At 36.8% G+C, this 109742-nt stretch overlaps 1 protein-coding gene across 3 annotated transcripts; it reads right to left on the bottom strand.

Annotated features, from left to right (window-relative positions):
- Window positions 1-28319: 28319 nt before the first annotated feature.
- GKAP1 (G kinase anchoring protein 1) lies at window positions 28320-109211 on the bottom strand. 3 transcript variants are annotated; one of them, XM_079927644.1, is made up of 13 exons: window positions 108862-109211; window positions 108281-108414; window positions 100012-100264; window positions 97303-97446; window positions 88273-88350; window positions 85421-85544; window positions 82999-83021; window positions 49241-49397; window positions 41084-41181; window positions 37413-37476; window positions 34056-34126; window positions 33469-33546; window positions 28320-30741 (listed from the first exon to the last, which is right to left on the bottom strand). In XM_079927644.1, exons 3-13 carry the CDS (start codon window positions 100219-100221, stop codon window positions 30694-30696), a joined length of 1095 nt encoding a protein of 364 aa, XP_079783770.1. In that variant the 5' UTR covers window positions 100222-100264; window positions 108281-108414; window positions 108862-109211; the 3' UTR covers window positions 28320-30693. The 3 variants fall into 3 exon arrangements, with proteins under 3 accessions (XP_079783770.1, XP_079783771.1, XP_079783772.1); XM_079927645.1 differs by lacking the exon at window positions 108862-109211 and adding an exon at window positions 108521-108657; XM_079927646.1 differs by lacking the exon at window positions 108281-108414.
- Between the last annotated feature and the right edge of the window lie 531 nt (window positions 109212-109742).

Raw genomic sequence — 109742 nt, 5'->3', positions numbered from 1 at the left:
TCGACCATGTATTAATATGACTAGCTTAGTTAATACATAAGGCCTTCCTAATATTCTTCAACTAAGTTTAAGGGGAAATGCTTAGTTGTTTACAAGATAAAGTTTTTGCTTTCTTGGAAGATTAAACACTCAGTTTCAATTGTGGATAACCAAGGTGTAATCCCTAAAGAGTATGACTGTATTAATATACATGTCAGCAGATGGTATCATAGCCTGAGTTGGGTAGGGAGGGAGTAGTGTGGAATTGGTAATCTAAATGTGAAAAGCAAAACTTAATAGCTTTTAGCAGCTAGAAAAGGATTTCTTAAATAAAACACAAAAAGCACAAATCATAAAGAAAACACTGACGTAGTTAATTACATTAAAATGAAAAATTTCTGTGCATCAAGAACTTCCAAACAAAATGAAAAGACAAGCTATATGCTGAAAAATAAATGTGGGAAACTTATAACCAACAAAGAATTAGTATCCAGAATGTATAAAGTATCAATTGAGTAAAATCTCAAAAACATTGAGCAAAAGCTGCAAGTTGCATATCATGATCTATAGTTTATCATTTATATCAAGTTTTAAAACATGCAAAACAATGTTACATTAAAGTGTAAAAACGTGCCTAGGCACGACAACAAAAACATCAGGATAGTAATTACCTCTGGGATGGAGGGAAAGGAATGATAATTGGGGAAGGATATGTGTGTGGGGGGAGGTGCTCTGTTTTATCTCTATTGTTTTATTCTTTAAGCACATCGATACACAAATGTTTGTTGCATCTTTATCTAATCTTTTGTACCTCTGACATTTCTCATTAATTTGGAGAGATTCTTTTCAAACCCTTCAAAACGAAGTAGTCTCCATCCTCTTTCTCTTCCTGAAAGAGTCCTAAAATCATTAGGTGAGTGCGAGAATAGGGGAGAAGATGCTAGGTGGTAGGTAGGCATTATAGCCTGAGCAAGATGACAAGGGCATTCCCACATGGAGGGGATGGCAGCATCCATGGGAGATTGGTTATAAACAGGGAAATGATACAAGCAGCTCATGCAGTTCAACATCAAAAAAACAAACAACCCAATCCAAAAATGGGTGGAAGACCTAAATAGACATTTCTCCAAAGAAGATATACAGATTTCCAACAAACACACAAAAGGATGCTCAACGTCACTAATCATTAGAGAGATGCAAATCAAAACTACTATGTGGTATCACCTCACACCACTCAGAATGGCCATCATCAAAAAATCTACAAACAATAAATGCTGGAGAGGGTGTGGAGAAAATGGAACCCTCTTGCACTGTTGGTGGGAATGTAAACTGATATAGCCACTATGGAGAACAGTATGGAGGTTCCTTTAAAAACTAAAAATAGAACTACCATATGACCCAGCAATCCCACTACTGGGCATACACCCTGAGAAAACCATAATTCAAAAAGAATCATGTACCACAATATTCACTGCAGCACTATTTACAATAGCCAGGATATGGAAGCAACCTAAGTGTCCATCGACAGATGAATGGATAAAGAAGATGTGGCATATATATACAGTGGAATATTAGCCATAAAAAGAAACGAAATTGAGTTATTTGCAGTGAGGTGGATGGACCTAGAATCTGTCAAACAGAGTGCAGTAAGTTGGAAAGAGAATAATAAGTACTGTATGCTAACGCATGTATATGGAATCTAAAAAAAATGGTTCTGGTGAACCTAGGGGTGGGGAAGGAATAAAGACGCAGACATAAAGAATGGGCTTGAGGACACGGGGAGGGAGAAGGGTCAGATGGGACAAAGTGAGAGAGTAGCATTGACATATATACACTACCAAATGTAAAATAGATAGCTAGTGGGCAGCAGCTGAATAGCACAGGGAGATCAGCTCGGTGCTTTGTGACCACCTAGAGGGGTGGGATAGGGAGGGTGGGAAGGAGGGAGATGCAAGAGGGAGGAGATATGGGGATATATGTATACATATAGCTGATTCACTTTGTTATACAGCAGAAACTAACACAACATTGTAAAGCAGTTATACTCCAATGAAGATGTTAAAAAAATCAAAATGTGAAAGAATGAAAAAATAAAGTAAAATCACCTAAACAAGCAAGTACAAGGAAGGAGGAAGGATTACAGAGACCGAGAGGAAGAGGAAGAAGGAGAGGTAAAGGGAGAGGAAGAGATGGAGATGGAAGGAGAAAGAGAGATGGGGGAGGAGGAGGGGAATCATGCTTTGTAGGCTGCTGGTCACTTGGGGAAAAACCAAGTATTTCAAAAGGAGTAACTTCTCTCCAAGGTAGTAACTGAATCTATTGGATTTAGTGTACTAACCACACATAAGAAACGGGTCACATTGCAGTAAATGGGAAGAGAATATAGGCTTCACTGGAATACAAAAGGTATTTTTTTTGTTTACAGTTGGAGGATTAAATCTATTGTACCACTTTATTCTTCAACATTGCCTTTATTCCAAAATGCTCTAAAGGATAAATGCAAACCCTTACGAATTATATGATCAGTATTTAAAACCTAAGACTTAGAAAGGAGAGACTGAGGCAATGAACATCTAAGTAATTATTATCAGGTAAATGGTCAACACATGAAATGCAGTTTGGGTTTTGAGTTCTCAAGTGTGCCTTGCTCACTAAAGGGTACTGCCTTTCACCAGTATCTACATCTCACCTCAGAAAAGTTACTATGTTTCCCATCTAGTGGAAAGACTGAATAATTGATACTTCTCAATCTCTGATTAATACAAGAGCAATAAACTGTAGGGGGCTTTATTAAACAGCTCGAGGGAACCAGGACAAAGAGAAATGATTTACATTAAATACTGAAGACATTAGCCCCAAATATAATGATATACCAAACAGGAAAATTGCATCCATGTTTTCCAAGAAACAGAACAGTTTTATTCTCTCCTGAATGGAGCAGTTGGAAGTAGACATCAACTGTTGAGCAAAGTACCTAAACAGCAGGGGACTGTGTCAATGATTTTTCTTTTTCCTGTTAACAGCACTATTAGAAAATGTCAAGTTCTCGGTCTAATGCATGCCAAGTTTTGTCTATTCTTCCATTTTTTTCTACTCTTCAATTTTTTATTTTCTAAGTTTTACGTCAGTTAAGTTCTCTTGTTTGCGCAGCTTTCTTATTTAAGGCTTAGGAAGTACCTCACTGTCTTGATAGAGTTGTTTGTTAAACATGTTAAGCCTCTCTAAAGATAAGAAAGCTAATGAAGAAAAGTTTAAATTTATATTCAGAACTCTTAGTCTTTAAGCAGTAGTGTGCTGATAAACCGGTTGGGGTGAAGGTAGGGGTGCTGATTTGTAGCATTTATCCATTGCCAGTTTCCAAGGTGTAAATATTCCCACTAATATAACCAATTTTAGGCTATCAATGTGAAGTGACATTAATTGCAGAGTTGGAAGAGATGCACACAGTCAACTCTCAGGAGCCAGTAAAAGTCATGACCAACACATCACTGAGATCTTAAGTCATAGATTACTACCCAACATATAGTATTCTTGTTTTTGGTATCTATATTTTTTAAAGTGCACCTTTAAAACTTACATGGTGTTAAAAAATTCCCTGATAATATTTTTTAAATCACAAAAATGCAAAATAGACATTTAGAATCTTCTAGAATCCTTGACATATACATAAGTCATTAAGAGGAAAGTGCCTAGTTTCTTCCTAGAAGAATTAATTTGTTTATTTTTGAAATATTTATTTATATATTTATTTGGCTGTGCCGGGTCTTAGTTGCAGCACGCAGGATCTTCGTTGCTGTGTGCAGGATTTTTTTTTTTTTATTGCGGCACGTGGGATCTTTTAATTGCAGCCCACAGGATCTTCGTTGCCACATGCAGGATCTTTAGTTGTGGCATGGGGGATCTATTTCACTGACCAGGGATGGAACCCGGGCCCCCTGCATTGGGAGCGCAGAGTCTTAACCACTGGAGCACCAGGGAAGTCCCCCTAGAAGAATTTAAATAATTACTTTTATTTAAGTGGCTGGTATCCTAGGATCCTTTTCATTTTCTAACGTAGCATGGAATTGCCCTGTGGGAAATATTAAAACAAGAGATACTTGCAAACAGTTCCCCTTTTATACTAGTTAATTTTGTGATATGTAATACACAGTTACATATAGAAGGTGCATTATATATACATTTTAAGAAACATTTTTATATATAGATATAACTATATCCAGGGTCAAGAAATAGAACATTCCCAGCATCCCAGTAGACCCCCTAACTGTGTCTCTTCCTATCATAATCCTCTATGATCTGCTAGAGATAAACAATAAAATGACTTCCAGGATAATCAATGCAATTAAGTTAATTTTGTCTGTCTTCAAATTTCATATGTATAAAATCACACTATTTGTATCGTTTTCTGTCTTCCTTCTTTCACTTAGGATTACATTTGGGATATCCATCCATCATGGTGTTTTGTATGAGTGGGGCTTAATCCATTTCAGATGGATTTTTTCCCCCAGTTTTTCCCTTTTACAAACAACGCTTTTATGAATATTCTTATACACATAAAGCATAAGAGTATATATACTTATGAGTGGAATTGCTGGGCTATGGGGTCTGTGGGTCTTCAGCTTTTCAAGATAATGCCAAAATATTTTCCAAAACAGTTGTAACAATTTACCCCCCATCAGCTCTGTATGAGAATTTTGATTAACCCCAAATTTTACAAACTTTTGGTATTATCAGACCTTTAAAATTTTGTCATTTTGGTTAGAGGTATAAATAGTTTCTCACTGTGGTTTGAATTTAAATGAAGCTGAACACATTTTCCTATTTTTATTGGCCATTTGGATTTCTCTTTATGTAAAGAGCCTGATACAGGGGGCATATTTTTTTCTGTTTGGTTTTAACAGTCTGCTGGGTATGTAATGGTATTTCACTTTGGTTTTAATTTTTATTTCCTTTATTAATAAAGCTGATCACCTTTTTATATGTTTACTAGCCATTTGGATTTCCTCTTTTGCGAATTATCTGTTCAAGGTTTTTGCCCATTTTGCGACTCTGTTACTTTGCCAGTTATATATATTGCAAGTAGCTTTCCCCACTCTGTTGATAGCCTTTTTATTCTTTCATCGTATCTGTTCATGAAAAGAGGTTTTTTAGTTTTAATTTAAGATAGTTAATCTTTTCCTTCATAGTTAGCGCTTTTTTTGTACTTTCGATACCCTGAGGTCATGAAGATATTCGCCTATGTTATTTTATTAGTTCCTAGAGCTGCCATAACAAATTACCACAAACCTGGTGGCTTAAAACAACAAGTTTATTCTGGTACAGTTCTGGAGGCCAGAAGTCTGAAATAGAGGTATCAGTAGTGTTGGTTCCTTCTGGAGGCTCTGAAGAGAGAACCTGTTCTATGCCTCTCTCCTGGTGAGAGTTCTGCTGGCTGCCAGCAACTCCTCACCTTCTTTGCCTTGTAGCTGCATAATTCCAGTCTCTGCCTCTATTCACTTGGCCTTTTCCCTTGTGTTTCTCCTGTGTGTCTTATTTTCTTTCTGTTATAAAGACACTCATTATTGGATTTAGGGCCCACCCTAATCCAAGATAATCTCGTCTTGAGATCCTTATTTTAAAAGCATCTGCAAAGACTCTTTTTCAAAATAAGTTTACATTGTGGGGTTCCAGATGAACATATCTTTTAAGGAGGGGCCACTATGCAACCCATGACAGTTATCTCCTAAAAGCTTTAGGGTTTTGCCATTCACAAATAGCTCTTCAGTCTATCCATAATTAATTTTTTGGTATGGTATGAGGTAAACATTTTTTGTCCAGTTGTACCAGTACAACATATTGAAAAGACAGTCCTTTCCCAACTGGTCTGCAGTGACACTCTTCTCCTCAACCAAGTATTGATACAAATGTCCTCTAAATAAGCTCTCTATTCCACCAGTTTATTTTTCTACTTCTGAGGCAATGTCATAGGCATAGTTAATGTAATATCGTAAGAATTCTTGGTAGCTGGTAGGTCAAATCCTCCAAAATGATTTTTCATATTCAAGAGTGTCTTTGCTTTTCTTGGCCCTTTCCTTCGGCTAGTCAAGTACCACAAAACAAAGCAAATATTCTGTTGAGAATGATTGAGGTTGCTTTAAATCTATAAATCCATTTGGAGAGAATTAAAATCTTTAAAACATTAGACCTTCTAATCCAGGAACATTGTATATCTATTTATTTAGATTGTTATTATCTTTCAATAAACTTTTATACTTTTCTGTTAACAGTATTGCACACCTGTTTTGGGACTAGTGGTATACATTTTTATGTTGTCTTAAATGATATCTTTAAAATTTTTAATTATTTAATGGGATATATAGAAATAATATACAAATTGTTTTGTGTGTTTGACTAAAGATGACTTTTTGTTGTTTTCTTTGCTTGTCTCGATCTTTTTTTAACATGGAACATGTATGGCAAGAATTTTTAAAATCTACTTTTTGGAGCTATAATTTACACACTATAAAGCACACTTAATTTTAAGTGCATGGTTCCATGAACCTTAATAAAGTATTCATCTATGTAACCACTACCACAATCAAGATATAAAACATTTCTATCAGTCTGAAAAATTCTTTTTTTTTAACGTTTTTATTGGAGTATAATTGCTTTACAGTGGTGTGTTAGTTTCTGCTTTATAACGAAGTGAATCAGTTATACATATACATATATCCCCATATCTCTTCCCTCTTCCGTCTCCCTCCCTCCCACCCTCCCTATCCCACCCTTCTAGCTGGTCACAAAGCACTGAGCTGATCTCCCTGTGCTATGCGACTGCTTTCTACTAGCTATCTATTTTACATTTGGTAGTGTATATATGTCCATATATACACTACACTCTCTCACTTTGTCCCAGCTTACCCTTCCCCCTCCCCGTGTCCTCAAGTCCATTTTCTAGTAGGTCTGCGTCTTTATTCCCGTCTTGCCCCTAGGTTCTTCATGACCTTTTTTTTTTTTGGAAGAATTCCCTTTTGTCCTTTCCCAGTCAATCCTTACCCTCAACCATGGCTCCAGGAAAATACTGAAATCTTGACTGTCATTATAAGATTAGTCTTCTCTAGAGTTTCATATAAATTGAATCAGTATGTAATCTTTTGTGTCTGGTTTGTTTTATTCAGGAAAATTATTTTATGAGTCATCCATATGGTGTAAATCAGTGGTTCTTTTAGTATTCCATTGTATGGATATACCTCAGTTAGTGTTTCCATTCACATCTTGATGGACATTTATGTAGTTTCCAGTTTGGGGCTATTCTGAATAAAGCTGCTATGAACTCGTGTACACATCCTTGTGTGGGCATGTGTTTTTCTACCTAGGAGTAGATGGAATGAATGGATGTGACTGGATCATATAGTAAGTATATTTTGCTATTAGGTGATGAAGCTTTATTATGATGAGTGTTTTTAACATAGTATATCTTACTCTATCCTTTTAATTTATATGTGAAATTTCTTGTAGCTAGCATGTCATTCATTGGCTATTACTTTTATAAAATCTAGTCTGACAGTCTCTGCCTGTCAGTTGGAGTGTTTGTTTAATCACTTGCATTTAATGCACTTGTCAATATAGTTAGGTTTTAAATCTGACATCTTATTATTGTTTTCTGTTTGTTTCATCTGTTCTTTGTTGCTTTTATCCTCTCTTCCTGCCCTCTTTTAGAGAATTTTTGAGTATCTATTTGATCTCCACCACTAGTTTCATATGTGTATAATTTTCCCCCCTTTTTGTGATTGCTCTAAGGCATTGTTTCTCAACCAGGGGTGATTTTGCCCCTCAGGGGACATTTGGGCAATGTCCAAAGATATTTTTGGTTGTTACAACTGGGGTGGGGGTAGGGCTGCTGTTAGCATCTAATAGGTAGAAACCAGGGATGCTGCTAAACCACCTATCATGCACAGGATAGCGCCCCCTTCCCCAACAACAAAGAATTATCCGGCCCCAAAAGTCAGTAGTGCTGAGATTAAGAAACCCTGAATTTGAATTCGTCGCAGTTTAACTTCAAATAATAATATGCCACTTCACATATAACGTAGGAATCTTGGGAGTGTATACTTCATTCCCCTCTCCTGTCCTTTGTGCAAGATAATGTTGTTCTATATTATATATGTAAGAAGCCCTACAATGCTTTCTTAGATTTATACTTAGTTATCTTTTTAAGAAATCAGAACATGAGGAAAAATATTTTTTATATTTACCCAACATTTCCATTTTGCTGCTGCTCTTCATTCCTTTGTGGAGCTCTAGGTTTCTATCTGGTAGTATTATCTTTCTGCAGAGAGGATTTATTTCACATTTCTTTGTAGTGCACACCTGCTGGCAATGAATTACCTGAGCTTTTGTTCATGTGTTTCACCTATTTTTGTTTTTTGCTTTTTGGGGTTTTTTTTTGCGGTACGCAGGCCTTTCACTGTTGTGGACTCTACCGTTGCGGAGCGCAGGCTCCGGACGCGCAGGCTCAGCGGCCATGGCTCACGGGCCCAGCCGCTCCAAGGCATGCGGGATTTTCCCGGACCAGGGCACGAACCCGTGTTCCCTGCATCGGCAGGCGGACTCTCAACCACTGCGCCACCCGGGAAGCCCCACCTATTTTTGAATAATATTTTCACTGGTTATAGAATTCTGGATTGACAGTTACCTTTTTCCTTTCACATTTCAAAGATGTCATTCTGTTGTCTTTTGGCCTGTATGTTTCTGACGAGAAGTCTGTATAAATTCTTTTTTTTATTTTATAGATTTATTTATTTTTATTTTTTATAAATTTATTTTATTCATTTATTTTTGGCTGCATTGGGTCTTCATTGCTGCATGCGGGCTTTCTCTAGTTGCGGCGAGCTGGGGCAACTCTTCGTTGCAGTGCACGTGCTTCTCATTGCAGTGGCTTCTCTTGTTGCAAAGCACAGGCCCTAGAGCACGTGAGCTTCAGTGGTTGTTGCACGTGGGCTCAGTAGTTGTGGCTCATGGGCTCTAGAGTGCAGGCTCAGTAGTTGTGGTGCACAGGCTTAGTTGCTCCGCGACATGTGGGATCTTCCAGACCAGGGCTTAAACCCGTGTCCCCTGAATTAACAGGCAGATTCTTAATCATTGTGCCACCAGGGAAGTCCCTGTTTATTTATTTATTTATGGCTGCTTTGGGTTTTCGTTGCTGCACGCGGGCTTTCTCTAGTTGTGGTGAGTGGGAGCTACTCGTCGTCGCATTGCACAGGCTTCTCATTGTGGTGGCTTCTCTTGTTGCGGAGCACGGGCTCTAGGCATGTGGGCTTCAGTAGTTGTGGCACGAGGGCTCAGTAGTTGTGGCTCAGGGGTTCTAGAGTGCAGGCTCAGAAATTGTGGTACACGGGCTTATTTACTCCTCAGCATGTGGGATCTTCCCGGACTAGGGACCGAACCTGTGTCCCCTGCATTGGCAGGTGGATACTTAACCACTGCGCCATCAGGGAAGTTCGAATACTTTCTTTAGCAGTGTTTAATCTGCATTAATCCCATACAGTCAATTAAAATTTTTTTTCAGATATTATACTTTTCATCTCTAGAAATTCTATTTGGTTCTTTTTTTAATGTTTTCAATTTCTCTCCTTATGTTCATGTTTTTCTTTGAATAAACATATGTATCATAGCTGTTTTAACATCCTTGTTGCCAGTTCCATTATCTCTGCCATTCTGAATCTGTTTCTATTGACTGATTTTCCTTTTAATTATGTGTAACACTTTGCTGCTTCCTAAACATGACTAATGATTTTTTATTGGATGTTGGATATTGATATTGTTAATGCTGATTAGTTCAGATAAGTTTTGAATTCCAACTATTACTTAGATGTGAGAAGAAAAAATTTTCCTAGTCTATAAACTGACAGATTTGTAGGACATTTAGAAGAACTGACAGGTTATATCCAGCCTTGTTCTCCTTGCTGTAGGAGGTTAAAATTGCTTGAAAATTAGTACGATTACTCCTGCACTTGGATTTCATTTTGCTCTTTTGATCTGGATCAACCACACTTTTCTGTTTTGAGTTGCCTTGACTGCTGCAAATTTGGTACCTGATGTTCTCTCAGATAAATCTTGGTGACATTAGTAAAGTGCTTCATTTTTAGGTGATAAATATCACATTTAAAAAGTCAGACTAGGGACTTCCCTGGTGGCGCAGTAGTTAAGACTCTGTGCTCCCAATGCAGGGGGCCTGGGTTCGATTCCTGATCAGGGAACTAGATCCCACATGCATGCCACAACTAAGAGTTCACATGCCACAACTAAGGAGCCCATGTGCAGCAACTAAGACCCAGCGCAACCAAAAAAAAAATTCAGACTAGGGACTACCCTGGTGGTCCAATGGTTAAGACTACAGGCTTCCATGGTAGGGGTGTGGGTTCGATCCCTGGTTGGGGTACTAAGATCCTGCATGCAGCACAGTGTGGCCAAAAAGAAAAATAAATGAATAAAATTTAAAATTTTTTTAAAAAGTCACACTAGAGATACTTGACATTTTCTACACAAGGTACAATAGGTCAGTTGCTGAAAGCAAAAAAAAAGTCAGTTTTTACAAGAAAGTATCTGTGGTAACTTATTTTTTAAATATTTTCTTTCTATAGTTTTAAATCTTTCTTCCCCTTTGTATATCAGGAATGTGGTTCTTCAGTTGGAGTTCACCTTATTCACAATGCCCCACTGAAAGCAATTCTAGCTCAAATGAGACTCCTTTAAAATAGGCTTCTATTGTACATAAAGTTCATTACTTAAGAGATGTTATAACAAACAATACTATTTGCTTCATCCAAGAGTGTTATACATCTGATATATCTGTAGACAGCTGGTAACTTTTGTAAATAACTTATTCTTTAAACTTTGAAGTGCTTTTCCATCACTTGATAATGGTAATTTTCAGTCATTTGGTATCAGTATATCTTGATAGTCACTGTTTAAATACTAAATGTGCATTCTGTAGTTTCAAGAGTTCTGTGAAGAACATTTACTTTTATACCTTAAAAGGATTTTAGAGATTATCTAATAGAACTTTTAATTTACAGATAAAGAAATCAAGATGAATTTTATAGGTGAAATTGAAGTTTTGTGAACTTAATGATACTTAAGAAGTACTTTGAAAGCTCAAATGGAAATGACTACTTTAATATACATATCAGAAAAAGCAGTGGTAGTATAGTGATTATCAGATTTTTAACATGCATAAGCATTTCTTGGGAAGTTCATTAAAACTTTAGATACCCAGACCCACCTCCAAAATTACATGTTTTTTAACAAGCGCCACCAGTTAAATCTAATGCATTTGATCTGCAAACCAGTTTGAGAAACAGATATAGTAGAATGGAACTGCATTCAGAATTCTAGTACCTGGCTCCATTATTTAGTCACTGAGAGATCTTATGTAAGTCACTGTTTATTCTAATTAAAAACTAGTAATATCCTGGTTCCACAGGTGAGAGCAGATCCTTTTCATTCTTCTAGTGAGCCATTTCATATAGAATATAAACTTATCCATAATCTTGTCTTCTGTCTTCTCAGTGGGGAGTCAAGATGAAGATCTCTAGCTCAGGGTAAAGGGAAGGAAAGCTCTCACCACTCCAGGCAGATATGGTATACTTGGATGGTGGGAAGAGCTGGAGGAAAGGTATCATACCATCAACCTAGAGGTAAGGGAGGAGCATCTAAGGAAGTCAGGGAGGGACATTTATTCACTGAGTTAGAGCATGTTTAATACATACCAAGGTATGTGGCTTTGTTCATTCAAACTGCCCAGAAGAGGGCCATAGAACCCTCTATTTCAGGCTAACTGGATGCACTAGCAGCTCATAGTGAGAGCCACTATATTTATGGGCTTGACTCTCCCTGTGCAGTAAAGCCCCTCAAACTTTTGAGTATCTAATAGCATGTTTTTCTGAATTCAAACCACTGTGATGTAAGCAATTTGTATCATCTTGCTTATTAAATTACTAAAGCTTATAGCCTTTTATGGGCTAACATAGTGAGCAAAGGGAGAGATAGTCTTTGTTAAAAGTGGCATTTGTTTGTGCAGAAAGAGGTTCTCCAAAGGGGGAATATTCTGTATATTTCTACCAATACACATGCTGTAACTCTGGGTCTCAGTTTCCTCATCTGTAAATTGAGTAGGTTGCATATATTCTTAAGATTTATTCAGCCTTTTAGTAGTCTCTGGTTCTAGTGGTTGCTAGATTATGAAGACTTGGTTATGGTGGTTTCTTTTTTATATGACAGAGATTTTAAATTAGCCTCAAATAATTACTCATATCTCATTGTAAATAAATATCTAGAATGTTTCATGACCTGAAGACTTGCTGGATTCATTCATCATTCATTAAGATATTTGTATTAAGAATCCATGACACACCACGCACAAAGTACTGTGGATACAGTATTACCAAAAGACATGACCCTAGCTCTCATAGAACTTACATTATAGTAAAAACAAACAAGAAAAACAAAACTATAAAAATAAGATAATTTTGGATATTAAGTGCCAGAATTTTTTTAGTGTTAAGATGTAATAGGGAGTAACTAGTACGAGTTACTTCAAACATAATAGTCAGGAAAGGCCTCTCTGAGATGACATTTGAACTGAAACCTAAAGTATGAGAAGGAGCTAGATATTGAGAATTGAGAAAAGAGCACCATAAGGAGAGAGAGCATCAAGTGTGTCTTAGTCCGTTCTGGCTGCTATAAGAAAAACACCATAGCCTGCATGGCTTAAACAACAGAAATTTATTTCTTATAGTACTGGAGACTAAGAAGTCCAAGATTAAGGTGCTGGTAGGTTCAGCGTCTGGTGAAGACCCACTTTCTGGTTCATAGATGGCTTTCACGCTCTGTCCTACACAGCAGCACAGAGGGGAAGCAAACTCTCTTGTGACTCTTATAAGGGCACTAATTCTATTCATGAGGGCTCCAACCTCATGACCTAATCACTGTCCAAAAGTCCCACCTCCAAATACCATCACATTGGGGATTAGGTTTCAGTATATGAATTTAGGGAGTGGGGGACACAAATATTCAGTCCCTGGTAAAGTGCAAAGGCCTGCCTGAAGTGAGGAAGAACTTAGTGTGTTCAGGGATCAAAAAGGAGTCCAGTGTGTCTGGAGCATTATAGTCCAAGAAGATGGGAGAAGTAGAGGGCAGCCCATGCTTACAGGGTCTTGTATGCCACAGAGGTAGGTTTGAATTTTATTTTCCATGCAATGCAAAGCCAGTTAGTGACTTTCTGCAAAGAGTGGCATGGCCTGATTTACATCTTTTTTAAAATTGATGTGGTTATATGTGAATGGTGTGGGTGCATGAGCAAAGGCAGGAAGACCAATTAGAAGGCTAGCACTAGTCCAACGTAGAGATAACGATGACTTGGAATAGGGTGTTGGCAATGGAGCTGGAGAGATATGGGCAAATTTGAGATATGTATGGAGGAAAACTTGAGAGGACTTGCTAAGATATGGGATGATGAAGAGGGAGAGATCAATGATGATAGATTTTTGACTTAAGTATCTGCATGGATATTAGTATCATTTATTGAGAGAGGAAGAGTTGGGAGGAGAGGGAATAAAATAAATTTGATATGTCTCTTAAATATGCAAGTGAGGATAAAGTAGTTGGATATGTTATCTATTTACATCCAGCCTGTCTTTAAGGGGGAAATCAGGTATGGAAATATAAATTTGAGAGATATCAACATATTGCTAGTATTTAAAGCATGGTAATGGATGAACTCACCTAGGGTGATAGAGTAGAGTGAGAAAAGCAGACATCCCAGAACTAAGTCATGGAGCACCACAATATTTAGAGGTCAGAAATGCTGTCATAACAAATCGGTATAAATTGGTGGCTTAAAAGAACATAAATATATTCTCTCACAGTTCTGGAGGCTAGAAGTCTGAAATCAAAGTGTTGGCAGAGTCATGCTTCCACTGAAGGCTCTTGGGAAGAATCCTTTGCCTCTCTCAGCTTCTGGTTTGCTCCTGGCAATCCTTAGTGTTCCTTGGCTTATATACCTGCCATCGTTCCAATCTCTGCCTCTATTGCCACGTGGCTTTCTTCCCTATGTTTATATGTACAAGTTTTCCTCTCTTTTCTCTCATAAAAGTATCAGTCATTGGATTAAGGGCCCGCTCTAATCCAGTATGACTCATCTTTTGGATTCCACATATAAGTGAAATTATACAATATTTGTCTTTGTTTGACTTATTTCACTTATCATAATACCCTCTAGGTCCATCCATGTTGTCCAAATGGCAAGATTTCATTCTTTATGGCTAATTTTCCATTTTATATACATAAAATATATATACACACACACACACACATTTTTAAAAAGTAGACAAATCCACAATCACTGTCAGATTTGAACATCTCTCTCTCTCTCTCTCTCTCTCTCTCTCAGTAACTGATAGAAAAGAGGACAAAGAATAATTAAGGATATATTAGATTTGAAGAAACTCAATCTAATCAGACATGTATAGAATACTAAATACTGCATCCAACAACTGCAAGAGACATATTCTTTTTAAGCCCACACATAACATATACTAGTTAGATCACATATTGGTGCATGAAGCAAATCTTAACAAATTTCAAAGTACTGAAATCACAGAATGTTTACTTATCCCATATAACTATGTGCAGCTCTATGCCAATTATATCTCAATAAAGTTGTGTTACAAAAAATTAATTTTAGGGGCTTCCCTGGTGGCACAGTGGTTGGGAGTCCGCCTGCCGATGCAGGGGACGCGGGTTCGTGCCCCGGTCCGGGAGGATCCCACGTGCCGTGGAGAGGCTGAGCCCGTGAGCCATGGCCGCTGGGCCTGCGCATCCGGAGCCTGTGCCCCACGGCGGGAGAGGCCACGGCAGTGAGAGGCCCGCGTACCGAAAAAAATAATAATAATAATTAATTTTATATAAAATGGTACAGTTAGTACCCATTATGTATATTGAGGTATCAAGAAGAAAATTCTCTCTTCCTTAACAAATTCAGAATGGGGAGCATATTATATAAGTTATACAATAAAATAATTCACATTTTAGTTTGTAATATGAATATCAAAAAACTAATTTTTGAATAGATGTCACCAGAACAGTACAATATGATTAATGATAGTAAAACTTCTAAAATTCTGAAATATTTTTGAATGAGAAATAAAACAAGGGAAACATCAAGCTGGTTGACTACAATTTTACAAGTTTTCTTGCAGCCACACAGTCATTTTGATTCACAAAGCTACCTTCCCTGGTTCAGTTCTATTATAGTGAAGGGTTCTGGATTAAAAAGCAAAACTTCCATGTCCAGGAGATGTTCTGTATTAATTAACACAATTCAGTTGAACGTGTCAATAAATAAGTTACTACAACCTTCTTCCATAACAGGAAATAACACAAATCCAAGCAGTAATACTTTTTCTTTTTTTTTTCAATTACAAAAAAATGGTGTATTAGATAAAAATTGAGGGGAAAAACAACCCATAATTCTCCATTATCCCCCATCCCCACACAAGCAGTGTTATTTTGGAATTACTACTTTCCAGTTTGTCCATATGCATATCGATTTTCACTTTACCCGTAATGAGTGTACAAGTTTTTATATTTAAACTTTGTTCAATATATTCCAAGTTTTTACAGAGTTGTTCTAATTATACTTTTCTTAAAGGCTGCATAAATACTAATTCCCACTGATGTGTTAATTAGTCATTCGAGTTGGGTATTTGGGTTCGACACTAAAGCTAAATGTTTGGGTTACTCCATGGTTCCCTGTTACACTTACTGTTATACCTGTATAGATCTTTTAAAGTTTATTCTTCTCTCAAGCTGTTTCCTTAGGATAAATTATCCAATATTGGGAATAAGTGGGTATAAACATTTTTCGGGCTCCTGAAATATATTACGATAGTACTTTTCTAAAAGGAAGAAATCAAAGTGCAAGATTGCTAATAGTACATATGGGTGTCCACTTCAAAACAACCATACTAGCAGTGGGTGTTAACTTTAAGTAAATAACATTTTAAATTCAATTTAAAATTTACCCCAGGACAAATTCATCAATGATTTACATACTTTGGAGGATCTTTCACTTACCATCTTGTCTGTTGCTTCAGGAATTATTCTTTCATGGAAGTTTACTAATGTCTGATCATGAAATCATTTTATATTTCTTTTTTAAGTCCTTAAGTTCTGTTTAAACATTCTTAAACCATTATAAGGAAAGTACATCATTCCATTATCAGAGAGCAGCTTAACTTAGAATTGAACGATGAATCAGAGAGGGTTGACATGGAAACCAAATTACATAATGGCAAGTAAATACCTAATTGGTGGGCTCTGAAGTCAATTCCTCACCGCATTCCCCCAATCTCATTGTTTTTTCTTTAATTGGGGTATAATTGCTTTACAATGTTGTGTTAGTTTCTGCTGTACAATGAAGAAAATCAGATAATATGGGTACATACACCCCCTCCCTCTTGGACCTCTCATGCCCCGGCATCCCACCCTTCTACGTCATCACAGAGCACTGAGCTGAGCTGAGCTTCCTGTGCTTTATGGCAGGTTCCCATTAGCTATCTGTTTTACACATGGTAGTATATATATGTCAATCCTAATCTCCCAATTCGTCCCACCCTGCCCTTCCCCTCCATATCCACATTTCCATTCTCTACATCTGTGTCTCTATTTCTGCCCTGCAAACCACTTCATCAGTACCATTTTTCTAGGTTCCACATATACACGTTAATATATGATATTTGTTCTTCTCCTTCTTAGTTTACTGTGTAGGACAGTCTCTAGATCCATCCACGTCTCTACAAATGACCCAATTTCGTTCCTTTTTATGGCTGAGTAATATTTCATTGTATATATGTACCACATCTTCTTGATCCATTTGTCTGTCGACAGGCATTTAGGTTGCTTTCATGACCTGGCTATTGTAAATAGTGCTGCAGTGAACATTGGGGTGCATGTGTCTTTTTGAATTACAGTTTTCTCTGGGTATATGCCCAGTTGTGGGATTGCTGGGTCATATGGTAGTTCTATTTTTAGTTTTTAAGGAACCTCCATACTGTTCTCCATAGTGGCTGTATCAATTTACACTACTGCCAACAGTACAAAAGGGTTTCCTTTTCTGCACACCCTCTCCAGCATTTGTTTTTTAGATTTTCTGATGATGCCCATTCTAACTAGTGTGAGGTGATACCTCACTGTAGTTTTGATTTGCATTTCTCTAATAATTAGTGATGTTGAGCGGCTTTTCATGTGCTTCTTGGACATCTGTATGTCTTCTTTGGAGAAATGTCTATTTAGGTCTTCTGCCCATTTTTGGATTGGGTTGTTTGTTTTTTTAATATTGAGCTGCATGAGCTGTTTATATATTTTGGAGATTAATCCTTTGTCCGTTGATTCGTTTGCAAATATTTTCTCCAATTCTGACGATTGTCTTTTTCTCTGGTTTGTTGTTTCCTTTGCTTTGCTAAAGCTTTTAAATTTCATTAGGTCCCATTTATTTTTGTTTTTATTTCCATTACTCTAGGAGGCGGATCAAAATATATCTTGCTGTGATTTATGTCAAACAGTGTTCTTCCTATGTTTTCCTCTAAGAGTTTTATAGTGTCCAGTCTTACATTTAGGTCTCTAATCCATTTTGAGTTTATTTTTGTGTATGGTGTTAGGGAGTGTTCTAATTTCATTCTTTTACATGTAGCTATCCAGTTTTCCCAGCACCACTTATTGAAGAGACTGTCTTTTCTCCATTGTATATCCTTACCTCCTTTGTCAGAGATTAGTTGACCACAGGTGCGTGGGTTTATCTCTGGGCTTTCATCCTGTTCCATTGATACATATTTCTGTTTTTGTGCCAGTACCATACTGTCTTGATTACTGTAGCTGGGTAGTATAGTTTGAAGTCAGGGAGTCTGATTCTTCCAGCTCCGTTTTTTCCCCTAAAGACTGCTTTGGCTCTTTGGGGTCTTTTGTGTCTCCATACAAATTTTAAGATTTTTTGTTCTAGTTCTGTAAAAAAATGCCATTGGTAATTTGATAGGGATTGTATTGAATTTGTAGATTGTTTTGTGCAGTATAGTCATTTTCACAATATTGATTCTTCTAATCCAAGAACATGGTATATCTCTCCATCTGTTGGTATCATCTTTAATTTCTGTCATCAGTGTCTTATAGTTTTCTGCATACAGGTCTTTTGTCTCCCTAGGTAGGTTTATTCCTAGGTATTTTATTCGTTTTGTTGCAATGGTAAATGGGAGTGTTTCCTTAATTTCTCTTTCAGGTTTTTCATCATTAGTGTATAGGAATGCAAGAGATTTCTGTGCATTAATTTTGTGTCCTGCAACTTTACAAAATTCATTGATTAGCTCATTAGTGATTTTCTGGTGGCATCTTTAGGATTCTCTTACAGTATCATGTCATCTGCAAACAGTGACAGTTTTACTTCTTTTCCAATTTGTATTCCTTTTATTTCTTTTCCTTCTCTGATTGCTGTGGCTAGGACTTCCAAAACTATGTTGAATAACAGTGGAGAGAGTGGACATCCTTGTCTTGTTCCTGATCTTAGAGGGAATGCTTTCAGTTTTTCACCATTGAGAATGATGTTTGCTGTGGGTTTGTCGTGTATGGCCTTTATTTTGTTGAGGTAGTTTCCCTCTATGCCCACTTTCTGGAGAGTTTTTTTATCATAAACTGGTGTTGAATTTTGTCAAAAGCTTTTTCTGCATCTACTGAGATGATCATATGGTTTTTATTCTTCAATTTGTTAATATGGTGTATCACATTGATTGATTTGCGTATATTGAAGAATCCTTGCATCCCTGGGATAAATCCCACTTGATCATGGTTTATGATCCTTATAATGTGTTGTTGGATTCTGTTTCCTAGTATTTTGTTGAGGATTTTTGCATCTATATTCATCAGTGATATTGGTTTGTAATTTTCTTTTTTTGTAGTATCTTTGTCTGGTTTTGGTATCAGGGTGATGGTGGCCTCATAGAATGAGTTTGGGAGTGCTCCTTCCTCTGCAATTTTTTGGAAGTTTGAGAAGGACGGGTGTTAGCTCTTCTCTAAATGTTTGACACAATTCACCTGTGAAGCCATCTGGTCCTGGACTTTCGTTTGTTGGAAGATTTTTAATCACGGTTTCAATTTAAGTGCTTGTGATTGGTCCGTTCATATTTTCTATTTCTTCCTGATTCAGTCTCGGAAGGTTATACCTTTCTAAGAGTTTGTCAATTTCTTCCAGATTGTCCATTTTATTGGAATAGAGTTGCTTGTAGTAGTTTCTTATGATGCTTTGTGTTTTGTGTGTCTGTTGGAACTTCTGCTTTTCCAATTCTAACTTTATTGATTTGAGTCCTCTCACTCTTTTTTCTTGGTGAGAGTGGCTGAAGGTTTATCAATTTTGTTTATCTTCTCAAAGAACCAGCTTTTAGTTTTATTGATCTTTGCTATTGTTTTGTTTCTATTTCATTTATTTCTGCTCTGATATTTATGATTTCTTTCCTTCTACTAACTTTGGGTTTGGTTTTTTCTTCTTGCTCTATTTCCTTTAGGGGTGAAGTTACATTTTTTATTTGAGATTTTTCTTGTTTCTTGAGGTAGGCTTGTATTGCTATAAATCCCTCTTAGAACTGCTTTTGCTGCATCACATAGGTTTTGGATTGTCGTGTTTTCATTCTCATTTATCTCTAGGTATTTTTTATTTCCTATTTGATTCCTTCAGTGATCTCTCGGTTATTTAGTAGTGTATTGTTTAGCCTCCATGTGTTTGTGTTTTTTACCTTTTTTTCCCTGTAATTGATTTCTAATCTCATAGCGTTGTGGTCAGAAAAGATCCTTGATACGATTTCAATTTTCTTAAATTTACTGAGGCTTGATTTGTGACCCAAGATGTGATCTATCCTGGAAAATGTTCTGTGCGCACTTGAGAAGAAAGTGTAATCTGCTGTTTTTGGATGGAATGTCCTATAAATATCAATTAAATCTATCTGGTCTATTGTGTCATTTAAAGCTTGTGTTTCCTTAGTAATTTTCTGTTTGGATGATCTGTCCATTGATGTAAGTGAGGAGTTAAAGTCCCCCACTATTTTTGTGTTACTGTCAATTTCCTCTTTTATAGCTGTTCACAGTCACCTTATGTATTGAGGTGCTCCTATGTTGGGTGCATATATAGTTATAACTGTTATATCTTCTTCTTGGATTGATCCCTTGATCATTATGTAGCGTCCTTCCTTGTCTCTTGTAACATTCTTTATTTTAAAGCCTATTTTATCTGATATGAGTATTGCTACTCCAGCTTTCTTTTGATTTCCATTTGCATAGAATATCTTTTTCCATCCCCTTACTTTCAGTCTGTATGTGTCCCTAGGTCTAAATTGGGTCTCTTATAGACAGCATATATATGGGTCTTGTTTTTGTATCTATTCAGCGAGCCTGTGTCTTTTGGTTGGAGCATTTAATCCATTCATGTTTAAGGTAATTATCGATATGTATGTTCCTATGACCATTGTCTTAATTGTTACGGGCTGGTTTTTGTAGGTCCTTTTCTTCTCTTGTGTTTCCCACTTAGAGAAGTTCCTTTAGCATTTGTTTTAAAGCTGGTTTGGTGGTGCTGAATTCTCTTAGCTTTTGCTTGTCTGTACAGCTTTTGATTTCTCTGTCAAATCTGAATGAGATCCTTGCTGGGTACAGTAATCTTGGTTGTAGGTTCTTCCCTTTCATCACTTTAAATATATCATGCCACTCCCTTCTGGCTTGTAGAGTTTCTGCTGAGAAATCAGCTGTTAACTTCATGGGAGTTCCTTTGTATGTTATTTGTCATTTTTCCCTTGTTGCTTTCAGTAAATTTTTTTGTCTTTAAGTTTTGTCAATTTGATTACTATGTGTCTCGGCATGTTTCTCCTTGGGTTTATCCTGTATGGGACTCACTGCGCTTCCTAGACTTGGGTAGCTATTTCCTTTCCCATATTAGGGAAGTTTTTGACTATAATCTCTTCAAATATTTTCTTGGGTCCTTTCTCTCTCTCTTCTCCTTCTGGGACCCCTATAATGCAAATGTTGGTGTGTTTAATGTTGTCCCAGAGTTCTCTTAGGTTGTCTTCATTTCTTTCCATTCTTTTTTCTTTATTCTGTTCCGCAGCAGTGAATACCACCATTCTGTCTTCCAGGTGACTTATCCATTCTTCTGTCTCAGTTATTCTGCTATTGATTCCTTCTAGTATATTTTTCATTTCAGTTATTTTCCATCTCTGTTTGTTCTTTAATTCTTCTGTGTCTTTGTTAAACATTTCTTGAATCTTCTAGATCTTTGCCTCCAGTCTTTCCCGAGGTCCTGGATCATCTTCACTATCATTATTCTGAATTCTTTTTCTGGAAGGTTGCCTATCTCGACCTCATTTAGTTGTTTTTCTGGGGTTTTATCTTGTTTGTTCATCTGGTACATAGCCCTCTGCCTTTTCATCTCGTCTTTCTGTGAATGTGGTTTTTGTTCCACAGGCTGCAGGATTGTAGTTCTTCTTGCTTCTGCTGTCTGCCCTGTGGTGGATGAGGCTATCTAAGAGGCTTGTGCAAGTTTCTTGATGGGAGGGACTGGTGGTGGGTAGAGCTGGGTGTTTCTCTGGTGGGCAGAGCTCAGTAAAACTTTAATCTGCTTGTCTGCTGATGGGTTGGGCTGGGTTCCCTCCCTGTTGGTTGTTTGGCCTGAGGTGACCCAACATTGGAGCCTACCCAGCTGTTTCATGGGGCTAATGGAGGACTCTGGGAGGGCTCACACCAACGAGTACTTCCCAGAACTTCTGCTGCCAGTGTCCTTATCCTCACGGTGAGGCACAGCCATCCCCCACCTCTGCAGGAGACCCTCCAACACTAGCAGGTAAGTCTGGTTCAGTCTTCTATGGGGTCACTGCTCATTCCCCTGGGTCCCGATGTGCACGCTACTCTGTGTGTGCCCTCCAAGAGTGGAGTCTCTGTTTCCCCCAGTCCTGTCAAAGTCTTGCAATCAAATCCTGCTAGCTTTCAAAGTCTGATTCTCTAGGAATTCCTCCTCCCGCTTCCAGACCCCCAGGTTGGGAAGCCTGACATGGGGCTCAGAACCTTCACTCCAGTGGGTGGACTTCTGTGGTATGAGCGTTCTCCAGTTTGTGAGTCACCCACCCAGCAGTTATAGGATTTGATTTTATTCTGATTGCACCCCTCCTACCATCTCATTGTGGCTTCTCCTTTGTCTTTGGATGTGGGGTATCTTTTTTGGTGAGTTCCAGTGTCTTCCTGCTGATGATTGTTCAGCAGTTTAGTTGTGATTCCGGTGCTGTCACAAGAGGGAGTGAGAGCACATCCTTCTGCTCTGCCATCTTGAACCAATCTTTCAAAATCAGTTTTCTTTTTTGTGGTATCTTTGTCTGGTTTTGGTATCAGGGTGATGGTGGCCTTGTAGAACAAATTTGGGAGTGTTCCCCCCTCTGCAATTTTTTGAAAGAGTTGAGAAGGATAGGTGTTAGCTCTTCTGTATATGTTTGATAGAATTCACCTGTGAAACCATCTGGTCCTGGACTTTTGTTTGTTGGAAGATTTTTAATTACAGTTTCAATTTCATTACTTGTGATAGGTCTGTTTATATTTTCTAATTCTTCCTGGTTCAGTCTTGGAAAACTGTACCTTTGCCAGAATTTGTCCATTTCTTCTAGGTTGTCCATTTTATTGGCATATAGTTGTCATAGTCTCTTATAATCCTTTGTATTTGTGCAGTGTCAGTTGTGATTTCTCCTTTTTCATTTCTAATTTTATTGATTTGCATCCTCTTTCTTTTTTTCTTGATGAACCTGGCTAAAGGTTTATCAATTTTGTTTATCTTTTCAAAGAACCAACTTTTAGTTTTATTGATTTTTGCTATTGTTTCCTTCATTTCTATTTTATTTATTTCTGCTCTGATCTTTATGATTTCTCTCCTTCTACTGCCTGGGATTTCTTTGTTCTTCTTTCTCTAGTTGCTTTAGGTGTAATGTTAGATTGTTTGAGATTCTTCTTGTTTCTTGAGGTAAGACTGAATTGCTATAAACTTCCCCTTTAGAACTGTTTTTGCTGTGTCCCATAGGTTTTGGGTCGTCGTGTTTTTATTGTCATTTGTTTCTATGTAATTTTTAATTTCCTCTTTGATTTCTTCAGTGATCTCTTGGTTACTTAGTAATACACTGTTTGGCCTCCATGCATTTGTGTTTTTTACAGTTTTTTTTTCCTGTAATTGATTTCCAATCTCGTAGCATTGTGGTCAGTAAAGATGCTTGATATGATTTCAATGTCCTGAAATTTTCCAAGGCTTGATTTGTCACTCAAGATGTGATCTATCCTGGAGAATGTTCCATGTGCACTTGAGAAGAAAGTATATTCTGCCACTTCTGGGTCGAATGTCCTCTAAATATCAATTAAATCTACCTGGTCTATTGTGTCATTTAAAGATTGTGTTTCCTTATTTATTTTCTGTTTGGATCATCTGTCCATTGGTGTAAGTGGGGTGTTAAAGTCCCCCACTATTATTGTGTTACTGTCAGTTTCCCCTTTTATGGCTATTAGCATTTTCCCTATGTATTGAGGTGCTCTTATGTTGGGTGCATAAATATTTATAATTGTTATGTCTTCTTCTTGGATTGATCCCTTTGATCATTATGTAGTGTCCCTCCTTATCTCTTGTAACAGTCTTTATTTTAAAGTCTATTTTATCTGATATGAGTATTGCTACTCCAGCTTTCTTTTGGTTTCTATTTGCATAGAATATCTTTTTCCATCCCCTCACTTTCTGTCTGTATGTATCCCTAAGTCTGAAGTGGGTCTCTTGTAGACAGCATATATATGGGTCTTGTTTTTGTATCCATTCAGCCAGTCTGTGTCTTTTGGTTGGAGCATTTAATCCATTTACATTTAAGGTAATTATTGATATGTATTTTCTTAATTGTTTTGGGTTTGTTTTTGTGGGTCTTTTTCTTCTGTTACATTTCCCGCCTAGAGATGTTCTTTTAGCATTTGTTGTAAAGCTGGTGTGGTGGTGCTGAATTCTCGTAGCTTTTGTTTGTCTGTAAAGCTTTCAATTGCTCCATCAAACCTGAATGAGATCCTTGCTGAGTAATCTTGGTTGTAGGTTTTTCCCTTTCATCACTTTAAATATATCCTGCCACTCCCTTCTGTCCTGCAGATTTTCTGCTGAAAAATCAGCTGATAACCTTATGGGGATTCCCTTGTATGTTATTTTTTTGGTTTTCCCTTGCTTTTAGTATTTTTTTCTTTGAATTTAATTTTTGTTAGTTTGATTAATATGTGTCTTGGTGTGTTTCTCCTAGCGATTATCCTGTATGGGACTCTCTGTGCTTCCTGGACTTGGGTGGCTATTTCCTTTTCCATGTTAGGGAAGCTTTCGACTATAATCTGTTTGAATATTTCCTCAGAACGTTTCTTTTTCTCTTCTTCTTCTGGGACCCCTATAATTCGAATGTTGGTGCACTTAGTGTTGTCCCAGAAGTCTCTGTGACTGTCCTCAATTCTTTTCATTCTCTTTTCTTCATTCTGCTCCTCAGCAGTTATTTCCACCATTCTAAGTTCCATCTCACTTATTCGTTCTTCTGCCTCAGTTATTCTGCTACTGATTCCTTCTGGTGTATTTTTCATTTCAGTTATTGTGTTGTTCATCTCTTTGTTCTTTAGTTCTTCTAGGACTTTGTTAAACATTTCTTGTATTTTCTTGATCCGCGCCTCTATTCTATTTCCAAGATTTTGGATCATCTTTACTATCATTACTCTGAATTCTTTTTCTGGTAGGTTGCCTATTTCCTTTTCATGTATTTGGTCTTGTAGGTTTTTACCTTGCTTCTTCATGTTTAACATGTTTTTTCATCATCTCACTTTTTTTGATGGGTGGGACTGTTTCCTGTCTTACTGGTTGTTTGGCCTGAAGCTTCCAGCACTGGAGTTTGCAGGCAGTTGGGTAGATCCAGATCTTGGTACCTAGATGAGGACCTGTAGGAGACCTTACTCTGATTAATATTCCCTGGGGTCTGAGGTTCTCTGTTAGTCCAGTGGTTCAGATGCAGTGCTCCCATCGCAGGAGTTCAGGCCAGCCCCCGACCCATGAACCAAGATCCCGCAAGCCGCACAGTGTGGCAAAAAGGAAAAAAAAAAAGCAGAACAATAACAAAAAATTAGAAAACAGATACATTAGAAAAAATAAAAATATCGATGAAACAATCAGAAAGTAAAACAGAATCACAATAGCCCCCCCACAAAAAAATAAAGGGCCAGAAAAGGCCTTGGTTGTGGGGGTGAGGAGCTTAGATGGGGGTGGGGCTTAGGGGGCCAGGGTTTAGGTGGGGAGCAGGGTCTAGGCTCCAGAATCACATGGCCAGTAAAGGCCCTGGGGGGGATGGGAGCAGGGCTAGGCTCAGCGTGGTGGGATGGGTCCCTGGAGTGCCTTTGGCCTCGGAGTGTGGTGGATGAGGCCTGAGACCTCAGCAGGCTTGCCAGGGACCGAATGGGCAGGGGAAACACTAGCCTCGTTCCCCCACTCTGATCCTCTGATTCCCAAGGGTCCCTCCCTGTTGGCCTCTGCTCTTCCTTTACCCTCCCTCCTATGTCCCCAGGACCCACGTGGCCAGAGGGGGCCTCAGAGGGCAGAGGACCAGGCCTGGGGACCACAGCAGGCTCCCTGGGGCCCAACTGGGCAGGGGAAATGCCAGCCACATTCCCTTCCAATCCCCCCAAGGGTCTCTCCCCATCCCTGTTGATCCCCTTGCAGTGAGTGGGCCTCTCCAGGCGTCAGCACCTCTCCCCTGCCCCAGCCGCCCTCAGGGGCACTGCTCCCATCCCACCTCCACTTATCCTACCCCCTTGCTCTCCCCCGTGTCCTACCCAGTCACTCAGGGGTTCCTCCTGTCCCCCTTGGGTGTCAACGTCCCCCACCAGTGTCTGGTAGGTGCCCTAGTTGTGAGGAGACACGGACTCTGCATCCTCTTACTCCGCCATCTTGCCTCCGTCCCCTCTGCTAAAAATGTCTCATTGTTTTCTTAAATGGCTCCTTTTTGTTCATGAACATAGTAAAGGTCTACTGAGTCCTAAATTTAAACAAACCAACGCTCACTCAACCATGTAGTCCCTTCAAAGCACCTTGGGGGCCCTTTTTTATAACTGCCAAAAGTGTTACAGAGTTTAACTTTTTCCTCAGTGCCTTGCTCTGTGCCACTGAAAAAGCTATTTTGAAAGTCATCAATGTGTTCTTTCTCTGTTAAAACCAGTAGTTTTTCCTCAGGCTCATAACTTGAGACCTCTATGCAACATTCATAACCATGCCTCCCACCTTTCTCACCAATCTCTCTTGTTTCCTACCATTTCCAAAGTCTGTCCTCAGCAGTATTTCTCTTCAAAAACTTTTTCCTTTGGGCATGTCAACTATTTATACAACTTAACTGTAGATGGATCCCAGATCCCAAATCCATCCTTCCCTCAAAGGACCAGATCTATATTTCCAAATTCTTGGACTATTTTCAGATGTTCTGTAGGCAAATCCAGTTTAAAAAGTCAGAAGTTAATTCTGTCCATCTCCCCCACATAAATTCCTCCATCATTGTACCTTACTAATGGCACTATCATCCTCACCCTCATTTAGGCTAGAGATCTTGCTTTTCATGTCTAATGCCCTTGTTCTTTTCCTCACTCTACAAAAGTTTGTTAAATTCCACCCTGGGAATTTTTTTATTCTGTATTCTGAATCCCACTGCCACCTCCCTAGTTCAGATCCTTTTTATGTCCTGTTTCTACTATTATAAAAGCTTCCTTGATATTTCCAAATTAATTCTTCTATAATTTTCTATTACATCATTACCATTTCAATCTTCTTAAAGGACAACTTTGACTGCATCACTTCTTTGTTCATAAACTTTTGTTTTCAAAAACTCAAAAATTAAGTATTATTATATTAGCTTGATATGCTCCTCAACACATGCCTTGTTATCTTTCTATTCCCTGAACATGTAAACGTTGCTTTTCCTTCACCCCTCTTTTTAAATTTTCCTTTCTTGTCAAACAACCTCTGCCCTTTAAAACTTTCGGGAAAAGCTACTTATCAATTAAAACATTAGCTTTTTAATAAGTAACACTGGACTTCCCTAACAAATACACTCTCTTCCTTCCACAAAATTGTTACGGAATCCACTGTATTCTATCTTGAATTTCATTTACTTATGTGCTATGCTTGTTTATTCATATTAGACTGAAAATAATTTGCAGGTAAAAATGGCATCTTACGGAATTTTTACCCAGTACTTCCACTGACTATTCTCATTAGATACCAAATTTCATGCTGTTCAATCATTTATTGAATATTTATTATGAGCCAAGGCCATACAACTAATAAGTAATAGAACTTGAACAAAGCTCTAGTTCAAGAGTGTTGGCTTTACTAACACACTATAGAAAATGTCAAAAATCCCAAAGAAGATGTCTAAAATGTTTAAAAGAGTAAGATGTATTTTCTTCTGTACACCAACAGCAATTTGAATACATCAGTATTATTTATTAGAATATTTTATGAATATTTCTTTACATTTCTATGTTCTTCCAATTGATTGTGGATATTTGCATCTCTAGTACTTAGCACAATGCCTAACACATAGTAAGCTATCAATAATTTCATTGCATATTCAGGAAGCAGAAAAGAATCTGAGTAAAGATATTTATTAAAAGGGGATGCCTGAGAAATCAATCTAACAGAAGAAATCAACTGATTGTCTTTTCTGTCTCTTACTAGATAAAGCTTTCTCTGTTGAAATTGAGACATTGGCCTAGAAGTGACAGATTAAGCCCACAGAACTGGATACATCAATCAATGAAAAAAAATCAGCAGGAAAAACAAAGTCATGAGTGCAGTACTCCAGAGAATACCCAACACAAAACAGGATAATCTATGTGCTCAGGTGATTTTAAACCATATATACACTAGTAGAAAATGGCATATCTGTTGAGTGTCTACCATGTGACAGGCACTGTGTTAGATGTTAGATAATGTACCAAATGGATAGTGTATAGGTAAATAATCAAAAGCAGATGATAATGTGATAGGCGTTGGTAATTCAGTTCATTAACTACCTGGGTAATTCAATTATAATTGAAACTATTCAAGTTCTGTCTGGCTTGTTCCTATAAAACAACATTAGAAATTTGATTTTGTTCATCACTGGATTGAAAAATATGGTACCATGGATTACCAAATATATTTAAGTAATTAAGTAGGTTTTGATGGTACCTATTCTTAATCAAAGGTAAAATTAGGGGAAAACTATCTTTAAAAGCTTTACCACTTTATCAATTAATTAAACAAATAATTATTTAACATCTACTCTGTGATACATAGAGAACTAAGTGTTGAGAATAATAATAAGCCACAATTCTTTGCAAGGTTCATGTAACCGCATGGAAGAAGCCAGACATATAAACAATGATGACATTAAGTATTTTTTCTTATTAAAGACTGTCATGAAGTGGAGTCTTTCATATAATGCTGGTTTTGGAGGCCAATACCAGTATTTATGTGTTTGCCTTTGTTATAAAGCAAAAAACTCTGTATTTTAATGAATCATATTTGTATTTCACTGACTACACTAAAAAAAAAAAATCAATCCCATAAACTGATTATATGAATAAAAAAAAATCTATCTTCATTCCTCCCCCACATCAACACTCTTCCTATTCTCAGTGTGTCACACTTCTGTCCTCAAGCCAGACTGTCCTTTAAATAAATATTTCAGCCCAGAGTTTGCTCCTTCTGCCTAGGATGCTTCTCAAAAAATTTACAGAAAAGGTATCCACCTTCCAAAAAACTACTGGGTTGGCCAAAAGGTTTGTTCGGTTTTTTCCGTAAGATGGCTCTAGTAGCACTTAGTTGTCTTTAACTTCATTCGAAACAATTTTGTTAGATTGTATGTGACAGCTGTCATATCAGTGTGCATTTTAAAAAAGACATCAAAATTGGTGAATTTTTGTGTAGCCATTTTAAAATTGAAGACGGAAGAAAAAAGCAACTTTTTCAGCATATTATGCTGTATTATTTCAAGAAAGGTAAAAACGCAACCGAAATGCAAAAAAAGATTTGTGTAGTGTATGGAGAAGGTGTTGTGACTCACTGAACATGTCAAAAGTGGTTTGCAAAGTTTCGTGCCTGAGATTTCTTGCTCGACAATGCTCCATGGTTGGGTAGACCAGTTGAAGTTGATAGTGCTCAAATCGAGACATTAACTGAGAACAAGCAACTTTATGCCACGCAGGAGATAGCCGACATACTCAAAAATATCCAAATCAAGCACTGAAAATCATTTGCACCAGCTTGGTTATGTTAATCACTTAGATGTTTGGGTTCTACCTAAGTTTAGCGAAAAAAACCTCCCTGACCTTATTTCCGCATGCGATTCTCTACTTAAACGTAATGAAAACGTTCTGTTTTTAAAACAAATTGTGATGAGTGATGAAAAGTGGATACTGTACGATAATGTGGCATAGAAGACATCATGGGGCAAGTGAAATGAACCACTACCAACCACACCAAAGGCCTGTCTTCAATCCAAAGAAGGTGATGTGTATACGGTGGGATTGGAAGGGAGTACTCTATTATAAGCTCCTTCCAGAAAACCCAACGATTAATTCCAACAAGTACTGCTCCCAATTAGACCAACTGAAAGCAGCACTCGACAAAAAGCATCCAGAATTAGTCAACAGAAAATGCATAATCTTCCATTAGGATAACGCAAGACTGCATGTTTCTTTGATGACCAGGCAAAAACTGTTACAGCTCAGCTGGGAAGTTCTGATTCATCCGCTGTATTCACCAGACATTGCACCTTTGGATTTCCATTTATTTAGGTCTTTACAAAATTCTTAATGGAAAAAATTTCAATTCCCTGGAAGACTGTAAAAGGCACCTGGAACAGTTCTTTGCTCAAAAAGATAAAAAGCTTTGGGAAGATGGAATTATGAAGTTGCCTGAAAAATGGCAGAAGGTAGTGGAACAAAAGGGTGAATACGTTGTTCAATAAAGTTCTTGGTGAAAATGAAAAATATGTCTTTTATTTTTACTTAAAAACCGAAGGCACTTTTTGGCCAACCCAATATCTCATGCAAGTTTTCTCAATTTCCAAACAATGTGATATCACACTCTAATATGTATGGTAATTTTTTGTTGCTGCTGCCATTACCCACCCCCACCTTCTATTTCCTCTGAGCATAAGCCATTTGAGGATATCTTGTATGTTCTGTAGGGTTTAGCATGCACAAAGTGCTGCGTAAATATTCACTGAGCTTAAATCCAATTAAATTGATTGTGCTATAAGCAAAAACAATACTTTCACGCTGTTTCTGAAATTTTAAAAAAATCAAACATTAATGGAAGAGTAAATTAATTTTATTGACTGATGAAAAACTAAAGTGATAAGAAGTACGAATAGTAAACAATAATCATTGAGTTGTGCTGGAATTCTATTTTTCTTCTTTTCACTTTAAGCCAAAAGGACATAAAATTATAAACCATTAGTGAGCTAATCATTTTAAGTTTCTTCAACAAAAACTGCATAGTTCAGCAGTTGCACAGCATTAAATATATACATTTTTGCAAAACCCTGAAAGTTTTAATTTTTGTGTTGACCTCAAAGGCTAATGGAATCACCTACACTGGTCGGATTCAGAGTTTCTTTTCCCTTTTCTGCCACCCTGTAAAGAAAAATAGCGTAAATTATTGAGGAAATAACATTTTGGGGGCATTTTCTTTTCAAGAATAAATGAGATCAAAGGCATATTTGACTATGAAAAGGAAGGAACTTCTTTTCTGAGTTTGTTGCAAATTTGAATGAACATACCACTAAATTATTTTTACGTATTTTAAATAGCAATAACCTTTGTTATTTTTACAAACGGTTAAAGTAGGTTGTAGAAAACAGTTATCTATTTGAACTGGTCCGGACTTAGTCTGATCACCAGTATCTTATTTTTCAGAGCTCATTTGCACTGTCCCAGATTTTTTTTTTAAATAAAAATTTTGGTCAGGACTTCCCTGGTGGCACAGTGGTTAAGAATCTGCCTGCCAATGCAGGGTTCGATACCTGGTCTGGGAAGATCCCACGTGCCGCAGAGCAACTAAGCCCGTGAGCCACAACTTCTGAGCCCATGCTCTAGAGCCTGCGAGCCACACCACTGAGCCCACACGCCACAACTACTGAAGCCTACGTGCCCTAGAGCCTGCGCGCCGCAACTACTGAGCTCACACACCGCAACTACTGAGCCCACACGCCACAACTACTGAAGTCCACGTGCTCAAGGGCCTGTATGCCACAACTACTGAGCCTTCGTGCTGCAACTACTGAAGCCTGCACGACTAGAACCCATGCTGCACAACAAGAGAAGCCACTGCAATGAGAAGTCTGTGCACCACAACAAAGAGTAGCCCCTGCTCGCTGCAACTAGAGAAAGCCCGTGCGCAGCAACGAAGACCCAATGCAGCCAAAAAAAATTGATCAAAATAGGCAATTTGCTCCATATGATCAGCAAATTTGGTGATTCACTTCATTACCCTTTTGGGTAATTCAATTTCTAATTCAAGTTCTGTATAGTTTTGTTCATATAAGACAGCATTAGAAATCTGATTTTGTTCATCAGTGGGTTTATTTGCTCAGTGACATATATAAATCTGTATTTAATTTCCTCCAAATGAAATGCCATCAGCGGTATTTGACTTGAGCCAAAGAAAGAGAAAGGTGGCTTAAAAGACAGGAAGTATTTTTCATTAATTACTTTTAACAACATTTTCTGCCTTACTCTGATTCAAAAAGCAAATAATCATTTTAAAAATATGGAAAGCACAAAGGTACAAAAAAATTTAATCATCCATAACTATTCTACCCTCCATTTTAACCATAAATAATGGTTTGATGCATTTATAATAATTTTATAATTTTTCTACATTTTTGTAAACTATGGCAATGATACTCAAACTTGGTTAATTACTAGAATCACCTAAGTAGTAATATTTTAAAAATTCTGATCTCTAGACTTTGTCCCAGCCTATTTACTTATGATAATTAGTAGTGGGCTGAACAATCAAAAAGTTCCCAAGAAATTCTGATGATCAGCCAAGTGTGGGAACTACTTGTCTGTGAAAGCACATTTTTTAGAGTGGTGGTTATATCAAGGGCACATGGAACCCAGACCCATTTAATAATGTTGGCAGCTTCTCTTTGTTTCACCCTTTTTCTGCCCATAACCTCCCTCCTGGTGTTCAAAAACATGTCTACAACAAACCTTCTTTAAAAAAAAAAAAAAATCAAGTATAAGAATGCTGTTATTCAGTCCTGACCAAATAAAAGTTTTGCAAAGATTCATTCAGAGAAAAAAAAGTACGAAGAGGTTATATGAAACTTGAGATGTATAATGACAGGTGTTAAAAATAAGATTTCCTGATAGCAGGGAAATAAAAAATAAATTTACTAAAAAACTTTCTACAAGGTAGATACCCACTATACAGAGGTACCAATGTTATATAGCTTAAAACTCTTACCTTTCTTCTAAACAAGAGTTTTTTAAAAATAATAATAATTCAAAGATCCTTTTCAAAGCTTCCCAGGCAAAGGGAATCTTCCTTCCTGGATTGATGACATGTCAAAGCTGGAGCTAAACAACTTTTATGTTCTCTAGGCCACCAGTGGTGGCTTTCGAAGTTTTTTGACTATGACCCCCACATCAATTAACTCATTTTATATCATGACATAGACACACATACATATGTATATACAAATATATGTGTTTGTGTGTATTCACAAATATACATATACACATATATTGAAACAAAGCCCTGATATTGTTTACTGCTTCACCCTGAAAAAAATGCTGAATGCCATCTTGTAAATGCAGACGAAATGACAGAATTAGAAAAATCACTATTTTGCAACTACCAAAATAATAACTGATAAAAATATCATTAATCTGGATGCTAAAATCATTGGGTAAAAAGAAAAGGATATTCATACAATCTCAAACTATAACTTCACATATTATTTATTAATTACAAAGGGGAAAAGATATCTTTACAATGACGATATCTAGGAGAGATTGCTGTACCCAAGTGATAAAACTTATTATATAACGGGATAAATGTCATTATGTACCTTCCCTCGATAAGGTTCACTGGCACATATCTCACATCATCTATGTAGTACCAAAGGTCTTTTTGAGTTACTTTAGTTATTGCTGTATATACTAATGTCTAGAATAAACTTAACATTTTCTATGATGTAAATTATATAACCAATAATAACAAAATCATCAATATGTTTGGTGAATAAATTTTGGCCTAAGAATAAAATAGTACCTTTATTCTCACATGTATATACCTATTCCAAATGTATTATCTGTGATGAAAACACTTTCATAATTATAAAAGCATACCTGATATTTGGCTAATTCTGCTTGTAATACTTTCACTTTAGATCTTTCTTGTTCTAACGCAGCATGAAGTGAAGTTACCTATAACCAAATATTCAATAAAAGAAGACTTTTTTGGGTCTTTTTTGGTAAATACTCTTAATTGTTATTCACAATGATGATTTTTGACTATGAGATTAATGAGCATTAGAAGAGAACCTCTCTCCTCACAAACAATTTCAATTAGGCATTTTATTCAGCTGTATACTAAAGATACATAGGGCAAGCTCACTGTTCTATAAGACAAGACCAAAGAATAAGGATGGGAAGGGGAGAAAATCAAGTCCATGAACAGGATAAGTTCTGTCTGTCCTTTCTATCTCTATATTCAGCCCACATCAACTAAAATACAACCTTATCTTCCCCTATTCTTTAGGACATACATACCTCCCTCAGTTCAGTAAACAGAATTTTCAATCATTTGCTATTACATAATAATAATGAAGTATGGTTTGCAGTATTGATGGGCTGTGTTTTTGTTTAGTCAAGTTTCATAATTCAGGACTAAAGAACAGCTTACTATAACCAGTCCTATATATAGTTTTTCTTACCTGTATCGTTAGCTCATTCTTGATACTTTGTGATTCATCAACTTGCAGAAGTATTTCTGCTTTATCTTTCACTGACAAAAAAGGAAAAACAGCAGTATAATCTTTTCAATCACTCAGATACTTTAACAATACTTTTACTGAACCAAGACAGCAATACAGTCAGGCAAAGATTAATTGTCCTCATACTTAATGTATTCCTTGACCCTATATATACCTCTTAATTTTCACTGGTAAATTCTGATCATTATTATCACCACAGCAGCTTTTATTGGAAATTCTACATTTCTGTGGTGTTAAAATATTAATTGTACAGACATGACAAAAGATTTTTTTCCATTTATACTGAAAAGGACAAGGACAGAGAAAATAAAATATTTCACATAGGGAAAAAAACTTTAAAATGCCTCAACTAATCTTAAAGCAAGATTTTAAAAACAATGTAGAGTGTTTTTGTTTGTTTTGTTTTGTTAAATTGTCAAGGTGTGCACATCATAAGGTCCACAAGAATTATTTTTATATGACTTTTCATACCATTAAAGCACTATCAAATAAGTGTTAGCTCATATGAGCACAGTTAATCATATAACATCTGTGGTTTCAGAACTGTTCATTCATCTAGAGGTTTTTCCCTCTTTGGGGAAGCAAGAGATCTATTCTTTGGCCTCTCTGTTCCCTAAGCTTTAAAAATTTCCACATGGCTGACAATTTACTTAACCTATGGTAAAGGATAATACATGAAAAACTAATTCTTCAACTTTGAAAAGCTAGGAGAGACTGAAGAGGTAAAACTAATAAAATGAGTAAAGGAGGAAATGTCCAAATATATAAGAGTACTGATATCACCAGAGCTCCACCAATATAACTCTGTCATTCAAACTTATTTTTCACAGTTTAATATGATATGCACTAAGGTGAGATGCTGTGTCAAGAAACAAATCACAGTCCCTTAAGAATCAACTTGGGAACTTTTACAAATTATACTTTCTACTCCTCCATCCTCAGAATTAAACACACTCACTGAGAAGTAGTGATTTTTAACAATTATGTAATATTTTAACTACAGTCAATTTTCCTATAATGCTGTTTTGTGTTTCAAAGAGATTGATACATCAGGGAACAACATGAACATAACATGAATTGTGTACTTAATGCTTAAGCACAATTTCATGAACAAAGAAAACTGCACCCACTCACACACCTCAAATATCTACCAGCTATTTCAGCGCACTGTGTCAAGAACCACACCAAGTTTCCATCCTTCCATCACTTAACAGTTAACACACACAAGCTGCAACCCTTCTGAAACCTACTTCTACAGCAAACTTTAGGTTGTCTTCAAAGTGAAGTGCCATATTTATTATAGTATTTATGTATTCAACCATTTTAACATGTATAAAACTGTTACTGTTATAGGTTCCCTTTTTTTTTTAAATGTGTCACTGATGAAATTTTTGAGTATTGTATGCTCCTAACTCCATTTTCCCCATAAACTTTGTGGTTTTAACTGTATGATTTTATAGAGATTAGTGATTTTTAGGAACACATGTTGTACTGTAACATAACTGACTGCATTTATATTATAAATGCTAGAGTTTGTAAACTCTAACGTACTGTATTTTTCATGTCATGGTCCTGTATAAAATTGTTCTACTTGGACTACTTATAGCACTGAGTATGGACACTGATATTATTTACTGGTAGCCATTTTTAATCTATTTTTAAAACTTTATTTATTTTATTTATTTTTGGCTGTGTTGGGTCTTTGTTGCTGTGCGCAGGCTTTCTCTAGTTGCTGCAAGCGGGGCCTACTCTTCGTTGCCATGCGCAGGCTTCTCACTGCAGTGGCTTCTCCACTGCAGAGCATGGGCTCTAGGCACACAGGCTTCGGTAGTTGTGGCACCCGGGCTCAGCAGTTGTGGCTCGTGGGCTCTAGACCACAGGCTCAGTAATTGTGGCGCATGGGCTTGGTTGCTCTGCGGCATGTGGGATTTTCCTGGACCAGGGATCGAAACTGTGTCCCCTGCATTGGCAGGAGGATTCTTATCCACTGTGCCACCAGGTAAGCCCCTTTAATCTATTTTTGAGAGTAAGTTTTTATCAGTTAATTTTCTCATTTTTCACAAATGTTTCCTTAAGGAATATTACTTTATTTTTAGGTATTTAAAAATCATACATCCAATGTTCAATGATACCCTTACTTTCTTCAATTAGAAATACATCTTGTAAACAATTATTTTCATAATTTTATTCATTAAATGATCCACATGGAGCTCAGTGACAAGCATATCTAAATTAATCTCAGGACACTGATATCTAATTGTTCAAATAATGCCTTTTCCCATTATTATTTAACTTCTATTTTATCATAGTTAAGCTTGTAACAGTTAAGTTATATTATAAAAGTCATAAAGTTATAAAAAGTATTTGACTCTACTTCAACACTATATATTCTGTTCAGCTGGACATGATTTCTGGTTTTTGATAACTGTTATTTAATAGTCTAAATATTTGGTTGGACAATTCCACTCCCAGTATCTTCATATTTGAAACAATTTAGGGTATCCTGTTTACTTATCCTTTAAGGTGAGCTTCATAATTTCTCAAGTGCTATACAGTACTCACAGGAGCTATATGTGGGATTTCATTAACATTTGTTAACAAGGGAAATTGTTTATTACACTTAATTTTGTCTATTCAGAAGACTTTCTCATTTATTCATGTCTTTCTTTATGTCTCTTTTATGGTTCATTTTCTTTTGCAAATTTAATACACGCTTCCCTTTCTGTTATTAATGGAAAATTTTCAGAGAGCTTTCAAGGTTAGCATCACTAGGTATTCATATTCAGGAATGCAATTGATTTGGGGGGTTTCATATAACATCAACTTTACTAATGTTATTATCTCTAATCTTTTTTGATTGATTTCCTTGGCTTCCTGCTGGTAATCTACTGCCAAAAGTTTAGAGTGGCAGCAAAAGTATGAAGAGTCGGGGCTGGTGGCGGGGGGGGGGTGGGGGGGGGGGGTACAAGGAAAACCTAAAATCATGACAGGCCTTCTCCTCTAATAATTAATAAACAGAATCTTAAGCAAATGTTTTCTTGTTTTGCCTCTAAATGTACTCCAATAATTCATAAGAATTGAAATTTCAAGAGTTTCTTAGCTGAATAGTTGTAAACTTGTGTAATACTAAGGTGCTGCAAAGGAGACTTGTAATAATAAAATTATCAACAATATCCAGTTTGTATCCTTTGGGAAACCTTTTTATTTTGTTGAATTAATAAATCATATATCTTGAAAAGTTATCTTCAAATATTTTTAAGATTAACTTTTAATTCTAAAAACACAGAAATCACTTACTTTCACCTTCCTGAAGCATTTTCAATAACTGTGCATTTCTTGCCTTTACTTCTTTATACTTTGCCTAATAATCAAGGAAAAAAGATTTAATTTTTAAAAAGTAAATGATATAATTAACGATTTACTACCAATTTATGGAGCTATGAATCTAGGCTTGCTCAAAGACATAAATTACTTCTGAAAGAAAAAAGATGGAGGAAAATGTATTCACAACTATCTACTACTTAATTAAATCCCTCGTATAATAATACAAATCAATATTATAGGTGACTGTATTTAAAAAGAGTAGAGTAAAAGTGGAGAAAACTCAGAATAAAACTAAATTTTCCTGAAGAGTCTTTCTCTTTTCTTCCTCAAATAAAATCCTTATACAATTCAAAATAATTATATGAAAACAAAAAGAAAAATGATTCATAGTTCTATACCAGTACTATACTAGAACTCTCTGTATCTGTTCTTTATCGGCCACTGTCCAATATGTGGCTGCTAACTACTGGAAACGTGGCCACTGTTACTGAGAAAATGACTTTCAACTGTATTTAGTTTTATTTAATTACAATTTTTATTTTATTTAATTTTTATATATAAAAATTTTAAATTTTACTTTTATGTATTTAAAACCCATGTAGTGTATTAATTTTACACCACGTGTAGTAGTTACTGTACAGCACAGTTTTATATTTGCTCAGTTAAGGCTTTACTAATCTTTTGTTATTTCATTAAATATTTTTAAAGTAATTTTTGAATTACTTACATTTTGGCTGAAATGAATTAGTAATTTACTGACATATCTTTCAATTATTTTTCAACTTAAAAAAAATGGCTTAGCTTCTTTTCAAACTACATGAATGACACAATTATACATTATAAACAATTTTGGAATTGTGTTCCCACATTAACATCCATATTCCAGGGAACTTTTCCCCTACACTACTCTTATTCAACGTGTCTTATAGCACACACTGAAGTATTTATAAATATTTAATACATTCGAGAAAACAATATATTTAGTAACTATAGAAATACAAGAGGTCAGGGAAAGAAAACAGATCAATATAAGAAATTTGTCATTTCTTCTCTCAACATGTACACAGATATGTACAGAAGTTACCAGATTCAAAAATCTTTCTTGTAAAACAAAGTTGATGTATTTTAAATTAAGTCCAGTAGATGACTTTTACTAAATACTCTGTCCAGTAAATTGCTGAGGATAAATCAATAATGTTACTGAGTAATACTGCAGACAATACATTGAATGGAAGAAGTAAACATAAAAGGGAGTAGGACTTTTGAGAAGCTAAGTAATGAAAGAGGGAGATAAGTCAGATGGAAACATAAAAATATGAAGGGGAAAAACAAATACAGTCAACTACAACTATACTCACTATGAATATAGAAATATATCTACTGGGAATATAAAACTGTATCCACTATGAAATTCTCACTCTCAGGGTTTCAATCAATGTTAATATCTCATCAAACTCTAGCTCAAGCCTTTTCTCCAAGGTTCAGATCAGTGTATATGGAAGTGTATATGGAAGCATGTCTTTAGTTAGTCTTCAAGACCTCTAGCTCAAGCCTTTTCTCCAAGGTTCAGATCAGTGTATATGGAAGCATGTCTTTAGTTAGTCTTCAAGACCTAAAGCCAGCTCATAAAGCAAAAATTGCAAATGAACAAAATTACCCCTGAATATTCTTTATACTGCGATAAAAATAACATATATAGTTTTGCATTTACAATCCTGACGAGTAAATGTATCTATGAAAACATAAGAGTATAAAATCCTAGTACTGTGCAATTTATAATAAAGAACATATGAAATATACAGTGCCCTCATTAGTATTTTTAACTTCATGAAAAAGAGAACACAAAGTTAAACGCACGTATGGTGTGACTCCAATGTGTCCAACACAGATGTTCAACATCCTGAACATCTATGCCTGCATCCACAGCCATTTCAAACTCAACATGTCCAAAACGAGATCTATTAGTTCCGTTTCCCCAAACCAGTTCAAAATGTGTTCTTCCTCTTACACTCAGTACCTGTTAATTTTGTTACCAGACAGTCTTCACTCCAGGCCTCAGCTATATGCATTATCTTCCACAAAAAAATTCTCATGTCACTTCCCTTCTAAAGCCTTCACTGCCCTCTCCGTGTCTAAAATGCAAATGCCTTCAAATACTGACCTCAACTAACACCCCCAATCTCACCTTCTACAACTTCGCATTTCTCTAAACATCAGTAACAATGCATTTCCTACCATTCTCATGCCTTGTATGCACTGTTCTATCTGGAAAAACTATCTTTTTTTTGGTGAAACCTTTACCAAGTTTCAATAGCAGCAACGGATTTATTCCTGTTTCTGGGCTTCTGGAGCACTCTGTCAGATCTCAATCACAAATTCTACATTGTACTGCAATTATTTACATGATTACCTTCTCCATTAGACTATGAGCTTCTTACTAACTCATCTTTGTATTCACTGTGCCTAACACATGGTAAATGCTCAAAAAAAGCAAAAGAAAATATAAATGACAAAGAAAAAACTAAGGCAGAAGTGGGTGCAGTTCAAAAAGCTTTTAACAGGGATAATTCTTAAAGGCATGAGTAGACGAGGAAGGGAAATATAAGAACCAGCAGGGCTGGAACTTGACTCTTTTTCACTATTACATACACAGGGTCTAGAAAAGCACCTGGCCTATTACAGGCATTCAACAAATAATTGTTGAGTGAATAAATATTAGTTCAAAAAGAGAATGATACTTGAGATGAATAAGAGATTTTTTTAAAAGCCTAAGAAAAGAGGAGAGTAATAGGTTTGTGTTTAAAAAAAAATTGTATAAATGACAAGTGTTGGCAAGGATGTGAAGAAATTGGTACCCTTGTTCATTGCTGGTGGAAATGTAACATGGTACAGCTGCTATGGAAAACAGTTTGATGGTTCCTTAAAAAGTTAAACACAGAATTACCATATGATCCAGAAATTCCACTCTTAGGTATATACGAACAGAATTGAAAGCAGGGACTCAGATACTTGTACATCAATGTTCATAGCTGTATTATTCACAATAGCCAAAAGGTGGAAACAGTGCAAGTGTCCATCAACAGAGTAATAAACAAAAAATATGGTATATACATACAGTGGAGTATTATTCAGCCATAAAAAGGAATTAAGTTCTGATACGTGCTACAACATGGATATGCATGCTGAAAACATGCCAAGTGAAATAAGGTAGACACAAAAGGACAAATATCATGATTCCACTTATAGGAAGTACCTAGAATAGGCAAATTTACAGAGATTAGAGGTTATCAAGGATTGCAGTAGAAGGGGAAATAGGGAGTTTAATGGGTACAGAGTTTCTGTTTGGGATGATGAAAAAGTTCTGGAAATAGTGGTGATGGTTACACAACACTGAGAAAGTACTTAATGCCACTGAATTGTACACTTAAAAACGGTTAAAATGGCAAATTTAATGTTATATGTATTTTACTATGATAAAAATATACTATCATTCAGATTATATATAATTAATGCATTAAAAAAACCTAAATAGCAGAAATATTATTTCTATCAATCAAATATTAAACATATTTCAATATAATAAAAACAGAAAATGTACAAATTTATAGAATTAGTTTACTTTACAACAGTAAATATATACAAACCTCCCACTGAGTGATCACATTTTTCAGCTTCTGGATTTCAGCATCTTTTCTTTCAAGTTCCAACTTTAGTCTTTCAATTCTTCCATCTTTTAGAACTACTTCCTAAAGGGGGAAAACATTTTAGAACAAAGACAGTTCTGCCAATTCTGATTTACAATATCCTTTTTGAAAGGTTTAAGAGGAAAAAAAGTCCCAATTTTAATTCATTTTCTAAAGCAACCTAAACTGTTGAATACATTTCCACTTGTACTCAATTTTATAAATGTAATTATGTACTGTACAAGCAAATAAGATATTTATGCCTAATCTCAAACTACAAACGTAACCTAAAACAATATCAGGAATTTGAAATGATATTTCCATCCTGGAATAAACATACTAAAGTGGTCTCTGACAAGTTGTTATTAGTCTATCTTAACAACCTAAAAGAATTGAAAACTTATGAGAAAAATACAAAATAAATAATATAAAAAACCAAAAATAGGGCTTCCCTGGTGGCACAGTGGTTGAGAGTCCACCTGCTGATGCAGGGGACACGGGTTCGTGCCTGGGTCCAGGAGGATCCCACATGCCGCGGAGCGGCTGGGCCTGTGAGCCATGGCCGCTGAGCCTGTGCGTCCGGAGCCTGTGCTCCGCAACGGGAGAGGCCAAAACAGTGAGAGGCCCGCGTACTGCAAAAAAAAAATAAAATAAAAAAATAAAAATAAAACAAAAATAGTTTTTCTCTATATTAGCAATTAACACACAGAAGATATAACTAGAAAAAACATTTTCTCCAGACAGCAATAAAAAATATCCCCAAGAATAAAATTCAGTAATTTTCAGGATCAATAAATGATAAAATATTGAAAAGGACAGAACAAAGCATGTTTTTAGATAGGAAAACTAAGTATTACTAAATATTAATTTGTACATTCAACAGAAATTTCAATAGAGTTTTGTTCTTTGGAACTTAGCGAGATAGTCAAAACTTCACCTGGGAGAATACAGGATAGAAACAAAAAGTTAATGCAGTAGAATTTGCCTACCAGATAATTATATATTATACAGCAAAAATAATTAAAACAGCATGTCATGGCACCTATGTTGACACAGCAATGTAACAGAAAAGAAAGTCCAGAAAGAGATTTAAGACACAAGAATTTATTATAATATAACTAACTATGGTATTTTAAAGAAGTGAGAAAAGGCTGAATTACAGAATAATGGTAGTATATGGGACAAATGGCTAATTGGAAAAATCAAGTTAAATGCCTGCCATCTTGTAACATACACCAAAATAAATAAATTTAAATGCAAAAAAATCAACCCAAAGTCATACTTTTCATAAGGATATATATACTGGTTCTCTATATCTAATGAGTAATGTGGTGACAATTTTATTCCAAAAATACTCACTGAGCACCTATGCTGGGTGCTGGGTGTACAATGGTGAACAGAACTGAAAAGATTCTTGCCCTCATGGGATTTGTCTGGTGGAGGAGGCAGATATTACATAAAGAAATGCTGCAATTAGAAACCAAGGTTTAAGCAATGACGAAAAGAAACACAGTGCTATAAAGGGAATAATGTGGATTATTCCCTGGTGGATCAGGGAAGCTCTGAGGCCATGACCCTTAAGATGAACCTTGAGTGACTGGGTAGGAATTGGCTAAGTAAAAAGTGGAGGGAGATAAGAGCTTTCCAGGTAGAAAGAACAGTAGGTATAAAGGCCCTGAGGCAGGAAAGAGCCTACAGAATTTGAAGGATATTAAAGAGGCAAGCCCGGTTGGAGATTAGTGAAGAAGATGATAGTATAAGATGATTATGGAAGAAAAAATTTGGATCAAAATTAGAAATATACATACTATTTTAATGGCCCAAAAATCTCATTTCCGGGAATTTATCTTAAATAGATACGCGAGGGGGGAGTATCTATGAAAGTGTTCACTGCTGTTACAACAAAAAATTGGACATCAATTTAAATGCCCAACAATAAGGATATAGGCTAAATATATGACAAATTTACAAACTGAAAACTCTGAAATCACTAAAAATGATGATACAGAACCATAAAACACATCTGTATGATCTCAAAATTGTAATACTATATACAAAGAAAAAATCCTGGAAGGACATACATCAACATTTTAATAACTCTCTTAGAATTATTATGGAAGATTTCACTTTATTGTTTAAAAATTTCCTTTCATCAAAATTGTTTTATACTGAGTATATAATCATTGAATAATATAAAATAGTATTTTAACTAAAAAAAAAACCACTTAAGTATTAAAATAAACGCTTTATAATATTACTAGCTAACATCTTTGAATAGGAAAGCTCTTCTGAACATAGTATGAAAGGGAGAAAACAAAAAGGAAAAGACTGATAGATTTAACTTGATGAAAAATCTCCAGAAACACTGAAACAAAATCAAAAGGTAAATGAAAAAAACTAGAAAAAACAGTTGCACCTATATGCAGGCATATGACCAATAAAAACTCAGTAAGTGTGCAACCTCAGTAGTAAGCAATGTTATATCAAACTGGTATATTTAAATTTTTTCCTCATGGGCTGCCCTGGTGGCGCAGTGGTTGAGAGTCCACCTGCCAATGCAGGGGACACGGATTCGTGCCCCGGTCTGGGAAGATCCCACATGCCGCGGAGCGGCTGGGCCCGTGAGCCATGGCCGCTGAGCCTGCGCGTCCAGAGCCTATGCTCCGCAACGGGAGAGGCCACAACAGTGAGAGGCCCACGTACCGCAAAAAAAAAAAATTTTCCTCAGTGTGGGTAACTGAAATCAATTTAGCTATAAACATTATTATTTAATGTAAAAACATTACAGTTGACCCCTGGACAATGTTGGGGTTAGGGACGCCAACCCTCTGAGAAATCAAAAATACACATAGTCAGGGACTTCCCTGGCGGTCCAGTGGTTAAGAGTCCGCCTTCCAATGCAGGGGACGCGGGTTTGATCCCTGGTTGGGGAACTAAGATCCCACATGCTGTGGGGCAAGAGCCCGCATGCCGCAGCTAAGATGTGATGCAGCCAAAAAAAAAAAAAAAAAAAATACACATAGTCGTATATAGTCAGCCTTCTGTATATGCGGCTTCTCTGCATCCGCAGATTCAACCAACCTCGACTGAAAAAAATCCATGTATAAGTAAACCCAAGCAGTTCAAACCTGTGTTGTTCAAGAGTCAATGTATTACTTAATGATCTGAATTGCTCACCATCTCTGTATTTAACTGAAAAGTGGTCCATGTAAGTTTCTACATTATTGGGGAAAAAGTGTAAATCCACAGAAAAGTAGGACCACAACGAAGTATCAATGGTAGTTTTCTCCAAGTGAATGAGATTAGGGTCAATTTTTTTCCACTGCATCTGCAAATTGGGGATCATAAAGGTGCCTATCAACTTCACAGTTAACTGTGAGAACTGAATGAAATAATCATTTTAAGTACTTAATAGAATATCTGGTAAATATATACTAAGCCCTCAAGTATTTTTGCCACTATTAAAATTTCTTCACTTATCAGTTATTTCCAGAATTTCTACAACAAACATCACTTTTTAAAACAGAAAACCATATTGTTTTAATGTATACTCATTTTTATGAAGTCCTATATTTCATTAAATAAATTTTAAACTTATCTTCTAAGTAGAAGACATTATACTAAAATGAAGATAAAAGGGTCTATAAGTCTATGTCCACAAGGGATTTGTAATCTATTAAAAATAATAACAAATAAAAATGTGCTGTGTGAAATGTGCCATAAGAAAAACAAAATGCTATGAGGTATAGAAAAAGAAGGAAAGATCATATCCAGATTTTCTGTGTTTGGGATTGGGATAGGGCAATGAGAGAGCTTCAGGGAGGAGACGGCATGTGAAATGAACCTTGAGCAAAGCTGGGAAGGATCCAGCGCTGTGATAGGAGTGCTCTGCTCTAGCTAGAAGAAAAAACTGGAAAGAGTACAGCTGAAGTTACTTAGGCCGAAGCTACACTGTAGAACAATGCTTTCAAACTTACTGGACAGCGACCCATGTTAAGGAATGTTTTATATTGTGACCCAGAATGCACATACATGTCAGTGTATGTATGTATTTGTATGTTATATATATATATACACAGAAACAAATTTCATAAAATACGAACAGATGTCATATATGCTGACAACTTTTTTTTTTGGTTAGTGCTGGTAGCAATCTACTAAATTGATTTCAGGACTGGTTAAGTGGGTTGGGACTCTCAGTTTGAAAAGCTTGAGGGCTTTAAATGTCAGGTCGAGGACATCTGCACTTGATTCAACAGACACTGAAGCTTAGGGACATGGTGTGGCAGGATGGAAGTCTTGCTTTTCAAAAAGTCATCTGTTCAGACTTCCCTGGCGGTCCAGTGGTTAAGACTCCACGCTTCCAGTGCAAGGGGCACGGGTTTGATCCCTGGTCAGGGAACTAAGATCCCACATGCCGTGTGGTGCGGCCAAAAAATTTTTTTAAAAAGTCATCTGTTAGGGGGAAGGGTGAGCTATGACAGGGCGAGAGAGAGTCATGGGCATATACACACTAACAAATGTAGTAAGGTGGATGGCTGGTGGGAAGCAGCCGCATGGCACAGGGATATTGGCTCGGTGCTTTGTGACAGCCTGGAGGGGTGGGATGGGGAGGGTGGGAGGGAGGGAGACGCAAGAGGGAAGACATATGGGAACATATGTTTATGTATGACTGATTCACTTTGTTATGAAGCAGAAACTAACACACCATTGTAAAGCAATTATACCCCAATAAAGATGTTAAAAAAAAAAGTCATCTGTTAGCAATGTATAAGATAAATTACCTAGAATTAGAAGGCAGGATGCAGAAAGACTTATTAGGTTACTGAAATAATACCAGTAAAAGATAATGAGAGCCAAAAAAAAAAAAAAGATAATGAGAGCCTAAACTAGAGAAATGTTAATAAGAATGGAAGAGAAGATAGATCTGAGAACTATTTCAAAGATTAAAAACTCCCAAACTTTGAAAAACAGAAAAGTGAAACAGGAGGTTCAGAGTCTGAATATCTGGATAAAATGATAAAACCAAAAACAGAAATGAGGAAGTCAAGCCAAACGCTTGGTTTGGAGCGTAAATGATGACCTCGAGTTTGGACATAGTGAGTATAAGGTATCCACAGAACAAGAGTGAAATATGCCACAAAGACAATTGATAAAACAGAGCCCCGAAGGCCATTAGAGGGAATGCCAGTGAAGCTGTGGAAAAGTTAGTAAACTCATATCCTGCTGCTAGAAGACAATGTTGGTAACACATCAAGAGCAACACAGATGTTTACATGCTTTGATGCAATTACTATTTTTTTTTTTTTTTGCGGTATGCAGGCCTCTCATTGTTGTGGCCTCTCCCGTTGCGGAGCATAGGCTCCGGACGCGCAGGCTCAGCGGCCATGGCTCACTGGCCTAGCCGCTGCATGGCATGTGGGATCTTCCCGGACCAGGGCATGAACCAGTGTCCCCTGCATCAGCAGGCGGACTCTCAACCACTGCGCCACCAGGGAAGCCCTGGTGACTTGCTTTTTTCATTAAAGATTATGTTTTTGATATTCATCCATGTTGCTATGTGTTGCTGTAGCTCATTCATTTCTCCTACTGATTTTGTTGTCACAAACAACTGAGTTTGAATCATTCTTGTTGAAGATGTCTTCAGGGTTTAATCTAACGTAGAATTTCTAAAACACAGTCTCCCCATCACCTTCAACTTTAAAAGTTAATGCCAAATTGTTCTCCAAAATGGTCATACCAAATTACATTACCACTAGTAATTTGTTACTGTTGTTCTACATCCTTACCATATGGCATATTGTCCAATTCCTATCACTAGTCTCCACCTTCCTTCCGTTTTTCCTAGGCACTGCAGTGAAATTAGTATTACCATATAGAACTTTGTCCTCTGCTCAAAAACTCTTTAAAATCTCCTGACTAAATCATAAATCAGGCTTTTAAGTCCTCCACAATCCCTCCAAACCCACTATGCCAAATTTATACTATGCTCCTCTTTGAATTTTGTCTTAATTAAACTGGTTTATTCTTCACTGCCTCCATTCTTTTACTCTGACATTCCAGTTTCTTCTCCCTCACTTCTTCATGTTCAAATTCTACTGTCCCTTAAATTCCAATTCAAAAGCTATTTTCCGACTTCCCTGGTGGTCCAGTGGTTAAGATTCCACTCTTCCAATGCAGGGGTCCCAGGTTTGACCCCTGGTCAGGGAAATAGATCCTGCATGCTGCAACTAAGAGTCTACATGCCACAACTAAAAGAGCCTGCATGCTGCAACTAAAGATCTCACATGCTGCAACTAAGATCCCACACATCACAACTAAGACCTGGCACAGCCAAATAAATAAATAAATAATTTTAAAAAGCCCACAAAAACCAAAAGCTATTTTCTCCTAAGAAAGCCATCTCTCATCTCCATTCCTATGAATTACCTTTTTTGGATCTACCACTTTCCACCTTGTACAAAAACAATTATCAAGTGCATGCTGTGTACAACATGCTCTGCTAAACATTTTACATCATAATCGCTAATTTTCATAATAACAGTGCCTGAAAGGCAGGTAATTTCATTCCAATGTAACACAGCTGATAAGCTGCAGTGCTATATTTTGTGTTATTAGGTTTGATTTCAAAGACTGTTCTCTTTCTACTATACTGCACTGTCACTTTGGTTTTAAAATATCATTAACATTACTTAATAATTTAATTAAACTTATGTGTACCCAACTTTGCCCTAAAAAAGATCTGAAACATCTAATTATTTGCTCAAGTATATTAATATCATTCTTACTATCCAACAATGATCTGAGATGACTCAGAAAAATAAGAAGATACAAACCACAACAGGGAAAATCATAATCAATGTAAAAAGAGGAAACAAATATGCTAACTATAAATGTTAACACAGTTGCTTGCACTGTACATAAAATTTGACAGTCAAGACAAGACAGGAAAACACAAAATTTAATTCAATGCCGGAAAGGAAGAAGCTCACAAGTACCTCAGGGCAGGCAAGGATTTCCCGTACTAAGTTGAAAATAGATTTTCATGTGGTATACTGTTTTTATAAAGCAATATTATTGCTGCATTGGAGTGACAAGTTCTTAAGAGTCTGGCTTCTTTTGTGTCCTATATAACACAACACAGCAGTGTTTAATTTGTTGAATGACTGACCAGTAAGTATTGGAGGTCAATATAAGGTAAAGAACAGATTCACAGTTTAAGAGGAAGTAAAAGAGAAGACTGGTGGTTGTGGTGAGAACAATAAATGCAGACTTAGAGGTCTCTATAGGATAATATCTTTTCTTTCTTTCTGTATTTCTCCAAACAATATTTTAAAATGTGAATACCATTCTTAGCTTGTGAGCCTTACAAAAACAGACTGCTAAAAAAAACAAAACAAAACAAAACAGACTGCTGACCAGCCATAGTTTGCAACCCCTGGTCTGCAGGATAAAATTCTAACTTCTTAGTTTCACATAAAAAGACCTTTATAATCTAAATCCAATCTATTTCTCTAGTCATGTTATCCCACACTCACTTAAGTCTATACTTCTTAGATGCAGAATTTTTCAGTTTCCTGAATATTAAGTCTAAGGCTTTTCATAGCTCTGGGCCATTGCTCTTGCAGCTCCCTTAGGTTTTCTCCATTTCTCAGTTTATACAGTTATTCACCATTCAAAATCCATCCCAAATGTCACTTATTTATATACCTTTCCCAATTCACCCAAGGAGTGATCTATTACCTTTTCTATTCAAAAACCTCTTTTTTATTGTTCATATCTCTCTTAAAGCCTTCATCATGCTGAATGATATTTTTCCGGTCTCCCTCCTCCTATCCCCACTACTCTGTCTAAGGCATGGATGGTCTTATCCATCTTGATATTCCCACTCCCCTACACTGGTGCCTAACAATACCTAGCATTATAGCACATGCTCAATAAATATTCATCAACTAAAGAAGTCTTCATACTTTTTAATATAAGTATCTATGTGTAATAATGACTAAGATAATATCCTAAAACTGTAACTTTATATAATCATAATTGGGTTCCACTGCTTAGGTTTTTTAAAAAAGAAAAATAATTTCACTGTGATTTTAAGAGAATTTTCTATTTTACATGCCTGGTTGTGTTCATGAGCTGTGCAATTATCTGTTCCATTATATTCTGTAAGCTGTTCTCTTCTTTTTTCTCTAATAAGAATTTTATGAACATCATCTTCCAGTCTATTGAAGAATCCTCCATCATGTGATAAAGTCTGAGAAGAACTCAATTCCTGTCAAAAATGAATTAAGATTTACTATCAATCAACACAAAAGTGCATGCATGCATTTAATAAACCTGGTCAGCCACTAGAAGGATAGAGAATGAAAAAAAAATAACAGAGAGACAATCAACCATCTGATTCTTCTCTATCTCCAGAAGATAACCAGTAGAGATACATTTGCAAATGTCCTTTTCTTTTCTTCATATTTTTTGAGTTGGGTATTGCTTGATTTTTAAATTATTTTTTATCCATGTACCATACAATTTACCCATTTAATTTGCACATTTAAATGGTTTTTAATATATTCACAGAGTTGTACAACCATAACCCATTTATAAAGTTACATCAAGCCCAAAAAGAAACCCAGAACTTATTAGCATCATTTCCCATTCCCTCCTAATCCCTCCCCTCAGCTGTTCCCTAGGCAACACTAATTACTTTCTGTCTGTATAGATTTGGCTATTCTGGACATCTGATATAAATGGAATCATACCGTATAAGGTCTTTTGTGACTGGCTTCTTTCACTTTGCAAAATGTTTTCAAGATTCATCCATATTATAGCACCTATCAGCACTTCATTCCTTATTGCCAAATAATATCCCACTGATGGATACACCATATTTTATTTCTCAATTCATCAGTTGATGGACATTTGAGCTGTTTCTACCTTTTGGTTATTATGAATAATGCTCCAGTAAACATTCATGCAACAAGTTTTTGTGTGGACATGTTTTCAGTTCTCTTGGGTATATACCTGGAAGCAGAATTGCTGGGACATATGGTAACTCTATGTGTAACCTTTTGAAAAATTGCCAAATAGTTTTCCAAAGTGACCATACTATTTTACAACTTGTTAATATATTCAGTGTATGAGGCTTCTGATTTCTCCACATTCTCACCAACAGTTGTTATTATACATCTTTTCAAATTATAAACACCCTAGTGGGTGTGAAGTGGGTGTGAAAGAGATTCATTGTGGTTTTGAATTGCATTTACCTGATGGCTAATGGTGCTAAGCATCTTTTCATGTGCTTATTGGACATTTGTATATCTTTGTGAAAAAACGTTTATTCAGATAGCTTGCCCAATTTTTTTGTTATTTTTTTGTTTTTTAAACTACATGTGAATTTATTACTAAAAAAATTTTTTGGGGCTGCACCACACAGCACATGCAATCTTAGTTCCCCAACCACGGATCGAACCTGTACCCCCTGCATTGGAAGCATGGAGTCTTAACCACTGGACCGCCAGAGAAGTCCACTTTGCCCAATTTTTAATTAGGTTACTTTTTATTTTTGAGTTTAGGAGTTCTTTATAAATTCTAGAAACAAGTCTCTTATCAAATACATGATTTGCAAATATTTTCTCCCATTCTGTGGGTTGTCTTTTCACATTCTTGACAGTATCCTTAGTATCACAAAAGTTTTAATCTTGACAAAGTCCAATTTATCCAAGAAATCACTGCCTAACTCAGGGTCATCAAGATTTACTCCTATATTTTCTTCTAAGAGCTTTATAGTTTTAGTTCTTACATTTAAGTTTATAATCCATTTTGAGTTATTTTTTGCATATGGTGTGAGAAGGGGTCCAAATTCATTCATTTGCATGTGGCTATCCAGATTATTATTTTCCCATTGAATTGTCTTGGCACCCTTGTCCAAAATCAACTGAACATAAATAAAAAGGCTTCTTTCTGGACTCTTAATTTTATTCTTTCAACCCATATGTCTACCCTTATGCCATACCACACTGCCTTAACTACTCTAGCCTTGTATTGCTCAAACTTTTACAGTATATTTAAAAGCAATTTTTACATAAATTCTACACACAAATGATAAGGAGGTAAGACTATCACAATCTACTCAATTATGTAAAGTTAGAGAGTTTATATGTTCTCCAAGAAAAGTATCATTTCCTTTCCAACTTCCTGTCGCAAGACAGAGACTGAAGAAAATGTTCCTCTCACTCTCATAGCTTTTCCCTATGTCCCACATTCTTGAGTTTTAATATTCCCGATTTTACCCATTTCAACTGTATTTGTCAGCAAATGACCCAACAGTTCAATGACTGTTCATCCTTTTCCTTTCACCTTATCTTAGAAAGTGTTTGAAAGAAAAAAAAAGTGTGTATCAGTGCTTAATATACAAATAATATTTTAAATGTTTGTAGAGCACTTTATATTTTGCAAAGCACTTACAGAAACATCCCTTTAGTTGAATCTCATTAACACTGTAAGAAACTGATAGAGCAAGAATATTTTCCCCACAAAGTAATCATAGTCATAGGAAAGTTAAATAACTTGCTCATGAGTGATTCTACTGCCAAGTGGTACAGCTATAACTCAAAGTCCACTGCTTCATAAAATACTTCCAGTATATTCTGGTAAGACTTCATTTTAAAGCAATGAATACAACAATGCTTAAAACACTGCTGAGCTTCTATGGAAGGTATAGCATGATGATGGCAACTAATCAGCCTCTGGATTTCACTACTTTAAATAGTGCAGTTCCAACTAATGTCCTCTGTTTTTTGATAGCTGCTACCATTACCAGCATGCCTATCCCAAAGGGTACTCTGTCCTTGATATTTTTTCTTTAGTGAGGCATAAAATTTCTTTTCAGCCTAAGGATAGAAGTTTTCAAAAGATACCTTGACAGGAAACTACAGAGAAATGAAACAAAAATGAACCAACAACGCCCCCCTCCCCCAACACACACCTCAACAGAAAAAAGACAAAAATGCACCAAGTGTTAAGAACACAGATTCTTTAATAAGTCTAGCCAATTCAATTTCAATTTAACAAATTCTGAGCACCTATTATGTGCCAAGAATGTAATGAAAAAGACAGTACAGTGTTTGTGTAAGTATAGCCTTATAGATCACTGGAACATAATTAGGAGACTGGACATAAGCCTTCACATTTATGGTCAATTTAATTTTTATGAAGGTGTCAAGTTACTTCATTAAAGAAACAATATTGTTTTCAACAAATGGTGCTGGGAGAATGGATATAAACATGCCAAAAGTGTATCTGAACTCTTTCTTCACACTACACACAAAAATTAACTCAAAATTAGATCATGGAGAAGATTCTGTGAAGATGGCAGAGTAGCAAGCACCAGGAACCTGTGTCCTCACACAGACAATAACTGCATTGGCAGAATCTGTCTGATTTGGGAACAACTATTTTGGAACTCTGAAGTCTGTTGAAGGCTTGCAACTTCCAGGGAAACTCTTGGATGGTAAACTGCAGTAAATTTTGGTCAATTTCAGCTCTTAGCACAGTAGCAACTACCCATCCACCACCCTCAGTGATGTGGCAGGCAGCTGTGTACATGTTCCTGGAGCAGCTTGTACACAGTTTATGGGAGCCAGGGTGGGCAGCAAGGAGCCTCTCCTCCAAATAATGGGGATCTGTGTTCTGGTCACTAATTGCCACTTCTGATTACAGAGGTGCAGACTAAGACACAAAGAGGCAGGCAGCCGTTTTTGCTGCACCTCCCCTCATTGTTGCAAGCCCCTCCCCATCTAGCTGAAGTGACTTCCAGTGGATTTAAAGAGCTAGTGCTCTCCCCCTCCCCCCTCATATTTTGCTTTTCCACTTTTGAGAGCCAGACTTTAAACAAGAGGCCATTCATGGGCTTCCCTGGTAGCACAGTGGTTAAGAATCCGCCTGCCAATGCAGGAGACACAGGTTTGAGCCCTGGTCTGGGAAGATCCCACATGCCACAGAGCAACTAAGCCTGTAAGCCACAACTACTGAGCCTGCACTCTAGAGCCTGTGAGCCACAACTACCAAGTCTGCAGGCCACAACTACTGAAGCCCGCACATCTAGAGCCCATGCTCCGCAACAAGAGAAGCCACTGCAGTGAGAAACCTGTACATCTCAACAAAGAGTAGCCCCCCGCTTGCCACAACTAGAAAAAGCCTGCACGTGGCAACAAAGACCCAACGCAGCCAAAAATAAAATAAATAACAAATTAAAAATATATATTAATGTTTGAAAAAATACAATAAAGACCAGCTTATTAAAAAAAAAATAGGCCATTCAAAAACAACTGCCTGTAAGGGGAAAATTAGAAAGTGACTATGAATGCCCAAGGAAAGGCTATGAAAAGACCTAAGACATTAAGTTTACAACAATCAAAAAAAAAACCCAAAACAGTAATAAAAAACACCAATCCCTGAGGAAGGAGGAGAATCTGATTTCCAGAGTTACCATATTACTAGACTCAAATGTCTCATATTCAACAAAAAATCACAAGGCATACAAAGAAACAGGAAAGTATAACCCATTGAAAGTAAAAAGAAATCAACAGAAACTGTTCCTGAAAAATACTTATTTATGGCAGTTGTATTAGACAAAGACTTTAAAACAACTCAACTGTCTTAAAGATGCTCAAAGATTTAAAGGAAGATGTGGAGAAAATCAAGAAAACAATGTGTGGACAAAATGGAAATGTAATTAGGGATTAAAAAAAGAAACTTAAAGGGATGCCAAAAGGAAATTCTGGAGCTAAAAAGTACAATAATTGAAACAACACATTCACTAGAGTGACTGAAAGGCAGAGTTGAGCAGGCAGAAGAAAGAATCAGTAAACTTAAAGACAGGACAACAGAAATTATCTAGGCTGAAGAACAGAAAGAAAAAAGATTGAAGAAAAGCAAACAGAGCCTAAGGGACCTGTGGGACACCATCAAGCAGGCCAACATACAAATTGTGGGAGTCTTAGAAGAAGAAAAGAGATAGAAAGGGGCAGAGAGAATATCTGAAGAAATAATGGCTAAAAACTTCCCAAATCAGGGCTTCCCTGGTGGCGCAGTGGTTGAGAGTCCGCCTGCCAATGCAGGGGACACAGGTTCGTGCCCTGGTCCAGGAAGATCCCACATGCCGCGGAGTGGCTGGGCCCGTGAGCCATGGCCACTGAGGCTGCACGTCCAGACCCTGTGCTCCGCAACGGAAGAGGCCACAGCAGTGAGAGGCCCGCGTACCGCAAAAAAAAAACAAAAAGCAAAACCCACAAACTTCCCAAATCTGATGAAAGACATGACTATAAACATCCAAGAAGCTTAAAGAACTCCAAGTAAGATGGACTCAAAAAGACCCACAGCAAGTCACATTATAATAAATTTTCAAAAGACAATGACAAGGGGCTTCCCCAGTGGTCCAGTGGTAAAGAATCCCCCTTCCACTGCAGGGGACACAGGTTCAATCCCTGGTTGGGGGAACTAAGATACCACATGCCGTAGGGCAACTAAGCCCACATGCCACAGCTACTAAGCCCACGCACCTCAACTAGAGAGAGTCCACATGCCACAAAATACAGAGTCCACATGCTCTGGAGCCCGCACACCACAAGTACAGAGCCAACGTGCTCTGGAGCCCATGCGCCAGAACTAGAGAGAAAAAACCTGCATGCCACAACTAGAGAGAAGCCTACGCACTGCAACGAAGACCTGAGGCAGCCAATTAAAAAAAAAAAAAAAGACAATGACAAAATAAAATCATAAAAGCAGCAAAAGGAAGAAAAGCATCATATACGAGGGACCCTCTATAAGGTCATAAGCAGTTTTCTCATCAGAAACTTTGAAGGCCAGAAGACAATGGGCTGAAATATTAAAAATACTAAAAGAAAAAAACCTTTCAACCAAGAATGTTATATGTGGCAAAACTCTCCTTCAAAAGTGAGTGAGAAATCAAGACATTCCCAGAAAAACAAAATCTGAGGGAGTTTGTGACCACTAGACCTGCCCTGCAAGAAATACTCACGGTAGTGCTGGGAAGGTAAAAAGAATGAACTTTAGACAGTAACTCAAAGCCACATGGGGAAGTAAACATCTCAATAAAGGCTAATTATAAAAGCAAGTATTGGGCTTCCCTGGTGGCGCAGTGGTTGGGAGTCCACCTGCTGATGCAGGGGACACAGGTTCGTGCCCCGGTCTGGGAAGATCCCACGTGCCACAGAGCGGCTGGGCCCGTGAGCCATGGCCACTGAGCCTGCGCGTCCGGAGCCTGTGCTCCGCAATGGGAGAGGCCACAACAGTGAGAGGCCTGCGTACCACAAAAAAAAAAAGCAAGTATTATTGTAAAAATGGCATGTGACTGTACTTTTTGTTTTCTACATGATTTAAGAGACTAATATGTTTAAAGGAACAAAAACAATTATTGGTGTAAATGCTAACATTAACATAACTTTGATTTGTAACTCCAAATCTTGTTTTCTACATAACTTGAAAGACTAATGCACTTAAAATAATTATCAAAATAATTATCAGTTTATGTTTTGGGGCATGCAATGCATAAAGATGTAATTTTGTGACATCAGCAACTGAAAGGGAAGAGTGGTCAAGACAGCAGAGTACAGAGACCAAGAGCTCACCTCCTCTCACAAGCACACCAACTTCACACCTATCTGCAGAACAACCACTGATGAAGAAGACTAGAACCTACCAGGAAAGATCTTCTACAACTAAAGACATAATGAGATGGGTGGGAGGGGTGGACTCGTGACAGAGTCTAATCCCATACCCCCAGGTGGGCAATGCAAAAACTGGAGAATAACTATACTGCAAAGGTTCTCCCACAGGAATGAGAATTCTGAGCCCCATGTCAGGCCCCCCAGCCCAGGGGGCCAGCACTGTGAAGACAAGCCCCCAGAGCATTCAGCTTTGAAGGTCAGTGGGGCTTAACGACAGGAGCCCCACAGGACTGGGGGTGATAGAGACTTTACTCTTAAAGGTTGCACACAAAATCTCATGCACACCGGGGCCCAGGGCAAAAGCAGTAATTTGACAGGGGTACATCTACCTGCTGGTCTTGGAGAGTCTCTTGGAAAGGTGGGGGGTGGATGCGGTTCACCCTGGGGACACAGACACTGGTGACAGACATACTGGGGAACATTCAGCTGTGTGAACTCTGCTGTCATGGGGGCTGACATCTGGGCTCATCAGCTCCAAGACCTGGCACCACCCAAGAGCCTGCAGGCTACAGTGCTAGGACACCTCAGGCCAAACAACTAACTGGGCAGGGACACAGCCCCAGGCATCAACAAACAGGCTGCCTGAAGACTTCCTGAGCCCACAGCTGCCTCCAAACATGCCCCTAGATATGGCCCTGCCCACCAGAGGGCCGAGACCCAGATCCACTCACCAGTGGCCAGGCATCGGCCCCTCCCACCAGCAAGCCTGCACAAGCTCTAGATTAGCCTCACCCACTGCAGGCAGACACCAGAAGTAAGAAAACTACGATCCTGCAATGCAGGCCAGACCCAACCCTGGGACCAGCCAGGCCCTGACCCTGCCCACTAGCTGGCCAAAGCACCCTCTGGGACACCGTGGACCCAAAAACTGTATGAGGAATTGCCTCCCCCCAAAAATCTGAAACGACCTCTGAGATCCCTGGGACCTACAGCCAGACTCTAGGACAAGCTCTGCCTGCTAGTATTCCAGCACTAACCACAGGATCTGGCAACGGTGCACTGGCAACAGCCACAGACTCTTCAGGACCCTGACTCTGCCCACCAGTAAGCCAGTATTAGCCCCGGGGCTCCCTAGGACTCTGCATCCAATCCAGCCACTTTATGACCAGGCCCTATTAAACAGCAGCCAACAGCATCTGCACGAGGCAGGGCCTAGCAACTAAGCAGACTAGGGGCCAATCAAGGCTACCAGACTGCTCACATAGTGAGCCTGCTGCAAAAGAAGGACCACACAGCTCTCTTAGTGGGAAGCCCCAGAGCACACAGCTTGGGTGCCAAGAGGAGAGTGCACAGTGGGGACACACCGGATGCTTCCTACAGAAGGCCACTTCTCCTAGGTCAGGAATCAGAGCTGACCTATCACATACACAGAGATATGAATAGCAACATAGACAAAATGAGGCAGCAGAGGAATATGTTCCAGACAAAGGAACAAAATAAAACCCCAGAAGAAGAACTAAGTGAACTGGAGATAGGTAATCTACCCAAGAAAGAGTTCAAAGTAAGGATCATAAAGAAGATCCAAGAACTCGGCGGGAGAATGGATGCACAGAGCAAGAAGTCGGAAGTTTTTAACAAACAGCTACAAAACCATAAAGAACAACCAAACAAAGATGAAGAATACAATAACTGAAATGAAAAATACACTAGAATGACTCAATAGTAAACTAAATACTTCAGAAGAATGGATCAGTGAAATCACTGCCACTGAACAGTAAAAAAGAAAAAAGAATGAAAAGAAATGAAGACAGTTTAAGAGACCTCCCGGACAACATCAAAAGCACTAATATTCACATTACAGGGGTCCCAGAAGAAGAAGAGAGAAAGGGCCCGAGAAAATATCTGAAGAGATAATAGCTAAAAAACTCCCTTGAAAAGTAAACGGTCACCCAAGTCCAGGAAACACAGAGTCTCATACAAGATTAACCCAAAGAGGAATACACCAAGATAAACTGTAATTAAAATGACAAAAATTAAAGATAAAGAGACTATACTAACAGCAGCAAGGGAAAAGCAAAAAATAACATACAAGTGAACTCCCATAAGGTTATCAGCTGATTTTTCAGCAGAAACTCTGCAGTACAGAAGGGAGTAGCATGATATATTTAAGGTGATGAAAAGGAAAAACCTACAACCAAAATACTCTATCCAGCAAGGCTCTCATTCAGATTTGACAGAGAAATCAAAGGCTTTACAGACAAACACAAAATGAAGGAATTCTGTACCACCAAACCAGCTTTACAACAAACGTTAAAGGAACTTATCTAGGCAAAAATGAAAAGGCCACAACTAGAAACAAGAAAATTACAGAATGAAAAAGCTCACTGGTAAAGACAAACATACGATAAAGGTAAGAAATCATCCACACACCAAGCTTGTAGGGAGATTTAAAGACAAAAGTAGTAAAATGGGGCTTCCCTGGTGGCGCAGTGGTTAAGAATCCACCTGCCAATGCAGGGGACATAGGTTTGAGCCCTGGTCCAGGAAGATCCCACATGCCACAGAGCAACTAAGCCTATGCGCCACAACTACTGAGCCTGCGCTCTAGAGCCTGCGAGCCACAACTACTGAAGCACGCATGCCTAGAGTCCAAGCTCCACAACAAGAGAAGCCACTGCAATGAGAAGCCTGCACACCACAAAGAAGAGTAGCCCCTGCTCACGCAACTAGACAAAGCCGCACGCAACAACAAAGACCCAACGCAGCCAAAAATAAATAATAAATAAATTTATTTTTGAAAAAAAGTAGTAAAATGATCTGTATCCACAATAAGCAGTTAAGGAATGCACAAAACAATTAGACATAAAATATGATATAAAAAAACAGTAATCATGAGGGGAGAATACAAATGCAAGGTATTTAAAAGGCATTTGAAATTAAGGAATAAGCTACTTAAAACAATCACGTATATACATACACTGCTATACAAAAACCTTGCGGTAAACACCAACCAAAAATCTATAACAGATATACACACAAATAAGAAAAAGGAATACAAATACAATACTAAATATAAAGTCATCAAATCACAAGAGAAGAGAACAAAAGAAGAAAGGGGGAAAATACCTACAAAAACAAATCCAAAACAATTAACAAAATGGCAATAAGTACATATTAATAATTACCTTAAATGTAAATGGATAAAATGTTCCAACCAAAAGACATAGACTTCCTGAATATATACAAAAACAAGACTCATATATATGCTGTCTATAAGAGACCTACTTCAGATCTCGAGACACATACAGACTGAAAGTGAGGGAATGGAAAAAGGTACTCCATACTAATGCAAATCAAAAGAAAGGTGGAATAACAATATATCAGACAAAACAGACTTTAAAGACTGTTACAAGAGACAAAGAAGGACACCACATAATGACCAAGGGATCAATCCAAGAGAAGATATAACAATTGTAAACATTTATTCACCTAACATAGGAGGACCTCAATACATAAGGCAAATGCTAACAGCCATAACAGGGGAAATCAACAGTTACACAATCATAGTAGGGGACTTTAACACCCCACTATCACCAATGGACAAATCATCCAAAATGAAAATAATTAAGGAAACACAAGCTTTAAATGATACATTAAACAAGAAAGACAATTGATATTTATAGGACATTCCATCCAAAAACAATAGAATACACTTACTTCTCCAGCACACATGGAACATTCTCCAGGATAGATTATATCTTCGGTCACAAATCAAGCCTTTGTAAATTTAAGAAAATTGAAATCTTATCAAGAATCTTTTCCAACCACAACGCTATGGGACTAGATATCAATTACAGGAAAAACACTGTAAAAAATACCAACACGTGGAGGCTAAACAATAGACTACTAAATAACCAATAAATCACTGAACAAATCAAAGATGAAATCCAAAAATACCTTGAAACAAATGACAATGAAAACATAATGACCTAAAACCTATGGGATGCAGCAAACCAGTTCTAAGAGGGAAGTTTATAGCACTACAATCCTACTGCAAGAAACAAGAAAAATCTCAAATAAACAACCTAACCTTACACCTAAAGCATTAGAGAAAGAAGAAAAAAAAAAAAACCCCAAAGTTAGCAGAAGGAAAGAAATCATAAAGATCAGATCAGAAATAAATGAAAAAGGAATGAAGGAAACAATAGCAAAGATCAATAAAACTAAAAGCTGGTTCTTTGAGAAGATAAACAAAATTGATAAACCATTACCCAGAATCATCAAGAAAAAAAAGGGAGGAGACTCAAATCAACAGAATTAGAAATGAAAAAGGAGAAGTAACAACTGACACTGCAGAAATACAAAGGATCATGAGATTACTACAAGCAACTCTATGCCAATAAAATGGACAACCTGGAAGAAATGGACAAATTCTTAGAAAAGCACAACCTTCCAAGACTGAACCAGAAAAAATAGAAAATATGAACAGACCAATCACAAGCACTGAAATTGAAACTGATTAAAACTCTTCCAACAAACAAAAGCCCAGGACTAGATGGCTTCACAGGTGAATTCTACCAAACATTTAGAGAACAGCTAACACCTATCCTTCTCAAACTCTTCCAGAATATAGCAGAGGGAGAAACACTCCCAAACTCATTCTACGAGGCCACCATCACCCTGACACTAAAACCAGACAAAGATGTCACAAAAAAAGAAAACTACAGGCCAATATCACTGATGAACACAGATGCAAAAATCCTCAACAAGATACTAGCAAACAGAATCCAACAGCACACTAAAAGGATCATACACCATGATCAACTGGGACTGGATCCCAGGACTGCAAGGATTCTTCAATATACTCAAATCAATCAATGTGATACACCATATTAACAAACTGAAGTATAAAAACCATATGAAAATCTCAACAGATGCAGAAAAAGTTTTCGACAAAATTCAACACCCATTTATGAGAAAGACTCTCCAGAAGGTAGGCATAGAGGAAACCTACCTCAACATAATAGAGGCCATATATGACAAACCCAAAGCCAACTTCGTTCTCAATGGTGAAAAACTGAAACCCTTTCTGCTAAGATCAAGAAGAAGACAAGGTTGCCCACTCTCACCACTATTACTCAACACAGTTTTGGAAGTTTTAGCCACAGCAATCAGAGAAGAAAAAGAAATAAATGGAATCTAAATCAGAAAAGAAGAAGTAAAACTGTCACTGTTTGCCAATGACATGATACTATACATAGAGAATCCTAAAGATGCTACCAGAAAACTACTAGAGCTAATCAATTAATTTAATGAAGTAGCAGGATCTAACATTAATGCACAGAAATCTCTTGCATTCCTATACACTAATGATGAAAAATCTGAGAGAGAAATTAAGGAAACATTCCCATTTACCATTGCAACAAAAAGAATAAAACACCTAGGAATAAACCTACTGAAGGAGACAAAAGACTTGTATGCAGAAAACTATAAGACACTGATGACAGAAATTAAAGATGACAGAAACAGATGGAGAGATAGACCATGTTCTTGGATTGGAAGAATCAACATTGTGAAAATGACTCTACTACCGAAAGCAATCTACAGATTCAATGCAATCCCTATCAAACGACCAATGGCATTTTTCAAAGAACTAGAACAAAAAATTTCACAATTTGTATGGAAACACAAAAGACCCCGAATAGCCAAAGCAATCTTGAGAAAGAAAAATGGAGCTGGAAGAATCAGGCTCCCGGACTTCAGACTATACTACAAAGCTACAGTACTCAAGAAAATATGGTACTGGCACAAAAACAGAAATATAGATCAATGGAACAGGATAGAAAGCCCAGAGATAAACTCACGCACATATGGTCACTTTATCTTTGATAAAGGCGGCAAGAATGTACAATGGAGAAAAGACAGCCTCTTTAATAAGTGGTGCTGGGAAAACTGGACAGCTACATGTAAAAGAATGAAATTAGAAGACTTCCTAACACCATAGACAAAAATAAACTCCAAATGGATTAAAGACCTAAATGTAAGTCCAGACACTATAAAACTCTTAGAGGAAAACATAGGCAGAACACTCTATGACATAAATCACAGCAAGATCCTTTTTGACCCACCTGCTAGAGAAATGGAAATAAAAACAACAATAAACAAATGGGACCTAATGAAACTTAAAAGCTTTTGCACAGTAAAGGAAACCATAAACAGACGAAAAGACAACCCTCAGGATGGCAGAAAATATTTGCAAACAAAGCAACTGACGAAGCTGCTTGTATATCTCCAAAATATACAACTCCAGCTCATGCAGTTCAACATCAAAAACAAAAACAACCCAATCCAAAAATGTGTGGAAGACCTAAATAGACATTTCTCCGAAGAAGATATATAGATTTCCAACAAACACACGAAAGGATGCTCAACATCACTAATCATTAGAGAAATGCAAATCAAAACTACAATGTGGTATCACCTCACACCACTCAGAATGGCCATCATCAAAATATCTACAAACAACAAATGCTGGAGAGGGTGTGGAGAAAAGGGAACCCTCTTGCACTGTTGGTGGGAATGTAAATTAATACAGCCACTATGCAGAACAGTATGGAGGTTCCTTAAAAAACTAAAAATAGAACTACCATATGACCCAACCATCCCACTAGTGGGCATACACCCTGAGAAAACCATAATTCAAAAAGAGTCATGTACCACAATGTTCACTGCAGCACTATTTACAATAGCCAGGACATGGAAGCAACCTAAGTGTCCATCGACGGAAGAATGGTTAAAGAAGATGTGGCACATATATAGTGAAATATTACTCAGCCATAAAAAGAAATGAAATTGAGGTATTTGTACTGAGGTGGATGGACCTAGAGTCTGTCATACAGAGTGAAGTAAGTCACAAAGAGAAAAGCGAATGCCATAAGCTAACACATATATATGGAATCTAAAAAGAAAAGTGGTTCTAATAAACCTAGGGGCAGGACAGGAATAAAGACACAGATGTAGAGAATGGACTTGAGGACACAGGGATGGGGAAGGGTAAGCTGGGATGAAGTGAGAGAGTAGCACTGACATATATACACTACCAAAAGTAAAACAGATAGCTAATGGGAAGCAGCTGCATAGCACAGGGAGATCAGCTCGGTACTTTGTGACCACCTAGAGGGGTGGGATAGGGAGGGTGGGAGGGAGACGCAAAAGGTAAGAGATATGGAGATATGTGTATATGGATAGCTGATTCACTTTGTTATACAGTAGAAACTAATACAACATTGTAAAGCAATTATACTCCAATCAACATGTTAAAAAATAAATAAAATAAAATAAAGACTGTTACAAGAGACAAAGAAGGACACTACATAATGATCAAGGGATCAATCCAAGAAGAAGATATAACAATTATAAATATATGCATCCAACATAGGAGCACCTCAATATACAAGGCAAATGTTAACAGGAATAAAAGAAGAAATTAACAGTAACACAATAATAGTGGGGGACTTTAACACCCCACTTACATCAATAAACAGATCATCCAGAGAGAAAATCAATGACGATACATAGGCCTTAAATGATACCTTAGGCCAAATGGACTTAATTGATATTTATAGAGCATTCTATCCAAAGGCAGCAGAAGACACATTCTTTTCAAGTGCACATGGAACATTCACCAGGATAGATCGCATGCTGGGCCACAAAGCAAGCCTTTAAGAAAATTGAAATAGCATCAAGCATGTTTTCTGACCACAATGCTATGAGATTAGAAATCAACTATAAGAAAAAACTGCAAAAAACACAAACACTTGGAGGCAAAACAATATGATACTAAACAACCAATGCATCACAGAAGAAGTCACAGGAAATCAAAAAATACCTAGAGACAAATGACAATAAAAACACAACGATCCAGGGACTTCCCTGGTGGTGCAGTGGTTAAGAATCCACCTGCCAATGCAGGGGACACAGGTTCAAGCCCCGGTTCAGGAAGATCCTACATGCTGTGGAGCAACTAAGTCTGTGTGCCAGAACTACTGACCCTGTGCTCTAGAGTCCGCGAGCCATAACTACTGAAGCCCGCGTGCCTAGATCCTGTGCTCCGCAACAAGAGAAGCCACTGCAATGAGAAGCCCACGCACCGCAACAAAGAGCAGCCCCTGCTCTCCACAACTAGAGAAAGCCTGAGCACAGCAACGAACACCCAACACAGCCTAAATAAATCAATTAATTAAATTAAAACACACACACACACACACACACACACACACACACACACACACACAAAAACACATGATCCAAAACCTATGGGATGCAGCAAAAGCAGTTCTAAGAGGGAAATTTATAGCTATACAAGCTTATCTCAGGAAACAAGAAAAATCTCAAATAAACAACCTAACATTACATCTAAAGCAACTACAGAAAGAAGAACAAACAAAGCCCAAAGTAAGTAGTAAGTAGAAGGAAAGAAATCATAAAAATCAGAGCAGAAATAAATGAAACAGAGACTGAAAAAACAGTAGAAAACATCAACAAAACTAAAACTGCTTCTTTGAAAAGATAAATGAAATTGATAAAACTTTAGCTAGACTCATTGAGCAAAAAAGGGAGAGGGCCCAAATCAATAAAACCAGAAATGAAAAAGGAGAAGTTACAACCGACACCACAGAAATAGAAAGGACCATGACAGACTACTATGAGCAGCTATATGCCAATAAAAATGGATACCCTAGAAGAAATGGACAAATTCTTAGAAAGGTGTTATACAATCTTCAAGACTGAAACAGGAAGAAATAGAAAATATGAACAGACCAATCACAAGTACTGAAATGGAAACAGATTTTAAAACCCTCAACAGAAAAAGTCCAGGACCAGATGGCTTCACAGACGAACTCTATCAAACATTTAGAGAAGAGTTAAAACCTATCCTTCTGAAACTATTCCAAAAAACTGCAGAGGAAGGAACACTTCCAAACTCACTCTATGAGGCCACCATCACCTTGAATACCAAAATTAGACAAAGATATCACAAAAAAAGAAAATTACAGACCAATATCACTGATGAACATAGACACAAAAATCCTCAACAAAATACTAGTAAACTGAATCCAACAACACATTAAGGGGTCGTACACCATGATCAAGTGGGATTTATCACAGGGATGCAATGATTTTTCAATATCCACAAATCAATCAGTTTGATGAACCACATTAACAACTTGAAAAATAAAAACCATATGATCATCTCAACAGATGCAGAAAAAGCTTCTGATAAAATTCAACATCCATTTATGATTAAAAACTCTCCAGAAAGCAGGCACAATGGGAACACACTTCAACATAATAAAGGTCATATATGATGAACACACAGCTAATATCATACTCAACAGTGAAAAGCTGAAAGCTTTTCCTCTAAGATCAGAAACAAGACAAAGATGTCCACTCTCGCCACTTTTATTCAACATAGTTTTGGAAGTGCTAGCCACGACAGAGGAAAAAAATAAATAAAAGTTATCCAAATGGGAAAAGAAGAAGTTAAACTGTCATTGTTTGCAGATGATATGATACTATACATAGAAAATCCTAAAGATGCCACCAAAATATTACCAGAACTCATCAATGAATTCAGTAAAGTTTCAGGATGCAAAATTAATACGCAGAAATCTGTTGTATTTCTACACACTAACAACAAGAGGTGAGAAACAGAAATTAAGGAAACAATCTCATTTACCACTATCAAAAAGAATAAAATACCTAGAAATAAACCTACTTATGGAGGCAAAAGACCTGTAATCCACAAACTATAAGATGCTGATAAAAGGAATCAGAGATGACACAAACAAATGGAAAGATATACTGTGTTTTTGGATTGGGAGAATCAATACTGTCAAAATAACTATACTACCCAAGGCAACCTACAGATTCAATTCAATTCCTATCAAATTACTAATGGCATTTTTCACAGAACTGGAACAAAATTTTTTTTACTTTTTATGGAAACACGAAAGACCCAGGATAATTAAAGGAATCTTGAGAAAGAAAAATGGAGATGGGGAGGAATCAGGCTCCCTGACTTCAAACTACATCACAAAGCTACTGTAACCAAAACAGTATAGTACTAGCACAGAAACAGAAATATAGATCAATGGAACAGGATAGAAAGCCCAGAAATAAACCCACACAGCTATGGTCAGTTAATCTATGACAGGGCTTCCCTGGTGGCGCAGTGGTTGAAAGTCCACCTGCCGATGCAGGGAATACGAGTTCGTGTCCCGGTCCGGGAAGATCCCACATGCCGCAGAGCGGCTGGGCCCGTGAGCCATGACTGCTGAGCCTGCGCGTCCGGAGCCTGTGCTCCACAACGGGAGAGGCCACAACAGCGAGAGGCCTGCATACCGCAAAAAAAAATAATAACAATAATAATCTATGACAAAGAAGGCAAGAATACACAATGGAGAAAAGACAGTCTCTTCAATAAGTCATGCTGGAAAAGCTGGACACCTACATATAAAAGAATGAAATTAGAACATTCTCTAACACAATACACAAAAATAAACTCAAAATGATTAAAGACCTAAATGTGACACCAGATACTATAAAACTCCTAGAGGAAAACATAGGCAGAACACTCTGACATAAATCACACAATATCTTTTTGGATCTGTCTTACAGTAATGGAAATAAAAACAAAAATAAACAAGTGGGACCTAATTAAACTTATAAGCTTTGCACAGCAAAGGAAACTATAAACAAAACAAAAAGACAATCTATGGACTGGGCAAAAATATTTGCAAACGATGTAACCAAAAAAGGTATTAATTTCCAAAATATACAAACAGCTCAATTTTAAAAAAAATCAAAAAATGGGCAGAAGACCTAAATAAACATTTCTCCAAAGAAGACATAGAGATGGCCAACAGGCACACGAAAAGATGCTGAACACCACTAATTATTAGAGAAATGCAAGTCAAAACTACAATAAGTTGTCACCTCATGCTGTTCAGAATGGCCATCATCAAAAAGTCTACAAATAAATGCTGGAGAGGGTATGCGGAAAAGGGAATCCTCCTACACTGATGGTGGGAATGTAAACTGGTGCAGCCGCTATGGAGAACAGTACGGAGGTTCCTTAAAAAACTAAAAATAGAGTTATCATATGATCCAGCAAGCCCATTCCTAGGCATATATCCAGAAAAGACGAAAACTCTAGTTTGAATACATGCATGCACCCCAATGTTCAGAGCAGTACTATTTACAATAGCCAAGACATGGAAGCAACCTAAATGTCCATCTTCAGATGAATAGATAAAGAAGAAACACACATACACACATACACAGGAAAATTACTCAGCCATAAAAGAACAATGAGATAATGCCATTTGCAGCAACATGGATGGACCCAGAGATTATCATACTAAGTGAAGTAAGTCAGACAGAGAAAGACAAATGATATCACTTACATGTGGAATCTTAAAAAAATGATATAAAGGAAGTTACAAAACAGACATAGACTCACATAGAAAACAAACGTAAGGCTACCAAAGGGGAAAGGGGGAAAGGGATAAATTAGGGATTTGGGATTAACAGATACACACTACTATACATAAAACAGAAAAAACAGTAAGGACCTACTGTATAGCACAGGAAACTATATTCAGTATCTTGTAATAATCTATAATGGAAAAGAATCTGAAATATATGTGTGTGTATGTATATACACATATAACTCAATCAGTTTGCTATACACCTGAAACATTGTAAATCAACTATACTTCAATTAAAAGAAACTGAAAGGGGTGGGGACAGCAGTGTAAAGGAATAATTTTTGGATGTTACTGAAGCTAAGCTGCTATAAATTCAAATTAGTGTTATAACTTTAGAATGTTAAATGTAATCCCCAAGTAATCACAAAGAACATAGCTAGAGAATATACACAAAAGGAAACAGGAAAGGAATTTAAAATATTTCACTACAAAAAATCAACTAAACACAAAAGAAAACAGTAATGCAGGAAATGAGAGACAAAAAAACTATAAGGCATATAAATAGCACAATGACAGAAGTCCCTCCTTGTATCATGCTAAGTGAAATGAGTCTGACAGAGAAAAACAAGTACCATATGATTTCACTTATAAGTGGAATCTAAAAAACAAACATAGATACAGAGAACAAAGTGGCAGTTGTCAGATTAGGGGAGGGGGACGGATGAAATAGGCTAAATGAATTAAGATGTACAAACTTCTAACTGTAAGATAAATAAGTCACAGGGATGTAATGTACACATGGGGAATGTAGTCAATAATGCTGTAAAGGGCTTCCCTGGTGGCGCAGTGATTGAGAGTCCGCCTGCCGGTGCAGGGGACACGGGTTCGCGCCCCGGTCCAGGAAGATCCCATATGCCGCGAAGCAGCTAGGCCCGTGACCCATGGCCGCTGAGCCTGCGCATCCGGAGCCTGTGCTCCACAACGGGAGAGGCCACAAAAGTAAGAGGCCCACGTACCGCCAAAAATAATAATAATAATAATGCTGTAAAAACTGGGGACTTCCCTGGTGGCACAGCGGTTAAGAATTCGCCTCCCAAGGCAGGGGACATGGGTTCGAACCCTGGTCCAAGAAGATCCCACATGCCACAGAGCAACTAAGCCCATGCCCCACAATTTCTGAGCCTGCGCTCTAGAGCCCACGAGCCACAACTACTGAGCCCACGTGCCACAACTACTGAAGCCCACATGCCTAGAGCCTGTGCTCCGCAACAGGAGAAGCCACTGCAACAAGAAGCCCACACACCGCAATGAAGAGTAGCCCCCACTCGCTGCAACTAGAGAAAGCCCACGCACAACAACGAAGACCCAATGCAGCCAAAAATAAATAAATAAATAAATAAATAATTTTAAAATACTGTAAAAACAACTTTGTGTGATAATGGATGTAACTGGTTTTATTGCAGTGATCATTTCACAATGCATAAAAATATCAAATCACTATGTTAAATCTGAGAAACTAACATAATATTTTAGGTTAAAAAAATAAGTACCTCCTTATCAGTAATTACATCAAATGAAAATGAATAAGCTCTCCAATCAAAAGACAGAGATTGGTAGAATGTATAAAGATTCATGATCCAAGTATATGCTCTCTCCAAGGGACTCACTTGAGATCCAAAGACACAAACAGGTTGAAAGTGAGGGATGAAAAATTACACTATGTGAAAATAATAACCAAAAGAGAGCAAGAGTGGCTATACTAGTATCAGACAAAACAGACTTTACATCAAAAAAAGTTTCAAGAGATAAAGAAGGACAGGATATATTAATAAAAGGTTTAATACAGCAAGAAAATATAATTATAAACATTTACACACCTAACTACAGACCCTAAAAATATATTAAGCAAAAACTGACAGGTTTGAAGGGAGAAATAGACAGTTCTCCAATAACAGTTTGGGATTTCAATACACCACTCACAATAATGAACAGAACAACCAGACATAGGTAAGGAAATAGAGGACTTAACACAATAAACCAATTCGATCTGACAGATACATGCAGAACACTCTAACCAACAACAGTATACTCATTCTAAGTGCACACATATTTTCCAGGATAGCCCACATTAGGCCACAAATTAAGTCTCCACAGATTTTAAAAGACAGATATCATACAAAGTATTTTTTCTGACCACAGTCAGATGAAGTTAGAAATCAACAACACAGAGAAAAGTGGAAAGTTCACAAAATGTGGAAATTAAACAACACAATTTTATCCAACCAAAGGATCAAGGAAGAAATCATAAGGACAATCACATAGAGACACGTGAAAACCAAAACACAACATACCAAAACTTACGGGACACAGTGAAAATGGTGCTAGAGGAAAAATTTATAGCTATAAATGCTTACCTTAAAAAACAAGAAAGATCTCAAATCAAGAACTTAACTTTACAACTTAAGGAACTAGAAAAAGAACAAACTAAATTCAAACCTAGCAGAAGGGGGCTTCCCTGGTGGCACGGTGGTTGAGAATCTGCCTGCTAATGCAGGGGACACGGGTTCAAGCCCTGGTCTGGGAGGATCCCACATGCCACGGAGCAACTAGGCCCGTGAGCCACAACTGCTGAGCCTGCGCGTCTGGAGCCTGTGCTCCGCAACAAGAGAGGCCGTGATAGTGAGAGGCCCGCGCACCGCGATGAAGAGTGGCCCCCGCTTGCCGCAACTAGAGAAAGCCCTCGCACTGAAACGAAGACCCAACACAGACAAAAAATAAATTAATTTTTAAAAAATGGGCAGAAGGTATGAACAGACATTTCCCCAAATAAGATGTAAGAATAGCTGATGAGTAAATGAAAAGATGTTCAAAATCTCTAGTCATTACAGAATTGCAAGTTAAAGTGAGACAGCCACTCACATAGCCACTAGTGTGGCTATAATCAAAACAAGAGACAGGGCTTCCCTGGTGGCTCAGTGGTTGAGAGTCCACCTGCCGATGCAGGGGACACGGGTTCATGCCCTGGTCCGGGAAGATCCCACATGCCGCGGAGCTGCTAGGCCCATGAGCCACGGCCGCGAAGCCTGTGCTCCGCAGCGGGAGAGGCCACAACAGTTGAGAGGCCCGCGTACCTCAAAACAACAAAAACAAAAACAAAACAAACAACAAAAAAAAAACCAAGAGACAGTATCAAGTGTTGACAGGGATGTGGAAAAACTGGAAGAACCCTCATGTATATTGTTGGGAATGATAAATAGTACAGCCACTTTGGAAAACAGCTTGAAAAGACACTTAAATAAAAGTTAAACATAAATTACCATACAACCCAGCAATTTCACTCCTAAGTATCCACCTAAGAGAAATGAAAACACCTCCACACAAAGACATGTATCAAACGTTGATAGCAAATGTCCATCAACTGGGGAATAAATAACATGTATACAATGGAATGCTATTCAACAATAAAGTGAGGTGAATTACTGACACATCCTATAACACAGACAAACCTCAAAACCATTATGCTAAGTAAAAGCCAGATATGAAAGAATACATGTTGTATGAGTCCCTTCACATTAGATACCAGAATAGGCAAATCTATAGGGACACAAAGTAGATCAGCAGTTGCCAGGGGCTGAAGGTGGAGTAGAAATTGACTACAAATGGATATAAGGGAATTTTGAGGGATGATAGAAACGTTCTAAATTTAGACTATAGTTATGGTGGCACAGTTCTTTAATTTATTATAAATTATTGAGTTATATACTTAACGATGGGTGAATCTTATAGTATGTAAATTATAACTCAGTAAAGCTTTTTTTTTAAAAAAGGACACCCATGATTCCACTATTTTACTTAAAAACTAGACTATTACCCATACCATGTGCCCTCCAAAAGAGTAACAAATTTAGTGTTTATCATTTCCATCTTTTATTGTTGTCTTATAGATGTAACAGGAAACAATATATTTTCATTTTGCTTGTTTTACTTTTTATTATGAAATTTTTCACCCATATACTCTACACCTAGTTTTAACAATTGTTAAGATCTTCCTTAACAATTTATCCCACCCCCTTTTTTGCTTAGGTATTTTAAAGTATTGACATCACAACATTTCATCTTAAAATTCACATGTAGCTAGCTACAAAAAATAAATTTTCTAATTTAACCATAATGTCATCACACCTAACAAAAATACTCCTTAATACCTACTTCATATTTAAATTTATTCAATTGTATAAAAATGTCTACTATTGCTAATCTAATTTGGGTCTAGACATTACACTGGTCATTCTTAAATCTCCTTTAATCCAGAACCTCTCCTCTCCACAGTCCACCTTTTCTTCTCCATAATACTTTCTTGCTGAAGAGACCAGGCCAGTTGTCCTACAAAATGTCCATCTTCTAGATTTCCCTAATTGCTTCCATTAGATATCAGTTAACTTGTACATCTAATCCCTATAGTTCTTGTAAAATGGAAGTCAGATCTTCAGGCTTGATTTATGTACAGCTTAAACATTTTTGGCAAGAGTGTTTAGTTTTGCTTGATTTTACATTTTATAAAATTGGTATCACATAGTTCTAAGACATTTTCACTTAACATTCTCTTTTGGATTCATCCATTTTGTTGCCTAGAGCTACACATTAATTTTCACTACTGCATAAACCATCGTGTGATTATATTTAAAATTTATTCATTCTACTTTAGATTAGCATTTGGATCTTTTCATGGTGTTTTTTTTTTTTTTTTTTGTCTGGGCTATTACACACTCATAAGCATTCAAGTACAGTTCCCAGGACACATGGGAAAGTTTCTCTAGGGCATGTATACCTATATGAGAACTGGTAAGTCTTATCAGTGGTCAGCAAACTATGGCCCAAAAGGGGCCTGTTGCAGTTTTCTGTAAATAAAATTTTATTGGAACACATCCATGCTCATTTATGTATTGCCTATGGCTGCTTTGCCTATGAACGCTACAGTAGCAGAGTTCAGTTGTTGTGAAAAAGATTTGATATGCCCCAAAGCCTAAAAATTTGCTACCTGTCCCTTTACAGAAGTTTACTGACTCCAGGGTTATAATGTATATCCAACTTTCCAAGAACACCAAACTTATACAAAATATTTGTACTAATTTACACTTCCACCATTGTAAATGATCCATAACTCCCTTGATTTATAACCTCTGAATCTCGGTATTTCCAATCTTCATAATTTTTGCCTGTTAGTGGGGAAAAAAATGGTATCTCAGTGTGGTCTTAATGTGCATTTCTCCAACAGTAGCAAAGTTGGACATTTTTTTCATGTTTTTTGCTATTAATTTTTCCCTGTTCTGTAAAATGCCTGATGTCTCTTACCTATTTTAAAAAATTTTTATCCCATGAGACAGTAAGAAAACAAGACAACAATCTCTTTTTTAACCATGTGACAGTTGTTATATATCTGGACACTAATAGAGATCAGTTCCGTGTTTTGAAAATAGCTTCTCTCAATTTGTGCCTTGTCTTTTAAATTCTTTTTAGTATTTTTGTGGAAAATAAGTTACTTATTTTGAACAGCATCCAATTTAACAATCTTTCATTTTATAGTGTCTTTGTTAAGTTTTCCCCTACCCCCAGGCCAGAAACATATTCCCCTATATTTTATAGTTCTAAGGGTGGTATAATTTGTATTTCATATACAAGTATTTAATCTGTGTGGAACAGATTTTAATGTATGATGGAAGGTAGAAATCCAATTTGATTTTTCTAATGACTAACAACTGTTCCTTGCTCTTTCATATATAAGACATTATGATGTGATGAGCACATTGCAATATTAGCACAGGAATAAATGGACCCGTGTAATAGAATACAGGTATACCTCGTTTTATTGTGCTTTGCTTTATTGCGCTTCACAGATATTGCGTTTTTGACAAACTGAAAGTTTATAGCAATCCTCTATTGTCAGATGATGGTTAGCATTTTCTATCAGTAAATTATTTTTTAATTAATGTATGAACATTTTAAAAGACATAATGCTATTGCACACTTAACAGACTACAATATAGTGTAAACATAATTTATATGCACTGGGAAGCCAAAAATTCATGTGACTCATTTTACTGTAGCATTTGCTTTATTGTGGTGGTCTGGAACTGAACCAGCAGTATCTCCTAGGGTACTCCTGTAGTTTTCAGTGTACAGGTCTTTCACCTCCTTGGTTAAATTTATTCCTAGGTATTTTATTTTTCTGATACAATTGCAAATGGGATTGTTTTCTTAATTTTTCTGATAGCTCATTATTAGCGCATAGAAATGAAAGACATTTCTGTACCTTGGTTTTGTACCCTGCAAAGTTCATTTATTAGTTCTAACAGTTTTTTGGTGAAGTCTTTATGGTTTTCTATATTACAGTTGACCCTTGAACAATCCGAGTTTGAATCACATGGGTCCACTTATACGTGAATTTTTTTTCAATAGTAGATACTATAGTACTACATGATTTACTGTTGGCTGAATCTGTGAATGCGGAACTCCAAACACAAAGGAACCTCTAATATAGAGGAACTGTGTATACAGAGGGCCAACTATAAATATATAAATACATGGATTTTTGACTAAGTGGAGGATTGTCACCCCTGACCCCTGCATTGGTCAAGGGTCAACTGTAGTATCAGTCATCTGCAAACAATGACAGTTTTATGAATTCCTTTCCAATCTGGATGCCTTTTATTTCTTCTTCTTGACTAACTGCCCTGACTAGGACATCCAATACTATGTTGGACCAAACTGTTTATAACAGGTTACTTCTTCATAAGCAGTGTACTATTCATTATGCTGTATCCTCAGCAACACTTCAAATCATCAGACTCTGATTTTTGCCAACATGGAGGATAAATAATATTCTCACTGTGGTTTTAATTTGCATTTCCCTGATGACAAAAGAGGGTGAACATCTTTTTGTATGTTTTTAAGGACATGTAAATATCCTCTTTTGTGAGTACTTGTTTTTCCACCCATTCTTCAATTGAATTCTTCTTTGGAAAAAAATCTTTTCCTACCCTGGAGATCATCCTTTCACTTTTCTAATTTACTTTGATGAAAAGAAGTCCTTGATTTAAATCTAGTGGGTTTTGTGTCTTCCTTACCCTAAAATCATAAACATATTCTTCTTATATTTGTACCTAAAAGAACACTGCCTTTGACTTTTAGGTCTTTGATCCACTGTGGATGAATTTTTGTGTATGATGTGAAGTAATAATCCAATCTCTTTTTTCCATAAATATATTCAGCTGGCCCCCAAAACCCACTTATTCTAAAAAGTACATCCTTTTCCCAGTAATACTCCACATCATTCTGTTATAAATCAAGGGTACATACATGGTTGGTCTGTTTATGGGCCATTTTGTTCTAATGGTCTATTTGTCTATCACTGTGCCAAATCCTTTCAGTATTAATTATTAGTTTTATAAAAAAAAATCTTGGATATGTGATAGCTCAAGTCCTCCTTTCTTTTTCTTCCTCAAGAGCATTTTGGCTATTTTTGGTCCTTTGCACTTTCACATTAATTTTTAGAAGTGATTTCATTTTTATTTTAAAAACTAAATTGTGATTTCAATTGGGATTACACTGATTTTATAGATTAACTTGAGGAAAAGTGACCCCATTATAATAAGTCTGCCAATCCATGAATATGGTATGTGTCTCCATTTAAGTCTTTACTATCTTTCAATAAAGTTTTATAATTTTCCCAATATAGGTCTCACAGACCTTTCATTAGATTTATTTCTAATTATTATTATAATCTATTATTGTAAAAAGCATTTTGCTTTTTTAAAAAAGTTATTTATTTATTTATTTGCTGCACTGGGTCTTAGTTGCGGCACATGGGATCTTCATTGCCCCATGAAGGATCTTAGTTGCAGCATGCGGGATCTAGTTCCCTGACCAGGGGTTCACCCCGGGCCCCCTGCAGTGGGAGCGCAGAGTCTTAACCACTGGACCACCAGGGAAGTCTCACATTTTGCTTTTAAATTACACTTTCTGCTGTTACTGGCATAGAGGAATACAAATAATTATTGAAAATGTTTTTTCATTTAAAGTTTAGTGCAAGGAACTAAGACTAGCATCATAAAAAACCTTTTGTCAGCCTCCCTGCAAGGAATGCGAAAATAACTTTCTTTATTTCGCAAACTCCCACCTATACTTCCACAAGTGTAAAATGGTACAGCCACTTTGGAAAACTCTTTAGTAGTTTCTTACAGTTACATCTACCCCATGACACAGCAACTGCATTCTTAGGTTTTTACCTAAGAGAAATTGAACACATGTTCATAGAAGAACTTGTACACAAATGTTCATAGCAGCATTATTCACAATAACCAAAAAGTGGAAACAACCCAAATGTCCAACTGATGAATACAGAAATAAAATTAAATACAATGGAATGCTATTAACAATAAAAAGGAACTGTAGCATGTCCTGATACATGCTACAACATGGATGAACTTAAAAACCATCATGCTAAGTGTAAGAAGTTAAAAAAGACTACATATTTTATGATTCCATTCATATAAAATGTCCAGAATAGGCAAATATATAAAAACAGAACATAGATTAGTGGTTGCCTAGGCCAGGGGAGAGGGGAGGATAGGGCAAAAGGGGTATAGGTAATGGGCACGAGGTTTCTTTTGGGGATGATGGAAATAATCCAAAATTAGATTATGGTAATGGCTGTACAACTCTGTAAATATACTAAAATCCACTGAATAGTACACTTAAAATGGATAGCTTTTATAGTATCCATAAATTATACCTTGATAAAGCTGTTTTTTAAAATGTCATAGCAGCCTTATTCATAACTGTCAAAAAATGGAAACAAACCAAATGTTCATCAACAGGATGAATAAACAAACACATTGTGATACATTTACACCACAGAATATAATTTAACAATGACAAGGAAAAAGCTACTCCTACACAACAACAAGGATGAATCTTCAAACATTTTACTGAGGGTAAGAGCCAGACCAAAGAATAACATACTGTATGCTTTATTTTAAATAAAGAGGCAAGACTAATCTATGATGGTAGAAATCACAAAAGTGGTTGCCTGTGGGGGACAGGGGAGGGCATGAGAGAATGACTGCGATGGGGCAGAAGGGAATTTTTTGTAATGTAATGAAAATGTTCTTTATCTTGATAGAAATGTATGTCATATAACTTTATGTATGTGTCAAACCTCATCAAACTGCACACTTAAGACTGGTACATTCTATTGTGTGCAAATTATACTTCAATTAATAAACCTAGCTTCCCACTGAGTACCTGTTTCCTATCTGAAGAACACATCATTTATGGAGTAAACTGACAAGTATAAACTCACTGATTAACAATTATTTTCATATTTCTAAGGGCTCCACGCCAACTCTTAGAAGAATAGCCTCCCAGCTTTACAGTTAAAAAAAAACAAAGAAAAAAACCCCCCAAATAGTTTTAAGATACTTTAATATACAGTAACATGTAAACTTCAAAATGTTCCATCTGTATGTTATTCCTCTTTTGCCACACTTAAGTGCTTTGAATTTATTCCAAGAGGAAATCAAAATAATGGTGTTCTTTATATAAGCATAGTATTAAAGATGACAGTATATATATAGGATAAGTCTACTTTCTTCTCTCCCCTAGAACAGACCCTGATGAACTCAAGTCTTGAATTTGACTTGAAATAATTATTTGTTAAACCCTTACTATGCAATTAGTACTATGCTACATATCAGCTACTCTCACGGAACTCACAATTTACTACGAAAGACAAAAACCAACACACGATATAATAATAAACACAATAATTAAGCACTCTTCTATACACGTCAGGGATGGCAAATACCTGTAAAGCATGCAGCCACTTCTTCCTCTTTTATAAATGGCAAACATAATTAACTGATAGTGTGGCACTTTTTCTTGCTGAGCAAGGATGCAGTCTTAAAATTCTTCTTAATGCAGAACTCCATGAAGGCCCTAACAATGTGCTTGAACTGGCAGAGGAATTAAAACCTATATGCTTCTGTTACAGTGTGATAAAAATACACAGAAGAAGCAGACCAAAAAAGGCTAGAGAAAGTTTTAGAAAGAAAGCAGAACATTCACTCATCAACCAACATTCATTTACATTACCTATTATGTGAAAGGAGTTAGGACTACCAAAGAAATTAAAGCAGTAAGATATGGTCGCAGACTTCCAAAAGCTCAAATTCCAGTGAAGAAACAAAACAATGATAAAACAGGGTGTTGAGTGATATTAAGAATACACAGGATGTTTGGGCATCTAAATAAGACCATGATTAGTGAACCCTTCCAGGAAAAAGTGACTCTTTGGCTGAGTTCTGACACATAGTTAGCCAAATAAAAAAAGATGGAAAGGGTGTGACATCACCAACATGGTGACATAGGTTGTTCCTGATTTCACTCCCCCTCACAAGAACTAACAACTATCCACAGACAAGACACCACTGAGAAAGATGGAAGGGAAGAATACATGGGAGGCAAGGTAGTATGAAAAAATACAGCACGTTCAGAAGAACTCTAAATACTCTTGCATGGCTTGACACAGAGTCAATCTTGAAATATGAGAAGGACTTTAAAATGTAGTAAGAGAATGACAATAGCTGGGATACTACTGGTTTCATAAACTCTACCATTCAATTATTACTGTATGCATGTATTCCTGAAGTAATAAATTTAAATTTAATGAAGAACAAGCTCTAAAGAAATAACAGATCAAGCAAATAATCATTAACAGCTACTAAAAGCATCACGTGAAAGTCTGATGGGAAACTTTATATTGGCTCACAAACCTGAACCCACTAATCAATTTTTAAAATAAACTTTTAATTGCAGAATAGTCTTAGATTTACAGAAAAGTTTCACATAGTACAAAGTTTCCATATATCTCTCTCACCCAGTTTCCCCTGTTGATAACTTCTTAATTATGGTACATTTGTTACAACTAAGGAACCAACATTGGTATATTACTCTAATTAGACTCCACACTTTATCTGGATTTCCCTAGAAGCAGTTCTCCTCTAATGTCTTTTTTCTGTTCCAAGATCCCATCCAGGATATATTACATTTAGTTACCCTGTCTCCTTAGCCTTCTCTGATCCATGACATTTTCTCAGACTTTGTTTTAGATGACCTTGATATTTTCAAGTCATACTGGTATACTGGTCAGGTATTTTGTAGAACATCCCTTGATGTGGGTTTGTTTGATGTTTTTCTCATGATTAGACATGTGTTTTCAGAGGAATAGGCCATTCTCTTCACATCGTATCAAGGGTACATGCTATCAACATGATTTATCCCTAATAATATAACATTGATCACCTGGTGAAGGCTGTGTTTGCCAGGTTTCTCCAGTGTAGTTATTTTCCCTCCCTTTCTGTACTCTATCTTTGGAAACAAGTTACTAAATACAGGCCACACTTAAGGGGAGTGGAAGGACTTAAGCTCCCTCTCCTGGAGGGGGAATAAATCATATAAGTTACTGCAAATTTTCTGTATGGGAGATTTGTCTCTTGTCTCTCATTTATTCAAATAACTTATTTATATTAGTATCAACTCAGGGATTTTATTTTGTTTCTCATATTGTCCCAGCTCTGGCCATTGCAAAGTATTTCAGGTTGGTTCCTATGTCCCTCTGATATGCCCCAAGCCTATCCTTTTGTTTTTTGAGCACTTCCTTATTTTCTGGCACTACAAGATGCTCCAGGCTCATCTTACATATACCCTGTTGCAGCCCTAGAAGTAGAGCCATTTCTCCAAGAAATTGTGGTTCCTTTTATTGGAGAATGATAGAACCACTGATCAATTTTAACATAATAACCAGACATTCTATGCCCCCTGATGCTGAGATGACAGGAAGTGTGACACACCACCCAGGAAATACTTTTGCTCCCTTCTTCTCCAAAAAACAAACAACAACAAAAAACACCTGAACTTCACTCTATCAAGCCTCAAGAGCTAATTAATAGTTTATAGGAAATCCTATAAAGATGTAACCCTGAGGTCCCCCAGTAACTACGTGAACTGCCATGAGGTGAGGCCATAAATGGTAACTGAGACTTGGGAGAAAAATGAACTGTCCTAAGGCTATATAAAATCCATGGCTCCAGTAACTATGAGGCCAGTTCTTTCCCTATTCTTCCATGGTTTGGCTATATGAACCAAATAAGTGTCTCCTTTCTTGCTTATGCTCAACTGAGTTCAGCTTCTGTTACTTATAACCAAGAGAGCTAACAAATATAATAAACATGAATAAGGGAAGGCATGAGAAGAAAAATGGATTCAGGACATTGAGAGGGGTAGGATATAGGCTGAATTGCTTAGGTAAAGTCAGATTTTAGGTGAGATTTTTTAAAGCTCAGGAGAATTTATTTGTTTTTAGAATTTAATGATCTATTATTGCTATTCTGTGTTTTGGTAGTATTAACTACTGGGTTCATTTTTTAGCATGTAATAATTTCAGTCACACACTGACCATTTATCATAATTTTAGAAATCAACAGATCCCACATCTTACTTTTTAGCTAATATAATTAGGATCTAAAATGAATAAATTATTTATACAAGCTCATATATCCAAGGCAGACATGCTGAAAGCACAGTGCAATAAAAAAGAAATAGGCTGTGGAGCCACATAGGACTGGGTTTTTTCCCCGGTTCTTTCTCTCACCCAGTGCTTTTTCTTAATATAAAATTTTAATAGGTAGTACATAGACTAGATAGAAAATTCAACAGCTTATATTGTGAAAAGTAAGCCTTTCTCCTATCCCTGTCCAAGGAACCCCTTCTTCCCCACCCTTTGGCAACCACTGTTACAACTTCTTGCATTCTCTTCTAGAGGTAGTCTATTTAGGCTTATTGAAGACTTGACCTTTTAGACTGCAAGACATATGATGATCACTAAAATTTTTAAAGTTATTCAGTGGCATTAGAAGGACTGGAGTTGGGAAGGCCTGATAAAAGTGGGGCTAAAGAGAAAGGAGTAGCTACGTGATACTCTATCCAGAAGCACTGACATTTAAAAAGACAACAAGTTAAAATTAAAAACAAAAAAACTTTAAGGATCAAGTAATGTTCCTTAAAGGCATGATTAGTTGAGGTTTTTAAGAGCACCTATTCTATTATTCACTCTGCTTGTCTAGAATTCTCTTGGGATCTTCTTGACTATTGCAGCAAATAATGGGGAGGGTACTGATTTAACAGTGTAACATCTCCTGGACATCTAACAAAGACAATTTAATTGTTCCCACCTTCTACTCCTACAAATGTCATTTTTATTCCAATTGTTTTAGGGTGAGAGAGATTAAAAAGAACTGGAACTGAAAAGAAAACACTGAGATTAATAACATATAACCAAGATGAATGGAGAAAGAAAAGGGGGAATGATGAAATTAACCTGAGAACACGTTTAGCTAGCAGCTACAGAAATATACAGGCAGTTTAAGTACTCATCCTCATCAAGCAATAAAGTAAACATCTCTTCTTTTTTGAATTTTACCCAGTAAACTCCTGACTTAAAAGGGGATGGCTAAGATACCATGCATATTGCTCTCTACAGAGGTTAGGAATTTTACCCATGGGAAAAAATCTCTTGGCATAAGTGACATATTAAATATGGAAAGAATTAAGTCAATTATTGAGCATACAAGGTAACAAAACTTAGTACATTTTTAGGAGTAGAAAACATATCTCATTTTAGAGTTGAAATGAGAATTTTTTTCAGACTTATTTTTTTAACTCTCCAGAAAAAAGTTTTTCTAAATTCCTAGAACAATGGCATAACCATTGCACATTTAAATATCCAAGTCCCGAGAAAATAGGTAATAATTCTAACAGAAATACAACATAACTTTGGTATATTTTTAACAAGTGTCATAGGTAATGTGAATTACATATTCTTTTGACCAATTTCTTAAAACAGTTATGTAGGAAATAAATTATAATTAGAATGCATTTACAAATGTTTAAAATGTCTTAATCATCAGGATTACTCAAAGTGAGTTTTATTACACATCAAATTATTTAATAATAGAAAACAGCTCTAAAACTATAATGGGAGACAAAACATATGCTATGTCACATACCTATGCTTGTTTAAATACGACTTGGGTTAAATATATTAAATAGATGAGATCCTGTCAGTCTGCATTTTTTTCTTTCAAATCAGTGAAGAAGAAAAAGCAAGCATGAATAGTTTATAAAAATTATTTTTCCCTCCACTACCAGTTGCTGGTAGTATCAAGAACAGTGTGTACCATTTGTATCTGCTTTCTCATTTGCGTAAAACTATCTTCCAAATAAATCAATGGGTAAAAAAAAATTGAAATCAGTCCAAAAGTACATGTTTTCCACTTTCAAACATAATACTGTCTATATTTGCAGTCATTTAAATTTTAATCTAAAAACAGTGACAGTGGTTTGTAAATAACTTTAAAAGAATTTCTATCATCTAACAACAAATCAATTTTGTGCTTGTGTGCACAGTTGAGAACTATATTATTAATGTAGTCAAAGAGTTATTTAGATGTGGTTTTTTTAGAGGTGGATTTCATTTCCCTGACCTGTCAAGAAAACACCTAAAACAACAATAAAAAATGCTCAAAACCATGTATGCATTCTAAAGTGAAATCAAGGAACATCTGACCATTAAAAAAAATCAATTAATGGAATTACAAGAATAATATGTAACAGAAGAATAATAAAACTTTCAATTATTACCTAAAGAAGTCAAAAGAACTCTAACATTAGTACCTTCCTCAATATTAGAAGATATTTTATAGTAGTATCTTCCAATTCTAAAAGGTTTATAGAGGCTGTATTAGAGTCTTAAAAGAAAAAAAGTAACCAATAACACTAGGAAATTATGTGTAGGCTGCACTACCCTCTAATGGTGAATGGTAAGAGAAGTATATGATCAGGTTATCTTATCCACAGATATAAACTATAAAATCACAGCTTACCTCACAATTTCCATAATTCCAAAATATCTTGAGTCATGGTTTCAGGATGTTTTTTAGTAAAGATTGAAGTGTTACACCACTTTTCCCTAAAATTTTAAGCTTACATGTGGTAACCTTTGGACACACAACAATTAGGATGCTAAAGTCAAACGATATTATACTGCATGCAAATAGTATTTTTATTCTACTGTAACGTACTTTATATCCTTTTAATTGCCAGAGACAGGATTGAGTTCATTCATGACAAGCTAATGGGTTAAATAGCTATGTCTCAAAACAGACTTACTGCTAAACACTAAAGTATCATTCTTAAAACCATCAAGTGGGCTTCCCTGGTGGCACAGTGGTTAAGAATTCGCCTGCCAACGCAAGGAACACGGGTTCGAGCCCTGGTCTGGGAAGATCCCACATGCCGCGGAGCAACTAAGCCCGTGCGCCACAACTACTGAGCCTGCGCTCTAGAGCCCGCAAACCACAACTACTGAAGCCCGTGCGCCTACAGCCCGTGCTCTGCAACAAGATAAGCCACCACAGTGAGAAGCCCGCGCACTGCAACGAAGAGTAGCCTCCGCTCACCGCAACTAGAGAAAGCCCGCGCGCAGCAGCGAAGACCCAATGCAGCCAAAAATAAATAAATTAAAAAAAAAAAAAAACCATCAAGTGTTTTCTAGAATAAAGATGGTTATAATATTACTTACCTCAGTCTTTTTACTAATGTGATCTGTAAATGAAAAAAAAATGGTGAGACTTTACTGAAGGACATAAACATATAAAATATTTCAGTATGTAAAAAATATTTAAACAAAGTTATTGAAAAGAATTTCAAAATTATAATAAGAGTTACAGAAGACATTTGGGGGTTGTCTGGGACTCACATCAGGATTTACTTTTCTAGGGATACGATGTTAAAATTTACCATATAATTACTAATTTGCTCAGCTTAAAAGACTTCTATCCCAGTAAATGCCACCCATACCAAGGTGTATTATTAAATTTTAAACATTTGAATCCCATATACTTTAGATTTGTGGTTTCACATAATTTTGGGGGGGGAGAACTTGCAGGGAGGTAAGTATGTCTAAAATCAATCACAAGGTACTGTTACTGTAAAAACTGTACAGATCACTGCCTTTGTGGAATAAAAGGTAGAATAGTAATTTGTGTCCTTCAAAACTGTTACCTAGTTTTTTTTTAATTTTAAAAATACATATCATAGTGATTTGATAATACTGTGAAAAAAATCCTAAAAATTAATGTATGTTTATAAATGAATACAAAAAAGATGGCATAACTATATCCAAATTAAACACATCATTGACTTAGTAACAACAGTATTTCTGGGAAGTGATTACAAGGAAGACATAGGGAATCCACACAGATATAAGGTTGAACTAAAGTACAAATAGGTAGCAAGTGTTCTTAAATTGGAGATGATCAGGATATCTAATATTTAACAATGCTTCTCGTGCACAGCAGAAATTTTCCATTCTCAAGGACTAAAAATAATTTAATAGCATAGCTTCTTATGAGAAATCTATTTGAGAATCTAAAAGCTGGTCCAGTTCTCTAAAGCATCTGTTGATCAGAATAGAGTCCATAAACCCAGTAAATGTCAAAATCACGTGTTTCAGGTCAAACTACCAAATCCTGGTGGGTTATCCAGTCATTCTTCTAGCACGTTCTACTTAGTATACAATGTGATGCCCGAAACCCAGGGAAGTACTATGACTGTGTTAATCATGCTTTGAAATAGTTGTACAGCTTCCCTTTAACATTATCATACTAATGTTTTTCTCAATGCATCTAATAAATTTACATAGTACTTAAACATATGAAAAATAAAGAAGTTTTAAAAAGCATTCTTTTCATGTCTCTGCCTAGTTTTTAATGACATAATTCTTATATTAAAATCTTTCTTACTAAAGTTGGAAATTTAACATATATCTGTTCTTTTTAACCCCGAAACAAAGCAACTTAGAGAAGCAGACTATAGGGAAACGTTTCCTCATCCTTAAATGAAAATACGATCCTCTAAATTTATTCCTAACTTCACAGGTAGGCTTCTTTCTGAAAACAAAGTATTTTGGGGTTTTGGTTTTTTTTTAGATTATTGCTACGGTCTTATTAATCCTCATGGAACAAATGCCCAACGTATTAAGCTTAAATTCATGAGTCAAACTGACTTCTTGGTCAATGAAGAAACAGGTGTTCATTTGGTCAGCAACTATTCCTTTTCCTTTTTGAATATAGTTCCTTGCGCTATACAGTAGGACCTTGTTGTTTATCCGGTTAGCAACTATTCTGATTGGTATAAGCACAGCACTCTTCATTAAAATTTTCTGTGATGACAGTAATGTTCTATACCCGTGCTGTCTAACATTGAAGCTACTAGTTACATGTGGCTACTGAGCACCAAATGTGGCTAATGCAACTAAGGAATTTTAAATTTTAGTTCATTTTAATTAACTTATCTTTAAATTGCCACACAAACTACAAATAGTAGTTACCATATTATACAGCACAGACTTAGAGTTTTCACCATTTCCCAATTCAAAAATAATGTGCTTTGTGCTCTGTCTTCGAAAGTTCAGTGGATGGTATAATTTCCTTCTGTCTTCTTTGTTCAATAAAACCAATACAAATGATATTATAAAGAGATTTCTGGTAATAAGTCTCATTCTAAAAATTTACATTTTAATTTTCTAAGATATAGTTCCAGATAACTTGAAGAGGTTGACCAATAATGGATGAAATCTGAAAATACCATTCCTGGTCTAGTGTAAGCCAAATCAATTTATGTATAAGGACAATATGTTTCAAGATGACTCAAAAACTACAAATATCAATTTTTATTTTCAGTGAGTTTTAGAAAAGGAACAAATTCAGAATTACATAAAGACAAATTCTTATTGAAATTTTATGAGGTTTTAATGACTGATTTTAAATTACTTTAACCCCGAAATAGTTTATTTTCAAGCAGGTTTACATTTTTTACATTCTAAGTAACATATTAATAAAACAATCTTTACTTATTTTAAAAATTAGAGAGGTACTTAAAATGAAATTATACAAGGACTAAGAATAGCTTCTCTAGTGTAATAGATTTCATACGTATATTACCTTCAGATTGAAACTTTTTTAGTGATATTGGGAGAGGTTTGTCTTTTCCCTGATGAGTCTTTCTTTTGTCTTTTTTATTCATAACCCTTGACTGAGCTGATGCATTTTCAGCATTTTCATATTCCTAAAAAAAATTACCAACAATAATTAAGCTTGGTTTAACACTAGTAAAATCAACTAACCAATGGGCAATATGTTTCTTAAAGTTTTATTTTTTAAAGATAAGAGGCAAATAAGAAAATCAAAACATAGGCTAGCCAAACCGTATAAAAAGACACCTGTTTATTTATACATTCAATCTCTTCCCTCTTAAACACTAAAATAAAAATAAAAAGGTATTCCTTGGTCTGTAACTCCTAGTTGCCACCCTCTTCTTCATTTCAGGACCAAACTTAACACAATAATCTACAGTCAATTTCCTTTCTTAACCACACTGAAATCTGGATTCTGCTAGTCTCTGACACTAAAATTAAAGTCAACCTTCTCTTCAATGCCAAACCCAAAGACATTATGTTTTCAAGCATCTCTTGGTTTTCTCAATACACTTCTGACTATTCTTAAGTCTCCTTCACTGGTTTCTCTTTCCCCAACTATATTCTTAAAAATGCAGCCGCTGTTTACCATTATTCCATTCTTAACCCATTCTTCTCATGCTTTATACCTGTTGTTCCTCAAACTCAAAATTTAAAGTTCTACCTGATAACTTGTGTATGTACAGACAACTCAAACAGAATGTTCAATAAACATCTGCAAACTAAATATGTTCACCCTGCCTTCCCTGCTTGATCTTCTAGTAAGTACCTTGCTTAATGCCACCATCATCTACACAACTGTCTAGGTTAGAAACCTCAGTCATCCTTGCTTATTCTTCCTATACACTTCATATGCAAATTAGTCCCTAGGTCTTGTTGAGTTTATCTCCTAAAGATCTCTTAAATCTATTCTCATTTATTCATACCTTCTGTCACTTCCCCTATCTTCTCTAGCTTGACACTGCAACACTCTCTAATTTTAGCCCCTCCATTCATCTTCTACACTGTTATGGCATAAGTTTCTAAAATGAAAACCTGAAATCAATCTGAAAGTTAAAAATATTCAATAGCTCTCTGCCAACAAATGTATAAAACTCAACCTCCTTAGCCTGTACATGAGGTTCTTTATATTCTATTCTGGTAGCAGTATCTCCAGCAACTCTAGGTCCGTAAATTATAGTTTTTCAAAACGCTACTCTTTCATGTGTACATGTCTTATGTACTTGTTACTCCTTCCCTGAGAATGCCTACTTTCTCTTGCCTACTGCTGAACTTCTAATACATTGAGTAAGACTCCACTTTAAAAACGCTTTCCTAAGATATCCTGTCATTTGTGACAACATGGATAGACCTTGAGTACATTATGCTAAGCGAGATAAGTTAGACGGAGGAAGACAAGTACAGTATGATATCACTTATATGTGGAATCTTTAAAAAAAAAAAAAAAGTCAAACCTGTTAAAATAAAATGAGTAAAATGGTGGTTACCAGGGGATGGGGATGGGGATGGGGGTATGGTGTTTTAAGTATACAAACTTATAATGAGTAATAAATAAACCATAGAGATCCAATGTACAATATAATGAATATAGTCAATAATACTATACTACAATGCTGTAATATGATGAATATTGCTTCACTGGCAATCATATTACGATATATAAATGTATCAAAGTAACACACTGTACACCTTAAATTTACAAATGGTAACATTCAAATTTATCAAATAAAAAGAATCCTTTCCTAAAACCCACCCCCATCAAAAGCACAGAAAATTCTTCTATCTTCCTGAATTCCCACTGCACTGAAAACATAAAATCTCTCAATACACTACAATTATGGGTGTGTCTCCTTCCACTGAACTCAACAGCTTGGACCATGTCTTTATCTTTGTCTGTTTACACACGTAACAACAAGGATTACAGTTATTCTTGATAATTCTGGATAAAAGGAATAGGGACATGGAAAATGAAACTAACACATATAGTGTACCAAGTCCAGTCTAACAGCAATCTTCATCCTCTTCCCTTGAGCTATAAATAAATAGCAAACTCATCTACTGTAAATGTTAATTCCTCTCCTCCCTTCCTCTTGAGCGAAGAAGCTAGTGTACATAGTATAAAGGCCCTTAAGCATGACCAGAGGCCATTTATGATCAACCACTGAGTAATCACAAGTTGAATAAACTTTACAGACCAAAAAAAATTCCCAATATATATAAAGGACTAAAATGTTAAATAATATGGAGATGATATAAATGCTCGATTTAAACATAGAAAATGGAAACAAACACTACTTTTTGTGCAAATGTCCCTACAGTTACAAGCTGTAGAATGCATTTCAACACACAGCCCAATATCAAAGCTTAGTGATAAATGCTGAATTCACAAGGCCAAATTATCAGAAATGTCCTTCTATTTACTTCAGTTAATTAGCAGTGTATCTCTAGCAGAGGGTCTCTTAATGGATGCCCCTGTACTCACAGTTACTTAAATTTTTAAAATTTAACTATTTTCTAGGTTCATTTAAAATAAGTTAAAATAAATCATCTGCTATTAGCCTCATTTCCTCTCTCCCCTTCATCTTGGAGAAATTTCTTAACTGAACATTCCAAATCACCGGACAAAGCTTAGTGTTTGTGTTTCTGTTATCTCTAAGAACTTGAGGAGAAATCTCATGAAAACTTTATGTTAATTACTTTGTCACAAGGATAAATTTTTAGGACAAACTTTAAAGAACTTTTATACAAAATTCAGGAAGGGTGGTTCTAACTTTTGACCACTTAAACCTAAAACATCTAAATCCATAAATGTGTAAATACCTTTTTGTGTTCTTCATATTCTAATTTACTTAGCAACAATGCCTTCTCAAGATCTGCTTCAAACATTTCAGATGTCAGCTAAAAATAAAAAGAAAGTTTAACGATAAACAGATAATAGCATTATACAACACGACAATATATACAGGATAAGAAAACAAATACTTCAATAAACAGTCTGGGTTCTCCAAAGTTATCTACCCATGCCAAAGTAGAGAACTGTGTTTTATAGAAGATACCAAAGCAAAAACTTACTATTTTGATATTTTTACTTTCTCATTGTCAATTATCTGTTGTATAATACATAATCTTTTTACTGTAACAAAACAAAATCTCACAAAGGAATTGACACTGTAATAGATGTTAAAGATGGTATCTAGTTTTGGACACAGAAAATATAACAGTGATTATTACTCAAAAATATAAGAATATTGAGAACTCAGTAAGCATTATAAAACATACCATTTACTTAATACAGACTAATTCACAGGTATAGAACCTTTAAATAAGGGACCAATTGTCCTGGTATATGCCTGATGTTACAGAAAAATTGTAGTGCATCTTTTTACTGCTATCTTTTTATTCCTTTTGTATGACTTCCCTACCTTTAAACTCCTCTAACACTATAATAAAATGATTCTTTGTGATCTGTATCTTTTGGTTCCTCTTTCTCACCACTCAATCTCACCTTAACTTCTCATAATCTAGCTTCTGCCACCCTCCAATCAAATTACTCTCTAAGAATTACTTTTCCTAATTGCCAAACAGAATTGGTACAGTGGTTGGATGGGGCTTTGGGTTGTCTACCTTGGGGGATAAGGTATATCTGCAGCTGAATAGGATAGCTGCCACATGTAAACATCCTGGATTTGTTTACATGTATGTGTTGACCTATGCATACTGTATAATAAAAGCATAAATTTAGTAGGCATCGCTTGTTTTTGTCTGTCCATAATCCCTTCCTTTATTTCTTTGAATAACTACAATTCAATCCAGTGTCCTAGGATTCTAGCAAGACAGCCAATCACCTAATTTTATATACCACCCACTACCACACCCACACAAATATGTATATGGTATCACCAACAACAGGATGGGAGCAAAGGACCTAACTCTTTTTTGTTCTCCTAGGAACTAAAATTTGAGAACACAAAGTAAGTGGGGTTCAATCAGCTGATGATAGCCTCTAAAAGTGAGTGTACTAGTTCATGCCTCTGAGCACCCCAGAATTCCTTTATTTCCATCTTTCCCAAGGTCTCATTGTTTAGTTTTTAATTCAAATCTGTGAATCACTCAGTATCCTTTTGTCAAATTATTTTTTGCCAAAGTTATTCAGAATTGTTTCTGTTGTTTAACAATTTAAAAAAAAAAACTAAACTAAAACAGAAACCGATTCCAAAAAGAAGTCATCTGTTTCAAAAGGACACCTTAAAAAGTAGAAAAATGTTAACACTGGACACCATGAACTAATAAATCTTTTACTTCTAGTCAAAGCATTTCATCCAATCCTATACTAAGACAACAAAAAGAGGGGGGAAAAATAGGTTCATCACAGAAAAAAATTAATCTAACTCAGAGAAAAATAGTTAGAATTAAAATGGTAAATAAGGGCATATAGCACTCGAAATTCTGGTTAAGCCCCAAGTAAACTGTACATACTTTTTCTATGGAGTAACTGAAAAGAACTGAAGAATTAATTCAATCCAAATTAGTAACAATCAGGAAAAAGTAATCTTTTTTAAAAGGTTAACCTTTTAAATACTTTATTATATAAATGTATATTAAAAAACAATATACAGTTAAAAGGTAAAAAGGAAGTGGATTCATGTTAGTGTTACACAAAAAAGGAAGTTTACATCAATTTCTCCACCAAAACTCAAAGCAATCTGAGTACAAAATACTTCAATATAATTAGAGCATAGCAGTCATTCCAACATAGAAAAAGTGACAAAACTACTTAAGTTTATTCTGAGAAAAGTTGGTTAAATTTACCACTAAGCTTTTAATCCATATTAATGACATTTAACATTTACAGAAAACACATTTAAGATTATTTCCAATATGTCACATATTCTGACTGATATTCCAAAAATAAATTAGTGGGCAGAAGAGGAGACAAAGTTGGGAGTCTTGCAAGATGCGATTATTTTTTTTTTCAAACTATCTCAAGTAACTTAGATATTAAGACAGCTGATTCTAAGAAAATGATAAAAACTGAATGAAATGGACCTTTTAAAAGTTAAAAATACGCCTCTCCCAAGCATTTGATTCTAAATACAGCAGTTTAAAGCTTACATTTACCTTTTAATTATTAACAAAAACTAATATACAAGGAAATACAATTAGGCAAAAATGATTTAAATTTCAGTTTAACTCTTTGAAAACTAGGAAAAACTTCCCAAATGTCACCATATGACCGTTTAGCCTATAAGGATTCACAGAGAACCCTCTATGTACTTTGCCTCTAGTCCTTTAAAGTAGCAGCAAAAATTTGGCTTTTGCCCTCAAAGAATTTCTACTCCAGTTGGGAATAAAAAACTAACACACATGACATACAGAAAATAGAGTAAGATATTAAAAGTGCTACAAAAGTTGACAGAAAATACGTAAACAAGAAATAGAATTCAAAGAAGCATACAGAAAAGAAACTAAGTTGGTCCTTAAAGGAGAGATATAATTTGGATAGGTAGCAAAATGAATGGAAGAATTTTAGGAGGAAAGAGTCACGTGAACAAAAAGTGTGATATTAAGAATATATATATTATGGGATACATGATAAAAGATAAATTCTATGCAATACAAGAGAGATGTGGAAAAAACCCAGGATTTGGAAGATCACACAGGTGGATACTTTAAATTTCTATTCCACCCATTCTAGCTGTGATCTGGGGCAAGTTATGTAACTTCTGTGAATCTCAGTTTCTTCATAAATAAAAAGGAAATAGAAATATCAACCTTGCAGTGTAGTTTTGAAAATTTTAAGCTATAATATATGTCAAGTACCTAGCACAGTGCCTACCTGGCACAAGAGTTACACACAATAAATTAGAATTCCCCTTCTCTATGCTGGAGAATAGTAGAAAATAAGATTGCTTAGGTAGGGTAAAATTAGGTTCCAGACACTCCCTAAAAATTATGGATTCAGGATAGATGAAAGAGGAAAACTGATAAGAGTAATTTTAAAGAAATAAACTGTCATATTAGAAGAATGAGAACTTAGAATCAATGGGTCTGGCTAAACCACTGTAGCCTCAGCATACAGGAACCTGGACCTGAACATAGCAATGCAGGAAACAAAGAAGGCTATTTCTCACCAAAGAATGACCAAGTTTCAGAACACTGATTAAATATGAAGAATGAATCAAAGATAGGATTTTTTACTCCAGATAACAGGGAGAAAGGTAACACAAGACTACAATACCAGGAAAGAGAAAGAAAACATGATTCCAAATTCCCTAAACATGCCTTAATTAGAGAATTAGTTAATCATAAGACTACTGTCAATGTAATTAATCAGTACATGTAGAGGTAGAACTGGGAAGGAAAAAAAAAAGAGTCTGTGCCTGAAAGACAGGCACTGGACATGAAAATGCAATATAACCATGATTTTTAAAAAGTATCTTATATGTTAAGTTTGCAAATTGAGAATTCCTCATCATTTTCTTTGTACTTATGGGACGAGGAGGAAAGGAAGAAAAAGAGGAAATAGTAGGCACTAAAATGCCTACAGGATTGGAGAAGATACTTACATGTGCCCAAGATGGAGTACTTCAGATCCCCTTCCTCCTGGCTTCCTTCATTGCCTCCTATCCCCATCTAGTAGTAAAACATTTTTTTTCTATTTAAATAAATAAACCTATAGCTCAAGGGTTTATGATCAGTTAAAGAGTATGAAGAACCAACGAAAAATGAGAAGGACAGTAAATATTTTGTAACTAGATTTTTAAAAATTTGTAAATTAAAGTACCATAAAAATTTTACCCACTTTAAATCCAAGCAAAACAAATCCCAAATGAAGAATTAATCTTCATTTCTCAGGGGAACAGGGTTATTGTAAAACAACACACAGCAACATTCTGAGGACATCTAACACTTGCAGCCAAGTGCTTAGCCACAGTAGCAGTAGCGCCTTCTGGTCCTCTAACTCAGTGATTTTCAAAGTGTGGAACATATACCTTCACTAATTTGGAAAGCAGAATCATTTCCCAGAAAATCTTCCAGTAGTCTTATTGAACATTATGATTTTTTTTTTTTTTTTTTTTTTTTTGCGGTACGCAGGCCTCTCACTGTTGTGGCCTCTCCCATTGCGGAGCACAGGCTCCGGACACGCAAGCTCAGCGGCCATGGCTCACGGGCCCAGCCGCTCTGCGGCATGTGGGATCTTCCCGGACCGGGGCACGAACCCATGTCCCCTGCATCAGCAGGCGGACTCTCAACCACTGCGCCACCAGGGAAGCCTGAACATTATGATTTTAAAGGTTGTAAATATTCTACAAAAACTGTATCTACGTGTTCATACTAATGATCAGGTTTTGTTCATCTCAATTAATGCATCTTCGTATCTTTTGAGTGCTGTTTACATTTTTTAAGTTGTATGCTTTAATTATATCTCAAAGTAATAAAAATGGTTCAATGATTCACTGAAGGATTAAAAGTAGTAATGAAAATAGTAAATAATGCAACTTATAAAAACACATAAATTTTAAAATGAAGAAGACTCTAATACAGTGAATACAGAATATAAATCTGCATGTGTCAGCACAAGAGTGATTGTCACATAAGCAAATGAAAAGGAAAATTATAAATAGAAAATTAACATAGTGAATATTTGAAATTTCAATTTATTGAGTCATCAATCTATTTGTTCCTAGCTTCCTGCTATGAAACATGGTCAGACCAGTGGCCTAAAGACATTATAGTTTTTGTTTCACTTCCAAGGCACAATGACCTGTATGAGTCTTTCCAGAACAGAACAAGTACCAAGTAATGCTTTCCAGAACAAAAGTGATGAATTTTGTTGCTAAAGAAAAAGCCAAAAAAACAAAGAGCACTGCTTATAGTAAAACCAGGTGCAAGTCAAACTATCAACAATAGACTTATTATACCAGCCACAAGGTTAATGAGAAATATCACACTCACAAACAAAAAACAGAACAAACTATTGGCAAAATGCCTTTATCAGATAGATGTACTAGAGGCTACAGTGTGAAAAAACAATTAACTATGCACATGCTAGCAGATATTCAACTTCAGAGTTGGACAAAACCAGTGATATGTGGAGTCTGAATCAATACAACAGGAGTAAGAAATACACAATAAAATTTGATCTATTTATCACTGAATATCCACGAGAAGAGACTTTTCTATTCATTCATTATGTTTGAGCCATGATGTAAAATTTTAAAAAGGTAATACTGGAATCAGTATTATCAATGCACTACCACAAATATAAGAGGTTATACCTGAACAACATCTACACTGAGATTTATTCCCAGGCAACAAGTAATGGTGAACAATATGTCTCTTGATCTTGATTCAATATTTTAAAAAAATGTTAAAAATTCTGAAAACAATCAAAGTCATGGCCTATTCTACTTTTTTTAAACACCTTTACTGAGATATAATTCACATATTTTATGTATCACATAAAATCTACCCACTATACCTCCTTTGATGTATACATCTCTGCAAAGAAATTCTGTATTCTGCTCATCTCCCTTTCAATTTCTCTTACCCAATTTTTCATCTTAGTCTATTATTTCACCTTTTTATATAACATTACCAACACCTTGACTTTTACAAAATGTTCTAGCTCCTTAGTTTTTATTAAATCAAAAAATAGGTGCTGTCTAAAATCAATTTCTCTGTTCCCCGTAGCAAATCTTTTTCAAAGTACACTTTCACTTTGGACATTAAGTACAATGTTCTTCTCCTTTTATGTGGCAGAAACTTTTCTTCAGCTGGCATGAGATCAACTAAGATCCAGTGTTTGCTTCTAAGTAAGTGGAGTGGATGTTTCTTTACTGTCTATCTTGTTGCTGTTTAATGCCAGCTCTCAGATTTTATGCTGAGGCTTAGCCAATGTAAATTTACATTATCACTTTGATAATTTAGGAGTAGTAAACTCTGTCTTAGCATTTCTCTTTTGTGTTTACAATAAGCAGCCACATAACAGACAGGATTTCTATATCCAGCTTTTTGACTGGCTCAGCCCTCAACACATGGAGTTTCTCATAGTGTTGTTTCCCTGTGTGAGGGAGAACACCCACCACAACTGTATACCTTCTGCCTAGTACAGTCACTGTCTGGTCCCTACTTTTAAAATCTATTATTCCACACAGTAAAATAGATTCCAGATGGTATACTGTCCATCAGTCCCAAAGCTTGCCCTTATCTCTTCTTCACTTGTCACTGTAATTATCCCAAGAGCTACTTTACTTCTCATGACCTTGATTATTTTCCTACAAGTGAGACTTCCAAATAAGGTACCAGGTTTTCCTAAGTGACCCATCAATAGTATATCCAGCAGAAATTCCTCTAAGTTCCTCAGCCTTGGATGATATTTTTATATAGGGTTGGGGCCAAGTTGACTATTTCCTTCTCATAATTACCTGGTCATTTTGGCAGCAATCAATGGCAGCAGGAAGAAGGGCAATCAAATATCTGTGCTTAAGTTCCCCTATTACGTGGCATTTATTTTGGTGCAAAATTGAGTAGTTTTCCTTTATTAATTTTCCAGTGCCTCTTGGGCCACTGGGAGAAATTCTCTCTGGTGAAGACACTAGCAAATTCTATTACTGTCTAAACAAGTAGATCATTACGTTAATAATACTTGTAAACCAGAAAAAAAATTGTTATAATGAATGCTGTAGAAGGAAAAAAGAATCAAATAACCCCTCTAGAATAATACAAGATGATTTATCCAGTTAACCAATGCTCGGAAATATCATTTTTGCACAGCCCTAGTGTAATAACTGATGCTCGTAAAGATGAGCCCGAGGCACTACAAAATTCTATAGAAAATGTTATAATTAACATAGTTTATGTTAAGAGCAGAGTTTAGTATAGTCTACTTATTTATTGGCTGCGTTGGGTCTCTGTTGCTGCACACAGACTTTCTCTAGTTGTGGCGAGCAGGGGCTACTCTTCATTGCAGTGTGCGGGCTTCTCATTGCGGTGGCTCCTCTTGTTGTGGAGCACAGGCTCTAGGCATGTGGGCTTCAGTAGCTGTGGCACGCAGCCTCAGTAGTTGTGGCTCGTGGGCTCTAGAGCACAGGCTCAGTAGTTGTGGCACACGGGCTTAGTTGTTCCACAGCATGTGGGATCTTCCTGGACCAGGGATCGAACCCGTGTCCCCTGAATTGGCAGGCAGTCTTAATCACTGCACCACCAGGGAAGTCCCTAGTCTAATTCTTTTAAAACTGGTAACCCAAGCATGATAGGTATAGCCACTCCATTAAGCCAAACATCTGCTAAAACAATACCTATTCCCAACAGATCAAATGGCAGTTTAACAGATAAGAAAATAACTATTCATTTCCCATACATACAGCACCTCCTAGAGTACACTCCAGGCTTAGTGTGTTATTTCCCTGGATACCACACACACAAAAAGAAATTGATTGGTTTTATTAAATTATCTCTTTGATTTGGTTATTAATGACATTTATTTAATAGAGGCATAAAAGAACAAAACATCGTGTAAATAGGCTAAAAAAAACAAACGTCATAAACTATTTTACAACAAGGTTGAAAAGGAAAAGTTTCCCCTCAAAGTCTTTCTTTCTTTAAGTAAAACTGTCACTGAGTATTTTTTTTTAACATCTTTATTGGAGTATAATTGCTTTACAATGGTGTGTTAGTTTCTGCTTTATAACAAAGTGAATCAGCTATACATATACATATATCCCCATATGTCCTTCCTCTTGCGTCTCCCTCCCACCTTCCCTATCCCACCCCTCTAGGTGGACACAAAGCATCGAGCTGATCTCTCTGTGCTATGCACTGCTTCCCACTAGCTATCTATTTTACATTTGGTAGTGTATATCTGTCCATGCCACTCTCTCACTTAGTCCCAGCTTACCCTTCCCCCTCCCCATATCCTCAAGTACATTCTCTACGTCTGTGTCTTTATTCCTGTCCTGCCTCTAGGTTCTTCAGAACCATTTTTTTTTTTTGATTCCATATATATGTGTGAGCATACGGTATTTGTTTTTCTCTTTCTGACTTACTTCACTCTGTGTGAGCCTCTAGGTCCATTCACCTCACTACAAATAACTCAAGTTTTTTATGGCTGAGTAATATTCCATTGTATATATGTGCCACATCTTTGTCCATTCATCGGTCGATGGACACTTAGGTTGCTTCCATGTCCTGGCTATTGTAAATAGAGCTGCAATGAACATTGTGGTACATGACTCCTTTTGAATTATGGTTTTCTCAGGGTATATGCCCAGCAGTGGGATTGCTGGGTCGTACGGTAGTTCTATTTTTAGTTTTTAAGGAACCTCCATACTGTTCTCCATAGTGGCTGTATCAATTTACATTCCCACCAACAGTGCAAGAGGGTCCCCTTTTCTCTACACCCTCTCCAGCATTTATTGTTTGTAGATATTTTGACTGGTGTGAGGTGATACCTCATTGTAGTTTTGATTTGCACTTCTCTAATGATTTCACTGAGTATTTTTAATAAGAGACCTCTGGTCTTACAAATGTGGTTTTTTTACTTGAAATAATTTAATCCTGTTTTTCTCCCTTCCCTATCTCTCCCTCATTTGTAAAAAGGCAGATGAATTTAAAACTCAGAAAATAACTGCTTGAAATTGCCAAAACTAACAAATATAATATGTGTCAATCTGCTTTCCTAGTAGATAAAAACCAGAACCTCTTATAAAAAGTAGCAAACACATGGGAGTTAATCCAATATAAAATGCTCCTCAGAACAGTGGTGTCATGGTCAGATGCACTGCTATCTTAAAAATGCAAAAATGCACTGAAAACCAAAGCAAAACAATTTGATTTACTTAGTTGTACCTGCTCATCTCTTTGTCTCCACTCTTGCCAATTTTCTTCCCGTGAATCCTTCTGTACTGGGTTTGGTAATGATAGCTCATGCTGAGCATTACAAATGCCATGGGAGGATTTCTGGGGAATTTTCTTAAAAGCAAGATTCCTAAGCTACGAAACAAACAAAAAATTAAATTCAGTTTACCAATCCTGAGATACAAATGATTATTTTGGAAGTTAAGAAATCAATATTTTTATACTTCTAAATACTCATTATGCTAACTCACAAAGTCACTATTTGAATTTTTTGTAGTCTTTGTAGAATGCTAATTTCACCAGTATTTGAGATAATTTTGGTGGATTTCTCGATGAAATGATTAATAAGTGAGAATGGATTATACTCTACTATACCACCATTTTAATGAGTCTGCTTTTCTAAAGGGAAGTTTATAGGAGTAGAGAACAGGATAACAAGTATGCTTTTAAAATGCAAAACAATAGCGTTCAATAAGATTAAAGTTTAATAGCTTATAAATTTAAAAGTTTAAATAGTGAGAGAAGATAGCTTAAGGAACTCTAACAACTATTTTGCTAGTCCTGAAAAATACAGGGCCTAGTCCACAAAGTAACATAATGAACTAAAACTGTACTGGCCAAGCCACTCCCAACAATAAGAAAAATCTTAGCCACAGAGGTTGAAACAGGGAGAAAAATACTGAGAGGTTACTATGGATTAAAATGTATTCTCTCAAAACATATGTTGTAGGCCTAACCCTTGCTCTCTGTGAATGTGACCTTATTTGGAAATAGGATCTTTGCAAATATAATCAAGTTAAGATTAAGGTTATACTGAATTAGGGTGGGCCCTAATCCAATGAAGCGTATAGACAAAGATACACAAAGAGAACACCATGTAACAGAAGAGGCAGACTGGAAAGATGCAGCCACTAGCCAAGGAACATCAAGGACTGACAGCTACCATAAGAAACTAGGATGAGGCAAGGAGGGAGTCTACTCAGTCTCAGAGAGCGCCTGGCCCCGCTGACACCATGGTTAGAACTTCCAGCCTCTAGAACTGTTAAGAGAATAAATTTCTGTTGTTTTAAGCCACCTGGTTTGTGGTACTTTGTTACAGCAGCCCTAGGAAACCAATGAAGAGGCTTTAAATCAAGGATCAACAATTTAACTGATAATCAATACACTGTTCTGCAAGAGTGATGAGATACAAACATCACTTTAAGCAGCTGTTTTCTGCTGTGGAAAAGACAGAGTAGAGGGGATGCTGCTAGAGACAAAGCCATGGCAGGTACACTACTTATTTATTACAGAAAGTAGACTGACAGAACTATAGCTGTGGAAGTGGGAAGGGAGGATCCTCAGGCTCATTCTCAGTAATGTAATGTAAACCCCACTATTACCTTATTTTTTGTTCCCCACATCTAATACCAAAAAGAAAATGGGGGCTTCCCTGGTGGTGCAGTGGTTGAGAGTCCGCCTGCCGATGCAGGGGACTCAGGTTCGTGCCCCGGTCTGGGAAGATCCCACATGCCGCGGAGCGGCTGGGCCCGTGAGCCATGGCCGCTGAGCCTGCGCGTCCAGAGCCTGTGCTCCGCAACGGGAGAGGCCACAACAGTGGGAGGCCCGCGTACCGCAAAAAAAAAAAGAAAAAAAAGAAAAAAAAAGAAAATGGTGGGCAATCAAAAGTTCTGTAAGACTGGACTTCTGAAAGGTTGTATGGTGAGAAAAATGTCTTTTAAAGTGACTCTCTGTGTGGCAGCATTTTAAAGAGATACTTAGAAAGCAATGGTGATGGAAATAAATTGAAAAGGCTTTTTCTAAGTCTTGGGATATTATAAAATGAATATAGGGGGAAAAAAACACTTTTACTACTTCTCTCATTAAATGATATTGAGAAAAGTCCGTAATATCTAACTGCTTCTTCTGTTAAAACACAGACAGACACAGACTAGAGGTGTTTTTCAATGTTTCTTTTAAAAATAAATGGGCGCATTAAATGTTGGTCACGTAACTCATGCTAGGCATGTCTAGGGGAGAAGGGCCTGTTTACTACCCTTAAGAAACAGATGACCATCAAATGCATAAATGTTCAAGGTTAGTCATAGGCTTATTGTCTAGTCATAGGATTACTGTCTATAACAGTAAAAAAAAAAAAAAGGAAACAACCTAAATGTTTATCACAACAATCTGATTAAGTAAACTATGACAAAGCCACATAATTTTAAATAATGTGGATAAAATAATGTAGATCTTTATTTACTCATGGAAACCTGCTCATGCTAATTTTTAAAAAGCCAGATATGAAAGTCTATTATATAGTCTCATTTTCATTTAAGTAAAATATGAATGTATATATGAATGTATCTATATATTCAAGTAAACTTATATATGTATACAGAAAACACATACCAAAATATTAATTTCTTATATCTCTAGTTATATTTACAAATGACCTTTGTTTCCTTTTAAGACTTTGTTTTTCAGAAACGTCTTGGAATGAGCACATAAGCTTCCGTAGACAAAAAAAAAAGGCAATTTAAAATATGTTCATTACATCTGACTTCAAATACACACAAATTTATATCCATTCATTCAAGTCATATTTACCAAGTACCTATGGACCAGGAACTGTGGATACATAGGTCAACAAGATAGTATCTACGCTCATGATGCATACAACCTACTGGGAAAGCAGACATGAATAATTATAATTGCTACCTCATTTGCTTCACTCTGTTGCTGTTCCTTCTTTTTTCTTCTTTTCTCTCTTTTCTTCTCATTTGTAGTTGATTTATTTGTTTGAGACTTTCCAGTATTCCGACCTTTGCCTTTTCCAGGCTCAGAATCAGAACCACTGCCACTATCCACTTGCAACAAGGCAAAACGAGAAGCAGTAGTGGGAACAGAACTAAGTACTGCTGAGGCCATTGTAAGGATTTTTCTTTTAAAATACTTCTGTCAAGAATAATTCCTGTGGGAAGGGAGAAAGGAGGAAAATGAATAAACACAGTAGAATTTGTTTCAGATTTTAGAACAAATATATATATATACACACACACACACACATACACTTCTCCTGACACTGAATTTAGTTAACAGTTGGATTCGTACACACAGTTCTACTGGTAGAAACATACTTTTTAAACTTAAGTAAACAACGTAAGATTGTATAATATAAAAAAGAAAAATGATATACTGAGATTTCACAATTATTGCAAGAATACCACCAATACAATGTATTGATTTTCCATATACAGTTTCCAAAAATTAATGATTTTCCTCTTTCTCTTTTTTTTTTTTTTTGCAGTACGTGGGCCTCTCACTGTTGTGGCCTCTCCCGTTGAGGAGCACAGGCTCCGGACGCGCAGGCTCAGCGGCCATGGCTCACGGGCCCAGCCGCTCCGCGGTATGTGGGATCTTCCTGGACCGGGGTACGAACCCGTGCCCCCTGCATCGGCAGGTGGACTCTCAACCACTGCGCCACCAGGGAAGCCCTTTCCTCTTTCTTTTAAATACACTGCTGTATATTTACATAATTATGGAGAATATCCTAATATATACATATATATGAAGAATATCCTAAATCTGATTAATATATACGTATTTATGGAGAACATCCTAAATCAATATGGTTTACAATGGAAGAGTAAGAATATCATTTTTCACCGCACACAGAGACCATTGGTCCAACTACATACTTATCCCCAACTTCCAAGACAGGAAAAAAGGAGTAGGAAACAAAGAACATTCTTACCGTGTACAAATTCTGCTTGAGTTTGATTCTAGAGAAGTGACAGCAAAATAGAGAACTTAAATTCTCTCAACCAAAGGAAACTTTTCAAAATCACCTTCCACCATTATCTTTTAGTTCACTAGTCTCAGTGCCCCCTACCTCTCTTAGCTTTTTTTTCTTTTATTGAAGTATAGTTAATTTACAATGTTGTGTTAGTTTCAAGTGTACAGCAAAGTGATTCAGTTATTTATATATATATATACATATATATTCTTTTTCAGATTCTTTTCCATCATAGGTTATTACAAGACAGTGATTATAGTTCCCTCTGCTATACAGCAGGTGCTTGTTGTTTACCTATTTTATATATAGTAGTGTGTATATGTTAATCCCAAACTCCTAATTTATCTCCCCCCACTATCCCCCCTTGGTAAGTGTAAGTTTGTTTTCTATGTCTGTGAATCTATTTGTTTTGTAAATAAGTTTATTTGTATCATTTTTTTAGATTCCACATATGTGATATCATGATACTTGAGTTTCTCTGATTTACTTCACTTAATATGATCATATGTAGGTCCATCCATGTTGCTGCAAATGGCATTATTTCATTTTTTTATGGCTGAGTAATATTCCATTGTATGTATATACATCTTCTTTAACCATTCATCTGTCGATATTTAGGTTGCTTCCATGTTTTGGTTATTGTAAATAGCGCTGATACGAACATTGGGTTGCATGTATCTTTTTGAATTAGAGTTTTCTCCAGATATATGCCTAGGAGTGGGATTGCTGAATCATATGGCAACTCTATTTTTAGTTTTTTCAGGAGCCTCCATACTGTTCTCCATAGCGGCTGCCCCAATTTACATTCCCACCAACAGTGCAGGAGGGTTCCCTTTTCTCCACAGCCTCCCCAGCATTTATCATTTGTACTTTTTAATGATGGCCATTCTGACTGGTGTGAGGTGATACCTCACTGCAGTTTAGATTTGCATTTCCCTAATAGTTAGCAATACTGAGCATCTTTATGAGCCTGTTGGCCATCTGTATGTCTTCTTTGAAGAAATGTCTATTTAGGCCTTCTGCCTATTTTTTGATTGGGTTTTTTTTTATGTTAAGCTATATGAGCTGTTTGTATATTTTGGAAATTAATCCCTTGTTGGTACCTTTCAGCTTTTTAAGAGCCTTTTAAACTTAAGACAGGATTGCAAAGGTCCTCTAGTAAAATATATGTACATAAAAAACTGAATCACTTTGCTGTACACCAGAAACTAACACAACATTGTAAATCAACTATACACCAATTAAAAAAAACTTTTTACAAAAAAGGTCCTCTAGTAATATCTAACCCAAATCCTTTTTTACAGATGAGGCAACTGGTACTTAGACTGGTTAGGTCATTCTGCAAGTTACTGGCAAAGTCAGGACCTGAAACTAGATTTGCTGAACCTTACTCTGCAATTTCTAAGTAAGCAGCCTTGTAACTACTAGAAGACTAAGTACTCTCTCAATTCAAAAGAAACAGATTCTCTTAATAAGTTGTGAAACTGAGAAACTTGTTTATTTTGAAATGTATTGAGTACATAACTGAATAAACTATTAAGTTTTTTTAAAAAAAGGAACACTCCAAGTACCTAGCACTAAGATTAACAAAATGTTAACCCACCCCATGCCTCTCCCCAATAGCAACCCCCCAACTCCCACTCTGTCCAGAGATAATTATTATTCTGATTTGTTACTTATTACTTTGTTTTTCTTTATAGTTTTATCATGTCTGTCTTGAGCCACAGCGCTCATATCTGAACTAGCTACTGTTATTTCCACAATATGCTACTGTTTACACAGGTCCACCCTATTCATTGTGGGGAAGGGACTGTGTGAAAGTGTGAATACTAAGAGGTGAGGATCACTGAGGTCCATTTTGAAAGCTAACCACACACTACAGTTTGCATGTTTTCAGGAGGGAACAAAAATGAGAAGCATACGTTCAATCTTCCATCTTAACCTAAGAATCTAGAAAATTATTTGGAAATCTTTCAATTTTTTGTTAAACAATGAAAAAAATCAAAAGAAGAACTGAGATTTGAAGATGTCATCTAATAGTTATGAAATCAAAGTATTTTTATCACAATACCACATTCATACCTACTGCTCCTATGTTCAGAAGCATACAGATTAAGATAAAATACCACAACATACAGAGATGACATCACACCATTAAAATTATGACGTATTTTTAGGCTTAAATCTTTCCCACAGACATGAGAATTAAGGCTTTGTAAGTTACTATAAGGAAGAAAATATTACAAAATGAAAAGGAAATTCCAGACTCAAAAATATTAAGGAAAACATTAATTCTGCTTCAACTTCAACATGCCATGTTAAAATCCTGTAAGTTTTAGTAGCTTTGACCACTTTAGGTACACTAATCCTACACAGTTGTTCTACAACTACTGTATTTAATTTTAACTGTCGCAACTATAAATTGCATATGATAGCTGTTCACAAATATTCACCGCCCCTCCCTGAAAGAGAATTGCGTATCACTCTCATGTTGAATGCAGGCTGGCCATGTGACTACCAGTGAAATATAAGCTTTAAAAAGCTTTAAAAGCCAGAACATGGTTCACCGTGTTCTCTTTTCTCTGCTTCTGTTATTGTGGAAGTGTATGCTGAGATGAAGCCTCCTAGAGTCAAGTCTGATGGAGTCTAAAACTACAATGAACAAAATCTCCTTACTAACCTGTAATGGATATGTAGCTTGAGCAAGAAAGCAACTTTGCTGCTTTAAGCTGCTGAGGTTTTCGGGTTGCTACTGCAATATAATCTAACCTTATCATCACTGATGGCTTACACAAATACATTTCCTCTCCATTTCAGGACTGATATCAAAACTGTGAATTTCATATTTGGATTGTTCTGCATGAGTGAAATGTTCACAGGTGTTCTAAATATCTCTCCAAAGCTCACAGAAATTTTTTTTCTTTGAAATGAAAAGAAAAAAGTTTTTAGGCATTGAGAATTTGTGGTTGAGCAGTCGGCCACTGAAGAGTCAGAGACCTAAAGATTATACCTAACAATGCATAAGGAAAACACCAATCTATCTGAAACCCTAGAATCACAGTAGAGACTATCTCTTATACAGTGGACACACACAAGCAATAAATATTTCCTGAAGGAATGAAAAGAATAAAAGAAAGACAAAGTGAAAAGAAAGCATCAGAACAAATACTGTTAACTGAGAAAAGAATCAGTGATAAACACTCAAAATAATTATTTTTCTGAGGCAGCTACCTATGCTACATCTTAGCAACCCATGTGTTAAAATACTTTCTCTAACTAATGAAAGGGTAAATGGAAAGGGTAAATGCTCACCTCCAATGATCCCTTGTTCGGTAAGGGGTACAGGTAGAATAGGAGAGTGGTAGCCACCTGCACTATACTCTACATAATAGTAAATACTAAAGGCCAAAAATAGCTCTACTCAGCAGCTGAGGGAGTAAGGAGATGGGACAACTGGAAGGGCTCATCATCTGTACTCAAGCTGTACTTAAAAAAAAAAAAAAAGTAATAAACAGCCAACACATCAACTACCTCATTAGTCATGAGAGAAATCTGTATACTATGTCAAAAATCTATATACCATACACTAACCAGTACTTCAGAGGTGGAAGAGGGGGGAAATGTAAATTTTAAATGAAAGAAGGGAATAAAAATATAAAAATAATCCCCAATTTGTAAATATGTGTATTATTTATTTACATACCAAAAGGAGGAAATGCATGGGACTACTCCTTTTCCTTTCTATAGTTTTCACTATTTCCCCAAATATTCTGTAACAACCATATTCCTTCTATAAGAAAAAACTCTCATCGTGAAAAGGAAAAATGGTCATCTATACCCAAATTCAAAAAAGAAAAACATAATGTAATCAAAGCAATATTGATTTTTCTGCCCTGTGTCAAAACTTAAAAAGGGCAACTACAGGTCAGAATTAACAATGACATGCCTCAGGTTCTTTTATGTTAGTGATTGAGAAGATAAATGACACAAAGCAATTGTCAAAGACTGATTATGGTGCATGTTTTTAAGAGAACATTGCCTTCATTAACAGATTTTTCAGAATTTGCAAAAAGATAATCATGTTATACAATCCAGGAATTCATTTGTAACTGCTTTAAAACCTTGAAGAGAAAAAGAGATAAATAAGCAGACCACAAAAACATGAGACTTTTAAAGATACTATTTCAGGGAAAGGCTAGGGTCAGTATTCTTGTGAGGCTACGGTTAGAGGTCTCGTGTCCTAAACTTCTGCATCTCCACCTACGGTCATACCTAAGAGATACTTGGATAAATAGATTCAGAGTTCTTCTCCCTCCCCCTGTTATTTTCCCTTTCTTTATGCATCACATGGTCTTTAAAATCCAGATACCTGAGTATATATAAATGCTCATTTATAAACATACACTTAAATAACAAGGACATAATTAAGATACACAAAACAAAAATACAGTGGACATCCACTAAGCTACCTACATTGGTCAGTCTATGAGTGCAGTGGCTAGTGCTCTATGTTAAACAGTTACAAATTACTAAAATACTACACAAATTAGGTTTTTAGTCCAGAAATTTAATGATTATTTTCTATGTTTCTCCCTCTTCCCTTTGAGTCTCCTTTTATTTTATTTATTTATTTATTTATATATTGGCCACACCCCGCAGCATATGGGATCTTAGTTCCCCAACCAGGGATCAAACCTGCAGAGTCTTAACCACTGGACCACCAGGGAAATCCTGAGTCTCCTTTCAAAAAATAATTTAAAGGCTAATTTAAGTAGTTGAAGGAAGACAAAAGAAAATTTGAAAGATAATTTGAAAACAAATGTTACAGGTCAAATGCATAAGAAACAAATAAGTTTACAAATATGCAGGCAGCTCATCACATATAAGTGCAACATTCTATAATTTCTTAATGAATCTATTAGTAAAAACTATTAATTCCTCTATACTTAAAATCGCAGCAAAATCAAATTATAGTGAAGTCTCCACTTTATATATACCCAATACTAGAAAAGCCAATTACTTATTAAATATTAGAGCATATGTTAGGGCTTTCTATAGCAACTGTCCTTCCTCAGATTTTGTACTCCAGCAAAACAAACTACTTAAAATTTCCTGACCACACATTTAGTTTTACTTGCTCAAATCTTTTTGCTGTGCCTTTTGCCTAAAATGCCCTCCATCTCTTCCACTTACAACTTGTATTTGTTCCTTAAAATCCTGCTCAGATGCTAGGATCTCTATAACGCTTTCTCTGACCTGCCTGTTTAATCATTCCCTCCTTTGTAATATTTCTGTAGTTTATATTTACTTTTATTACTGAATAGATTTAATTAAAATTATCTGTTTACTGTTGTGCCTAGCCCCTTATAATCCTGATTTCAACATTCTGAAAGGCAAGAGCTTCTTCTTTCCACCCCTAACAAAACCACAGGACCTGGCACACAGAAGATACATTTATTGAATTTGTTTTTTTAAAAAATATTTACATTCCCCAAGTACACAGCTATCTATGCATTCAAAGACAAGCTCTAAAATAGAATGGAGCTAAAGAAAATGCAAAGTGCACTAGAGATAATCCTCAATTCCCAGAATGCAAATGTGAGTTAACAGTGATTATTAGCAGTTCAAAGTTGCTTCATTATAAGGGCCATTCTACTAACTGATTATCACCACAACTAATTTTGTTTAGGAAACATATTTGTTTAGGAAACACAACTGGTTTCAAAGTATTGATTAAAAAGAACTAGGATACACGAGGAGCTTAAGTAAACTACTTTTTTAAATGAATAGCCTAAACTGCAAGCAGAAGGATTTATAAACAGCTGATCCTCTTGGGCTCCTCTACTAAGGTTCTGAGGACCAGTGCCACTATGATGTAATCCCTTTAGACTATGATCTCTCTAAGGTCAAGAAAGATGGTAGGAGTAGCCATACCTCAGGTCCAGGGAACCACAATTAGGGCACTTCAAAACTGGTATATGTATAAGCTCCTCAATCAAGACCAAATATATCCCTTTTATAAAATGTAATCATAGTCATCTTCTATTAACACTATTGACCAGTAAGCCTGATGAAAAAAGAAGTGAATACCATGTAGATACCAACTAGTGTGGTCTCACTGAAATGTAGCTTAGATTAAAAAAAAACAAAAACCATAAAATGAAATGGCATTGAGTATGAATGACTTAATACCTGGTGAAATTTTTTATCATATTATTTCACGTCTGTTCCTCAAATAACACAACTACACAATATCTTTCACTTTGGCTTCTTATAAAGTAAGGTTCACAACCAGTAAGTGCCAAGAGCATACCAAAACTTTGCTCGCAACAAACTTAACGCAAACAAACCATATAAACTTAATGGGTATGCCCTAAATTCCATTTTTTTTCTTCATAGTTAAATACTGCCTCCCATCTCCAATCTGCATCACCTAATTTCTGTGGGTTGAAAAACCTAGGCAAAAAGTACAAGCAGGTACCAGTTGAGGACCTAAGGGATTCGCCTATAAATAAAGCACATGTATTTTCATTTGCCCCAGTGATCTCTTGGTCAACTTCTGGGTTCTTCACTCTTAAAGAGTGAAGCCACCTGATTATCTTATAGATAAGTTTGTTGTAACCATTTATGACAATATCTTCCATTAATTACGATTTGACTGATGAGAACTTAAGTGTTATGAACCTGTTGAGAAAAAAAATCTAAGTTTCCACAGATTAAAGATTTAAAAAATTTTTAATTGCCACAAAGTTCAATATTCTTATGGCTGCAAGTCAAATTTGTTAAACTGATGATTCAGGTTACAATCACAAGCACGTTTACTACGTAAAGAAATAGTAATGAACAGTGCAGAGAAAATTTCACTGGCTTTTCAGTAGAGGAAAGACGATCTTTCATTAGTGCTTCTAATGAAAGCCATAGCACCTACTCAATTGTAGAATCTAGCTAAGGTAAGAATGAAAAATCTAAAACAAGGCGGAGAGAAAAGACAATTTAATAAGTCATTTTTTATCACTGTTCATTATCTACCAAGCACCCTAAGTGCTAGAGATGACAAAAATTCTGGAAGAGTGCTTGTTCCAAACAATAACTACAAAAAACAAACAAAATTCAAAATCCTTCTCCCTTTTACTCTTCAATAGTTAGCGGAGAGGAGGAGAAGCACTTTACTCAAAAAGTAATTCACTATACCTCATTCACGAATGAAAGCCAAATTTCACCCACAGGCTGTTAACCAATGCTCCAAAACTTATTCGCGCAAAGTACATACAGAAGGAAACAGAGCTGGGCGAGACCTAACTCGGGCAGAGAAGCGGCTTCAAAACCTGAAAGGGAGAAAACAGCGAGTCAGGTCGAAGCTCCAGAAATTTCCGAGCGCCTGGCTCCCCGGGCGGGAGCGCGATGCCCGCGGCGGGGAGGGGGCGGCGGCACCTGTCACTCGACGGCCCAGACACCGCGGTCGACCCCGGCCCCGGCCCCCGCGGGGTCTCGGGAGCCGCAGGCACCGCCCGGGCGCCTGGGCCTGAGGTCGGCGTGGGTCTCTCTCCGCCGCCCCCGAGACCAGAGCCGAGCGTCGGGGCCGCGGCCCTTCCCAAGGAGCGGCCCTCCCGCGCACTCTGCCCAGCGGCTCCGGACAGCGGGGCCCATCGCCTCAGGCCGAGTCCCCAACTGCCGAGACTGGGGCGCACGGAGCAGCGCGGCCGAGCCGCCACCACCGCCTCAGGGGCCCCGGAGCGGTCCCCCGCGAGGCGGCCCGCCCTCCGCGTACTCACCGGGCCTCCCCGGCCGCCGGCACGGCCCTCCTCTCCCTCCTCCCCCCGCCGCCGCCGCTCCGCGGCTCCTGGGGCGGCCGCACTGGGCGTTGGGACTGCGCTGGGTCAAGTGTCGGGGGGCAGGGGCGGGCTCGCTCCGGGCGGGGGTCGCACGGCGGACCCGCGAGCGGGCGCGGAGCACTAACGGGCCCCGGGGCGGCGGGCCGGGCGGACCGCGGCGGGGAGCGCGGCTGCGGGCTGCGGTGAGGGGCGGGGAAAACGCGGCCGCGAGCTGAGGGCGGGAGGGAAGTCCCGGCGGAGGGGGCGGCTTGAGAGCCGCGGGGCGGAGCGGGGGAGGGGCCTGACGCGCCCGCCGCCGCGCGCGGGGGTTTGTTTATTTTCTAGGTTGGTTGCTGCGCTGTCGCGTGGGTAGGGGTTCGCGGGTGACGTGAGCGCCCGGAGTTGGGGGAAAGGACCAGACCCACCTGCTGGAGAAGGGGAGCTACGGGGGCCGGGCAGGGTCCAAACGTCTCACGTAGGCGGCGGCGCCGCGGTCTTCGGGGTTACCGGGAAGAGAAGGGCTTACCCGGGGTAGGTGGAAGGACGGAGGCCTCCCGAGAGAATAGGACTCCAGGCTATTTCTCCGCAGTTCGGCGGCTTCACCTGAATCGCGGAGAGCAGTTAGAGAGCCCTGCAGTGGAAAAGGGCCAGTGGAACGTGGGGGCCCGAATTCCCAGCCCCTCCGGGCTCGACCTCCAGTTAGTGAAGTAGGGTTGGTCCTGCAAACAAGATTTGAATAGAAAGACTGCATCATTTCTCTGTAAGGAAAATAATGAACATTGCTCAGTTCTCTGTAGAGTTACAGCACTTTCACGTTACCTCCCTTCGTGCTACATCAGGTA

The sequence above is a fragment of the Stenella coeruleoalba genome, assembly GCF_951394435.1.
Source record: "Stenella coeruleoalba genome assembly, chromosome: 7".
Lineage (NCBI taxonomy): Eukaryota > Metazoa > Chordata > Mammalia > Artiodactyla > Delphinidae > Stenella > Stenella coeruleoalba.
This window is presented reverse-complemented; position numbering and strand designations above follow the sequence as displayed.

Excerpts from the sequence above, each read along its gene's own strand:
- GKAP1 (XM_079927644.1), bottom strand. The coding sequence starts at position 100,221 with ATGGCCTCAGCAGTACTTAGTTCTGTTCCCACTACTGCTTCTCGTTTT. Across the intron at positions 85,545-88,272 it reads AATATGAAGAACACAAAAAG|GAATATGAAAATGCTGAAAA; the intron begins GTATTTACACAT and ends AATTTTTTTTAG. Across the intron at positions 41,182-49,240 it reads TCATGAACACAACCAGGCAT|TAGTTCTAAAAGATGGAAGA; the intron begins GTAAAATAGAAA and ends CCCTTTAGGAAG.